The following is a 144,179-nucleotide window of genomic DNA, read 5'->3' as shown; positions in this document are numbered from 1 at the left end:
CCAAGCTGTTGGCTTTTTGCCCCCGCCCGCGAGAGCGTGGCGAATCTTTAACTCGTTCGTGCAACGTGAGTGTTAAGCCTCGCTGTGCGCCAAGGGCCCTTGCCAGGCGGCATACAACACGCTGTGGAAAGACGGAGGACGAGGGAAAAATAGGGACCCCAAAGCGGATCCAAAGCTCATCACACCGGAGAATCCTCCGCCCAGAGGATTGCTCTTCGAGGGGCGTGGCCGGCGCGAGGAGGGGGCGGGCCTGTCGCCCGGGAAACCACCAGCCGGGCGGTCGCGCGCTTTCAGACCCCAGTTTCGGTTGAGCGGCAGCTGGGAGACTTCGTGAACGGTTGCCACCCGGGACGCCAAGAGGGGAAGACGGGTCTCTGAGGCTCAGAGGCACCGAGGGCCCTGCGACAGCGTGGTCGCATCTAGGCCATACCAGTGAAGTGGCGAGTCCCAAGCGGCCCTTGACGACCCCGCTGAGAGATTCAGACGCTGGATCTGGCTCGGGCTGAGCCGGCCACGACGGTGCCCAGGGGCCGGGGGCCGAGCGGCCGTTCCCCACCCGCGCCTGATCTCCAGCAGAGCGAGGTCCGCGTCCCCTGGTGGGCGAGCCGCAGAAGTGCGGGCGCGGGAAAGAGCCTCTGCTGGGTGTGCGCAAAGAAAGTCCCCTCCTCCGTCCGCCCAAGCAGGGTCAGCGGCCAGAAACACTCCACAGCTGAACAAACTCCCACAGTACTAGCTTCTTGAGGTCACTCATCGTCACTTGGAGAGTGGGAAAGTTGAGTATGACGTGGCCTTGAGATTCCTGCTCAGGCCTGCAAGTCACCTTTGCAGGTGGCAATCCGTTGTTGCCCTGGTAGGGCCCTCAGAAGCTCGGCCTTACGAAAACCCAGAATGTGAGTGACTCTGATTAATCCGTGGTTTAATCAAGTGTCTTACCTACCTACTTCATCCCAAAGCACCTCTTCTCTCTAAGGGACTCCAAACTTCTCTTCCGCAGTGAATTCCAGTAGATTGGATTTTGGAGTCTCCCTTAAGGTCAGGTTCCTCAAGGAGAGTCCAGGGACTCTCTCCGCTTCCTTGGTTCCTTCAGAGGCATAAGCCCCAACCAGGACCAGCTTCGTAGAGGCCCAGCCGGTGCCGTCACACAGGGCTCCACTCTCAGGACACTGTGCTCAGAGGGCTCTGTGCTTGTTTTAACGCTCTGCACCCTCAATCTTGAAGTTCTTAATTTTTTAACAAAGGGCCCATATTTTTATTTTTCACCGGGCCCAGCAAATTATGAACCTTGTACTGGCCCCAACTCTCTCATCTTTTCCCAAAGGTCTTCTTTGATGATAATTATATAAAACTATATTTAAAAAGAAATTCTTCTCCAGACCTCTCAGTAGCTACTAAGACTTAAAAGAGATAGAGGAAGGATGATTCTATTGACTAAACTGAGAATGGTTGGAATCATGAGACCTTTGGATACAATCTCAGCCCCCACCCCTCCTCATTATATTCCAGGGCCTTTGAAGAATGTGCAGAATGTGGAAGTGTCACACCTCCAAGGCCAACAGTGTTTGCCTCCTGGCCTAAGGATAGAGACAGGTGAGGAATCAGTTGATCAGGTACTAACAGGTGCCTGGAACTGTTTTCACAGGTGCCCTGGTAGGGCTGGTGGAGGTAGGGGGTGGGATGGCGGGCAAGGCAGAGGAGGCCAAATTGTTTGACATGGTATGGAGGAAATGAGACTTGGAGAAGGAACCTGAGAGATTCTAGACCTGGGCTGTCCAATAACATAGCCATAAATGCAAGTAGCTATTGCACACTTGAAATGTGGCTTGTCTGTAATAAGATGTGCTGTAAGTGTAAAATGCACACCAGATTTTAAAATCTCATTTAATGTAGAATATTTATATATTGATTACATTATTGGGTTAAATAAGATATACTAGTGGCACCTATTCATTTTTACTTTTTAATGTGACTACTAGAAAAATTTAAATTATACATGTGGTTCACATTATGTTTCTTTTGGAAAGCACTGTTCTAAAGATTCCAGAGTATTGCAAACTACTTACTTAAAATGTTCAGGAAAACTGCCTCTCCTCCAAAAATTTTCATTCTCCCTTCATCTCTGTACCTACCCTTACCCCATCACCCATCTCATCCACAGTCTTACTAACCCAGCTAACGGCTAACGGCCTCAGCAGTCAAAGAACTTCAGCTTAACCACAAGTAGTCTAGAACTGAAGAATTATAGACACTTGTGCAGGAGAGAAAAATCTCAATCCTCTGTCAGCTATTGCCACCAGAACTAATCCTGGTGCTGGCATTTCTACTGTTTTGGCCCTTTGATTGTCCAGTTTTGTAGAAGTACACTGTAGAGAAAGTGCAGAGTCAGGAAGGGAAAAGTAAGCAAGGGAGGATGGTCACCTTTCCAAGTTATTCCTTCCAAGGTACCAGTCCACCCTCACCTCCTCACCTCCAGAAATCCAGAAATATCTCACATTCTTTGATGGGGACCTATTACCTAGTGGATTGCCTAGAAGAACTACTCAGAAAAGCTCTACCCAACAGCAGTGATCACAGCCCAGGTACTTGCTGTCAACCTCCCAGCCTTTGGGGGACTTCCATTGGTATTATTCAATTTCTGCTTTCATACTGCCCATGTTTTCTGTAGTGATTCATTTAGGTTTATGTCTTCCCCTGGTTAGATTTGGCTTTGTGAGCTACCTCACCGAAGACTTTGCTTTGCCTATCCACTGCTTACCTCCGAATTTCTTTGCCCTATGAGTCAGCCTATTTGACAAAGCCTGAGACCTGAATATCTACTCCCTTAGACACCTGTGGATGATGTGGATGACTGACATGAGACTCTGTCCCATCAGTGTGGGAGGGCCTACCATCACGTGACATGTCCAGGCAAGAGATTGAGAAAGCTTTAAGCAGAAAAGCCTTTGAAAATGGAGTTGGAGAGAATCTCAGCTCAAAATACTGTCTTTCCGAGGCTTCCATGATTTCACCCATGCAGAGGCCAATACCCCAAGATAAGACTGAAGTATTCCCATCAAAGAATGTGAGATATTTCTGGATTTCTGGAGGTGAGGAGGTGAGGGTGGACTGGTACCTTGGAAGGAATAACTTGGAATTCTGGACTCCCTGCTATTTCCAGGAGGCTGAACTTCAAGCATTCCTGCTGGCATTGAGTAAGACATACATTAAATAGACGTACACTGAGGACTAGCTTGGTCTTGTCTTGATCTTTGACTTTTGGCAGTGAAGGCATCTTGGCCTGTAGTTTTGTTAGAAGTTTTTATACTACAAATTCAGTATCTTTTATAAACATAGCACTGTTCAGGTTATGTACTTAAGTAAGCTTTGGTAGCTTGTAACTTGTAAGGAATTTATTTCCTCCAAGTTTTTGAATTTGTGAGTAAACAGTTGTGATACTGTCTTATTCTTTTTAATGTCCTGGGACCTGTAGTTGGGATCTGTATTATCCTGTGTCTGCAAACTCCAGACTAATTAGATAACTTGGCATATAGCCAAACATGTGCAATTTAGTATTTTTCTGAGAAAAGTCAGCTACTGCAGGTACTCTGAACACCTGAGACACCTAGGACAATGAGTGTGATCATTTTTCAAAGTAGAATTACCCTCATAGCCAGTGCTCTTGTACTGAAATGAGGACTGCTAGTTGATTGGCTATGACCATATTTAAATTGGCATGATAGCCAGCCCTTCTAGAATTCATTTTCACTGTCTCCAACTTGGGCAACAGATATCTCTTTGAGTTTCTTTCAAAAAGTTTCCATGCAGAATTAGCTCCAGCTGTATGTCAATGGTATTAAACTTTGGGGTGATGCCTGTTGGAGCTCCTAACCCTAAGAGTCCCCAGAGGGGAGCACTCTCCTCTCTCACTGGAAAGTACTGCCTGGAACAGTACAATAAATATCTGCCCTACTGCACTTCTTTGACCCACTACAATCAAGTTTTCTTTGAGAAGACTTTCAATAAGGATGACTACAAAAACTCTAGCTGTACAACCAATGGTCTCAAGGGAGGGGATGGTTGACTCAATTGATTTTGGCAGCAGCCCAGCTCAGGTCTTCCCCTGCGTCCTTCCAAGTTTCTTTCTGAAGTGGTTCAAACCACATAGTAAAAATTGTTACAGAGAGAATGGTGCAGTCATATACGAAAAGTACATCAGGGTCAGCTAGATGTTTTCATAGCGTCTAAAGTCACCATTTCTTCAACCTAGGATGAATTGTGGTATGTAGCTAAAGGTTCTGTTTTGTATGAGGAGGAGAGGATGGGGCAGAGATAGTAGTGCATCTTCCTTATTTTTATTATCCACTCAGTGTTTTCAGGCCTGTTACCTCTGTTAGCCTGTAGACTCCTGCAGGGGTGCTTGTGGTGTTGTTTCCATGAAACTGTGTCTCAGCCACAGTCCACTCTATACCCTGTCCTAAGTACCTACTACTCTGTTACTTGCACATAACACCTCCTGTTCCCAAGTGTTTCCAGTGGGGAAAATGTCCTAATCTGGGGATACTGGCCTCCCCAGTAGGGACATTTGTCCCAGGACTGTCTGAAGTTTGGAAATAGGGTGGAAGGACAGAAAGTATGTCTGATAATATCTATTATTTCTCTTTATTTCCTTACCATGACATTTATGGGTCACCCATCAATTTAGGCTTTTTCTGCCCTGTCTTTTAATAGACCAATAGGTTTTTCTACCAAGAAACTCTTTTCTCTGTTTTTTACATTTCCTCCCATTTTCTTTTGATTATTTTGGGACCTGAAATTGCCAGAGGTCTTCCAAAGCCATCTTTTCCAAAATTATGTATAGGAGAGACTGCTAGTTATCTACCTCTCTATTCTCCTTTTCTTCTTTATTAAAAGAACCCGACTTTCATGGAGATTACAGTATACTCAACAAGAAAACTACATTGTCCATTCTCTACCACCAGACTGTGACAGTGTGACATAGTCTTGAAAATGAGGTGTGGCTGAAGGAGGTGGTAACCTCAGGGCCCCTTTTTGCTCTACTTTCTTCCCTTCCTTCCTGTGTGCACCTCAGAGGAGAAGCTGGACATCAAATAGATATCTTGCAACAAGATGACCATGTGACGAAAGCCCAAAGAAACTCTTGGGTCACATCTGAGAAGGCTGCATTAACTGGGCAAATAGGCACTATGTGTGGACTCAGACAGATTGCATAATTTTTGTACATGACCACCACCCCTGCCACCTTAAGGTTGGGGAAAAAAGCCCTTTGTCTCAACAGATCTGTAATGCTCACATGTCTCTTGACACCGTTTGCAGTAGGACTGTGCTGCTATAGTTTAACTACTCTCACTATCTGAGACTTAGACTTTTATACACATAAATCCTTTAAAATCCTTTCAAATTCTTTTGTGTCTCTCTCTACCTCAAGTTCAGAACTTGACATTTATTATTAACAAAAGGTCTAAGATACTCCAGTGGAGTGGTGGCATACAATTTGGAAGCAATTCAGTAGACAGAGAGTAGGTCAGTTTTTACAATTACATTAAAAAACATCCACAGTTACTGGCTTTAAAAATAATAGTAATATGAATGTACCATGAGATGGTTTTATAACACATTACCCATTTTAAATGCATAGATTCATATTTTAAGTTTTGTAGAGATGAATAACTTTCTTTTAGATTCTTATTTATTTTCAGCCAGTTATTCCAGCTTTGCATTAATTTGTAACAGTGGAACTTTGGAACAGAGTTCAGATGTCCAAATAAAGGGCTAATTGTGACAATGTACAGAGTCCCAAAAATAGGCATGTATTACTGGGATGAATCGTAGCTACAAAATACTATCTACAAATGTCTCAGTTTATAGAAAGCTCATTTCTGTATGTACATATATATTATCTGGAAGGCAATTATAGCAAGCTTTTTTTTTTCTTTAGATAAATGGGGTAATATGGGACTTTTAGTGTTCTACTGTTTTTATTTAATTTTTCTGTAATGAGCTGGTAACTTTTTCACAAGTAATTTTTTTAAACATGAAAAAACTTCTTGATGGATATTTAACAAGAGAAGCAGGAGAAATGAACATCAGGAACAAGTCAAGAATAACAGGAACCAAGGGGCACCTGCTTTTGTGGCTGAGACGCCAGCACAGCCGGATGACCGACACTCTGCAGGTTCCTGAACTGCTTGTGGGTCCTGAATGGCGGCAGGCCCTGATGCAACTCGGGGGATGCTCTTTCTTGTCTCTTTTTCCTCCCTCATGTTACCTTATCCCATCCCATGTTAATGTGTCTCTCTGATCCTTCAAAACTGTACCTTCATTTATTCAATAAACACTAGAATCTGGGTACTACCGAGTAATGACCCTTGGGTAACACCCAGGATATACCAGTGAGCCAAACAGACCTTATTGGTATTACAGTCTGTGGTGGGGTGGATAGGTGCTAATCAGATCACACAGATTACAGAATGGGGACAAGGACTATGAAGGAATAGGCTGCTAGGAGGTAGTTACGGGGCGAGTGGGGAGACCCACATTACACTGTGTGCTCAGTGTGCATTTAGAACTCAATTTAAACTGAGAATTGTATGAGGGGCAAGAGTCAGGTACTTACCTGAACATTGTGATGGAGGGTACAAGTATTTTAGGCAAAAGAAACAGCATGTGTGAAGGCCGTGAGCAGCAACAAGCCACCCAAACTTAAGGAAGTGAAAGGATGGTGGCTAGAGAATAGAAAGCAAAGAGAATGATCCTAGATGAGTTTGCAGAGGTAAGTGGAGGCCAAATCCCAAAGGGATTTGAGATCATCTGTTCAGGAGGGATAGTTCCCCCACAGCCCTTCCTCAAAACATGAAGGTGGTATCTAATATTTATAAATATGCATACTGAGAAAAGTTGACAGCTCTCTCAGTATATGGGGATAAACCAGTGATTACTACCACAGAACACTAAGCAAGCAAAATATGCAAGTATTAATTCTGAGTTGGGGGATAAAAGAAAGAAAATTAGCCATGAAATATAGCTCAACTACAAATAACATTTATATAGTTAGAGATGTAATCATTGACTACTGACTTAGCCAAATATGATACTATTAAGATGATATTAGGAGTGGGGCATAAGGGATATGTGTATGGGTGAGGGGTGAATTGTAATGTAGCTAAAGTTCCATCTTCCACTGTAGTAATTAAGTGTTTTCTAAAACTGAAAAAATTTTGAGTGACAGTATAATCATATTTTTGGAAAATTAGAAGTAAATGCTGTTATAAATAGCTGAAAGATTTGAAAGCGGTTGCCTCTGGGAAAGAGGAATGGAGATGGGGGATGGGAGGCAGGGAACGGAGAATGAATGCTTTTGTAATGATGCTGATGAAGTGCGCCGAGGATCAGGCTTAGGAAGCACTAATGTAGCATTCTCCCGTCTCTTTCCTTCATATTGGTAGTTTCACTCACACACCTCAGCAACATTGAAGGCAATTCCCCTCTACCTTCTCTACATCTTACCCTATTCTAAGACTCAAATCAGGTCCTGTATTCTTCTGAAAGTTATCCTTGTTTGCTTGAACAAAACTGGTCTCTGAGCTCTCATATTCATGATCTATTACACTTTTTTGGCATCATGATATTTTGTTTTATATTTATTAGAAGTGATTTTGAATTTGTGAATACTGAACCCTCAAAGGAGGCAGGGGAATAATAAACATTCAGTTAATACAGATGTTCCAAGAGAAGATGCAGTGTCTTCAAAACCCTTAGCCTGGTGACCAGTATCCAACAGATGTAGGAGAATAGGATGAAAAAGGAAGGTACTAGGAGTGGGATGGGGAGCAGGAGAATTAGGCCAAGGTGCTCAGTACTACCCCTCTGGGCATTTCTAAGAAGAGGCCTTGAAACCGTTATGAAGTATAAATTAGTAAGCCAAGAGAGCTGTTTGAGATATTTGCTTTTGATACGTATTTTCTCTAATCTAACAAGGGTTGTAAAGAAAGTATTAAAGAATCTCAAAGGCAACTAGTGTGGTAATCTAACCCCTTCCCTCAGACCTTCTTGTGTTCCAGTCCCTCCTGACAGCCCCACTAAGTGTAACTATAATGCAATAGTTGGAACCACATGTCCACTGCCTCTAAGTAAATCTACCTGAAGTCTGACCTCATCCAGGGAACCTTCTTCAACCTCTCCATCTCACTCATGATCTCTGCATTCTCGGAACTAAGGACATTTCTTCATGCAGGCAGAAGTGTTCCTTGTCCAAATCCCCTCAGAACCCTTTTACCAGTGTGTGTCTCTATCCCCCAGCTTCTGCATTTGTTGCAGCTCACAGCCAATACTTAGGACCTTTAGAGGCTTTCTCTCCTAGGCAATGGGGCCACCTACCCTTACTGAAGAGATGCCTGGGTTTTCTACATCTCCCTTCTATCCCCCCCACAGCTCCTTTGCTGTGAAACAGATGAAACAAACTATGAAGAGTCTATTACTTTTCAGGGGTCTCTACAGACTCAAGCTGAAGCTGGCACTTCACCGGAAATTACAGCCTTGCTTAGCCTCTTCGTCCGTATCTTTGCTTCTTCCAGTCTTAATAGTTTATTCTTTAATAAATCACTAGCATCTGAATCCTTGACTCAAGATCTGATTCTGAGAGAACCCAATTTAAGTCAGTACCAGAAATAGTGCTAGGAAGCACACTCTAAGGATGAGATTCTGGAGTTGAGTCATACACTGGCCAGACAGAAATTACTCCATTCTTAGTGTTGCTAGACCCTGGCATGCTATAGCACTGCAATCACTAAAACCTTTTCTTGTGGTTACCTGACACAGGTTACAGAAAGGAATGCATTAACTTGTTTGATATCTTCAGAATTTGAGAGATACAAGGGAAGTCAAAATCATAACTACTATAGAATTTGGTAACTATTCTTGAGTGTCCTTGATATATTAAAGAGAGATAGTCCATGCCATCTGCAGCATCAAATTATACACCATTAAAAAAGAAAAAAGAAAAACCCCAGCTCTTGCCATGGTACCGAGCCCTGACAGAGACAGAGTATCTGATGTTAGGAAATCAAGTAACTCTAGGACCAGAGCTGCCCATCTTGTGAGAGTTGTCAGAATCACCAAGTCATAATGTCAGGCAGGCCCAGCAACAAGCCATTGTGTGAGGGAAGTGGCACATTCTGGCTGAGACTGGAGCTGGCCCAGAGGGCCCAAGTAATCTGCATTGGTAGGTGGCCCAGTTTTCGCTCATCACTCATCACAGTGCACCAATACTTCTCTGCTAACAACTGTGGCCTCATGGGGGAATTTCCTTTGACCAGCTGACAGAGGAGGAAAACTAGGACTGATTCATAAATGGGTTATTGAATATGTTGATACGAGCCAAAAGTCAACCATGGACTATATTGGTACTCAGGGGTGGCCCTGAAAGACAATAGTGAGGGGAAAGTCTTCAAGTGGACAGAGTTTAGACATCTAACTGGTCATCTACCTTATGTGCAGACACAAGTGGACTGTGGTAAGAATATGTATAGACATTCATAGGCAAAGTGACTTAGAGGCCTAGAAGCAAAAGAGTAGAAAATGAGAAATAAACCAGTCTAGAGATGAAGCATGTAGATGAACTTTTGAGGATGGGATAAAAATGTGAGCCCTGTATCACATGTTTAATGCTTACCAGTAAGCATCCATGCAGAAGAGGCATTAAACAGCCAGCTGGACAGACTCTTCCAATGGATATCAGCTCACCTCTGTGCTTGGCCATCCCAGTGTCTATGCAATAAGCCCATGAACAGAGCTGCTATGATGACAGAGATGAAGGCACTATTTATGGGCCCCTGCTCCCTCTCACCTGGATGGATCTAGCTCTTGGCATTGCTGAATGTCTGACCTATCAGAAACAGAAACCAACCCCGAGTCCAAAGTATCAGCCCTCAGGTAGAACATGGTCACTTGGTGGGAAATTGATTACAATGGATTGGATCCTGTGGACTCTGAAAAGGAAAGCATTTCTTTCTAATTGGGATTGATGCATATTCCAGTAATAGGCTTGTCCTTCTTGCCCACAGGCCTCAGATAATTATCCAAGGGCCCACAGAGCATATGATGTACCAAGATGAAATACAGCATAACAATGCTTTAGCTGTGTGCCCATAGACACAAGACTATGGGATTCCCTGGTGCTACCGCATTCTACATCATCCAGAAGGTGACTGTCCTAATAAAGTGTTGCGTCAGCCTCTTAAAGGCACAGTTGAGGTGTCAGCTTGGAGGTGATACCCTGCGAGGGTTAGGGCCTGCGTAATCAATAGGTAGAACACATGAGTCTCACAATCAACTGGCAGAAGTAGTAAATGGCCCCACTTATCATTACTTCCACTTGAAGAATTTGTACTTCTTGTTCCTGCAAACTTAGTCTTTGCAAGTCTAAAGGTCTTGATTCCCAGGGTGTGTATGCTTCCACCAGGGCCACATTAAGTTTAATTAAAGTTAATTAAACTTAAAGGTATGGCTGCCACCTGGTTACTGCCAGTAGACCAAAAGAGACAGAAATGAGTTACCATATTACCAGGGAAATTCACGCTAGTCACCATGAAGCAGTAGAACTGTGCTACGTATGGTGTTGAGGAGTAAGTTTGGTGCTCAGGTGGCTCACTGAGACATTTCCTGGTAGAAAACATTTCCTTCTAATTGGGATTGATGCATATTTCAGTAATATGTTTGTCCATAGCCAGTATTAAGTGTGAATGGGTAGTTACAGAGAACCAGCCTGATAAAGGCATGGCAACCAGGGGCTCAGACCTTCAGGGTTGAAGGTCTGGATCCTCTCACCAGGCTAGCAACGTAGACTACCAGAAGCGGTGGCCAATAGCAAGAGGGAGTCTAAAAAAGATGTTAGACAAGGAAAATGACAAATACCAGTTATACTCTCAGGACCAGCTGCAGTAGTGTAGGCTGCGGCTTGTCTCCTTAAGAAAACTTCTTGTAAGTTTTCCTCCAGAAACTTGGACCAACCAGAATTTTGAAGAAGCTGTGACAGGATGGAGTGAATATAATGAGAGAAGCAAGTATATCTGTGAAATATGAGACGCCGAATCTAGTAGGTACTATAAGTACCCACCCTCCAGATCCTCCTAGACCTTTTCCTACCACTGTGCACCTGCCCCAGCTTCTGCATGCTCTGCTGCAAATGGCTTAAACCTCAGACCTTAAAAGGATTGATCTTGGGCATGGGAGCTGCCCCACTGTTCCACCACTTGATTGTCGTACATGGGGGTTTTACATCCCCTCAGTCACAGGGAACCTCATCAGCCAATGACTGACTGGTCGGGACTTGAAAAGCTCAGTTCCCTCGCTTGTACACAGGACACACTCAAGGCGCGGCTTACACACCAGCAATCTCTGTGGGATTAGACAGAAGCTGAAATTTCAGCTGAAAGTGCTTCTTTGTTGGCTCCTTCACTCTTACCTGTCTTGCATCGATTCCTTACGGATTCTTCTGAAGAGCGCTTCCTTAATCAATCACTACCAGCCAGTCCTTAACTCACAGGCTGATTTTGGCAGAACCTGTGACCTAAAATACACTCCTTTGTCCTAAATGGAGCCATTTTATGCCATCACTTTTGCAGGCTTGTGCTGATACTTAGGCCCAACAATATTAATTTCACTCTTTTGTGAACATATAATTTGACTCCTTAACTACTCTATATGCCTTTGAAAGCAGGGATCTTATTTAATTAATCTTAGTTTCTTTATCTGTACAATGGGAATAATAACAGTACGTTCTCATAAGGTTGCTGTTAGTATTAACACTTTAAATATTAAGATATAGGTATGTTATTGGGATGTGGCAAGTGTTATACAAGAGTTTGTCACTGTTGAGTTTTTTACCCTGGCTGTATTGAAATACAACTAGCATATAACATTGTGGTATACAATGTGTTGATCTGATACACTTACATATTGCAAAATGATTACTACCATAGCATTAGCTAGAACCTCTAACATGTCACATAATCACCATTTCATTTTTTGTGGTGAGAAAATTTAAAGTATATTCTCATAGCAACTTTTAAGTATATAATATAGTATTATTAACTATAATCATCATGCTATAGATCCCAGAATTTATTCATCTTGTAACTGGAATTTTATACATACCCTTTGACCAGCACCCCATTTCTCCCACTCCCCAGTTCCTGGTCACCACCACTCTACTCTCTGTTTCTGTGAGGTTGGCTTTTTTAGATTCCATTTATAAGTGATATCATACAGTATTTACCTTTCTCTGTCTGACTTATTTCACTTAGCGTAATGATCTCAAGGTACATTTATGTTGTCACAAGTGGCAGGATTTCCTTCTGTTTCATGGCTGAATAATATCTGTTGACTGACACTTAGTTTGTTTCCATGTCTTACCTATTCTGAATAATTGTTGCATTGAAGATGGGAGTGAAGATATCTCTTCCAGGTCCTGTTTTCATTTCCTTTCATTCCCAGAAGTGGTATTGCTGGATCATACAGTAACTCTAATTTAATTTTTTTGAGGAACCTCCATACTGTTTTCCATAGTGGTTGCACCAATTTACCTACCTACCAACAGTGAATAAAGGTTCCCTTTTCTGCACATCCTTGCCAATGCTTGTTTTTATCTTTTTGATGATAGCTAATCTTACAGATATAAGGTGATATCTTATTGTGGCTTTCATTTGCATTCTCCTGATAATTAGTGATGTTTAGCAACTTTTGATGTACCTGTTGGCAATTTGTATATTTTCTCTGGGAAAATATCTATTCAGTTCCCCCTTCCTCTGTCATTTTAAAAATCAGATTGTTTGTTTTTTTGCTACTGAATTGTATGAGTTATTTATATATTTTAGAATATTAACCCCTACCAGATATTTTATTTGCAGTATTTTATTCTGCAGATTGTCTTTCCATTTTGATCAATTGTAGGTTGATTGTTTCTTTTGCTGTGCAGAAGCTTTTTATTTCGATGTAGTTCCATTGTTTATTTTTGCTTTTGTTGTTTGTGCTTTTGGTGGCATATCCAAAAAAACTTGTCAAGGCTAATGTCAAGGAGTTTCCATGTTTTCTTTCAGGAATTTTGTAGTTTCAGTTCTTATGTTTAAGTCTGTAAACCATTTTGAGTTAATTTTTGTGAGTGGTGAAAGATAGTAGTTAAAACACCACCATATTACAGTATTAGAATATTCTGAATTTGATTGTTTATCAGTGTATTGTATATTTCATATGTTTTCTATTACTAATTAGCATCCTTTCATTTCAGTTTGAAGAATTTCTTAAAGCATTTCTTGTTAGATTTAGTGATGATGAATTCCTTCACTTTTTGTTTATTAGGGAAAGCCTTTACAGTCACTGGTGGTTTACTGTATTTCTTTGTTGGAGTCATGTTTCCCTGATTCTTCATGATTCCTGTAGCCTTGTGTAGGTATCTGTGAATCAGAAGCAGTCACCTGTTACAGACTTAATGGGCTGACTTCAGTAAAGGAAGACTTTCAACTGTAGGTAGGAGCATGCTGGAGACTACGTCTGTGACCCCAAATCTAGTGGTATAAGGCTCTACATGTGGGAGCGTGTGGCAACACCATGCACAGGAGTGAAATGTCAGTTCAGTTCAGGCAACTCAGATTCCCAGCATCTACAATTGTGTATCCTTGGCAAGGAACATAAGGGATCTACAGTGGCTGCACAAGCTGTTAGGTCCTTAGTGGTGCCTTCAGGTCCAGGGACTATGGAAGGCAGTGGTGGTGGTCAGAGCCAGTGGTATACACACACTTAGCTGTGGAAGCCAGCTTCAGGTGCTTATGTAGTGACAGAAACAGTTGCTGACACATACATGAGGGGCAGGGCAGACAGCAAGGGCCAGGCACTGGCAGCTATGGGGTCCCTGGATATTGGGATGCTCTTCTATGGCTGCACAGTCTCCTCCACTGCAGAGCAAGTGCAGAGTTGGAGAGGTTAACTATAGGTAAGCACAATATTACAGGCCAGTGACAGATGACAGGGCATGATCTGGGTCCACAAGCAACTGTAGGTGCTCTGGATGTTGGCAGGCTTTCCCATGACTGACCAGTCTCCACCTGAGCTTGTGTACTGCAGTGAAGTCTGGTAGATGTCAAGGCAGGGGCATGCACATGAACAGCTGAAGGATCTAGCCCTGAGTACACACATAGCAGTGGGAGTCAAGGCTGGTGTTTTGCACTGTGCAGCTACAGAAGCCTGAGGTAGCTACCAGCGTTGTTCCCAGACTCTGGCTGTGGGTGGGGTTGGGGTCTATTAATGGAGCCAAAGGGACTCAGGCAGCTGGCATTAATGAACACACATGACCTATAGGGTGAAAACTGGTGGAATATGCAGGAAGTCTGTGGCAGCTCTGCTTGCCATTGGTTCCTTCTTCAGTGGCAAAAGCTACTGGGCTTATCTGTAGAGCAGATCACTGTGTACAGTCACTCCTGATGCATGGCTGCTCTTAGTAGTTCCTGCTTTTCTTTTTGTTCCTATCCATCTCTATATGTCTCAGCTCTGCCCATCCAGGTGGGGTTAAACCAAAACAGGTTCTTCATGTAGTGCCCCAAAAAGCTGGAGAAGCTGGTCATTCATTTTGCTTTTCCTTCCTGGCAAGGGGAGCTCTTTCTAGCTGGTATATTTCCCCTTGGCACTCAGCAATGCCAGTTTGTGGGATGGGATGATGCAGGCAAAATCAAGCTGTCTTCCTTCTCTTTTTCTGCAGTTATTCTTAGGTTTCTTGCTCCACTGTATTGTTACAATTTCTCAAGTGAACTTTGGAACTCCCCCAGAGCTGCTTTTTGTTCACAGCTAACTGTCTAATTTTTTATCTTTGTGTGGGGACAGAGGCAGGGTCTCCTATGTTGGGGACGTCACTCCCTCTCTCTTTGTTGTCTCCATCACATGGCACTAAGACTGGACACAGTATATGTACACCAAGATTTCTCAGTTGGATGAATAAGTGGATGGGTGGATGGATTGATAGATGAAGAGACTTTTTTTAAAAGTTTTAAAAGAAGAGTGCAAAAATCTGACAGGATTAGTAGGTACTAGAATCAAAGAGTTTAAAATGAACTTACAGTCTAGACTAGATAGTCTGTCCTAAGTGAAGGTTGCTGAGGTAAACAATAGTAGAAACTTCAGTGTAAGGATTAATTTAGAAAGTGTTACCACTTTTGAATGGTGGACTGGCAATGTTGGTGTCCTTCCAGCTGGTAAACATGAAATACTGCTATGTGGCCTCTGATGGAATTCACCATTGTCTGAGAAAGAACTCACATGAGTGAAACTGAAAGGATAAAAGCTGAGATTACTAACCACTGGCAAAATATAGCAGACAGTGAGATCAGCATGGCCACTGCAGGCCAAACCACTAACTCCCTTCTCTTGGTAAACTCTGCCTGAGGCATTGTAATCTACTATGGTTCAATTATTTTATTGTAAAAGTGGCTACTCAGAGCTTCTCTGTCTTTACTTTCATCTAGAACTCTTAATTGAGTACTTTACTACCCAGGGCTGCCTAGGGCTATACAATTTCTCTGAGCAATATGTTCTAAGAATGGGATGTTTTCCATTTGGAAAAGAGGTATTCATGTAAAGATCTAATGGATATTTCCCTTTTGATCTCCTTCCACAGAGATTTGTGAAGGCTCATGGCCTTTGTCTCAACCTGAGCCACAGAGTTTAACAGACGTCCAGCCACTTTCATGTCTGTGCCTAAGACTTGTCCTTTTCCATTCATCTAATCATGCTTCCAGCAAGTGGGTTTCAGAGTGTCACAATGAAGAAATTTATGTAACTTTTTCCCACTTATCTTAAGGCTCCTTCTTTCTTTGGCCAGAGGCAAAAACAAACTTCTGAGGAAGTAGAGTGAGAGCTTTGGGTGATGCCAGGACCTGCACCTTCAGTCTTCGTCTTGTTTACTCATCTATGCAGGCCCACCTGTAGGCTGCCCCAGAGCAGAGATGTTCTCATTAAAGACAAACACAGACATCATCACCACAGAGACCAGATCTCATACCTGGAAAGAGTGGGTTACTTGTATAGCTAAAGACTTAAAAAGTTCAGTTGCTCAAAGCAAACACACTACTCTGTATAACTCACTATCATGTTGTCCCCTCTTCCCCTCATGCTGACTTGTGTATGTACATGACACACTCTCCATAAGAGTTCTCCTTCAGAAGCCATTTTTATTCCCAAGATCGGGCTTCATGCTTTGACATTGACCCTTTAACTGAAGCTCCAGCCCCCTCAAATTTCTGACCAAATAGGACTGAAAGGCATTGATTTGAAGTGGCCTTTTCTTCATGATAGCTATCTTTTTCTTCCTCTTTTTATCTTCTATGATCATCAGTACCAGGCACCAGCCATTCTTGCTGCCTCTCCTTATCACCATATTCACCACTGTTGGAGCTACAGACTGCTCATGCACTCAGATTTCAATATACCATAGGTATTTCAGGGAATCTGAATGTACACAATCTTCTCATACTTACCAGCATTGTGTAAATTATAATACATCCTTAAAATGGAATATCATGCAACCATCACAAAGCATATTTAAAAAGAGATCCTTAATGATCTGGAGACATTTTTATGCTATAGTTTTAAATTTTTTAAAAAGGCAGGATATGATCTTATTCATGTAAAGAAATCTATATACTGTAAAACAGAATTGGGAACTGCCAGTAGGAATTATCTTTGGATGATAGGATGCAGATTACTTCTGTCCCCCTTTGGGATTCGTGTTCTTTTGAGAGTGAATATGTATTACTTACATGATCAGAAAAAAAGAAAACATTTTACTTAAAGAAGGGAGAATCCTGTCCATCCCTTAAGACTGTCATCCATTGGAGGGAACAAAGGAAGATGGCAGAATAGGAGGTCTCTGTGATAATCTCTTCCTATGTATACATCAAGGAAGCAACTGTGTCTAATACAACTAACTCTGAAAACAACATGAAGACTGCAGAACAAACCTTCAATACCTAGTAAAAAAAGAAACCACAACAATGAGAAGAGTAAAGGTGCAGAGCTGCATTTGATTGAGTTATAATCCCTTATCCCACCCCAACCCACAAATGGGAGGGATAGAGTGGGGAGGAGAAAAATGCTCAGGAACCTTGCACATCTGGGTCTGGGGATCTGCTCCAGGAAGATGAGTCCCTATAGCATTGAGCTTTGAAGGTTAAGGGCTGGAAATAAGGAAGACTTGGAGCATTGTGAGGGGAGCCAAGTTTCTGCTTGAGGAGGACTGGTATGCTCTGCCAATCCCTCTGAGACCCAACATAAAGGCAGCAGTTTGAAGATTTGCTAGCTTTGGAAAGTGTGCTAGAGGGGTGAGCATCTGAGGGAGCTCTCTCTGGAAGGGAAAGAGCTAGGTGTATGCCATTTTTAAAGCCCTCCCTCACCCCAACTAGCCAGACACTTGTGGGAGCTAGCTCTGAAACTCTCCACCCACCCAACTTGCTCAGCCTGGGATAGGCATTCTCCTGCAGACTTGTGCCACCCAACACACCCATCTCAGTGGTAGTCAGCCATGCAGACAGTCAGGCAAAGAGTGGGTCTGGTGACAAAGAGTGGGCCTTTGCCACACTGCACCACAGATCATCCAGGCATCACACATTGAGGCACAGCAGAGGGGCTCAGCATGGCAGACTGCCAGACAGAAGGTGAGCCCCCCACAGCCCACCAACAGCAGTCATGGCTCAGTCACAACAGAGAACTCCCCTGGAGTACCTGCCTCTGGTGAGCAGGGCCTTTTGTACTTCTGGACACCACAGTATGCCTACTTCATAAAGCCACTACCTTCAAGACCAGAAGGCATAGCTGATCCATCTAATACATAGGAACAAACATGGAGAACCAGACAAATGGAGAGGACACAAATAAAATCAGAAAAAAATAAGTAACAACTGACACCACAAATATTATATGCCAATAAATTGACATATGATAAAAACTCTCAACAAGTTGGTATAGAGGGAACATACCACAACATAATACAGACCATATATGACAAACCCACAGCTAACATCATACTCAATGGTGAAAAGCTGAAAGCTTTTCCTCAAAGATGAGGAAAAAAACAGGGATGTCCACTCTCACCTTTTCTATTCAACATAGTACTGGAAGTCCAAGCCACAGCAATCAGACAAAATGAAGAAGTAAAAGACATCCAAATTGCTAAGTAAGAAGTAAAACTGACACTAGTTGAAAATGACATGATACTATACAGAAAACCCTAAAGATGCCACCAAAAACTATTAGAACTAATAACTGGATTCAGTAAAGTTGCAGGATACAAAATCAATATACAGAAACATGTTGCATGTTTATATACTAATAACAAGTTAGCAGAGTGAGCAAGAAAACAATTCCATTTACAAGTGCATCAAAAAAAAAAAAAAAACACTTTGGAATAAACCTAGCCAAGTAGGTAAAAAACCTGTACTCTGAAAAACTATAAGACACTGATGAAATAAACTGAAGACACAAATAAATGGAGAAATTCCACGTTGAAGGATAGGAAGAAATAATATTGTCAAAATGGCCATACTGTCCAAAAAATCTACAGATTCAATGCAATCTCTATCAAAATATCAATGGCATTTTTCACTGAACTGACGAAAATAATATTAAAATTTATACAGAACTACAAAAGACCCTGAATAACCAAAGCAATCTTAAACAAGAGAAAGCTAGGGGGCATCACAGTCCCTGAATTCAAGCTATACTACAAAGCTACACTGATTAAAACAGTATGGTAGTGGCACAAGAATAGATACATGGATCAATGCAACAGAATAGGGGACCCAGAAATAAAACCACACATATATGATCAATTAATATATGACAAAGGAGGCAAGACTATACAATGGAAGAATAGACAACAGGGAAAATACAGTCTCTTCAATAAATGGTACGTGTAAAAAAAAAATCAAACTGGATCACCATCTTACACCATGCACAAAAAAATTTCAAAATGGATTAAAGACCTAAATAAGGCAGCAAATGCTTAGAAGAAAATAGGCAAGCATCTCTTGAACATCAGCATTAGTATTTTCTCTGGATATGCAAGGGAAACAAAAGTAAAAATAAAATGGGACTACATCAAACTTAAAAGCTTCTGCATAGCAAAGGAAACTGTCAACAGAATGAAAAGACAACTTACTGTATGGGAGAAAACATTTGGAAATGATATATCTGATAAGGGGCTACAATACAAAATATATAAGAACTCATACAGATTAGGAGGATTAAAGATGGCGACATGAGAGGTGAAAGAGAGACCTCCTCCTAAAACCACATATAATACAAAAATATAATTAATACAACTAATCCTGAAAGAGGAACAGCAAAGAAGGCTGCGCCAGACTGCATACACCTAGAGAAAAGAGAAGACCTCATGGAACAGAATAACGTACCAAAGCTGTGACCTAGTGGGACACAAGCCCTTCCCCCACCCCAGCTCACTGGTGGGTGGAAGAGAAATGGAGAGGGGAGGGAGTGGAGGCCTGGGACTGCTGAACACCTAGCCCTGGAGATCTGCTCGGGGAGCACGAACTTACATAGCATGGTGCTCTGGTGATTAGTGGCATTGGAAAGCTAAGACAGGCGGAAAACCTGGAGAGACTGAGATTCCAGCTGCTTGTGGAAAACGGCTCCATATCCGGCTTCTCTGGACGGGCAGTCTGAGAGACTTCCTAACAGCAAGAGGGCTGCTAAAGGGGCAAGGATTGCACAGAGCTTACTGCTCAGGAGAAAGGAAAGGTGGGCAAAATTGTCTGGGTGCACTCTGCCCAACAGGTTGGGAACTTTCAGGGTCTTCAGATGCTCCATCCCCATGGCTGACTACACAGCTCCAAGGCCCTCCACCATGATACACAGCCTGCTGAGTCTTCCTCCCAGCCAGCCTGCACCTGGCTCACAAACCGGAAAACCCTGCACTGGCATCAGGCCAGCCAGAGGGAAGTCCCGCCTACAGCAACTAAAAACACAAAGCATATAGGCTTACACCTGTGTGTTCAGCCCACTGGTCCTGGCAGTGGAGACAGACATAGCAGCCAGGAAGCATGAAATACCTCTTTCCTCCCTCCAGGCACCAGCACCGCTCCCCTGTGACACCCAACATCATTCCAGGGCTTAGAAGCTCCAGAGAGTAGAGCTTCTGGGCACTAGAGGGTGCCAGATACAAATATGAAACATCAAGGAACCTGGTTCAAACCCAAATCCCACAAACACCAGAAAAAGGGCCAAGTGACACTGAACTAATCAAACTTCCTGAAAGAGATTTCAAAATAAAAATCATAAACATGCTCCTGGAGGTAGAGAAAAATATTCAAGAACTCAGGAACGACTTTAAGACAGACATCCAATCATTAAGGAACACAGTGAAGGATTTTAAAAGCAGATTAGAAATGATGGAGGAGACGATAAATGAAATACAAATTAGAGAAGAGGAACACAAAGAAGTTGAGGCACAGAGAGAAAACAGGATCTCTAAGAATGAAAGAATATTGAGAGAACTGTGTGACCAATCCAAACAGAACAATATTCACATTATGGGGGTACCAGAAGAAGAAGAGAGAGAAAAAAAGGGATATAAAGTGTGATTGAGGAGTACTTGCTGAAAACTTCCCCAATCTGGGGAAGGAGATAGTCTCGCAGGCCATGGAGGTGCACAGGTCTCTGAACATAAGGGACCCAAGGAAGACAACACCAAGACACATAGTAATTAAAATGGCAAAGATCAATGATAAGGACAGACTATTAAAAGCAGCCAGAGAGAGAAAAAAGATCACAAACAAAGGAAAACACAACAGGCTATCATCAGACTTCTCAGCAGAAACCTTACAGGCCAGAAGGGAGTGGGCCTCAAACCAAGAATACTCACTCTATTCAGCATTATCATTTAAATTTGAAGGAGGGATTAAACAATTTCCAGATAAGCAAAAGCTGAGAGAATTTACCTCCCACAAACCATCTCTCCAGTGTATTTTGGAGGAACTGCTATAGATGGAGGGTGTTCCCAAAACTAAATAGCTGTCACCACAGGTAATAAAACCATAGTAAAGAAAGTAGAAGAGTTAATTACTAAGCAAGTGCAAAATTAAATCAACTACCCCCAAAGTCAATCAAGGAATAGACAAAGAGTATAGAATATGATACCTAATATATAAAGAATAAAGGAGGAAGAAAAAGGATGAGAAAAAAAAAGAACATTTAGATTGTCTTTGTAATAGCAAACTGAGTTAAGTAAGGAAGTTACCCTTGAACCTTTGGTAACCATGAAATTAAAGCTGCAGTGGCAATAAATACATACTATCGATAATCACCCTAAATGTAAATGGTCTGAATGCACCAATCAAAAGACATTGAAACACTGAATGGATAAAAAAACAAGACCCAACTATATGCTGCCTACAAGAGACTCACTTTAAACTCAAAGAAATACACAGACTAAAAGTCAAGGGATGGAAAAAGATATTTCATGCAACTAATTAGGGAGAAAAAAGCAGGAGTTGTAGTACTTGTATCAGACAAAATAGACTTCAAAACAAAGAAAGTCACAAGAGACAAAGAAGGACATTACATAATGATAAAAGGGTCAATCCAACAAGAGGATATAACCATTATAAATATCTATGCACCCAACAAAGGAGCACCTACATATGTGAAACAAATACTAACAGCATTAAAAGGGGAAACAGAATGCAATCCACTCATTCTAGTAGACTTCAACACTCTACTCACTCCAAAGGACAGATCAACCAGACAGAAAATAAGTAGAGAGGACACAGAAGCATTGAACAACACATTAGAACAGATGGACCTAACAGACATTTACAGTACTCTAGACCCAAAAGTAGCAGGATACACACTCTTCTCAAGTGCACATGGAACATTTTCAAGACTAGATCATATACTAGCCCACAAAAAGAGCCTCAGTAAATTTAAAAAGATTTAAATTGTACCAACCAGCTTCTCAGGCCACAAAGGTATGAAAGTAGAAATAAATTACATAAAGAAAAGGAAAAATCCCACAAACACATGGAGGCTTAAAAACATGCTCCTAAATAATCAATGGATCAATGGCCAAATAAAAACAGAGATCAAGCAATATATGGAGACAAATGACAACAATAATTCAACATCGCAAAATCTGTGGGACACAGTGAAGGCCATGCTAAGAGGGAAGTATATTGCAGTACAGGCCTACCTCAGGAAAGAAGAACAATCCCATATGAACAGTCTAAACTCACAATTAACAAAACTAGAAAAAGAAGAACAAAAGAGGCCCAAAGTCAGTACAAGGAGAGACATAATAAAGATTAGAGCAGAAATAAATAAAATCGAGAATAAAACAGAGAAAGAATCAATGAAAGCAGGAGCTGGTTCTTTGAGAAAATAAACAAAATAGATAAACCTCTAGCCAGACTTATCAAGAAAAAAAGAGAGTTTACCCACATAAACAGAATCAAAAATGAGAAAGGAAAAATCACTATGGACAACACAGAAATACAAAGCATTATGAGAGAATAGTATAAAAAATTATATGCTAAGAAACTGGGTAACCAAGAAGAAATGGACAACTTTCTAGAAAAATATAACCTTTCAAGGCTGATCCAGAAAGAAACAGAAATTGGAACAGATCAATTATCAACAATGAAAGTGAATTGGTAATCAAAATCCTACCTAAGAACAAAACCCCTGGCCCAGATGGCTTCACCAATGAATTTTATCAAACATTTAGGGAAGACCTAATACCCATCTTCCTTAAACTTTTCCAAAAAGAAGAAGACGAGGGAATACTTCCAAACTCAGTCTATAAGGCCAGCACCACCCTAATACCCAAACCAGGCAAAGACAACACAAAGAGAAAGAAAATCACAGACCAATATCCCTGATGAACAGAGATGCAAAGATACTCAACAAAATATTAGCAAACCAAATTCAAAATTACACCAAAAATCTCATCCATCATGATCAAGTAGAATTTATTCCAGGGATGCAAGGATGGTACAATATTAGAAAATCCATCAACGTCATCTACCACATCAACAAAAAGAAGGACAAAAACCAAATGCTTATCTCCATAGATGCCAAAAATCATTCAACAAAATTCAATATCCATTCATGATAAAAACTCTCAACAAAATGGGTATAGAGGAAAAGTACCTCAACATAATAAAGGCCATATATGACAAACCCACAGCCAACATCATACTTAACAGTGAGAAGTTGAAAACCTTTCCTTTAACATTGGAAACAAGATAAGGATGCCTACTCTCTCCACTTTTATTCAACATAGTTCTGGAGGTCCTAGCCATGGCAATCAGACAACACAAAGAAATAAAAGGCATCCAGATTAATAAAGAAAAAGTTAAACTGTCCCTGTTAGGAGATGACATGATATTGTACATAAAAAACCCTAAAGAATCCACTCCAAAACTACTAGATCTAATATCTGAATTCAGCAAAGTCCAAAGATACAAAATGAATACACAGAAATCTACTGCATTCCTTTACACTAATGATGAACTAGAAGAAAGAAAAATCGGGAAAACAATTCCATTCACAACTGCATCAAAATGAATAAAGTACCTAGGAATAAACCTAACCAAGGAAGTGAAAGGCCTATGCTCTGAAAATTACAAGACACTCATGAGAGAAATTAAACAAGATACCAGTAAATGGAAACATATCCCATGCTCGTGGATAGGAAGAATTAATATTGTCAAAATGGTCATCCTGCTCAAAGCAATCTACAGATTCAATGCAATTCCTATCAAAATACCAACAGCATCCTTCAACAAACTAGAGCAAATAGTTCTAAAATTCATATGGAACCACAAAAGACCCCGAATAGCCAAAGCAATCCTGAGAAGGAAGAATAAAGCTGGGTGGATTACCCTCCCCGACTTGAAGATCTACTACAAAGCCACAGTAATCAAGACAATTTGGTACTAGCACAAGAACAGACCCATAGACCAATGGAACAGACTAGAGAGCCCAGATACAGACCCAAGCATATATGGTCAAATAATATATGATAAAGGAGCCATGGATATATAATGGGGAAATGATAGCCTCTTCAACAACTGTTGTTGCCCAAACTGGACAGCTACATGCAAGAGAATGAAATTCGATTATTGTCTAACCCCATACACAGAAGTAAACTCGAAATAGATCAAAGACCTGAATGTAAGTCATGAAACCATAAAATTCTTAGAAGACAACATAGGCAGAAATATCTTGAATATAAACATAAGGAACTTCTTCCTGAATGCATCTCCTCAAGCAAGGGAAACAAAAGCAAAAATGAACACATGGGACTATATCAAACTAAAAAGCTTCTGTACAGCAAAGGACACCACCAACAGAACAAAAAGGCATCCTACAGTATGGGAGAATATATTTGTAAACAACATATCTGACAAAGGTGTTAACATCCAAAATATACAAAGAACTCACATGCCTCAACAACGAAAAAGCAAATAATCTGATTAAAAAATGGGTGAAGGATATGAACAGACAATTCTCCAAAGAAGAAATTAAGATGTCCAACAGGCACATGAGAAGATGCTCCACATCATTAATTATCAGGGAAATGCAAATTAAAACCACAATGAGATATCACCTCACACCAGTTAGGATGGCCAGCATTGAAAAGACTAAGAACAACAAATGCTGGCAAGTATGCAGAGAAAGTGAAACCCTCCTACACTGCTGGTGGGAATGTAAATTAGTTCAACCACTGTGGAAAGCAATATGGAGGTTCCTCAAAAAACTAAAAATGGAAATACCATTTGACCTGGGAATTCCACTCCTAGGAATTTACCCAAAGAATATAATTCATCAGATTCAAAAAGACATATGCATCCCCATGCTTATGGCAGCACTATTTACAATAGACAAGACATGGAAGCAACCTAAGTGTCCATCAGTAGATGAATGGATAAAGAAGAGGTGGTACATATACGAAATGGCATACTATTCAGCCATAAGAAGAAAAAATCCTACCATTTGCAACATGGATAGAGCTAGAGGTATTATGCTCAGTGAAATAAGTCAGCCAGAGAAAGATAAGTGCCAAATGATTTCCCTCATTTGTGGAATATAACAATGAAGCAAAACTGAAGGAACAAAACAGCAACAGACCACAGATTCCAAGAAAGGACTAGTGGTTACCAAAGGGGAGGGGTGGGGGAGGGCGGGTGGACACGGAGGGAGAAGGGGATTGAGGGGCATTATGATTAGTACACATGGTGTGGGGGGATCATGGGGAAGACAGTGTAGCACAAAGAAGACAAATAGTGACTCTGTGGCATCTCACTACACTGATGGGTCATGACTGCAATGGGGTATGGGGGGGACACAATATTATGGATGAATGTAGTAACCACATTGTTTTTTCATGTGAAACCTTCATAAGAGTGTATATCAATAATACCTTAATAAAAAAATAAAAGAAGTCATACAACTCAACACCAAAAAAATCCCAAATAACCCTACTGAAAATTGGACAGAATCTGAAAAGACATTTTTCCAAAGAAGACATACTGATGGCCAACAGGCACATGAAAAGATGCTCCACATCACTAATCGTCAGGGAAATGCAAATAAAAACCACCATGAGGAATCACGTCACATCAGTTAGAATGGCCTCCATCCAAAAGATAAGAAATGACAAGCATTGGAGAGGATGTGAAGAAAAGGGAATTATCCTACACTGTTGGTGGGGATGTAAATTGGTATAGTCATTGTGGAAAGCAGTATGGAGTTTCCTCAAAAAACTAAAAATTGAAGTATCTTTATGACCCAGCAATTCTATTTCTGGGAATTTTTCTGAAGACACCAAAATCACTGATTCAGAAAGATACAAGCACCCCTATATTTGTTGCAGCACTATTTACAATAACCAAGATATGGAAGCAACCCAAGTGCCCATCAATAGATGAATAAAGATGTGGTACATAAGCACAATGAAGTATTACTCAGCCATAAAAAAGAAAGAAATCTTGCCATTTGCAACCATGTGGGTGGACCTAGAGGGTATTATCCTGATGAAATAAGCCAGGCAGAGAAAGACAATACTGTGTGGTATCACTGTGTATGTGGAACCAAAAAAAAAAAAAAAACAAAACAGACAAACAGAACAGAAATAGACACATAGACATAGAAAAGAGATTGGTGGTTGCCATAGGGGAAGCGGGTGTGAGTGAAATATGTGAAGGGGATAAAGAGGTACAGAAATCCCAACTGTAATGTAAATTAGTCAGAGGGATGAAAGTACAGCATTGGGAATATGGTCAACAATATTGTAGTATCTTTTTATGTTGACAGACAGCAACTACAGTTATTGTGGTGAGGATTTAATGAGGCAGATAACTGTATACAACACTATGTCGAATACCTGAAACCAATATAACACTGTATCTCAACTATACTTCAATAAAAAAATAATAGTGCTACCACATCACAGCAAATCCTGGAAGGCTGCCCTGAGGGTCACAAGCAAGATGAAAACCAAGGGCACACAGGAGGCAAGGAGCCAGAAATAGGGTCGGGGTGTTAGCCCCGGAGGTCCTGCTCAAGGCTATAAAGCCAGTACTGGTGGTTCAGCACACTGCCAGGGCTGAAGCAGCCTGTAAGAACGAAGGACCTGGGAGCTAGGCTTTGTCAGTGAGGAGAGCTATTGGTGGGTGGACATGGTGGTTGTTGATAAGTCTCTCTCTCTCTGCCTTTCCCTTTGGTTCTCCCAATAGGCTGGTGAGGTCAAGAGAAGCCAGGGTTCCATTTCATCCTCCCTCACCCACAACATGCACACTTACACCTTACACCTGCTGCTAAAAAAGCTGCAGATACGAGTACGAACCAGGGGAAGTGCAGCCTAAGGAGGTTGCAGAAGTTGCCCTCTAGACTGGGGCAGAAAGGCCCAGCCCTCCCTGCTCACCAGCTGAAAAGATGTGATAGAGATTTAGGGCCACTGCAAATGTAGCAAGCACAAATCTCAGTTCCCAAAGTAACTGAGAGGTAGTCCCAAGCATCTATTTTTCTGTCACTTCTTTTTGGAGCTGCCATTCTACTGGGATCCAGGTAGAAACCCAATCTCAGCTGACATGGTGTTACATCCATTCCAGGGAACTTAGAATGCTAAGGCACTGGGTGCAGGGGTAGAGCGTAGTCTCAGTGTTATCTGGCCACTTGGCTCCTCAGGTGTCCCTCATTTGTGATCTTGTCAGGAAGAAGCATTCACTCAGCTGCTGCTTCTGCAAGGATTTCTCCAAGGCTGCCTAAGGCTCCATCTGCCTGGACGTAAGTCCCCATGAAACCTCACCCCCAAGGCCTTGCAGGTCCTTCCCAGAGCTCTGGCTGGGGAACAGGGCCTGAGATGCTCTCTCCAGGCCCTCAGCCACATCCTTTGCACTGCTCTTCCAGCTCCAGGACTCTGTTGTAGGTGGGGAGTTTTAGGGGAGGGTGAGAGAATATTTGGATGCCACGGTTGCCCTAATGAAGTACCACAGACTGGATGGCTTCAGTTGTGAAGAAAATAAAAGTCCAAGATCAAGGTCTCATCAGAGTTATTTGCTTCTAAAGGTGGTAAAGGAGAACCTTTTATGCCTCTCCCCCACAGCTTCAGGTGGTTTGCTGGCAATCTCTGCCTTGTGGCAGTGTCATCCTGATCTCTGCCTTTTTCTTTACATGGTATTCTCCCTGGGTGCATGTTTGTCTCCAAATTTCTGCTTTGCATAAGGCCACCAGTCATAGTGGATTAGAGGCTCACCCCACTGCAGTAAAATGGCCTCATTTTAACTACCTCTGCAATGATCCTATTTCCAAGTAGGGTCACATTCTGAGATACTAGGGGTTAGGACTTCAACATAAAAATTTTAGGGGGACATGTGTAACCAAAAATGGGAGGCTGTCAATTCGGTGGGAAAGGGAGTTATCCTTTCTCTCCTTATTCCTGCTCCTCCTCAGGATTTTTATCCAATCATTTTGGCTATTCCCTAGGGTTATCCTTCCTTTAAGGGGCACAAGCTTTGGAAATCAAGATAAGGAAGTTCCTTTCATTCTGCTTTCTGCCTTGCTGCATCCCATCCCTGTGGTGCAGGACAAACACCTGACGATGCCGAATGACAGCTTAGTCCCCTGAACCTAAGCAAGAGCAAAAGAAAAATCAGTACATCTGTCCATATCTCAAAGATGCTCTCCTGCCACACACACGAGCACTCCTTTCTCTGGAGTATTGAAGATGGAAGCTAAGGCCAGAGCAGCTAATATAGGAGGATTTGGGGATTCAGGATTCTAGTCGTGTCCTTTTTGGAGACATGAGTGGCCAACCAGCAGTTGAACCCTTAGTAAGTAAGAAGAGAAGGACAAGTTTTTTTAAAAAATGCATTTATTTTAAAATTTTACATAATCTTTGGGTAATTTGGAATTAGCTTAGGTGTGTTTCAGAAGTTTCTGAGATTGGTATCTCAACTCCAAACCAATATCAATAGCTGATTTGATTGGTGGAAGGATTAGAGGACCTCACGATATAGGAGGAATAGATGGCTGCTGAGGAAGACAGAACCCCTAAAGACAGGAGCTTTCCTGAAGCAGTCATAATTTTTAAATTATTTGTCACAGACAACAAACATCTCACCAGACTAATAATATCCCTACTTTATGTGCATTTTACTTGAGTTTCCATATGGAGAGAGCACAGCATTAAAAGTTCTGTAGAACTCAGAATCACACTTAAATTCATTTGATCCCTTATATTAATAATAACAATTAAAATCTAGCATCTACCCAGTGTGTCATCTCAGTCTGCACCCACATCTATCTCCCGCTGACGGAATGCCACGTTCCTCTGCTCTCAGTGTTCATGATTCGAAGATTGCAGTGAGAGTGTCAAATCAGAGCATAAAGCAAGCCAAGAATTCACAGATCCAGAGAGGTGAAAAGATTCATTCCACACAGCAGTAAGCAGCCCAAGTGCCCTGCCCATTCCCGAGCAGAATCAGGCCTGGACTGCAGAAAGGGAGGAGGTGGAGGAACACAGTCTGCACCTTCCATTGCCTCGCGTGGTCTCCTGGGTGTTGCAGGCAGGATAGCTGTTGTCTCCCAATAGAACAGCTAATTCCCTGAGGACAGGATCCACTCTCTAGCCTCCAGCAAAGCAGGGTCCTTCCTGCCCAGCTGTGAGCACAGAGCAGGTCCTTGATTAAGGAAGGAAGGAAACCACTGTGTATTGAGCCCTTGCTTTGTGCCAGACAGAGCCGGGACAGGTGTTTCATGAATGCCTTACGATAGCCCTATGAGGTAGGCTCATCACCCCCATTTGCAGTTGTGGAAATAGAGGCTCAGAGAGGAGAATGTGCCATGGTGGCATAGCTAGTAAATAGGGAAGCATCAATTAAAAAACCCAGGGCTTCTCACTCCAGCATTGCCTATATAAGCCAATGGTTTGACAGTAAATGAGTACTCCAGCTCCCAGGGGGCTGGTCTGGAGCTCCACACCAGAGGCTCTTGAGCGCATGAGGCCAGCTTCAGGCATCCAGGAGCCTGAGTCTAAAAAACCGAGCTCTACAGCTGACTTTGCAATCCTAAGCAATTCTTTACCTTCTCAACATCAGGAGCTGGACCAGTTGAGTGTGGTTCTCTAGCAGGGGGAGGGGATTAGCGAAACTATCTGGGAAGCACGTTTGCAGACCCCAGTGGGAGGACCTCTTCCTGGAGACTCTGACATTGCTATCTTACTGGACAGGGTGGAGGGCATGGCAATTGGATACACCTGTGAGAGTCAGTTATGATCCCTAAGGTTCTGACCTCTGAAAGTGACTTAAGTTCTAGGCAACCACACCCCACTCCCTGAAAGAACTTCCACAGAAGGCCTATGAAGGTCAAAGAATCAAGTCAGGAAATGTTTACAGTAGAGAATGATTAAAAGTAATTTGGGAGGGAGAAGACTACTTTAAAGGGAGAAAACAAGATGGCAGTTAGAAGAAGTTTGGGATGGGCATTAACAAGGAAGAGGTGGATACAGGGTGTAAATCCAGCTGGTAGCATAGGGTCAGGCCAGGCTGAGCTTAGAGAAATCAGTGTTTTGGAATGTAGCTTGCCTGGTGTCTGCCTCAGACATGGGTAGAGGTTTTCCTCAAAAATAATTTGAGCCTCTAAGTTCAGGCAGACCTTAGAGAATAAATATGGGCAATAAAAAGCAGAAGGGAAAACACAAATGACTCAGACAAAATCTGCCTGACATGTTTCTCCTCTTCCTCTAAAATCCACTCTATGGCCCCAGCTCTGTGAAGCCCTGGGTGACCCACAAACACGGCCAGTGGGTGGCCCTACTGCGTGTGCAGGCAGCACTGGAAGCCCACCTCTCTACAGGTGCACTGAGCTCACTGAATCCTACCTGGCCATCTCTCCCACTGAACTGGGAGCAACTTCGGGGCCCTGTGCCTTTCTGTGCCTCTCATCTCCATCTGGAGAGGGTTTATGAGTTCATCGAGAGACGTTGTCCATAAGCACCCAGGCTAAGGACCAGCCAAACCAGCCGGAGTGATAGGAACACTGCCTCTCCCAGGCACATGTGCCTCGGGAGCAACTTTGCTCTGGAGGAACCAAGCATGTTCCCCATGCCCTGCACCATTTACTTGCTCCCCAGAGTCGCCCTATTCTGAGCATAGTCATAATTTGGGAGAACTTTAAGACACGAAATCAATGCCTAGGCAGAGATTTCAAGCAACACAGAGTGCTGGTTTGCAAGAATCACATCATTCAGGTGGGGAAAACACCCAGCTTTAGTAGCCTTGGTGGCAAGATGGATTTTGCATTTACCTGTGTGGAAGGAAGGAAGAACTTTGCCTACAAAGAATGTTAAGTGGTGGGGGGCTTTGGGCTCTCACACCTCAGTGGCCACAGGGCAGGCTGCACCTGGTTTTTGCCCTCAGGTTCCTGAAGTCCTCTGGCTCTTGATGACAGGCCTAGAGCACAGGCTCTGACAGTTTAGGAACATGGTCTTCCCAGGCCTGTGGCCAAGAGACAGGCTGTAATATGCTCAGTGAAGAAGGGTGAGGGGACCTGGCTGGAGCCCCTGCTCAGCAGCGAAGCTTCCGGAATCCAGATAGCGTGGCTTTTCCTAGCAGGTAGATTTCCTCATCTGTACCCTGGTTGAGGTGCTTCACCAGATTCTTCTCAAAGAGGAGCGGGTGGTAGGCGCCCATAGTGCAGGCACTGTCAAAGAACTTCTGGTAGTAGTAGCACACGTCAGTCTTGCGCTTGGAAGGGAGGAACTCGTAAATATCCACCTGGTCACACAGCGTCATCATGACGATGATGCCTAAAGAGGGGAGCAGAGGTAAGTCCTGCCTGACAACCCATGCCAGCATGCAGAGCTCTGCCCATTGCATCCAGCAGCTTGTGACCCCAAACTTAGGGAGGCGTCTACCCGGAGTTTCTATTTATGACTGTGCCTCCCAATCTGAGTTCCTGTAAGCCAAGCCAGCAGGCCATTCCTCGGGCTGCAGGGCTTTTATGCCCTGTGCACCTTTGTGTCCCCAGTGCCTAGGCCAGGGTCTGGAGCATGGCAGGCTCTCCCTAAACACCAGCAGATTGAAAGCCTCCATCTGTCAATGAATGTATCACTGCAAATAAGCTCTAGGAAGAGGGAGGACAAGGTGACTGGGGAGGCAGCCCGTCACATTCAGATAGTACTTTCTAGCACTTTCATATCTTGGAGGAGCCTCTTACATGGTGCTATTTGGGAGAAGGTGTTTCTTAAAGTACTTGGAAGAAACAATACGGGGAGGAAAGACTCTCCTTCCCTCAGCTGGGAGGCGGGCAGTTGGAACAGGAGCTCGCCATGGTGTGTATGATGGGCTCTGCTCATTCAGGCAGGAGAGAAGAGCCGAGGGGGTGGAGCCCCCAGGTGGGTGCCCTCAGGGAGGCAGCAGGGGACACTGTGCCTGGAGATGCAAACCCAACAAGAGGCAGAGGACTCTGCTTGTAGCCACCTGGCTGTCATTTGTGCAGGGCACATCCCTCACTGGGCCGCAGGTTCTCCATCTGCCCCAAGGGTGATCTACCCACTCCTCCTACCACAGAGGCTACTGTTAGGACACAATGAAATCATGGCTCTAAGACCCCTTTTATCAACCATAAATATAGGGAATCTTTATGATGGAGCAATTCTCACTAACAGCAAAACTCTAACTGCTAGCAGCAACTTATTCCAGAAAAATTAGATATGGGAAACACCGTACCTCTGCCTTTGGCTACCTCTGGTCCAATGGGGGAGAAAAGACACCTTCGCAGCTAACTGGTGAAGGCACAACTGAAGTGCTCGCAGGAACTATGGGAGGAGCCCTTCCTATGGCAGAGGGCTCGAGGAACCTCCCAGGAGCCCTGTGTGGGGCCCAGCAGGGGCTATGGCCACGAGGGATGGGCGGGAGAGGAGGGCTGCTGGTAGACAGAACAGTGTGGGCAAAGGCAGGATAGTAAGGGCACTGGGGACGTGTTCCCCAGGATGCTTCCCAAACGACTCCTGCTCAAAAGGGTCCCAGAAAGAGCCCCAAATGCACACATCCGAAAGCTGAAGAAAAAGGTATGAAGGGGATGTGATACTGAAAGAGCCTTTGCCTCTTCCGATAAGGGGTGCCTTTGATATTGACCATTATTTACTTCAGGAACATTTACCACAGGGGTATCCTGTGCCAGACCCAACACAGGTCCCATTCTGAGGGCATTTGCAGTCACACATTGGGGAGTGGCGGGGCCGTCGGTGGGAAAGCAGTCCTCTGTGGGGCCCAGAGGAGACAGCTTCCTTTCCTTTTCATTTACAGAGCCTGCAGCCCTGTAGAAATATTTCCCATGGTCCAGCCAAACTCAAAGTAACAGGGAGGGAAGGGCAGATGGACCATGAAGGGCAGAAGGTGTGGAGGAAGTCCAATAAGAAGGTTTATGGCCAGCATTCAGGACCTGTAAACCCCGACCCTGGCCCACCTCACAGGAGCTCCCACAGCTCTGTTCATGACTCCTGAGCCCAGCAAAGCCTCACCCCTTCTCTCTGGGCCATAAGGAGGGTGCTCATGAGGTTGAACAAATTTTTGAAATTTTGAATAAAGTATTATTCTTTCTTTTCCCTCAGATTCCAATACGGCTCAGCACTGACATTACTGATACTGTCTTTATTGAAAATTTTGATATTTTATTCATCATAAAATTTTGCATTAGCTGTGATTTCTTAAAAAAGATATTGTAATAAGATATTATTTATCTCATTACTGAATTTTTTGGTACCCCCTTAAATTATACTCCTGAGCACCCCACTTACCTTTCTGAGTCCCAGCCCTGCTCCTCCTGTCTTCTTGCCTCCCTTCTTGTTTACCAGATCAGCCCCTCTCCCAGGCCTGGTCCAATGCTACTCCTCTACAAATCCCTCAGACTGTCCTGGAAAGGGGTCTTCTCTCTTGTGGCACTGGGGTGGCGTGCCCTCCTGGCACAAACTAAATGTTGCTTCAGACACCAGAATGAACTCCCCCACTGGACACCCCAAAGGAGAAGGACTCTATCTTGTTGATTTTTGTATTGCCAAAACTTGGCACAGTGTACAAACAGCAAAAACCTAGCAATTGTTTGGTGAACGAGCAAATGAATGAATGAATAAATGAATGAAGGAATGAATGAATGAGACCCCAGTAAAAAGCTAATCTCTTCTAGAAACAAACATGAGAGGTCTTTCCCCAGACACAGACTCACCAAGCATCCCAGAGGATGGTGGGTTTGGCTGAATCTTCTCTGGGGAGATTTTCTGAATGATATCCCACAGCTCCCAAGGCATCTGGGGCTTGAGAATATAAAAGGGCTGACCAGGATGCAGCTTACGATAGCTCTTGTAGTTGGCAAAAAAACTGTAGTCGGGATTCTGGTACCACTGCAAAAGATGGAGGAAATATCTTCTCAAGGGGAGAAATGCGCCAGTGCCACCAGTACTGCCAGGCATCACCCTGACCTGAGGCCTTGTTGGGGGAGGTGGTGAAGGACCAGGGCAGGATCCTAAGGAACAGCACCCCCTTCCTTGGAGCACACTCACTGGAGAGCATAGCAGAGGGTACTCAGCATGCAGCCTGTGTTCACAGGGAATTTTTAGCTTGGTGATCCTGGGACAACCTCAGGCTTTAGGACCATATTATCTGGAAATAATACCAGAGCTCAAAGAGGCCCCTGCCATGATCTAACACCACTTTTCCTTTATTAAGGGGCAAAAATTGGAGCATAGCTGGCCACATCTGGCTCAGAGTCCTTGCCCTGCCCTGGGCAAATTTCAGTTCGAAGGAAGACCAGTGCAAAACCGGAAACTGAAATAGGGTGCTAGGGATTACCATAGCCTGTCAGCTATTGGTGCGTCCAATTTAAGACTTACATGTCTCAAGAACAGAGCTCTCTGTTCCTCCACCTCTGGCCATTCTCTGTGGCCACTGCAGCCCATATGAGGAAGAAGCCATCTGACATGCACGAGACATGCAGGGGCCATTCTGGAGATGCTGAGAGTCCAAGCCTGAGACACCTGCCTCTTTCCATGTCAGAGTAGATTTTGTACATATGGCCCTCTGCTTAGTAAGTCCTAGGACAGGTGACCCCCTCCTCCACATTCCAGTTTCCTCATCTGTAAATGGGAACAACCATGTGCCTACCTACTTCCTTATGTTGCTATAAGGGTGAATGAGAAGAATTCCAGAAATTGCAAGTGTGGGACAAGTGTGGTAATATTATTTGTAAGAGTGATAAAACCAGCATCTATTCTTGCTGATACTCATCAGGAATACAATGTATTAAATCAGATAAATTGTATTAAATGAATAATCCACCCTGGATGATAAGAAAGTCAGCCACTATTGCTCCTGTACATACCACAGTTAGGAGACAAATTATTGGCCATGCAGGGCAGCGCCTGAAGACCACTGGCATTAAGACAGGAACACTTCTGAACTGCTAGAGCAGATGAAGTGGGATGTCCTAAAACCGAAACAGCCAGTCTCTGATGATGGCCCAGGTCAGCCATGACTTGAAAAACCCAGCAACTCAGAAAAATCTATAGGCAAATAGGAAAATCAATCCCTATTTCCCATGGCCATCCACTTACCTTTGGGATATCTGAGTGGTAAACAGACGGGTCCCACACAATTAGGATTCCTTCATTGTACAAACTGTCTTTGAGGAAGCGTACTTCTGTGGTGACCAACTGTAGGAAGAAACAGACAAGCTGATCTGTGGACATTCACCTGCAAATGTTCAGCTTGTAGTAATAACTGACACATCATAAATACTGCCTGAGGCCCCAGAGCCCCATGAGACTTCTAAATTTGGGCACAGCACTTAATTTCAGTGATATCTGAGATCAGCTGTCAGACATATGCCTGAAAAAGCAGGTGGGAGATGATGTTGCCCAGGAGGAAACTGAGAGGAACAGATGACAGAAATCAAATGAGAACTGCCTGAAAACAAAAGCAAGAATCCAGCAATGACCCTCTGCAGCCCACGCACCGTCCTGGAGGCAGAGACCTGAGGCGGACAGCCCACTACAACCCAGACAACGGCAATTTGCCACGAGTCTCTGAGACCATTTAGCTACTTCATCCCTATGCCTTCCTCACACAGGAAGGCCCTGGAAGCCTACAGAATAAAATCCCATTTTCTTAGTATATCTTTAAGACAAGACAGATTGGTGGTGGACCCACTTTGGCCAGGGACTGTGCAGCTGCACTGGGTGCTAAGGAGCCCCTGGTAGTCACTGGGTGGCAGGGTGAGGATGGCCATGAGGTGAGTGAGTGTTAAGGGACAAATCAGAACAGGCCAAGCCAAGGAGTATGGGGGGAAAGGGGGGATATCCCGGACAGGACAAACACGTGTGCAAATCCCTAGGTGTGAGAGTATGTGGCAGAGACTGCTAGTTGTCACCCAGTATCCATTCTCTTTCTTCCTTGGTAATAAAGAGCTCTGATGTTAAGCTAGTGTTGAGGGGTGGCACAGAATGTTCCTGTCACTTGTAGCCAACCCTATTTCATTTAGGACAGTGGCTTGTTTGGGGAATTGCAGGTCACCCAGCATGACTAGGATACATAGGGAGCTGGACGGGATCAGAGAAATGTAGACAGGGGCCATACCAGGGAACTTAGGATTTCTTCAGCAGATTAAAAGGCCAGTGAAGGTTTCTAAGTGAGAAGGATATAAACAGGCTTGTTTTTAGAGAAGTAAGAAATGAGGGGGGAATGAGGAAAAGCAGTTACACTGCCAGTTGTAGGCTTCCAGACTAATTGGATATTGAAAGAGAAGGAAAAGAAACCAAAGGTGACTCCTGGACTTCAGACTGTTTCCTGAAACGAGAACCTGGAAAGAAGAGCAGCTGGTGTATACCTGGAGGGGCAGGGTGGAGATTTGAAGTCAAGGATGAGACAATTGCCTCCAGTCCCTCAGCTGAGAAGCACAGAAACTAGGAGTGGAAGCCAAATCTTCCAACTTTAAGAGAGCTCCTCTTCCCATGGGGGACAGCGTGACTCAGAGCACAGGCCCTCAGGACTATAGTCCAAAAGCAGTGCAGGCATCCTGGCAGAAGGAGCTTTGCAGAGACAGACATGATTAAGCTGGTGACAGAGAGGCCCAGGGGACAGTAGGCTTCCCTCCCACTATTCTATACATATCTTCCAAGACAGAATTCTACAACTTCACTCCCTACTGTCTCCACCTACTCCATCCCCCCAAAACAGCTGGTACATGAAAGCACAAGTCTTTCTTGAGCTACGCTTCTTTCCGTGCAGAGCACTGATGCAAGTGATTTATACATACTCAGGAGGATTAGAGATAACTGGCATTTAAAAAAAAATGTCTCCTGATGCCACAACACCTCTCCAGCAGTTTTCTTAGTATACAAAGCAGGAGGCCAATGGCAGCAACTGCTGGCACCCTGAGACGTTCCCAGAATCAGTGGCTTTCCATCCTCAGAAATCCCAAGAGAGATGCACAAATTCTTCTCCTTTATGGTAAAAGAGAACAATAATGAGAAGAAAGATGCTGCTTAAGGACACTTTCCAAGCCAGCTACTTTCATATGTTATCTTAGTTCATCTTCTCAACAGCCGTAGGAGGCAATTATTCATATGCCCATCTTATACATAAGGAAATAGACTCAGAAATGCTAAGTAGTATGCCCAAATGATATAGTTAGTACTGGCCAGTCTAAATTGGAGTGCTTTTGTCTGGCTGCAGAGTCCACACTTGTAATCTGCAGGCTGCCTTGCCTCCCACCAAAAGGGCAGGATGGGACGCCCACGGCTGTTGGGAGGAGAAGAAAGCATTTAATGAGGGTGTGGAAGTGTCAAGAGAATTTTGCTTCTTCTCTGGTTTGTAGTGTGTCACAGCTGGAAGATCCTTGAAGGACTGGATCCAATTCCCTAATTTTTCAGTTGGGTAAACTGAGGTCCAGAGAGAAGAGAGACTTGTCTGAGGCTTCACTGTGAGTTTGAGGTAGAGCCAGGAAAGAGTCCAGAGGTCAGCTCCTACCAGTGTTTTCTGGTCCTACTGGGCTGCATGCATAAAGGGCAAGACACTGAAATAAACCAGCACGCTCTCAGGATGGGGCCAGCCTTGGTCTCGCCACACCCAACAGGAAATGAGCATTCACTGAGCTACTGAGGCAAGTGAAGGAGTAATCCATGAAACTGAGAGGAGGTGAAGATAAAGGCTAGTTTTATCCAGAGAGGAGGAACAAAGTGGCAGGGACTGGGATCTGGTGGAGGGAAACGGGTGAGGCCAGCAAGTACCCCTCAGCCTTAAACGGACACTGCTCTGAACTTGCCATATTAATTCTGGTGGCCTTTTGTGTGAGATTCAAACATTTCCTCAATTTAAAAAAAAGCCTCAGAACTTCTTGGAGAATTGGAAGAATGCTGTATCAAACCCTCTCTGTAGTCTTATCTTAGGTAGGTCACTGTCCCTCTCCAAGCCTCAGGTGCCTTATTTATAGGATATTGCCCCCACCAGGTAGGGCCCTGCCTGGGTGACCAGCAATGCCTGGAAGACATCTCAGTTTATCATTTTTCCCCAAATGCAGCAGATGGGACTTGGGAGAAAACAGAGATCCTCTCAAATGCTCCTGTACTTACCCCTGTGCAAGTCTGACCTGAGTTCAGGGATCCGGAGCCTCCAGGCAAGGAGAGTGAGGCATTGCCAAAGCAACAGAGCCCCAAGGAACACCTACCAGGAAAAGCCTCCACCAGCAAGAGGGATTCTGCCGCTTCACAAACCTGTTCCAAGTAACCTCTCCAGTCATAAAGTAAGAAATGCCCACTGCAGGAAGTCAGAAAATACCGACATAGCTCTTTCTGCATTGCTCTAGGAGGAAGGACTTGCGCAAAGAGGAATTAATACATTTACTATTTACTGTAAGGATTTAAATAGGAAATCTGCCTCTGATCCAGAACTGTGTGTACATTCAGGATAAAATTAATAAAGATGAAATATTAAAAACCCAACAGATCGGTACAAAATGAACTGAAACATCTTGCTATGCCAGAAAGTATAGAAGTGTCAAGAAAGAAAAAATGATGAGAGCACACATGTCACAGGGAAACAAAAGCCAGCTTGAATGAACTCCCAGTGGCCAAATCTGGGACAATCTGAACCCCGGAGTAATTCAGAACAGTAATGAATTCTAAATCACTGGAAAGACAGAAGTCCATGAGTTCTTACCAATTATAGAGTAAAAAAGGAAAGAAGGAAGGGAAAGTAGGGAAGAAATAAACAGAGGAGGAGAAGAGAGGGCTCTTGCCTACAGAATTCTGAGTGCCAGCTGGACCACGTGAGGAGAGAGAGCTGTAGTTAAAAGACTATCATTCTGCAACCATCACAGTAAAGACTGGTTCAGGGAAAAGTGATCGATGAATATTAAACACAGGAAATTTTGATGAGGAGCAGACTAATGGCATAGTATTAAAGTGTTCTTAGACCACAAGGGAAAACTAGTAATTTTTGCAGTGGAAAACTCAGACACTACCTTATCCAGGTCATCAAAATTAAATCAGCTGAGGGGCAGAAGGACATTGGATGCCTCCTGGTGTGACACTCTTAGGAGGATACAACATCACTTATATGGTTTTCCAGTCAGCATAAACTGAAGTTAATGCTGAGAAGGCATCAAACAATATATATATACTTTTTTTTTAAGGAAGGACTTTATTCTTCAGAAATGTCACTGTCTTCAAAGACAAATAAAGGCCAGGGAAATATTCCAGATCAAAGAAGACTAAAGAGGCATAATAACTAAATGCAATACCTGATCCTGAACTGGATCTTGGACTAAAGAAAAAAACTATGCCATAAAAGACTTTATTAGGTCAATTAACAAACCTGGAATGCAGACACAGATTAGATACAAGTATGGTATCAGTTTAAATGTATGAAGTTGATAGCTACTTTGGTTGCATAAGACAATATTTTTTTTCTTAGGAAACTCACATTAAAGTATTATTATCTTAGTTCAGGCTACTATAACAAAATACCATAGACTGGGTGGCTTAAATGACAGACATTTATTTTCTACAGTTCTGAAGGCTGGGAAGGCCAAGATCAAGGTACCAGCGGCTTCTGCTCCTCAGTGAGGGACCACTTCCTCACTTGCGGATGGCTGCCTTCTCGCCATGGCCTCACATGGTGGAAAGAAAGTGAGTTCTGGTCTCTTCTCCTCTTTTTATAAGAGTATTAATCCCACCATGGAAGCCCCACCCTCAAGATCTCTTCTATACCTAATTATTAACAAAAGCCCCACCTCTGAATACCATCACATTAGGGGGTTAGGGGTTCAACAAATGAATTTGCGGGAAACAAACATTTAGTCCATAACACCCTGCCCTGAATCCCCCCAAATAACATCCTTCTCACATGCAAAATACATTAATTCCACCCAAATACCAACAAAAGTCTTAATTCATTTCAGCATCGACTCTAAAGTCTCATCTAAATTAGATTAGGGTAAGATAGTACATCCTGAAGCAAAACTCTTATCCAGCTGTGACCCTGTGAAACTACAAAAGTTGCCCTGCTTTCAATAGCTACAATGTTATTTAACTACAATAAATACAATGGTGGGACAGGCATAGGAGAGACGTGCCTATTCCAAAATGTAGAGATGGGAAGTAGGAAAGAGGTGACAGGTCCTAAGGAAGTCCAAAACCTAGCACAGCAAATACCATTAGATCTTAAGTCTTGAGAATAATCCTCCTGGGTCCAAGGCCATGCCTCACGGACCTCCTGAGGCAGCAGTCCCACCTCTGTGGCTCTGCCGTCTGGTCTGCTGAAACCGATGCACGACCTCCCCACCTGCCTTTGAAACCAAGGAGGCAGCCCTGATGACTCCTCGATCACCTCTGGGATCATTTTTCCCTTGTCTTGAAGAACAGTGCACTTTTGCAGCCAAACAGCTCTATGATCATCCTCTAGCATCTAAAAAGTTTGACAGTTTTCCTTCATTTCATCCTATTTCCATCTCCTTCAGATCAACCTGGCAGTGTATCTGCTGGGGTGGCTGATCAGGTCGATGGTTCACTCCCAGACTGATCTCCCTATCAAATCTTTGTTGGGCCAACCCCTCAGTGTTCTCTTCAGAACAAGCTTTCTCATTTTTTATAATATAGATAATCTGGGAACTTTCCAAATCTTTAAGTTCTGTTTCCTTTTTGCTAAACCACTTTTCTTTTCTTCAATTTATTTCTCTCTTCTCGCATTTTCCTAGCAACAATTAGGGAAAACTCAGCCACTTCTTCAGTACTTGGAAATCACCTCAGCTCAATATCCAATATTTTTCATGCCCAAGTTCTACCTTCCATAACACTCCAGGACACAGTTCAGCCAAGCTCTTTGCCACTCACAACAAAGATCACCTTTTTCTGTTGTTCAATGACATTAGTTATCTCATTTCCATCTGAGACCACCAGAACGGCCTTTAACATCACTTGCCTATTCTCTAAAAAGATAGAAGCTTTCTCTCCGGCTCTTCTCTTTTCATGCTGAGCACTCGCTCACCAGATTTCCCTTTCATGGCTATATTTCTAGCATGGCCTTCAAAACCCCCCCCAGCTTCTACCAATTACCCAGTTCCAAAACCATGTCCACAGTTTTAGGTATTCATTACAGTAGCACTCCCCTTCTTAGTACCAAAAATACCTTGGTCAGCTCAGTCTGCTATAACAAAATACCACAAACTGGGTGGCTTATACAACAGACATTTCTCTCTCACAGTTCTGGAGGCTGGGAAGTTCAAGATCAAGGTACAACCAGATTTGGTTCTTGGTGAGCACCCTTATCCTGGCTTGCAGACAGCTATATTCTCCTTGTGTCTTCAAACAGCACAGAGAGAGAGAGAGAGAGAGAGAGAGAGAGCTCATGTCTTTCTTCCTCTTCTTATAAGGATCCTAATCACTTCCTCAAGTGGCCCTACCCTCAAGACATCACCTAAATAGATGTGTCTCTCAAAGCCCCCACTTCCAAATACCATCACATTGGAGTAGGACATCAACGTATGAATTTGGGGGGTGAGGATATAAGCTTTCAGTCTATAATAAGTATTTAGGGATCAATGTCTATAATATATATAACTTACTCTCACATTAAACAATGTTATAAAAGATGGTCAGAACAATTAATATTAATACAGCAATGTGGTAACATGGTGGAATAAGTGAATCTGGATAAAGGGCATAGAGGCATTCTTTGTATTAGCCATATTATCACAGCCTTTCTGGAAGTTCTAAGTATTTCCAAGTAAAAAATTGCAAAAAAAAATTGGAGGAAGTTTGGAGGCAATCCACTCAGTCAGCAGAAGTTTCTCTACTATACTGCATTCAACAAATATTTATTGCATACCTACTGTGTAATGGGCACTAGTCCTGGCATCTGGGGATATCAGTGAACAAAACAGACAAAATGCCTCCTCTCAAAGACCTTACTTTTAGAAGGAGTACTGGGCAATAAGTGAGATGGATAAATAAGACATGATGGGAGAGAGAAAACATGGACTTGAAAGGTGTCGCCAGAGAGCCAGGGAAGAGCCCTGAATAGCTGTTAGGAAGGCCTCATCCTACATAGGCCTGCCATTTCCCTCTGTGAGTTGTGCAGATCACCTTCTCTTCTAAGGCTTCAGTTATCACCTTTGTAAAATGAAATCATCAGACAAGACCTTGGGCTCCACAGGGGCAGGGAGCATGTTTGTTTCTGATTTACTGCTGTTGGCTGCAGAATTCCAGCTCCCTTTACATTCTGTGACACAGAGAAGGTGATCAGTAAGTACTTCTGGAATGAATGGATGGCTACTTGATCTCCAGTCCTTTTCAACTCTGTGATTTCCAGTAGCACCTGAATCACTTCAAAGAACATCCTATCACATCAGATTCTACAAATATTAAAAGAATAATGTGGGAATATCATTAATAATTTTATGCTAGTAAGTTAAATAACCTAGAAGGAATTAACAAATTCCTAAATATACAAACTACCAAAACTCAGTCACAGAAGAAACAGGTAGCACAAATAGCCCCACATCTAACAAAGAAATTGAATTTGTTGCTAAGAGGTAAATTATAGGCCCAAATAGCTTTACTGGTGAACTCTACCAAATATTCAAGAAAAAAATCATGCCAATTCTACACAAACTCTTCCAGGAAATTGTAGAGGAACAATTCCCAATTCACTCTACAATGGCAGCATTACTCTGCTATAAAAAATATAAAGACATAACAAGAAAGTTAAGCCCATTAGAAAAAGTACATACCCTGCTTTTACACTGCACCTTTAGCACCTGTGTGTGTATGTGGTGAGGGTCTTCTGTCCAACTCAACAGAAGCCGCTGGTGAAAGGAGAAGATGGCATTTTCCTGCACTTTCCCCTTACCAGGCAGGGTCTTATGGGAGCTTATTTGTTTGACTGAATGGAATCTGGACAGCTGTCTGTACACCAGCTGGATGGGCCACACAAAGAAAAGAAGGCCAAAAGCAGCTTGGATATGTTAAAAACCACTAATGACCCAGAGCTTTGGAATTAGAAGCTGAGTCCAATATCAAGTCATAGCTCCCTCTCTGGTTCTGAAAAATATCAGTGACGTAGATTGTCTGCTGGACAAAATCAAGGAGCTCTGGTACTTATGATCAGACATCCATCCTGTCTAAATTTCAGTTCCCAAATCATGATGCTAAAATACCATATTAAGGAGGTTCCATCAAATGACCTAGCAAAATACCCCTAGCAGTTTTTAAATCTACTGTTGATGGAAAATCCCCACACCTATCCAGACATCTGTCTGTCTGGGTCTTAAAGAAGTTCATATAATTTAAAGTGCTGCTGGCAAACAAAGCTGGGTCCCAATCTCACCTCTGGTGCTTACATTCTGTGCCCCGCTGAGCACCTCAAACTGAGCCTTAGTGTCCTCATCTAAAGTGGTGCTTGGTGATCACATCTCACAGGGTTGTCATAAAGATCAAATGACATAAGACAAGTATGGCCCTTAGAGAGTAGAAGTATTTGGTAAGTGGCACCAGCTATTATCTCAGGAGTAGCCCCATTAAGGGACCCCAGAATGTCCTGGTTGAAGTCCAGTCAGCACACACACTATCGCTATGCACAGGCATACATCTTTTCTCCTAACCCGTACGAGAGCTTCTGAGGAAGCCACTCTGCCTTCTCGTCCAGTTGTCGCCTCTCTCAGGCCCACTGAGCACAGCAGGGGTCCAGCTGACTCTCACAAAACCATCTTACACTTAGAGTCAGAATTGGATTTATTTAAATATCACGTTTATCTATATTTGGTTTTCCTGTTGAGTCTCGTAACACCACCTGGCACATCCAGGCCTGAATAGATCTGCTGAAACTTCACGGTGTGACACCATTCTCTATAAAAAGCCAGCTTCTCAATAAGAAAACTGCCTTCTGTTTTCCATGGCTTTGTCACGGCCCAGATGCACAGAAGGTGGTCCTGTGCCATGGAAAGGGGTGGGGTGCTGAACGAATGTGGGCCCAGCTACCCTCAAGAGACAGCTGCTATTGGGAGGAGCTCTCCATTTGGGAAGAGAATGAGCTGTTCAAAGGTAGAATTTCCCAAGCAACAGCTATTCCCCAGGGACTTCTGGGTGCCAGATGCTCTCTGTGTGCAGTGGTGGGGACTCAGATTGCTCATTCACAGAAAGGCACAAAATCGTTGCGATAACCAACTAGGACAAAGGTATCTCTTCCTTGTGGAAGAGAGGAAGGAGGGTCAGGGTGCCTGAGGAGGACCAGGGAAGTGGACGCTGAGAGTGAGAGTGGACGGTGTACCCTGGGATGTGGGCCACCCTCCTCTCAGCGCTGGCAGAGGGAGAACTGCAATTTGGAGGTGAAGGGGAAAAGGTACTCAGTGGAACACCATACGTTGCCTACAGCACACCCTTTGTCTATCATTTCTAATTTTGGGAGAGCTGTTTTACAACTCTTTGCAAATTGTAGCTAACTATAGACATACTTGCTCAATCTTGCCCAACAGAGTTTCAACTGACTTTCCTCCCCCTCTTGCCCACCTCATGGAAAAAAGAGTTTCATTCCTTTATTTAAAAGTTGTGCTGCTTTTGACTTTTCCGCTGAACCAGTTATAACATCTGCCTGGTTCCATCACATGAATATAATAGACTGTATCTGTAGGGATAGTATAAGCATACTTTTTCTCCAAATTATCCTTTAACAGAAGTTTTACCTCCTTTCTGTTGGGTACCTCCCAAGTGGCCCTAAGCAGCCCAAGCCAGTTGACTATCCTTGTGGAAGATAAGAAGCCAATTTGCCTGGGATTGGGGAAGGCACAGCGAGTCCCCAACAGACAGAGACAGGCCTTCAAGCTTCAGGAGTGACCACTGCCACCATTTACAGAGCACGTGCTGCATGCCAGCCTCTGAGTGAAATGCCCCCTGCTTAATAATCTCATTTAATTCTACTTCTACAAAGACCCTACATGGTAACTTTTCATATTCCCCTTTACAATTAAGATAACGGAGGCTCAGAAAGATAAAGCAACCTCCCTGAGTCACTCATGTAGGAAGGAAATGCTGAGGGAGGACTTGGACCAAAGCCTGTTGCTTAATTCCCAGGCAAACTTACCATGACTTTAAAGTTGCAAATCTGTAGGACTGAGATTGAGTTCTTCACTGAACACCTGGAAGAGATGCCCAAGAAAGGGGTAGCCTCCCAAATTCAAAAGAATTCTCAGGGCCCCTCCATGCTCCCTCTCTATTGCTGATCCAGCAGAGGCAGACTTCTCTGAATTCCTGCTCTCCAACATCCAAGAAGGCAGATCCGGTAAGACCCCCTCCGTTCCCCTGGGCTAACCCCTCCTCCTCTCTCCTCAATGATAATTTCAATCCGCCTCTACTAGTACCTCTCCTCCCCTCCTTTTCTCTGCATCCTACTTTCCAGAGAAAACAGAGCTATTTCATCCTTCCACCACCAACTGCCTCCAGCGACGTCCCTTCTAACCTTCCTCCCTCCTGCTCCTACTACTGGAGCCCATCCCGGCCCAGCCTTGGATCTGCGTGCCTACTCCCCATCACCTACTTGTACTTCCTCCTCTCTTTAGTATATTCACTTTCTCCCTCTATCAACTGGCTCCTCCTCATTAACTTAAAAAAAATTTTTTTATTGTGATAAAATTATACATTGCATAAAATATACCAACCATTTTAACCATTTTTAAGAGTACAGCTCTTAAAGTACATTCCCACTGTCATACAACCATCACCACTATCCATCTCCAGAACTTCATCATCTTCCCAAACTGAGACTCTATATGCATTCAACAATTCCTCCCCCCTCACTGGCAACCACCATTCTGACTCTGAATTATCCCAGGTCCCTCATATAAGCAGAATCATACAGTACCCAATTTGCCCTACCCATTGACTTTGGAGCATACTCAATTCTCTCCAATCTAGAAAAGGAAAAGAACAAAACGGCCCATGGAACCCTCAACTCTCCACAGCAATTGCCCTATTTCCCTTCTACCCTTCAGAGCCAGACTTCTGGAAGAACTATCTACACTTGCCTCCCCGCCTCTCTCCGCTGATATACTCCATTATGGCTTCTGGCTTCCTCACTCTCCCAACCAGCCATTGCTAAGGTCACCAAGGCCTCTGTTTTGCTAAAGAGAGAATAATGTTTTTCAGTCTTCATCTAACTCAGCCTCAGCAGCATCGGACAGTGCTGACCATTCCCTCTTCTCTCTGATTTTGTTACACAAGCCCCCCTATAGGAATTCTCCCCTCTACACTCTCTCTCTAGTGCTATCATCTGATTCCATTATTTCATTCCCACACAGATATACACAATTGACAAATTCTCATCTCCAGCCCAGAACCTCCACTGGACTCGAGGCCCATTTGTACAGCTGCCTATGTGTCATGTCTTCACAGATACCTACAAGGCGGCTCAGATCAACCATACCCAGAACCAGACTTTGATCTCTCCCCTCCACGGACCCTTGTCTTCATACACCCCAAAACACCGTCAAGGACTTCCACTCCCAGGGCCTTCTAGCCAGCCCATGCCACAGCCCCGCTGCACCTGCGCCCTCTCCCTGCACCTCTCACACCCAGCCCAGCACTAAAGCCTGCTAACTGCACATACCAAAGGGCTCTCAAACCCATTCTTTATCATCTTCACTTCTACTCTGGCACAGCTACCAGCACTTCCAGTCCAGCACACTGCAAGAGCCTCCTAACTGTCTCTCCATCCACTGTGGTGCCTCTGATCAGAGGGAAGCCAGGAAGTTTACAAACTACAAGTGTGGCCGGCGGGTCACAGAGAAGGAAGCTCCGAAATGCATCAGCACAGTGTGACTGGGCCCTTTGCTTCCCTGCTGCCTTCCGCACATGGCCTGACCTATCCCTGAAAGGCTCTCAGCACACCTTCCTCATGGCCTCCTCCTTCTTACACAGCTGAGTATCACTCCTCACTTTCCCTGACTTCCCTGGCCTGGGAAAGTTCCCCTCCCAGGTGCTCTGGTAGCACCTTGCCTCTCTCTTTCCTGCTTCTCTGTTGCAACTTTATACTTCCCTGTGTGGCTACTGATTTTAGGTAGCACCAGACCAGGGCCAAGTCTGCTGTGCTTCCCACTGTGCCCTCCATGCCCATCTCAGTGTCTGCACACCTAAATATAAGAGTAGCTAACATTTACTAATGGACGGGCCAGGTACTGAGTACTCCACACGGATCTGCTCACTTATTCCTCAGGACAACCCTGTGAGGAAGGTACTAATAGTCTCCCCTCTCTACAGACGAGCAAATTGAAGCATAAGTAATTTAGGTGTGATCATTTAGCTATTAAGAGGCATAGCTGGGTTTCAACCCTAGGCAGGCTAACTGCAGAGTCTAGGTACTGACTGCTATACCCTGCTCAGTACTCTTATATTTGCAGAGGGCAAACAAACATTTCTCCTTGATATTTTGACACCTTCTTACCCAAAGGCAGCAGATGGGCATTAGCATTCCCTGAGGTGCCTTCCTGCTCCAGGATTTCTGTGACTGGCACATAAGAAGGGAGAGAGAATGAAAGGAAAGCTCATCCCAACTCCTCTGCCTGATTTTCTAGACTCGCCAGAGTCTGAGCAGCCTCACCTCCCTCTACAGGGCAACTCAAATCCACACCACACCCCATGCCAGCCAGGCCTGTGTGAATACCTCCCTCATTTCCTATGCTTCTCTGTCCTGCCAACCCCAGCTCTGGAATGCCTCCCACCCAGTATTATTTTTCCAAATCCTCTTTGAAATCCCATCTTTCAAAGTCTATCTCTAGTGCCACTTGTAACAGAGAGTCTCTTGCTGACCAATCTATTTCTTTTAATTTGCCCTCTTTTACATATACATATAAGCTATAATATATATATATATATATAAATCATGTTATAAACCCAAAATATAAGGTTGAACAATCAACTGGTATTGGAAGCACACAGGGGCTGCTGGAGGATTTTACAGTGACAGAAGGTGACACCCTCCTCCTCAACATCATAACAGTCCTAGAGGAAGAACAGAAAACAAGAGATGGTGGCCACTTGCAAAGAAGTTTAGTTTTGCAACCCCTGTCCCAACCCAAAAAGCTTCTTGTGACTATGGGCTTCCAACGGAAGGAAGGCCATGCAGGAAGCAGCTTGTACCCAGCTGGTGAGTTCCTGAACGTCAGGCCGTGAAGAGATCCCTGTCAGAGAGAAACACAGAAGTGGAGCCCTAGCAGAGGAGAGGGGAACTGCAGACTGTGTGGAAAGGGCACATCCAGTCATTTCCGGGACTCACCCCACGCCCATAAGTCCTCAGAAAGTGTACAGAGTTTAAACACAGATAGAAAAACACATAATAACAACACATAATAACATTAAAAAAAAAAGTTTTTTAAAAAAGGCTTACTTTTGAACTCAGAAATGACAAACATTGGAGGTCTTGGGTGAGATGAATGGGTTTGCAGTCCTATCATGCTATTTTTGATCTATGTGTACAGTTTCTCCCACTAACTTAATCTATTAACAGAATTTGGTGACAAAGTTTTTCTCAAGTTCCCATTAGTACTGAGAAATCAGATGCTACCTGGAATTAGTTCAGGAAACTAATTATCTAGGGGAATTCATGAGGTATTACCTGAATTCTGATACTGTATCACACAGAACCACACGGTGATGATGTCTCATAATACTTGTATAATATTTTACAGCTTACAAATCATGCCCACGTTCATTGCTTCATTTACTTTTCACCACATTCCTCACTCTCCCTAGATGTTCTCTGCTCTGTTGTCCCTTATGCAACAATCTGGACCTGACCCGGTGGCTGAAGGACAGCAGAACTCCATTCTCTCTCTGAGCACTGGACACCTCCATTAACACAGACTACTGGCGCAGAGGTTTTTTTCATGAACACATCACCAGGCTGGTTCATGGAAAAAATGTCTTCCTTCTCAAAAGAGGAATCTGGGACTCAGGAAGGTCAAAGGACTTAATTAAGCTGGCAGCTTTGATGTGCTCCAAGCAGATACATTCTATTTTATTTAGCCCATTCTGTGGTCCTTCCCTTACTCTATCTATGTACAAAAGGAATTTTACCTGAGAGTTCATCAGACGAACGGTGGTTTTTGTGCCCACATCTTGCTGGAAGTTGGCTGTGGGCGCCCCATTAAACCTCAGGACTGCGTCATGATCATCTATAAACCACAGGGGAACAGAAAAGAGGTGATAAGCAACAGCATTCTGCAAAAAGAGAGAAGGTCTGGAGTTTCCATCAAAACCTTCACTTAGTCAGCTTTCCATCCACAATATGCAGGAAAAGAGGGCAGGAGGAAGGGGATGGGCAAGAAAATAATACTTCCCAATCTTTATCCCATTACAGTACACAGGGGAAAATTATCATATTTGTAAAGTGCATCAGGAAAGTTGATGGACAGAGATGACCACCTGTGTGTCCTGCAAGAGCTAACAAGGCCCGTATTGTGGCATTCTTGCAATCCGTTCAGTGACATCAGCCTTGGCACAGTAGAAAAGTGAACAGGGCCGATGTGCAACTCACACTGGAATCACTATTCCAGTTAACAAAGGGCCAAAACGAGTATTCTCTTGGTATTACCAGCAGGTCACACTTCTGCCTGTCAGAAAAATGAGACACCACCATAAGCTCGGTGTAACCCCCAAAGCACCCCACAGCACTCTGACAAGCTTGCAGTGCTCAGCAAATGGGAGGGATTCACCGTGGATCCCAGACAACATGCTAAGGGTTCCATTTAGAAACCTGAGGCCCAAGAAGGATCACAAACCTGGGTGGTGGGAGAGATGGCACAGGGGGTCACAGAGCTAAACTAAACCTCATATTTTCTATTTAAAATAAAGAACTCTTCATCAGAAACAATGTCCTAAATCCAGGGAAGATCAAATAGACCATCTTTTTAAAAATCTACTCACTCCCTGGCTATAGTTCCTTGTCCTTGTTGCTGTTTAAGCAGAGCTTGGAAGATGGAGAAGTTTCCCCACAGGCACAATGGTCAATTTTACAGAGGAGGAAACTGATAACTTTTAAGAACCATTGCAACCCTGAGCCTCTATGATCCTATGAGAGCTCATCCCAACCCTACTTGATCAAGCAAGTATAGGATTCACTATTGAAATCTGTACAAGATTTGGATGTCAGGCCAATCCTCTAATCTTCTATTTCCTTCTACATGGGTTTATTTTGGGTGGTTCTTCATCCAAAAAGGTGGCATCAGGAGGAAGGGGGAGACATTTGGCTCAATATAAGATGATCTGAAAAGAGAATACCCACAGAATTAAGGGATGAAAGTCTCCCTCTTTATTGCAATTCTAACACATGTACTAAATCTAAGGAGCCTAGACATCTCACTCACAAAAATAACCCTATCCTTAATCCTAGGAGAAAATTTCATCAGAATGGTTTGAAAGTTACATGAGATGTGCATAGTCCAAACTTTATCAGCTTACAGAGGAAGCACACTGAACTGCAAATAGACAAGAGGGTACCTCTTACCCAACTCAAACTGCAGCATGTTTTATCAGAACCAGTCACTGATTTCAAGAGTGACCAGTAGAATCACACTAGAAATGCATATCCATCAAAAAGCACTTAGTCAACTTTCCCAGCTCACAGGTGAAAAAATTATTCAACTGAGGGTCCCAGTAGAAAAGAATGACAAACAAATGAAGTAATTGAAAGTTAAATTAAAGGACTATTTACAAAGTTGTAGGTAGAGTTTAAGGAAATCAATAGGGAAGGGGTAATACCCCAGGTTGGCTTCCATTACTACCCATACACCTGAGAGGCAAGAGGGGCAGAGACCCTGAGCTGTAACAGGCCATCTGTCAGGTGCATGGCCTTTAGGAAAATACAGCTACTGCCAACATCCAGCCAACAAGACAGGAATCAATACCCTAACCTCTCTTTCCTCTTTCCCCGACTTCTAGGCCTGATGGGAAGAGGGAGAGAGCAGGACTCAGAGACAGAGAGGGCTGCTTGAAAGGGCTGGAACTTTCACTTAAGGGAAAGAAGCTGCCTGTGGTTGATTACTCAGCAGGGAGAGACCCGAGGGGACAGATACCCCGACCTCACTCTCCTTCATCTGTTTGGTTAAGTGCTTCTGTTGTCCAGGCCCAAATAAAAGCCAGAGAGCATGGAAGCCCAGCTGACACAGTTCCAGACTCAATTTCCCAGGGCAGAGTCACACTGAAAAGGGCAGAGAATGGATCTGGAGGGGCAAAGGGAGAACACCCAGTACAGCAGGGTTAGGATAGATTCTTGGTGTTGAATATTAAGACAGGAGAATTTTTTTTGTTCATTCAAAAAATACTGATTAAGCACCTCCTGTCTGCTGGGCACACTTCTAGGTGCTGGAAACAATGACTGTGTGTAAGAAAGGCAAGGTCCTTGCCCTCAGAGTTCTTAGAATCCATAGCAAGGAAAGACACAGTAAGTAAGCACAACAAGCTATACTCAAGCTAATTACAGATTATGACTGATACTATGACACAAATAAGCTGAGCTGTGTGACACAGACCCTGAGGAAAACCCCTTCAGAGAGAGTGATGATTCAGGTATGCCTCTGGGCTAAGACCCAAAGATGGCCAGGCATGGGCAGGCTCCAGGGCAGAACATCCCAGCAGGGGGACACAACAGTGTCACAGCCCCGGGGGGTGGACCCTGAAGGCTGGAGAAAGTGAGTGAGGAGAGGAAAATAAAAGATGCAGTTAAAGAGATTGGCAGGAACCAGAGCACACAGGCTATGGAGGCCAAGTATGAACTTTGGATTTGATTCTAAGAAAAAAAATCAGTCCAAGAAGAAAACTTTAAAAGAGGCCACTAATTGGGCTCATAAAGAAAGGGAATAGGATCCTTGTTTGCCAAACTATCCTCTCCTATTGAAGGCTAAAGAACTTTTGAACTCAAATAGGCCTCAAGGAAATCAACAGGAAAAATCTAAGCTATCAGAACCCCACCAAACAAGCTTTACAAGTGGGAAGGTTGCAGAAAACAGGGGCCACCACTTCTCTTTAACTTCGAATTAGCAGAAAATGATGCAAGTTGGAAAAGGAAGAAAAATGCACAATTATGTACACATGATGTGCCTGCATGACTAGAAAATCCAACAGAATCAGCTCCTTGGTAAATTCATAAATACATCACCATCCACTGACTCCAGTGTTGTGACTCTACTAAATAGCTGGAAGTTATAATGAAATGCATTTTATGACAGTTTGGCCCAAGGATTTCCTGTATTTTCAAATGAACTTAATGAATCATATCACCATTTATGGAAGACTATATTCTGATTCTAGTTAGGGAAACTCGATATATAGAACAGGGTTGGCAAACAATGGTCTGCAGGTCAAATCCAGTCCAGCCCTGTTTTTGTGAATAAAGTTTCATTGGACCATAGCCAGGACCATTCATCTATTATTGTCTATGGTTGTTTTTGCACTACAACAGCAGAATTAAGTAGCTATAAGAGACACTGTACAGCCTTGAACCAAAAATAGTCACTATCTAGCCCTTTACAGGAAGTTTGCTGACTCCTTATACAAATAATCATGCTCTCTGAGCTGCTTAACCCACATGTGTCTTCTCAGTTCCAAGAACTCCATCTTCCTAAAAATCCACTCCATGCCCTTTGCCTTCCATCACTTGGTGCACTCCTGGTTCTTGCCAGCCCGTCTCACTGGCCCTTCTGATTTTTTTTTTTGCCTGTCCCTGTTCTTTCCCTGTCCTTCAAATGTAAACTTCCTTCTAGGTTTTCTCATTAGTCCTCTTTCCTGGACTACAACTATCACCTCGACACAAATGACTCTTCAGTCTGATCTCCCACCATTACCCTTCTCCAGGAGCAAATACCCAACTGCATGGACATACACCCAGCAAATCTGCAAACACTTCAGACTGCATATCCAAGACAGAACCTGTCCTTCTGCAGAAGCATACTCCTTTGTGATATGCCACAGCCTGCTCCCAGGCTACAAACTCTGCCCCCTGCCTCTCACTCAAGGTCACTTCTGGGGAGACACCAAGTTCTGCCTCTCTAAAGTAAGACCTTTTCCTTCCACACCACTACCAGGCCCAGCACTTCTCACATGCATGGTGCACTAGTCCCTAATAATAGGGACATTACACAGCAGTTCCCAAAGAAAAGAGGACTTAGGAAAATGAGAACTCTCTCTAAAATGTACACGATCCTATCACTTGCTTGCTCAGAAACCTTCTATGGTTCTCTGTGGTTCAGAGAATGAAACCCAGAGTCTTTACTGGGACCATCAGCATTCTCTAAGAGCTGACCCCTGGCTACCTTTCTGGCCTCTTTGCTCAGCCCTCTTTATCCATGAGGCCCCACATCCCAGACAAACAGGGTTATTTGTGATGCCCAAACACACTGCACTTTTTCCCAAAGAAGTGTTTGCTTCATGCTTTTCCCTTAACTGAGAATGCTCTTCTTTCCTCTAGGAGAACAAGTAAGCAAAAATACCAAGGTTTTTTTAAATTAATCTGACAAGGGATTCATCATACCAAATTTTATTATAAAGCTACAGCAAAAGCAGAGGGGCTAAATATGGGAGCTTTTGAGTCAAACAGATTGGTTTCAAGTCCCAGGCTGCTATTACCCAGTTTTGTAAATTCTTGGAGCCTTAACACTTAGCTCATCAACAAAATGGGAATAATAATCGTACCCACCTCATAGGATTACTAAAAGGATTAAAAGAACAATCATGTGAGAGATACAGCAGGTGCACAATGAACATCACTCCAACTGGTTAAAATTTAAAATATATACTATTGTTTAAAGTGAAAATTCAAGGCAATTTACACATTACATATATATGTATCAAAAATCACTGAAAACGACTGAGTCACTGGGACTGGATTGGCTAGAGATACAATATGTTACTACAAATCCCCCTGGTAAACAACTCTGCTACAGACAAAAAAATGTATCTTAGCATGGTCTTCTAGCCCCACTGTTGAGGATATTCCCCCTTTGAAGGGCAGAAGTAGTCACTTAAATTATGTGCACAAAAACTTTCTTAACAGTACTGTTTGTCAGAGCAAACAATTTGAAACCATCTGATATGTTCAATAGTTGGGAACAGACTAGACAAATTCCAGGTGTTGTGGGAAGGCTGTGGGCTTGGCATGCTGCCTGTACCCAGAGGCCTTAACAAAGGGCCTTTCCCTTCCCTTTCCTCTTGGGGTTCTAAGTTCCTGTTTTGTATTGCTGATGAGTCGATGAGAATAAAAGAATAAGTGATTGAATTCCTTATAATGTTAGACTAAATTCCCAGAGGAAATACCCTATAAAAGGCAGAACCTTTGAAGTCTAACATGCAATTTTTGTTGCAGCTCATGATCAAAGTCCTCCCATGGAAATACATATTTCAAACTATAACTGCAGTCTATAGAAAAAGATTATTTTAGTTAATGTTTATTTAAATCACATCCAAACTTTTATGGAGTACATAAAAATAAAGATTATAGTTCCAATTCATCGAAGTATCAGTTTCTGCCTTAAACTTCAATACCACCCCAGCCAGGCAGACAAAGAAACCCGTGAGAAGAGGAGCGGCGGACACCTGGGATATTCTACACATTATGGCTACAGAGCAAAAATGGGAAAGAAAGAAAGAAATTTAGCTCCCTGCTAGATGAATAAAAATCAATCACATTTAGTTTTGAGAAAACAAAGATCCAAAAGAAACCAAAAAAGCAAAAGCAAAAAAGTTGGGGTGGGGCTGGTTACCTTGGCAGCTTTTATTAGAAAGTGCTGCCTACTTAGTAGGTACCACATGTGATCTCACCACTTCTTTCTGCTCCAGAGAAATCAACTTGAGTCCACTTTTCTTCTTTTGTGAGCCTGTACTTGGTTTCAGACCATTTTTCCTGGCAGTCATATGAAGGAAATAAAAAGGGAGACATATGACCTCACCTGCTCCAGAGCCTGACAGAGGAGCAGGGCTTCCTGGCTTTGCTTTCTTTAGCTTGATTCATTTCACAATAATGGAAAACACATTCTCTCAAAATAAGAGAACCAAGGAGCCTTAAGCAGACCCCTCCCTCTGTGTTGTGTATGTTTACAAATTTGGATAAACTTTCTATCTTTATTAATTGCAAAGGATTTCAAGAAAAACAAATTGATATATTATGACCAGTGACTTTTAACATTTTGGGGGCCACAGACCCCTCTGAGGATCACCTGAAAGTGATGGACTTTCTCTCTGAAAAAATGCACATACCAACTTCACACAACACACATACATTATACACCCATAATCCACAGATATTTTTGTATGCCATTTTAGGGATTCATGACCCCCTGGAGTTGGTCCACAGCCCCCAAGTTAAAAATTCCTGCTCTAATTAATTCTTTTCCAAACAAAAAAGCTGAAAAATACCTAGGTAGTTGAGGCCAAAAGAGATAATCAGTCCTCAATTAATCAGCAAAAGTATATAATTTCAAGACTGAAGATAGAGATCTATGTGCTTTAATTATTTTTAAGTGTTGATTATCGTGTTTTATAGTGTTTTACTTATTGATAGAAGAACTCTCTTATCAAGTAAAATCTTCTTTAGAATACTAATATTTAAAACATAAAAGTAAATCTATTCTAATTGATAAAGATGCTGGGGGCCTGCACCCCATCCTTTCAGCTGTCTCCATGGCATCTCTGAATTGCTGACAAGGGATAAAACACTGACCTAGGGCCACTCTGCTAGTCCACGGAGCCAAATGCAGGTCTCCATCACCAGTCCCGTCTATATGCCCAGCTACTCCAGAACACTGGCTATTTAACGATCCTAACACCCCAGAACCCACCTATTTCTCGGCCCAGCTGGGAGGACTTCAGAGCTCCTGCTGATGAGACGACCGCACACCTGCCCCATGGCCCAGCCTTGGTCCTAATGTTCTCCTTGGGCAGGTAACCCTCCCATTCAGAGGTGTTGAAGGGAAAATCTGTGGCCTCTACCATGGATACGTTCACGTGGTCCCGGAGGTGGCAGTACAGGTCCTCTGCGCTGAACTTGACACCTGGCCCCGGCCCCTTGTAGGACACTTTGTACTTGTTCATGTTCAGATAATTCTTCCAGATCTTCTGCAGCCGGGGGATAAGGTTTTTGGAAGAGCTGTCCTTGTTCCATACCTGGAAAGAGGCCTCTGGTTTGGCCTTGGCTAGGCCCCTGGGACTGCTGAAGGCCTGGGTGCCCCTGTGAGGGGCCTGGGTGCTGCTTGAAGATGCAGACTGGGAACCAGACCCCATGGCCAGCTTCTCCAGACCCCTCAGTACCTGGAATTCCTTGGTCTGCAATTTTAGGGAATCATAGTAGCTTCCTTTCTTCTTCTCCTTCCACACACAGATGACAGCAAACAGGAGAAAGGCCAGCACACAGCAGCTGAATTTTTTCTTCAGGTTGGTGTGAATCATAATGAAAGATGCATTCAAGGAAACCACTCTGTTCTGAGCAGGAAAACAAGCCTGAAAAAAAAGTGACATAAGACAAAAAATGATGTAAAGAAAATAAAAAAGTAGTGACTAGCGAGTAGTGGGGTGATGGGCAGAGCAATAGATTGTGAGTAACGAGCCTGAGACTCCAGTCCCCATCTGCCTTCCACCAGGTCTGCAACCTTCAGCAAAAATTTGAAGAAAAATATTCACTCTGGGTTTTGAATGTAGAGAATCTGGGATTTGCATGTAGAGAACAGTCCTCAGACATGCCCTCATTTCTCTCTGAGCCACGAACACTGTATGAATTCTTCCACAGTTCCTTTTTACACCCGACTCTTAGCTTTGTCTTGTCTTGTTCCGGCTCCCTGACTGCACTCAGAGCTTCTTGAAGTCAGGAGGCCACATCTTATGCGTCATTCGGTCCCTAGGGCCTCCCACTGTCTGTTAATTACCTGTGAACTTCCACTATCTGTTCAAGAACCCCAACTCCCTCCCAAAATCCTCAGGGGCCCAGTATCCTTTTTAAATTGCCAGAAAGAGACCTCTCTCCATAGGCACTGCCATAGATTTGTGACACACTCTCCATGGGCCATGGTGTGGGCCTCCTGTGTGAGAAGACTGCCAACACTCAGTTTAGTGGAGCTCCCTGCCTGAGTTCTGTCAGGCGGCAGGAAGCTGACTTGCCTCATGGTAAAGGATAGAAAATATGGGTAACGGAGCAGACATGAGTCCAATTAAGGAAACAAAACAAAGATGCATTAAGCACATAAGATATTGTTTCATTTAATTTCACGATAAACCAAGGCCACTGTGATGCACAATTCCAGTGAGTACCATGTATAAAATAGTCTAATATGAAGATAATCTCCTGAGCTGTGCAGAGAGGCCCTGACTATCACTAGCGATAGAGATGTTATATCTCCATTACTTGTAGATTAGCAACTCAAGACTCTGAGAGGTTGGCAGAAGTGCCTAGGACCACAGAGCTGAGTAAATGGAAGCACTGAGATTCAAATCTAAGTTCACTTGATTCCATAATCTATGTCTGTTTCATTAGGCACAGACCTGTGGAAGTTCTGGAAAATGGACACTGAATAAACAGCTGATTACTCCCCTTTATATCTGGGTAAAGACCTACTTTGTTTTCCCAGAATTTATTGTGTAACTGAATGGAAAATGGAAGCACTTTGAACTCAAACAATGTCTGTATCTTTTGGAAAACATTAAATTCTTTCCAAAATAACTGAGTTCATTTACTGTAATGAGTCTAAGCAATAATCCCTGGGGTTTTGCTAACCCACTAGGGATCTACAGTCCTTTCCTGTGCAGCCCACTGCTAAGGTTATCAGGGATAAGGTGGTAGGCACGCTGAACTGTGTATGCACGAAGCCTGGGCTCTCTCCCCATTCTTGGTGACCTTGGGCAAGTCACTTAACCTCCCTATACCTAGGTAGAGTAATCATCTCTCCCCTCTCTTACTCATGATGTGCCAGGAGAACCAATGAAGATGGCATCCATGGGCTTTGAACCTGGTCAGTGTAAAGGCACAGGAGGTGTTCTGAACAGAGTAGAGAGCAGGTCGTCAGCTTGCGGGTCATGTGTCACAGCAACATGGGATGTGAAAGGTAGCAGACTGTGACACTGGCCATGACTCATCAACCTGAGCTTCAGGCCCTTCACCTAAGACTCTGATTTAAGTGACATTCAGACCATTCTTGAAATCCACTGGCAATGGTGACCAAGCAGCACTTCACCCAGACCTCAGGAACCAGTGGCTCAAGAGAGGAAAGGTTCCTGCCTTGGGCTTGGATGTTTAAGAAGTGATGAAATGTACACATAGCTGGGAGAAGTCAAACATGTGATCATAAAATGGGGCAGGGGTATTGTTGCACAATCAGAAAACCAAGGCATTCAATTTCCTCAGACACCCAACACAGATAATGTCATGACTCTATGACTGCTGAAGAAGAACGAGAGAAGGGAAAGTAGCACTTAAGAAGTGCCCGCTACATGGTAGGCATGTACTTAACTTGCAACATCTCATTTAATCTTACTACACTCTATGGGGTAGGTATTAACAGCTCCACTTGAGAAAAATGAAGAAACTGAGGTAGGTATACAAAGGTTACATTAGCTGAAGGCAATAGCTAATCAGTACTTGCACCAGGATTCCAACTCAGGTCTGTCTGACTCTAAAAATTCATGGTCTTTGCACTAAAGGACAAACAGCTGTAATCAAGGGCAGTGAAAAGTCAGTGTTAACCAAACAGAACTTAGAAACCAGGGTCCCGAGAGAGACAACTCAATCTGCCAGACAATCACAGAAAAACCACCCTCACATCAGCACTGGCCATTACCAGGCACTGTTTTAGCCCTCAGGCAGCCCTTTCACAGTTACTAGGTTTATGAGACCCAGTATAACCTGTATGATAAACAGAGCAAACTTTACTAGCTCCATTTATATCTTAAGAAACTAAGGTTTTATAAGTGTAAGTAATTTACAAGGTTGCATGAGTGATTTGGAAATGGTGGAGTCGGGACTTATCTTCCATGAGTATGAGAGAAATGAGATGAGAGGTTGGGAGGCGGGACCTGATTCCCTGTCTAGCGAGCTGAGGCTCAGAAGCAGCTGGGGTCCAGCTTCATGCCTAAACTTCCTTCTCCAAGGCTGTCTCCCCCAGGAAAGAAGGCTTCCCCCAAACAACCAGGCACAACAGTCCTGCAAGTTTAAGACAGCCTCAGCCTTCGGACTGTTTCTGTCATGGCCCCAAGGCACTTACCTGAGGCCTCTCAGCCGAGGTCTCTCATTCCTCTATGTTGGACTCCAAGCCCAACAGCTGGCTGGAGCTTCTGGGCCTAGGCACTTAGAGCTCCCAGACCCTTTTTCATCTCCCAAACTTTTCAAAAAAGACAGAGACTGAAGAAGTTTCATCTAAGTAGCCCAAACTGAAGGAAAGGAGTAGTACATTTTTCTCCCCAGATTCTTTGGAAAAACACACCAAGCTTTGAATTTTCCAATCACACCCCCCAGACTAACTTTTTAAGCCTTCAGACCTTTTCATGGCTGCACAGTCCATTACCCTGCAACTAGACAGCATTCCCTTCCTGCTTTAGACCTCTTGTGGAGCCCGCCTCCTCTTGAGTACTATTTTTGCTCCCCAATACTTGCATCCAGTGTTTAGTAATGCTTGTTTTCATGCTGACTCTCTTCTAGAGGGGAACACCTCCTGGCTCATTTCTGAAACCCCTGTGTCCAGCACAGTGCCTAGAACAGAGTAAATTGATGAGACTATACCAGTGAATCCTTAAGACCCCCATCAGGCTTCTAGAAGAATATAGTAACAACTCACATTATCACCTACAGACAGCAAGCCAACATTGGACCAATAGAAAGAAAATCCCAGCCAAAGGAGGGCTCCATACCTGGTCTCCTACTTGCCCAGTAGCAAATGCAGGGCTTGGCACATAATAGGTGCTCCAAAAAGATGGACTGAATTATAGAATAACTTCAGATCTTATGTTTACAGTTAACAGAATACACAAACAACCTACCCCCACCCCTCACTGAATCAGAACTGAAAAAAAAGAAGAAAACAGTAAAGTTGTAGCCAGACACTGAGACCCTGTGACTCTTCACCAGCATACTCCACCTCATCATTTTTTATTTGGGAAAGTATCCTTTTTTCACCTCCATTCCCATACCTCCAGGTGTTCCTTACCTGCTTTGGACTAGTTCTCCTGGGGCTGCAGGCCCTCCAGGCTCTCAGGAACCAGAACTACTCTCCATGGGAGAGATGTTTGCTCAATTAGGTCTGGTGGCCAAGGCTCATTTTTCTCAGGATAATCAAAAAACATCTGCAAAGAAAAAAAAAAAAAAAAGAGGAGGTGAGAGCTGTTTTCCAGCAGGGGGCAGGGGCAGGATTAAAGATTAACAGAATGGATAGGCTCTTCTGCTAGTCTCCAGCAATGGCCATGGCTCAATCCAGGAAACCTGGAGGGATCAGAAAGAGACAAGACCCTATTACAGGTGCAGGCCTCTGGGACTGTGAACAGCACAGAGCCTAGAAATTGACTGATACTAGAAAAGACCATGCTAGAAAGATAAAACAGGCACCACAGATCAATCTGGGAAGGAAGAATTGTTTAGTGATTGGTTTAGGGATACACAAATAGTAATTTGGGGCGAAAAGATTCAGTTCATCCCAAAATAACCTCTAGACAGATTTTTAAAAATAACTTATTATCAAATAATATTTATTGATATGTGAAAGTTCAATCAGGATAATGTTAACTGGAAAAAAAAAGTTATAAAACCTTATATAATATACTATTCAAATCCAGAAAAAATATACTTTAAAATACACACAGATGCAAAAGAGAAAGGACTAAAATGTATATGCCCTGGATAGTAGAATAATGAGTGTTTTCAGTTTTTATAATTTTTTATATATTCTCAAATCTCTAAAATGTACAAGCGTTACTCTTAATTGGAAAAATAATAATAATAATTGAATTTTTAAAAGATTAAAAATAGAATTCTATATTTGTCAGCTCTTTCTTTCTGATTGAATGTAGAAAAAAAGGGAAAACTAAATCAAGTCAGTTGCATGAAAATTTCAACTTCTATACAATGAAAAATACTGTAATAAAAGGAAAATGAGTCAAGGTATGCAATGGGTAAACATCGGTAAAACCTCCCAAAATAAACAGGCAATGCACACAAATGAACAAGTCACAAAATATAAAGTACAATTAACAAGCAGATGAAAGTATGATCCATCTTGAGAAACCCAAAAGGGACAATTGAAATATTAAGTTGCTAATTGATAGAATTTTTAACACCTTTCAAAATGATCACCACTGGACAGACTATGATGGGCTTGGTATATTTCAAGGGAGCAGCAGAAATCAATTCAACCTTTTTCAGAAAGTAATCAGGTCACAGAATTAAAGCTCATGACGGTTAACCAAGTTATCATATGTCTAGGAAATATAACTGAGCAAATAATTCAAAGGAAAAAAGGATGATATATTTTGGTTTCCTCACATGTAAATGACTCCCCTTCCACAGTTGTGGTGAGGATTCAAAGAGGATTAATGGGCTAAAGCATGAGTTCTATAAAGCAGTACGCACATGCAAGATAAAAGTAGGTTTCAATTTCAAAATTATGAAAATCTAAGGCTAACAACTAAGCTTCCAGCAATAGGGAAAGAGTTAAACTGTATATATAAAATAATATATCCACTTGATAAAAAATATATATAATTGTGTGTGAATTTATGTAGCAATAGAAAAGAAAATGCTTACAATATTATAACAAAAACAGTGAAACAGCGAATGTTATCTATGCCTACATTGTGACTTGAAGTTACAGATGTCCAAATATCTAGAAAAAATGTATATGGTTGAGACCTGAAAACATCTGATGAACAAACTGGTATAAGATGAGAGATGAATTCTCATCTTTCAGTTTGACTTCCTTTATTATTCTTAACATTGAGTAATTAAGGCCAAACTGTTGGGGACAGTACTGAAAATATACTTCAGTCTTATTTATCAACTTGATACACAATGTTGAGCTGACCCAAAGCCTGTCCTAGAGGTGCAGCATTTTGGAACTAAGAGGAAGCCACAGTGGCCAGTAACTGGCTTCCTCCTACCAACTACAAAGAAATCCTCCCCTGAAGGCATAGAGTTCTGATTGAGAGAATTCCAGTTTTTTGTGACCATGACCAGGAGGCAGGCAGGGCCTGGCCATGACTGAAAGGGCAACAGTGAGATGTGCCTTTCTGTTCTTTGTCAAAAAACTCAGGGCTCTCTATTTTCAGTTCAAAGAACTGGCTCCTGAGCAGCCTCCTAGTAGAGCCCTAAGATGTCTCTGATTGCTTTCCCTCTTTTCATGTCATGTAAGTTTCTCCGTGGCATAGATTTAGTAGTTATGCATGCAGTCATATTATTATTTGATTGCTGTCTGTGTCCTCCTCCTAAGAATGTAAACTCGGTAAGTGGGAACCTTCTCAGCCTTCTTCACTACTACCTTCAGTGCCTCGATGAGTATCCAGCAAATAGTAAGCACTCAATAACTGTCTGTCAAATGAATGAATGAATAAGTGAACAAACAAATGAATGGGGGGAGGGTTGCCAGCTCTTAAGAAGTCAGTGCTTACCTCAGACATCACTGATGGAAAAGATTCTTTCTCGGCACCCTCACAGGGAACTCTGTGGGGAGTGACCTGCCCCTTGGATGACACCTCTTGCCTATGAATGCTGGTGCACTGCCATCGCCCCAGTGCATAAGCTCCTGGGACCTGAGACTTTTGTTTGGGTTGAGTGCATAGATATCACAGGCATGCAGCTAACCCAGATCTTCCTCCCTTTCATCAACTACATCTGCTTGGAACAACTTGCCCTCTAAGGAGATAAAATCACTCCCTGCTCTTGATTTCCAAAAGTCAGCTAATTGAAACAAAAGTAGTGCAACAGTTGATCTAGATCTACTATTGATGATGAGGGCCTTCCAAAAATAGTCACGGCTGCTCATGAGATAGCAGCCAGCTGCAGAAACGATAACAGAGTCCTCAACTCCCTGGTTGAAAAGCTTTAGCAGTCCTATATATTAACATTAGAATTAGACTGATCTGGGCAAGAATCCAAACTGTCTCTCACCAGTTATGTGACTTTGGACAAGTAACCCAACCACCTAAAACTCAGCTTCTTTCTGTAAAATGGGAATAATAATGAGAGCCTATCTCACAGAACTATTTAAATAAGCAAATAAATAATACACCCAAAAGGACTGCAATGGGGCCTGAGACAAATTCATCACTTCATTTATTCCTCACCATCCTTAACTCTGTGGACACCATTACTATCCACATTTTACAAATGATGACGCTGAGACAGGGAAGTTGAGTAATTTGCCCAGAGTAATTGAGCTGTGGCATTCCAAATGCCCCATGCTCTTTCATGCCTTTGTAGTCCTGCATGTAAAGTTCCTTCTGAGGGAAATGTCCTTTCCTACCCTGTTCACCCACTCAGCCTCCCATATAGGCCCAAGTGTCCTGGGACTCTGAAGGCTTTCTTGACCCCACAGAGATTGACATGGCTTCACCATACCTGTTCTGGCTCTCGTCAGACCATGTGACATTTGCCCGTTGCTGGTCTGTCCCAACCATACTGAGAGTTCCATTAAGATTTATCTTTGGCCCCCGCACCTAGCCAGCTGCTAGGCCGTAACTGGGAAGGGCTCACACATGTTTGAATGAATATATGAAACTAGTGCTAATACCACCCTTCCTCACTCCCCATGTCCTTCAATTGTTAAAATTATCCCCACCCACTCATCATCTTCAACTGCTAGAATTCCCCTTACAGCAAGTCCAGTTTCTCTGTTGGACACACTGAGTGTCAGGGAATTCCTACCTCCCCAGGTCACACATACTGTGTGAGCAGCTCTGCCTCTTAGAAAAAGCTCTTACAGTGAAAAGAAATCAACTTCCCGGTAAAAAAGATTAAACAAACAAAAAAACAACAATAGTGATTTAAGCTCTGCTCTCTGGAGCTGCATAGACTCAGAATGAAAACCACTGACACGTGAGTCTATGCTCAGGCTGAGAACTTCACACATGCACAACTCCTTTCATCCTTCATCAACCCTGTGCAGGCCACACTTCCTGCTACCTGCCTGTTCACACTCATCTTCTCCTCCACCCAGGACACCTTTCTTCATTCCTCAAACATGTCAGCTCCTGGCTCACTATAATGCTCTCCAGCACTCTCTCTGTCACAACTCTTAGTTGTTGTCCCACACTTGTAATATTCTCCTAGAGAATCATCCTAGTCCCCTGGTCTCTCAGTTCTTTGATCTCCAGTTCAATGATTGTGACCGCAGTCCCTCACTCCAAAAGTCGTGTCGCTGATCATTTCCAAACCATACCCCTGCATAGCCTGGATTTTAGGCATCCCCCCTCTAATTACCACTCTTGTCTTTGCAACTTAGTCCAATTAGTGCCTAGCTCCAACAATCTTCTGTGTTGATCCTACTGCCTTCCTACTGTCTCTCACCTCTTCATATCCTCACTTCCCTTCCTACCCACCTTAAATTCCACAGTCAATCATTAATTTGACCTCTCTCATCACACATGGTTGGAAAAACCCCAGTCCTGGTTAAATCTAACTCTGTCCTAGTCCACACCTGCGAGCATGCCGCTGAACATGGCTAGAGAAAAATCATACAATGATGCTAATTAATCATTAACTGCAAGTAGCCCCTTAATGCTTCCCAGCAATCATATGCTACTTTTCTGGTCAATTAACCTGCCATTCTCCTAGAGGACTTTCTCCATGAAAAACTCCCCTCATCCTCACCCTCTCCTGATGAACTTGCTACTTATTCATGGAGAAAAGGAAGTTACCAGAACAGAACTTATGCAAGCATGCTTGTGTTCTACAACTACCCACCTTACCTGCATTTACACCCAAAGTATGTAAATCTTGTTACTATGGATGAATTGGCTGTGTCCCATGCTTGTAATATCCAACATCAGTCCATTTGATCCTACACTCTTGTGTAGGTAGGGACACTCTTCTAGAAAATCTCCCCTTTTTCTTCCACATCAGTAAGTCTCCCTGTCTCAAAGATCATGCTCATCGGTATTTAGACATGCTATTATTTCTTTTGTCTTAAAAAAAATTTAAAAAGCTCTTTTGATTGAGGCAACCACCACCTGAGCCTGATCAGTCTCAGCATCACTAACAGTGGGACTCCTAGACAGTAGGTGCTCTCTGAAGTGAGGCAATCTGAAGCACACAGCACCACCTATCAAAAAATATTGTCCAAAATGTTTAATCTGTGTATGATCAAATTTTCATATGCAATTGCAGTTTTTAGGAAATACAGGAGAAAGAACAAGTGAAATGACACCATAAAGAACTTACTAGACAAATCCAGAAAGCAGGACATTCTACAGGACAACTGAAATAGTTTAATCAATAAGTCAGTGAGCAGGAAAACCAAATGGCTTAAAGGACTTAATAATCACATGCAATATGTAGACTTAGCTTGAACCTTAGTTTGAACAAAGCAGTACTGGGGACAAAAGAGGATATCTAAATATAAATGGGGTATCATAGAATATTAAGAAATCATTGTTCATTTTGTTAAATATAATAATAGTATTATTAAATTATGATTATATATGTGATTATGTTAAAAAAGTACTATGCATGTGAAGTCATTAGAGAAAAGTCTACTTTAAAATGCTTCAGCCAAAAAATAAATATGAAAAAATGCAGTGTCATTTTTTTCAAATTAAGCTATGTAAGAAACAAGGGTGATTTTCAGACTTTTCTGGGACAATATCATTTGGGAGTAGAGAGAGTTTAAAAGCTTACAGGAAAAAGTTATGGTAAACAATTGTTTCTGTTTTACTGAAGGAATTCACTGAACAACAACATGACTTTACAAGTCACGTATTTAGCCACAGCATGAATTCTAAATAAATCCATTTCCCTGTCCCTTCCACAAAACCTTTTGACCTCATTTCACCTTCCAGCTCCTGCCCTCTCTCTTTCCTTTACAGTAAAACTCCTTGCTAGAACTATCCACAGGCACTGTTCCCAATCTCCCTCTTCCCACTTTCACTTGAACCCACACAATCAGTGAAACTGATCATGTCTGTGTCACCAAGGACTTCCACGATCTCCATGTTGCACTCGGTCTTCATCGTATGCAGCCCATCAGCGGTATTTTACCCGGTGGGTTACTTCCTCCCTCTGACTTCCAAAATCTACATTCTCCTGTTTTCTCTCCACCTTCCTGGTCACTCCTTCTCAATATCTCCAAAGTGTCCCTAGGTCCTGTTCATTCTATCTACGTGTCCTCTGTACTGGCTGTAAGCACTTTCTGGTCTGCTCCCCGCTACCCAGCCTGTAGTCTGCACTCAACAAATGGATGTTAACATGCACTAAAAATGAGTTCAGAAAGCAGATTCTGTGCTTCAGTGGGTTTCTATGGACAGGAAGTCCTTAATAACTAAAAAAAAAAAGCAAAACAAAAACAGGAAGCAGAAATGGGGACATAGAATGAAACAGGGTACTCATTTCCCTATTTACCCTATCATCTATTATCTCTACAGAGGAGGCAGCATTACAGAGAACAATGATGATCAGACTTGTAACAAGCAATTATTAAAATTACTGTTAAAGTGCAGATTGCTGAATTCTAGCCCTCAGTCCTTCTCACCTCAGCAGTCTGGGAGGGCTCAGAAAGCTGCATCTGACAAGCACCCCAGGTGACTGATGCAAGTGGTCCCTCCCATCCATACACCATGCTCTGAGAAACAGGTAGCTTAGGACAATATCACTCACTCAAAGTGAGATCTGCAGACAAGTACAAGTCTGAGAAAACTTTATCCAGAATGACCCAGAATGAGAAAAGTATAGAAATTGAGTATAATCAATTCTTCTAGTACCTTGAAAGAGTAATGTTATACCTCTTGAATCTAATAAGTTAAAATAGGGCTTATATTCCAAATGCTGTATTTTTATTTCATTATTCTAATAATTTCTTTTCATTGTCTTTTAGAAACTACTAAAATGTGAGAGCCCAATAAAAAACCAGTTCACCCCTGATAGTCTGAGAAGCCCTGGCTTTGGAGAAAGAGTTCAGGCTCTGTTACTTCAAAAGCCCAGATTCAAATCCTGGATTTTCTATCTGTCAGTTACATGATGTTTGGCCAGTTTATCAACTGCTGGAAGCCTTGTGTCTTCATCTATAACACATGGATAATAATACTTTATAATTTGCCCCAGCAGGATTGTAGTGACAATTTAGTGACAGACTTTATTACTTTGTTTTGGCTAATAACTACTGAGCTTTCACCATGTGCTAAGTACCTTACACATGGAAAAGCTCCAGTAATTCGGTGAAGTTTATTTAATTTCTGTGCTAACAGTAGTGCCTAAGGCAGGTACCACCATCACCTGCCTCCAACAGCCCCCTGCTGAGCTGGTCCAGGCTGCCTTCTCAACGGCCCAATTCCCAGTCACTGAACTCTAGCAGCAGGGGCCAGCTCAGGTCAAAACACTAACAATTACGTCAACAAATTTCTCACAAGTCACGATTTTGCTTAAAAGGGCAGCAAAAGTCAGAAACATGATAAGCAGCAGGAAATCAGCTTGCAGTTGGCAGAGGTGAGAAACCAGTAAAAGGAAGCCATGAGAGATTTATAAAGGGCAAGTGGCTATATTTGCAAGTGTTTACCTGAGGATAAGCCTAGCTGCCTGCTCAGGTGGATAGGATGAATCCTGCCCAGACCACAGCCCTAAAGATAAGGGTTTTTCATCTCTGCTGGCCTCAACTGTTCCATCCCACGCTGCAAAAGGGTGTCCGATCAGAGATGAAATCTCTTCCCAGACAGGCAGGCACTGATGGAGATTACGATGTCCTCACAAATATGTGAGTACATTTCCCTGAGGTTTTCTAAAAGAGGGAGAACACCATTTGATGGCATGGGGATTGGGGGCGTGGGGTGAGTTCCCACCCCCAACAGATAAGGCAGGTGCTCCACAGTTTCTGACTGGGAACAGGTAAGGAGAACTCTGAACTCAGGATTCATGGAGCCATGGCAAAGGGAAATCACAGGCCATTGGGACTGTCTCCAACCTTGTGCCTTCAAAAGGTGCATCTTTGCAGAAGCATCTGCCTTCCTGATCAAGGTGCCTGGCAGGAAGCAAGCATTTGACACCTCATCAGCTCCCTTTCTGTCTGGTGCCCACTGCCCAGCAGTGAGTAGAACCCCCAGTGGGCTCTCGCCTGATCTTACCACACCAGAGACAACTCTGCTCTCCAGTCCATCAGCCAGGGTGAGCCCAGGAGGAAGGAGCAAAGCGGGCCTAGAAGGAGGGTTGAAACTGCACCCCTCCCAAGGACAGACCACCCCTTGTTCCTCCACACCCTAACCCACACCCAACATAAAAGTAGAGAGAAAAGAAACTAGGCCCCTCTCCTCCTCAGGAAGAAGTGTTTCACCTCATCCTAACCTTTAAAAAAAAAATTGTTGGTATTATGGAAGTTTTCACACAGACAAAAAGGCATAGGAAATAACATAATGAACCTCCCTGTTTTCATAACCCAGCTCCAAAGAGTACCCACATTTTGCCAAACTTGTTTTATCTATTCCCCACCCCCTTTTTCTCCTGGAGTAATTTAGAGCAAATGCCAACATTCATATCCATTCCCCCCTACCAGCTCTTCTCAGCTAGAGGTCCATGAGAAAATTAAGCCCTAATGTCCTAAGATATCCATTTATATAATGAATTAACTTAACTTTCCTGGCAACTGGAATGGTATCAGCTATGTACCTTCCTTGGTAACTGAGAACACAGGCTCTCAAAACATTTTGTATGGAGTTTAATTCTCTATAGTATGATACACACACACACACACACACACACACACACACACACACACACACACACATACACATTGGGTTCTGCCAAAGAATATCTGAGGGAAAAAAACATATTATGTATATATTAAGGTAAATATATATATAACTACTATGCCATCATCATCTAATATCCATAAACTTTCAAAATTTTTACTAATTCTCTCAAAAATATCTTCTACACTAAATTCTTTGACTGAGGACCCAAACGAGGTGGGCACATTTTGCTCGGGTGAGATGGCACTCAGCACTCTCTTTTCATATACAACAGTTCCCCACTCCTCATTTTTCTTTCTCATGACACATATTTGCTGAAGAAGCCAAGTCGCTTGTCCTGTAGAAGGCGCCCTGTGCTGAATCCGGCTGGCAACCTCCTCCCGGCGTTACCTCTCTTTGCTCTGTGTTTTCCATAAACTGAGCGCTAAGTGTCAAGGCTTGTTGACATTCAGTAGTCTCACATTCAATGGCTCTCCCAATTTTTTAATATCTAACAGGATCTAAGTCCTGAGTGTCTGAGGGAGTTTGGGGTGAAGGAAGTGAACAGATAGGCCTGAGCTCCTCCACCAAGTGATAGTCCCAGAGCCTGTCGGAACAGCTTACATCAATACTCATAAATAGGTACATTCATTCAGCAAATGCTTAGTCTGCTCTGAACCAAACTGGAGATACAGCACTGTAGAAACCAGCCAGACCCCTAACCCCACCACCTCCCCAGAACATGCCTTTCAGTGTAGTAGTAAGTAAAGAGTAACACAAAATAAATACGTATGTGGTGCAAGGAAGGTGGATAGGGACTGCAGGGTATATGTGGAGAGAGGATGGAGATCAATTTTAAACTGGATAGTCAAAGGAAGCCTCACTGAGAAGGTATTTGAGCAAAGACTGGAGGGAAGTGAAAGAGGGGTCGTGGATTTCTGAAGGGAGAGAGTTCCAGGTTGAGGGAACAGCAAAACCACTAGGCAGGGGCATGCTGAATCTATGTCAGAAGAGCATGGAGGCCTGGAACAGAGTGGGTGAGAAGGGTCATGAGATGAAGTCAGAGAAGTGTTAGAAGACAGACTGTGCAGAACCTTAGACGAGTGTAAGGGTTGTAGGTTTCACTCTGAATAAGACTTGGCTGACTTATGTTTGAAAGCAATCATTCTGGCTGCTGCACTGACAATCAACCGTGACAGGTGGCAGGTTAGGGGAGGTGAAAAGAAAGGAAGACCTTTCAAGAGGCTGTTACAACAATCCAGGTGAGAAAGGCCCACGAGCCCATTTACTGAGCTCTTACTGGGTGCTAGCATTTTATATATGTGGTCAGATTTAATCCTTACCACCACACTATGGGGTGGGGTATTATCAATTCTCCTTTATAAAAAAAGAAACTGAGGCTCCAAGAGTTCCAGCCCTTGGCCCAAGATGTCATTGTACATGGTCAAACTAGGAAGTAAGCCAGATTATTCTACAGACCTAGAGCTGCTCGTGCATTCCAGCAGATGTACCTCTGCTCAGGGCCCTTCAAAGAGCTCCTGGGAGCCTGTCTGCTTTCCCGGCTGCTGGTCTCCATCTTGGACCTTCTGGTGACACCTCTTTACTCTGCACTGATCACCATTTCCTTAACCTCTCTGTGTACAAACCTCTCTGTGTACAAACCTCTCCTCGTATGTACCTTTGGACCCAAAATTTCTGTCCCTAGAGACCTTAACACCCTGTCACCCCAGACGGTACCTCAACTAACAATGCCTCCAAGAGGCAGTCTATATATATCCTGACTTCCTGACAACTCCACCTTGATGGGCTCCTCTCTAAGATCATGGACTCTTAATTTGGGAGATCCATTTGATCCTGTAATGACTCCTCTTTCTGTTTCCTCATGTCAGGAATGGCTGGCTGCCCCACCAGAAATGTGCTCTTCCTGCTACATAGAGTTGTGGCTGAAAGTGGCGGCCCAGCCAGGGATTACATTTTCCAGTAAGTGTTCTTATGCACATGTGCATGCACAAACACACACACGCACACACCCTGCAACTAGGTTGGGACTATTTGACTAGTTATGAGCACTGAAATGTAAGCAAAAATAACATGTCACTTCTGGGCCAAGGTGATCAAGAAGTGAGTCTATTTGTTACAGTAGCTAGCATTACACTCAATAGAGCTGCTTAAGACTTCCCTAATATTTGTTTCTACTGGCCTGAGAACATCAGCAGAATGCTCAGCTATAGATGTGTCATCGTCCACACAGTTCTCTCCTCACCCCCACACTTCTTTTGCACAGTGAAATAACAGATGTCCCCCTTAATTTAGTCACAGCCAACATTTCTTAAATTCTTTCACATGAAGTACCTCTTGTATTTGTTTCCTCCTGCTATGATCCCCAGGTTTTGAAAGATATTGTCAGCCAAATTTAATTAAGAATTTGAGTTCTTATTTGTTATCAAGCGAACAAAGATATTCCTGCCAATAAGAGGTTCTGACCAGCATGATATTGTCATTGTTATCAGTTATATTATCAGTTGATAGAAGTTCAGCATGACACAAAGAAACTTGATGATTTCCTTGGCCTCTGCAGGTTTGCTGGGATAAATGTGCTTCTCCCATCTGGCTTTTTGAAATATTCAGTGTCTGGTGAATCTCTGGAGACCCTGGGCAAGGAATTCTGGTTTGTATGGCCTGAAACTTACCCGAATGCAATAATAACTTTCTGATCCCAGCTGGTATCCTAAAAACAGGTTCCACTGATTGGCTACATACCTAAAGGGTGCTTTAAAAAACTTCTCCCAACTGCCCCCAACTAGGCAGAATTAAGGCACTCTAAGCTTATCTGGAAGAATCTGGCTCCCAAGTGCTTAAAAATCACAATAGCAATGCAAAACCAGAATTTTCCTGGCTGCCAGATCAAACAGATACAAGCCTCCCTCCCCATCATCTTAGCACTCAGCAGGTGACTACAAGCAGCAGTTAGATCAGAAAGATGACCCCCATCCCCACCCCCACTCTGACCCCTGGACAGAACCGCAGAGCTATGAGTCCTGGGCAGGACCCAATGCCAACTACATGGGAGGGAGAGTTTACTGACAGACCGAAGAGGAAGAATTTTCTCTTAAATCCTGATAATAAGGGTCTCATGACCTACATCTCTTCCTTCAGACCCCAGTTTAACTGTGTCTTTGGTGAGAGCAATGCTGTCTGCTAATGTTGTCTTAAACAGAATTTCCTCCTGGAATCCTGCATGGGGGAGCTGCCTGGGGCTGTTTGTTCTCCCCTTCCACCTCCCTTCTACCAGTCTGGGCAAGAGGATGTCAGCGCCGGGGTTCCTTGACATTTCCTAAATACCAGAACCACTGAAGCGAGCTGCCTCTCTTTAAGGTCATGAGGTGATGACTGACTGTTTACCTCTCTCACCTATCAAATCGATCTCTTGCCCAGGCCAAGCCCAAGGTCAAATGGGTCACCATACAAAGAAAAAAGGAAATAAGATGTAAAGAAGAAAGATTTGGATCAAGTCTATCCTCAGAGGTACACCTCACCCCTTGCCCTACAACCATTAAGATCAGTTTACGTGAAAGGAACCTTTTAAAACACTATTTCTCTATAGTACCTGGCATTAACATTAACATTAGGAACATTAGGAAGCATCTAAAGAATATAGGTGTATTATCCCTCTATATTCTGGTCTGGACCAATAAACATTAACAGAGGCCTTGAAAAATATGAAAATTCACAGGAGGGCAGCCTTAGGCAGAACAGGAGAGAGGCCAGGCCTTTCCTGGAGAGGGAGGGGGCAATGCCAGTTCAGCCTAGGGTAAACATGGGTGATGAGTCAACACATGGGCATTTTAACACAGGCTCCTCCAAAACACAGGGGGTTTGCTGCCCCATGGTGGCCCAGAGTTACTGAGGAAGGGACAGGGCCTCAGCTTCAATCCAGGTTTTTGAGAATTTCAGGTCAAACTGTCATCAGTGCTGGGCTCCCATGGAAGGGGAGATGTGGATATTTCCTGTCTATTTTGAAGCCAGGCAGAGGCAGCACTAGCAGAGACAGATCTATCTGACAGCCCAGTATCAAGGTGGACCTTTCGCTTTTCCCTCCTCCCAACTGTGACCTTGACTTTGGTCACCAAATAACACAGACAGCAGTGTGGCTGAAGATCAGTCTCTAGGGTAAAGAGGGGTTCTACACTCTGAACAGTCCCAGATAAGGGCTGGTGCTCAACCTTCATTCTTGGTCTGTGGTCCCTCCCTCTGAGAAGGCAAAGGCTGGTTTTCTGGAGTTTTTCACATTCGCTTCCCTCACCACCACACATACATAAAGACCACTTTATATCCACACCTACTTGGTGCTTAATGGAGCATGCTGACAGGTGGAAGGTTTGGGTATTCTCTTTTGGAGCCAGATGCACAGATCTTATCACTCACTAGTTATTCTCACTACCAAATCTCCCTACTTGTCACTCCCTCCCTTCACTTCAGGGATCTGAGGGCAGGCCCAGCATGGGCCCTTGCTGCCTAGGTAGCTTCCCAGACTCTCTAGTGTGGAGTCCTCTACCTGTGTGGACTCCCACAAGCACCTGGCCTGTGTGAATACTCTTCAGCATGCTCCTCCAGGTGCTGTATGTGGTAATCTTATTCTTCTAATCAGACAGGGCTCTACGGGGACAGATCTGTCGACACCCCTTCAGTCCCTTCCTCTGTCATCCACTCATCACTGTCCAGTGCAGGGTAAACAGGTGGCATTCAATAGCAGACTGGTGCCCACTGCCAGGGCTTGTGGTGTGTGTATTGGAGATAGGAGATAGTTAATTTATAAATAAGAAAATGATTTTAGACTTGAACTGAAATCATCAATGAACATGAAGCACCTACTGGGTGCAAAGACCTGTACAGAGAGAGAGAGCAAGAGAAGGAAGTCATCCTGACCGCTTCTGGGGGCTTCCTATGCACCAGGCACTCTGGGAAACCTGTAGATATCATAGTTCATTCAATCACACCATCATCCTCTAAGGTTGGTAGTTATTTCCATTTTGTTGACAAGGAAGCTGAATCTTAAAGAGGGTAAGGGCTTTTGCGAGTAAGTGGAAGCAACAAGACTTGAATCCAGAACCGTCTGAATCCGAAGACCATGCTCTTAGTCCCTGTACTCAGTCACCTTGCTTGACCTGTGACTCTCTTAGCCACAGCCATGCCCACCTCACCAGAAGAAAATGGTTTCAGTTAATAAGGAAACCAATAGTACTGAAGTTCCAAGCCCAAAGTACACCCAGGATGGCAGACACTTGACATATTATCTCATGAATCCTTCAGCAGCCCTGGACAGTTGCTATTATTACAGTTGACCTTTGGCATTTACATAGTCAACATTTGGGGGTTTGACTACTTGAGAACAACCCCAAAGGTCCTAGAAACAAAACAGCCTGATTTTGCTCAGGAGTGAATATGAAATATAAGCAATGAAAAGTTGATAGAGGTGAGCCCTTCAGTACATAAGAGAGCTAACCCCAGGCCACAACCCAGCATACAGGGGGTTCTGTGCCCTTCATGCATCAGGAAGTGACAGGAATAACTGCTTGTGAACCCCCAAAGAAATCAGACTGCCAGTTCATACTAAGGAAAGTGTATGTTCAATGGTAAATTTCTGCTAGTAGATCTATAAATGCCAAGAGCCATATATTCATGGAATAAATAAGGGATGGAAATCACTTAAATTGTCCAATTATGCATGACTGCTATATGGGGGAAATCATGTGCTCTGATGGCATGTGCATGAGCTCCTCATCTGCCAAATGAGAATGAATGCCTCACCTTCAGGCTTCTATTAATAAATGAGATCTTAGTCATAAAGGTGAAGAGATTGACCAACAATTTTCAAAGTTCCCAGAGAACTCTCTATGAATGTCAAGTCTATTAATTCAACAGGTTATAAAGAGGAAATTGAGAAAAGATGGCAGCGTGAGAAGTGAGATAGAGGCTTCCTCCTAAAACCGCATATAATACAAAAATATAATTACTACGAATAATCCTGAAAGAGCAACAGGAAAGATGACTGCACCAAACTGCATACACCTGAAGAAAAGAATAAACCTCAAGGAACAGGGTAACATACCAAAGCCATGGCCTGGCAGGACCCAAGCCCTTCCCCCACCCCAGCTCACCAGCAGGAGGAAGAGAAACAGAGCAGGGAGGGAGTGGAGGCCTGGAACTGCTGAATACCTAGCTCCAGAGATCTGCTCTGGGAGCACAGACCTGCATTTCATGGTGTTTGCATGGTACTCTCGTGATTAGGGGGTTGGAAAGCTAAAATAAGCAGAATTCCTGGAGAGACTGAGATTTCAGCCACTTGTGGAAAGCAGAGATCCATATCCGGCTGCTCTGGGACAAAAGAAAGGCAAGCAGTATGAGAGACTTCCTAACAAGGAAGCCCTTACCAAGAGGGCTGCTAAAGGGGCAAGGATTGCACAGAGCTTACTGTTCAAGAGACAGGACAGGTAGACAAAACTGTCCGGGTGCACTCTGCCAGCAGGTTGGGAGCACTCACGATCCTCAGGCGCTCCAGCTCCCTGGCTGGTTACACAGTTCGAAGGACCCCCTCCATGATACACAGCCCACTGTGCCTTTCTCCCGGCCATTCCCACCTGGCTCACAAACCGGCAAACCCTACCCTGGTATTAGGCCAGCCAGAGGGAAGACCTGTCTACAGCAACGACAAATGCAAAGCATAGAGGCTTATACCTGTGTGCTCAGCCCACTGGTTCAGGCAGTGGAGACAGGCATAGCAGCCTGGAAGCAGGAAACAGGTCCTTCCTCCCACCAGGCACCAATACCGCTCCCCTGCCACCCCTGACATTGCTTCAGGGGATGAGCAGCTCCAGAGAGTAGAGCTTCTGGGCACTACAGGGCGCCATATACAAATATGAAACGCCAAAGGAAACTGGTTCAAAGTAAAATGATGAGTACGACTCCTGAGAAAGACTTAAATGACATTGACCTCATGAATCTTCCTGAAAGGGATGTCAAAAGAAAAATCATTAACATGCTCATGGAGGTACAGAAAAATATTCAAGAACTCAGGAATGAATTCTGGTCGGAGATCCAATCATTAAAGAGCACAATAGAGGGTGTTAAAAGTAGATTAGATATGGTGGAGGAGACGATAAATGAAATAGAAACTAGAGAAGAGGAATACAAAGAAGCTGAGGCACAGAGAGAAAAAAGATCTCAAAGAATGAAAGAATATTGAGAGAAGTGTGTGACCAACCCAAACGGAACAATATTCTTATTATAGGGGTACTAGAAGAAGAAGAGAGAGAAAAAGGGATAGAAAGTGTCATTGAGGAGGTAATTGCTGAAAACTTCCCCAATCTGGGGAAGGAGATAGTTTCTCAGGCCATGGAGATCCACAGATCTCCCAACACAAGGGACCCAAGGAAGATAACACCAAGACACATAGTAATTAAAATGGGAAAGGTCAAGGATAAGGACAGACTGTTAAAAGCAGCCAGAGAGAGAAATAAGATCACATACAAAGGAAAGTCCATCAGGCTATCATCAGACTTCTCAGCAGAAACCTTACAGGCCAGAAGGGAGTGGCATGATGTATTTAAAGCAATGAAGCAGAAGGGCCTTGAAACAAGATTACTTTATCTGGCAAGATTATCATTTAAATTTGAAGGAGGGATTAAACAATTTCCAGATAAGCCAAAACTGAGAGAATATACCTCCCACAAACTGTCTCTACAGTGTATTTTGGAGGGACTGCTATAGATGGAAGTGTTCCTAAGGTTTAATAGCTGTCACCAGAGGTAATAAAACCCCAGTAAAGAAAGTAGAATAGCTAATTACTAAGAAAATGCAAAATTAAATAAACTATCCCCAAAGTCAATCAAGGGATAGACAAAGAGTACAGAATATGAAACCTAATACATAAAGAATGGAGGAGGAAAAAAAAGAAACTTTAGATTGTGTTTGTAATAGCATATTAAGTGAGTTAAGTTAGACTCTTACATAGTAAGGAAGTTAACTTTGAACCTTTGGCAACCACGAATCTAAAGCCTGCAATGGCAATAAGTACATACCTATCGATAATCACCCTAAATGTAAATGGACTGAATGCACCAATCAAAAGACATCAAGTCACTGAATGGATAAAGACAAGTGAGCCTACAAGAGACTTACTTTAAACCCAAAGACATGCACAGACTGAAAGTGAAGGGATGGAAAAAAATATTTCATGCAACTAAAAGGGAGAAAAAAGCAGAAGTTGCAGTACTTGTATCAGACAAAATAGACTTGAAAACAAAGAAAGTAACAAGAGACAAAGAAGGACACTACATAATGATAGAAGGGTCAATCCAACAAGAAGATATAACGGTTATAAATATCTGTGCATCCAACACAGGAGCACCTACATATGTGAAACAAATACTAAAAGAATTAAAAGGGGAAATAGAATGCAATGCATTCATTTTAGGAGACTTCAACACTCCACTCACTCTGAAGGACAGATGAACCAGACAGAAAATAAGGACACAGAGGCACTGAACAACACATTAAAACAGATGGACCTAACAGACATATACAGAACTTTATACCCAAAAGCAGCAGAATACACATTCTTCTTAAGCGCATATGGAACATTTTCAAGAATAGATCATATACTAGCCCACAAAAAGAGCCTCGGTAAATTCAAATAGATAGAAATTGTACCAACCAGTTTCTCAGACCACAAAGGTATGAAACTAGAAATAAATTACGCAAAGAAAATGAAAAATCCCACAAACACATGGAGGCTTCACAACATTCTCCTAAATAACCAATGGATCAATGACCAAATAAACACAGACATCAAGCAATTTATGGAGACAAATGACAACAATAATTCAACACCGCAAAATCTGTGGGATGCAGCCAAGGCCATGCTAAGAGGAATGTATATTGCAATACAGGCCTACCCCAGGAAAGAAGAACAATCCTACATGAGCAGACTAAACTCATAATTAACGAAATTAGAAAAAGAAGAACAAATGAGGCCCAAAGTTAGTAGAAGGAGGGACATAATAAAGATTAAAGCAGAAATAAATAAAATTGAGAAGAATAAAACCATAGAAAGAATCAATGAAAGCAGGAGATGGTTCTTTGAGAAAATAAACAAAATATATAAACCCCTAGCCAGACTTATCAAGAAAAAAAGAGAATCTACACACATAAACAGAATCACAAATGAGAAAGGCAAAATCACTATGGACACCACAGAAATACAAAGAATTATTACAGAATACTATAAAAAGTTATATGCTAACAAACTGGATAACCTAGAAGAAATGGACAACTTTCTAGAAAAATACAACCTTCCAAGGCTGACCCAGAAAGAAACAGAAAATAGTAACAGACCAATTACCTGCAATGAAATTGAACTGGTAATCAAAAACCTACCTAAGAACAAAACACCTGGACCAGATGGCTTCACTGCTGAATTTTATCAAACATTTAGTGAAGACCTAATACCCACTCTCCTTAAAATTTTCCAAAAAGTAGAAGAAGAGGGAATACTTCCAAAATCAGTCTATGAGGCCAGCATCTCTCTAATACCAAAACCAGGCAAAGACAGAAAATTACAGACCAATATCCCTGATGAACAGAGATGCAAAAATACTCAACAAAATAATAGCACACCAAATTCAAAAATATATCAAAAAGATCATCCATCATGATCAAGTAGGATTTATTCCAGGGATGCAAGGATGGTCAACATTCGAAAATCCATCAACATCACCCACCACATCAAGAAAAAGAAGGACAAAAACCACATGTTCATCTCCATAGATACTGAAAAAGCATTTGACAAAATTCAACATCCATTCATGATAAAAACTCTCAACAAAATAGGTATAGAGGGCAAGTGCCTCAACATAATAAAGGCCATATATGATAAACCCACAGCCAACATCATACTTAACAGTGAGAAGCTGAAAGCTTTTCCTTTAAGATCAGGAACAAAACAAGGATGCTCACTCTCCCCACTTCTATTCAACATAGTACTGGAGGTCCTAGCCACAGCAATCAGACAACACAAAGAAATAAAAGGCAGCCAGATTGGCAAGGAAGAAGTTAAACTGTCCCTGTTTGCAGATGACATGATATTGTACATAAAATCCCTAAAGAATCCTCTCCAAAACTACTGGATCTAATATCTGAATTCAGCAAAGTTTCAGGATACAAAATTAATATGCAGAAATCTGTGACATTCCTATACAAAAGACTCCTAAGAGAAATTAAAGAGGACACTAATAAATGAAAATTCATCCCATGCACTTGGGTAGGAAGAATTAATATTGTCAAAATGGCCATCCTGCCTAAAGCAATCTACAGATTCAATGCAATGCCTATCAAAATACCAACAGCATTCTTCAACAAACTGGAACAAATAGTTCTAAAATTCATATGGAACCACAAAAGACCCTAAATAGCCAAAGCAATCCTGAGAAGGAAGAATAAAGGTGGGGGGATTATGCTCCCCAACTTCAAGCTCTATTACAAAGCCACAGTAATCAAGACAATTTGATACTGGTACAAGAACAGACGCATAGACCAGTGGAACAGAATAGAGTCCAGATATTAACCCAAGCATACATGGCCAATTAATATATGTAAAGGAACCATGGATATACAATGGGAAAATGACAGCCTCTTCAACAGCTGGTGTTGGCAAAACTGGACAGCTACGTGTAAGAGAATGAAACTGGATCATTGTCTAACTCCATGCACAAAAGTATGGACCTGAATGTAAGTCATGAAACCATAAAACTCTTAGAAGAAAACATAGGCAAAAATCTCTTGGACATAAACATGACCAACTTCTTCATGAACGTATCTTCCTGGGCAAGGGAAACAAAAGCAAAAATGAACACATGGGACAACATCAAACTAAAAAGCTTCTGTACCACAAAGGACACAATCAATAGAACAAAAAGGCATCCTACAGCATGGGAAAATATATTCCTAAATGACAGATCTGATAAAGGTTGACATCCAAAATATATAAAGAGCTCATGCACCTCAACAAACAAAAAGCAAATAATCCAATTAAAAAATGGGCAGAGGACCTGAACAGACACTTCTCCAAAGAAGAAATTCAGATGGCCAACAGGCACATGAAAAGATGCTCCACATCACTAATCATCAGAGAAGAGCAAATTAAAACCACAATGAGATATCACCTCACACCAGTAAGGATTGCCAACATCCAAAAGACAAACAATTACAAATGTTGGCAAGGATGTGGAGAAAGGGGAACCCTCCTACACTGCTGGTGGGAATGTAAATTAGTTCAGCCATTGTGGAAAGCAATATGGAGGTTCCTCATAAAACTAAAAACAGAAATACCATTTGATACAGGAATTCCACTCCTAGGAATTTACCCTAAGAATGCAGCAGCCCAGTTTCAAAAAGACATATGCACCCCTATGTTTATGGCAGCACTATTTACAATAGTCAAGATATGGAAGCAACTTAAGTGTCCATCAGTAGATGAATGGATAAAGAAGATGTGGTACATTACACAATGGAATATTATTCAGCCATAAGAAGAAAACAAATCCTACCATTTGCAACAAAATGGATGGAGCTAGAGGGTATTATACTCAGTGAAGTAAGCCAGGTGGAGAAAGACAAGTATCAAATGATTTCACTCATCTGTGAAGTATAAGAACAAAGAAAAAAACTGAAGGACCAAAACAGCAGCAGACACAGAACCCAAGAATGGAGTAATAGTTACCAAAAGGAAAGGAATTGGGGAGGATGAGTGGGAAGGGACGGATAAGGGAAAAAAGGGGCATTATGATTAGCATATATAATGTAGGAGTGGGGGGCACAGGGAAGGCAGTATAGCACAGAGAAGACAAGTAGTGATTCTATAGCATCTTACTACACTGATGGACTGTGACTGTAATGGGGTACGTGGTGGGGATTTGATAATGGGGGGCGTCTAGTAACCGTAATATTGCTCATGTAATTGTATATTAATGATACCAAAAGAAAAAATAAAAAAAGAATAAAAAAAGAAAGAAAACACCAATGTTGTTCAGTTCTCCCAGAGCTTGTACACCCCTGAGAGCCCACCACAGATGCCCAGGGATGAAGTTCTGTTCTTGTTTTTACAGAGCCAGAGGGCTCACTGTCTGAGACAGGAAATCAGCAGACCCAAAATCTCACAATAAAGCCTGCTGTGTTTTCTCTGAATTTTCCCTCAATTTAGAAAATAGGCCAAACTCACTCCACCTCCCAGCCTCGCCTTAGGTCTCTTGCAGCTACAGTGTGCCCAGAGAAGAAAAGAGGAAATCAGTGAAGTGGTCCCAGAGCACAGCCCAGGCAGGCTGACAGCACTGAGGCCTGGTCCCCAGTCACAATTTCAGGAGAAACACTTCTCTGCCTAGTCAGTGGTGCCCAAGCTTCATGCTAAGAGGCTACTGTAGATCTCCATTCTCACCTGTGAGCCTAGGCACAGATGGCCTAATCTCTTGCAGTGCAAATAACCTAAAGGGTACCCCCCAACACACCCACCCCCAACCACCAACCAAAAGCTATAAATAAAAATATTTTACATTTCCTCTCAGTCCATGAGCAGACAGGTTATTTAGAGCCACGGTCCCCTTTGCTGTTTGGGCTGTTCTCAAACTTCTGGAAGAGGTGTATGTATGCAACAAGAATATGTCTAATTCAGGGGCTTGAGGCCTGGGCATAGAACAAGAGTTGCGGGGAAAAAATGAGGGTCTGGGAAAGGGGCAATGAACCGAGGCACAGACCCCAGCTTGGCCACACTGCCCTGGAAAGATCATGTTGCAGGTCTGAATTTTGCTCTAAAGAACAAAGTAACATACTGCCAAACAAACTAATCTGAAGTTCAACCCAATCCTCTGGGCCAAGCACTGCAAGGTGCATTTTCATGGAATCACATAAATACCATTGGCAATCAGGATCTGTTCCCTAAGATCACCCAGGTCCCCAAGATGGATTTCCTGGATGTGACAGCTTCCTCCATTGCCTAGGGGTGATTAAAACACCACAGAATAGGGAGATAGCAAAGAAGGAAAGGTGAAGAGGCAATGACCCAAACATGGGCAGCATTTCCTGCTGGGGACCTCCTCTGTGCTGGGAATACCCAGCCCTGAACTCAGGGCTGCTCTGTACAGGAGAGCAGGGGCTTGTTTTACATCCTGAGCCTCAGCTTCCCAAGGACAACAAAAGCTACTGCTGCCAGACTGACCACTGCACGCCAGACTTTTCCCCTATAAATCTCTATTGCATCCCCCCATGGAAGACAGTAGGACTGCTCTATTTCCTCAGTGAGAACATCTGAGGCTCACAGAGATTAAGGCTGAATAGTCAGTAGCTAGTGATGGCAGAGCCAGAATTTGAACCCAGGGCTTCCTGTGTCTGTTTGCCTCTCCTCTTCAAAGTGGGGAATGGGGAGGGGGTAACAAATCTCTTTTCTTCTACTCTCCTCCCCTGCTCCCTCCCTACAAGGATGGCAACCAATTCACTGGCAGGCTGGGACCTCAATGTCACTGGAAATCAAAGAAATCTACTTTAAAACAGTAAGGTACCACCTGTCCCCCATTAAATTAATAGAGGCTGAAAATATATATAATTCAGAGCTAACAAAGGGCACTTTTACATGCCTTGTGTGTGAAAATAGCATGCAATATCTCTTCTGAAAGGCAATTTGGCAAAATGTATCAAATCCATTAAAAATATCCATTCTCCTTTAACTCAATAATTACATCTCCAAAAAAAGAAAATAATCAGAGAAGCTATCAAAGACTATAGTTCCATCTCAGCCCATGCGGAACCTGAACATCAAACCTCAATTCACGATATCAAAGGAAGAGTTCAGTGTTACAGAATGTCCTGAGATGGGATATGATTAAGGAATTAAAAATCACATTTATTAGGAATTCTTAGTCTCTTAAGGAAAAATTGCATACAGGTAAAAAAAACTGTAGAAAGGAGTGTAACGAACCGTCATATATACATAACCCAGCATCATCAGTGATCAACTTATGGCCAATCTTGTTTCAATATCCACCCAGTACCCCAACCTTAAGTATTTTAACAAATCCCAGACATCTTATTATTGCATCTATAAATACACCGGTATATATCTCTAAAAGGTACTCTTTTAAAAATATATAAATCAAAATACCATTATGAAATGTAAATTTTTTTCAATAATTAAGGTTTCTTAACAAAATAGAAGCATTTATAATATGAACTGATAAAAAATATTATAAAACTATATACTATATAATTAATCTTAGTTGAAAGGAAGAAAGAAAGAGTGGAGAGGAAGGGAGAGACAGTTAGAGGAAAGAAAAAAGAAAGAAACACTTATTCACTGAGAAAAATGACTTGAAGGAAATATATCCAAAATATTGCCAGTAGTCTGTAGTTACCCTATGTCATGGGATTAAAGATGATTTTATTTACTTTTATATTTTTTGTGTGTATTTTTACTAACAGGAACCTGCTATATATATATATATATATATTTATCATTTCTCTTGTTCTCGTATTCAAGTTCAAAGTTTCCCTTTAGTCATTTCCCTTCAGCCTGTGAAACTTCCTTTAGCAGTTCTTTAAAAGCAGGAAATGAAGTTTCTTGGTTTCCTTCATTGAGAATATCTTTATTTTGCCTTCACTCCTGCAGGATATTTTCTCTGGACATAGAATCTGGGTTGACAATTTTCTTCCCACCCTGGAAAGCTGTCCTGCTACTTTTGGCCTACATGGGTTTGGGTAAGTCTGCAGTTGCTGGAATAGGTTCTCCTCATGTGTAATGTGTCCTCTTCCCCTGGCTGCTCTTTATCTTGGCAATCAGGATCTGTTCCCTAAGATCACCCAGGTCCCCAAGATGGATTTCCTGGATGTGACAGCTTCCTCCATTGCCCAGGGGTGATTGAAAGACCACAGGGTAGGGAGATTGCAAAGAAGGAAAGATGAGGAGGCAATGGATATTACGTTGTGAGATTCTGGATACTGCTAAAATTATCTGAAAATAATGTTGATATTTCTGTGTATTTGTTTAGTGGGCTATTAATCCACTCAGGTTCAGACAGAAAGTTCTCTGTCACCTCTCATGACTGGTAGCTCCAAGGTCAGTCTAGTTTTCAAAGTCTGAGTTAGGCCATGTGAGTCTGCCTGTCACATAGGGAACTGTCACGTAGGGTTTAATTCATCTGGGTCTTTGGTAGTATTAATACCATAGTTAAGTTCTCAAAACCTTTGCAGTGCTTATTTGGGTCTGTTCCACACATGCTTACTTTTCAGAATGCCAAAGACTTTTATCAGTCTGTACACAGAAGTAAGAGGTCCCTTTATCCAACTCTCTTCTCAGGGATTTCCTCACACTCCCTGGCTGTCAGTGGCTCAGTTTTCCAGAGTAGTCCCAGTGTCTGAAAGATGGAATTACCTCAGAGTTTCAGCCTCCCACACAATCATGTAATTCCATGTGACAAAGGCCAATATGGGTCATTGTTCAAGTCTGGCTCCAATATCCTATCTGCCTGCTATTACTTTTCAGAATTCTCGTGTAGTTGCTTTTTGAAGTCTGTCCAGTTTTCAGTTGTAAACAGCAGTAGAAAGATGTTGTACTTGGATTACTTCAACATGCCTAGTATTGCTGCCCTTCCTTCTCAGCATTTTTTACTTCCCCAAATTCTACCCATCTCTTGAAACTCCATTAGAACATCACTTCCTTCCAAGAAGCCATCCTTCTTCTTCTCCCAGCTAAAGAAACTTTCTTCTTTCTCTGACTTGGGAAGATTCAGATCTGTCAATATTGAGAATCAAACTTAAAATCTTTTCATTATCCTCTTTCTTCAAACATGAGGGTACAAGGACACGGCTGGAATAAAATCAAACCTAACCAAGAAGCCTCATGGTGGGTAAGAGAGTGGACTTCATCTGAAACCCAGCTTTGTTAACTGCTGGATATGGGACCTTAGGCAAGTTACTTCTATGTGCCTCAGTTTCCTCAGCTATGAAACGGAAATTTTAAAAAAAGATTATTATTGTAAAGATTTTGTAGAGTTAATAGTTGTAAATACCTAGAAAAGTGCCATGCTGTACATGTAATTGATTGCCAGTCTCGTGCATCTGATTGATATCTCAAACACGGGTTACCATAACTTTACTCTGCAGATGAAAGAACCCTACAGAGGCAAGAGGGCAGAAGGTTGATTCTCTTCCCACCTCTTACTATGCCCTGAAAGAGACTATAATTTTTGTTTTGGTAAATACTTAGAAGAGCCCAAACTGTGTATCTGTGTGAATCTTCTGAGAAGTATGCGGCAGAATGGGAGAATAGTGGTATGAGATAAGTTAGGAGATCTGGCTTCTAGGACTGGGTCTCCTTTGGGTCTGAGTTTTTGGTCCTGAATCATGACTACATAGGGCCGACTGGTTTACCGGTACATTGCCAGCAGAGTGACCTTTATAAAAGGCAAATGGAATTGAGTCGCTTCCCAGTTTACCAGCCAATGCCTTCCTGATACACACAAAATAAAACCCAAATTCTTTGGCTATCCCACAAGATGTTTGTGACCTTTGCTGCCGCTATCTGTCACCTCGTCTTCTGCCACTCCCCCAGAGCCTTCACATTCCAGCTATCTCAACTATTCAAGGTTCACCCATCCCACTCACCATGTCCCACTTGCCCCATTGCCCTCAGCCTTGAGCTCAAATACCTCTCCCTACCATGTTGTCAAATACGTAAACACTTCCCCTTCCATGCAAACTGTTCAAGGAAGTCTGTGAGGCTTTCCCAGCCTCTCCAGGCCCCTGTTTGGTCAGCCCCTTCCTCACTGTGTCGCACAGCGGTCTGTACACACCTTAGCAGCACTTTCCGTTGCGTGGCAATTACCTATTTATAGTCCTTTCCCTCACTACCCCACTGCTTTTCAAAATACGTATTATTTTACATTCATGTGTTTCAAAATCAATTTAGAGTGTCACTACCAGCTTCTAAAAACTAGAATAAACTAACTTAGAAAAAATTTGTTGCAAATAACAAAGGTCAAGAGTGTTTCATAAAACTTTTGCCTCTGCTCTGTAGCATCTTACTACACTGACAGACAGTGACTGTAATGGGGTACGTGGCAGGGACCTGATAATACAGGGGAATGTAGTAACCACAATGTTGCTCATGTGAAACATGAGCATAAGATTGTATATCAATAATATTTTAATTAAAAAAAACTTTTGTCTCAGATAAATAGAAAGAAGGGTATAAATGGGTAACAGACAATGAACCCCTACTTACCTGTGACTAAGATTCAATAATTATCATCTATGGCCAATCATATTTTGTTTATACCTACCCACTTCTGTACCCCTTAGATTATTTTGAAATAAATCACAAATAGCATGTCACTTCATTCATAAATATTTCATTATGTAATAAAAAAAAGACATTCTAAAAAAATAATTACAATGTCATAAAACGTATTACTACTTGTGGCAGTCAAACAAGTCGGTAAGACTTGTAAGCTCCTAGGGAGAGGTGCCACCTTGTTTGTCTCTGCATTCTCGGGGTCTGGCACTCAGTAAGCATGGAGTAATGTAGGGAAAAAGAGGAGGAAAGAGAAAGGATGGAAAGGGGAAAGCTTGTAAAAGTGAAGCAAGACAGTCCCTTCCCTTGTGGCTTTGAATCATCTTCAAAGTACTTTTGCTCAATTTCTCAAAAGGAAAGAAAGAAACACTAATTTAGGTTCCTCATCCTTAATTAATTTCTGAATAAAGTTTCTATATTTGCTGTTTTCTCTATGGGATGCCACAGGATTGTGCAAGGTGTTCACTGCACACAAGCATTTGTCCCTAGTGATAGGCACCTTCACATCTTTGGGCACCTCTTCCTAATAGACATGAAAGCTCTTTATGGGCTGACAGTAATGCTTCTCTCCCAACCCACTCCAGTGTCTTTGATAGGTATCTTGGTCTGCTCTCCTCCCTCTGCTCTCTTCTTCTCTTCCTTTTACAACATCCACAGAGGCCATAGGCAGGATTTTTTATAAAGCCAGGCCCCTTTGACACACTTTTTTTAGAAAGTCTTTTTTTTTATTACATAATGAAATATTTATGAATGAAGTGACATGCTATTTGTGATTTGTTTCAAAATAATCTAGGGGGTACAGAAGTGGGTAGGTATAAACAAAATACTAAAATACTGTGTTCTCAGTAATAGCCAGAAAAGGCCACCTTCATATAGAGCAACCTTGGTATCAGGAACGGGATCTCTTAGGGGAAGTCCTGGGCTCTGGAGACGGCTCTGCCGCTTCAGTCACAGGACTTTGAGATAACATCCCTGAGCCCCAAGTTTTCCTATATGAAAGGAGGGATAACAAAAGCTCCCCTATCTCTGAGAGCCCTTATAAGAACCAAAGAAAGGACACGCCTTGGCAATGACAAAATAGCATACAGATGCAAAGGGTATTTTAGTAATGACTTATGGTTATATCCAGAATGATGGCTCCTAAATTTCACTGCTGTTCGATGGATTGGGAATGACCCTACTCCTAAAATAAACTTTTTTTTACAGTACAAATTCACAAATAATTGGAAAATATATCTTATATACAAGTTACAATTACCAAACATCTAATGCCAAGAAGCAAATTCAATTGAAGTTAGGCAAGACTTTTAACTGAAAATAACAAAATCTTACTGAAATTTTAAAAGACCTCAATAAATGTGGATATATAGCCTATTCATGAGTTAGAGGGTTCAATTTTGTAAAAAAATGTCAACTCTCCCCCAACTTGATTGTGAGGGTAAATTTTAAGTGTCAACATGACTGGGTCACAGTTTATCCAGATATTTGGTCAAACATTATTCTGGGTACATCTGCAAAGGTGTTTTGGATAAGATTAACATTTAACTTGGTAGACTGAGTAAAGCAGATAGCCCCCCACCATGTGAGTGGGCCTTACCCAATCAGCTGAAGGCTGAATAGACTAATAAAGCCCCACTTCCCACAGTAAGGGGGAACTCCTCCTGCCTGGCTCCCTTGAGCTGGGACGTCAGCTTTTTATTTTCCTCTGTGCACACTGAACTGAAAGAGCTCTTACTAGGTCGTAAGCCTGCCAGCATTTGGACTAAAACCATTGGCTCTCCTGGGTCTCCAACTCATTGACTGCCCATCCTGGGACTTGTTAGCCTCCATAATTGCCTTAGCCAATATTTTCTCTCTCTCTCTCTCTCTCACCTAGAATTCAAAGGCTGGTGTATTAATTAAGATAAATAGTTTTAAATGTAGAATTATATTTACAAATATATACAATCACAAATTTGTAATTTTTACTAAAAAGATCAAAAAGAAATGTGAGCATGAGATGGCAGGCTGTAACATGAAATAGAATGGTCAAGAAATTTTGAAACAATCTAAATACCTAGCCATAGGAACAAGCAAATTATGATACACAATTCAGTGATATCCTCTGAAGCCATTAACTTATGCACTATTGAGATGGAAAAATGTTTATGGTAAGAGAAAAAAATTAACTTTATCCATACTAAAGTTATATTTGAAACTATCTTTTTTTTTTGCAAATGGGAAATGATTGCAAGGGAATATGGTAAAATGAAGAGTGATGTGTCAGGATGCCAGGATTTTAAAAGCATAACTTTATTGCTATTATAATGTTTGTAAATAAAACAAGAAAAACAAACTTAGAAACAATCTGGTTGCCGACAGGGCAGGAACATGGTCCTCCTAATCCAGTTTCTCCTTTATCAGGATATCATAGTCTTCCAGGTAAGGAATAAAACTCTGCCTAGTCCACAGGATCTCCTGCCTAGCACAGGAGAGGGCAAACACATTTACTCGGCACCTCACAACTTGGCCCTGGCTGAGTTCTGTGCGTTATAACCTAAATCTTCACATGACTTCTAAAAGGAAAGTTCCGTTAATGGCCCCTCACCGGAGAAGCTCACCCACCACCTAGTAAAAGGCCTCCCTTAACTTTGGCATATGCATTTGAAGACAATGGTTCCCTTTCCTTCCCTATAATCTCTCACCTACCACCTGAGAAGCACATTTAATAACAGTTTGGAAATTGGGTCCCCTTGCTTGGCCCTCTGGCCCCCTACCCCACCACACATAATACTATCAACTATCAGCTCAGATCCTCACGGGTAATATCACAACATCAAGGCCCCTGCTCATTTCCACCTATTCAATTCAACCACCCGCTCCTGGACAGACCTGGGTCAGAATCCAGCTCCATCACTTTCCAGCTTTGTGGCCTCAGGCAAGTTACCTAACCTCTCTGGGTTTCATTTTCTCAGCTATTAGGTAGTACTGTAATAAACGCTTCATGTGATGGCTGAAATACATGAAGTAAGGGAAATGCTTAGAACTGCACTGCCCAGTATAGTAGCCACTAGCCACTTGTGGCTATTGAGCCCTAGAAGTGGGGCTAATCCATATTGAGATATGCTGTAATGTAAAATACACACCAGGGTTTGGAGATGTCATATGGCAAAAAATAATGTAAGATGTTAGATTAATAATTTTATGTTGATTATATAATAAAGTAGCAAATAATATTTTGTATATACTGGATTAAATAAAATGTATTATTAAAATTAATTTCACCTGTTTATTTTTACTTTTGTATTGTGACTGTTATAATATTTAAAATTGCATATGCAGCCCACATTTGCGGCTTGCTTTCTAATTCCACGGAACATGGTAACTGCTCAATGTTAGTCCTTTATCTATTTTTCCTTCCCCATTCACTGGCCACAGAGTGCTTGCACTGTCAGCATCATGTGACAACTTTAATCATATCTGTGGTTCCAAGTGAGCCCCTTCTTCTTTCCAGGCCCTGGGTTACCAACCTGAGACAGCTGATGGAGAGTAGAAAGGAAACTAGATTTAGAATCAGAAGACTGGGCTCCAGGCCTGGGTCCTCCATTATTAACTGGGCACTGTTAGCATGTCATTTCACTTCTCTGAGCCATAGCTTTATCATTTACAAAACAGGGGGTAATGAGACCCTGCTTATGGCATGACAGAACACATGTGAATGTGGCCGATAAACTGTGATGGACTGTAGAGGTCAGGATTAAGTAGTACAATTTGCACAATGAGAAGACTGGGCAGTCCTGCCTGCCTCCTCTGATACATGCTCTGTCTTCCATTTTATCCTGTTATTAACCATTTTCCCTGTCTCATCTTGCTAAAAACAAATTTCCCCAAGAACACCACTCTTCCTTCTCATATGCCCCCCAGCACAGCCAACGCAGAGTGCTGCAGGCAGACCTTCCCAAACCACCACAGAGTGTGCCCTGGGTACCAAGCATTAAGCATAGGAAGTTCAAACTGCAGTGGTAGGTGTGGCCTTGCAAAAAAACTGACAATACAACGTGGAACATGCTGATAATGGAGGAATCAAAGAAGTCTTAAGTGCACCGGTGACCAAGAGGAGGGCTCGTCTTGCTTGGGAGAGGCAGAGAAGGGAGGTAGCAGAGCGAGATACACGAAATGGCCAACAGGAAGGACTCTTGAAGGCATTTGCAAAACAGAAGGGTGTAGATACATGAATGAGCATGGAATACTAGAGCATTTAATCCACAGTCATCAACAACAGCATATGATGTGCAATGAGCCACCTGGCAATATAAACCTTATGGTGAGAGGCCCCTGGCTGAGAGGTCGTCCCTGCACCCGGAACACTATCACCCTCCTGCCTTTGCTACTTCAGGCTCTTGTGGCTCACCCCGCGGTCTGCTCAGGGCTGTGTACAATGCACTGTTCAGAGCCTACGTACTGCCTGGGACGCTGCATAAGCCTCAGCTTTTTGCACCAAGAGGCTTGAGAATAGAAGTCTCTGTCTCAAAACATCCTGTTCCTGTTTTTAGCCAGGAAATCCCTCTTCACCATGTACACTCTAATCGAGCTCCTCCCAAAGCCCACAAACATGAAGAGCACAAAGCTATAACATCGTGTGGATGGCAGGGTGGGCTTCTCTACAACATACCTGGTTCTTCCTGATTCCAACATAAGATCCAGATCTCCAGTTAAGCTAAGCTGATAACTCTTACTTTATCAAAAACATAATGTTCTACCCCACCCGGCCGAGGAAAAGCAAGCACAGCTACTTGGGTGAAGTTCTGAAGTGGAGATTTCTGCAGCAGAACTTGTCCTTCAGATTGGTGTTCAAATATCTAAACCAGTAAGGAATCTCAAAAGGTTGTATTTTCATTTAAGAATGAAAAGACAAAAGATCAGGAAGTGGGATGTCTGAACAATGGGGAGTAAATAAACACCTATACAAGGTGGCATCTGTGCCCAGCCTCTGCATACGCAGACAGGAGAGCCACAACTCACCTAACAAAATCAGTGGTTACAAACTAACAGTTGCAAAGTCAGTGCAGGGTCGGGAATCCCCCAACCTTGGGAAACCTTTCATTAAAAGCATTTTAGGAATTTTAAAAGTCATAGCAACCTATTGCAATTTAGGGACTTCATTTGGATCCTGATTTGCATAAACAAACTGTTTTTAAAATTACACACACACACATTCACATCCACATCTAAATATGATCATCGGGGAAATTTGACTATTGACTCCATACGATGATATGAAGGAATTGTTCACTATTTAAATGTGACAGTATATTGTAGGTGTTTTATTCTTGAAGAGTCCTGTCTTTTAAACATACATACTGAAATATTTACAGATAAATATTTACTGAAAATGTAAACAGCTGAATTACAGTCAATTAAAAAAAGGTCTTATTTTGTATGGATATTTATGTGCAGTAAATGAAAGTTAAATGAACAAAAAGTCCTCCTGCCTTAAATGACCCATAAAATACAGACTACATGGTCTGTTTATATAACCCCGAACACTCACAAATCACTCAGCAAACCCAACCCCACCAGGTTATCCTGCAGGAGAGGGCGATGACTTTCATTCCATGTAGCATGAAGAAGGCAAATACTGGCATCTCATCCATCACAAGACACTCCCCTACAGAGACTGAGGGGACCTGATGCAGGCCTCCCAGCCTGTGCCTGGGCAGGCCTTCAATTAATCTAACTGAGTAACTGCCAGGATGGTGGGCACTATTTTAATGACTCTCTCTTTCTCAATCTCTCCCTTTCTAAAAACTTGCTGATAGATACACCACTCTGTGTGCTCACATGCTGTTTCTCTGAGGCGAAGGCTTTCTAGTGTTAGTTGATATTTAGGGAAAAAAAGATGGTCACATCTTTACACGCAGAAATAGACAGATGATAAGGAGCATGCAGAGAGGTTCAGGTCACAAAGACAATCTTCAGAGAAGAGGCATGGCCATGCCTAACTGCATGCATGAGATGGAGCACAGAAAACCTAGTAACCCTTTGTTATTATTATCACCATTGCCATTATCATTATTGTAAGTACCACTAAGCCCTGATTCTGTGCCAAGTGCTTTCTATTCTATCTTAAATTTTCTGGATAACTCTGTGGGTTGATCATTTTTCAGGTAAGGAAGCTGAGGCTCAGAGTAACTGAGTGGTTTTCCAAAGACCACACAGCTAGATAGGGACAGAACCAAGACTGAAACCTTGCTCTGCAAGCCTTGCCCTTTCTAGAGTGAAAATGAGGCCCTCAAGGCACAGTTATGTAATTAGATCTCCTTATTCTCTAAAGTGTTAAAAAAAAAACCTCTATTGAGTTGTCTACTGGAAAGCAGAGATCACCCCACCCTGTGACCCCATGGGATGACTCCTGGATGTGTACAGCTCTGTTTAGTTTCCCTTCCAGCTTCTCTGGCCACCGTGATGCCTCCCTTTCGTCCATCTGATGTGCTTAAGAACAGGAAAGTACTTTTTTGTTTGGAATAATAGGAATTCAGGTGACCCCATGATCACCTTCCCTCCAAAAAAAAAAATGTCTCATAAGATAATTTTTTTTTTCTTTAAATCTCAAATCCATTAGGTCATTATGACAACTTTATAACTGAGTCAGACTGGCCATTCCCAAAAATGAACTGATAAATGACACACTCTGCCCAATGGCCAGCTGAGCAGTAACTCGGGTACCAACAGAGAATTTGACCTTGGAATAGATTCCTTTGTGAACCTGCTACTTCAGTTCTTCACGAAGGTGTTTATCAAGTGCTTACAAAGGATGGGCCCCAGGCAAAGTGTTGTAGGGGACACAGACACTCAAGTCAGACTCCCAGCAGGCATCAAGGGGAGCAGCTATGGGGGAACCAGCCATCCTCTGCCATCCATGGAGGGATTAGAGGAGATGGGCAGTATTGGAGGGCATTAGTAAAGGATTTGCCTCACAAGTACTGACCAGCAGTGGGACCCATCTGAGCTAGAGAGGCGGTGAACTTTGAGACCCTTAAGAGCAAGGACCACATCTAATTTGCCTCTGTAGTCCCAAGAAAGTAGTCCTCAAATATTTGTTGTGGATTTTTTAAAACATGGCTTTTAAAGATATTTATGGTTGAATACTGAAACTGTTCTCTAGTGCCACAGCAGAGACTGAAGGGCTGAGTTTGAGGAACTGGATTCCTGTCCTCAGAATTGATTTGGCCATATGGAAGGGCAGCTGGAAATGAGCGACATGATAGAATGGTGCCCCAAAAGTCATTCAGAGGTTGGGACCCACTGATATCCCAAAAGGTTATGGGCAGGGCACCCTCTGTCCTCAGAAGGGAGGGGAGGTGGCTGGGGAATAGAAGGCTCCTCTGGCTTCCATTGTGGGAAGGGGAGCAGAGGCCAAGCTCTGTGATTCGGTACTTACTTCTGCCCACAAGCTCGACCTGCCACACCCACTCCCAGGAGCAGTGGAGTTACAGAGCGGAGGGAGCAAGATGAACATGCATCATCACAGCAAGTACCCGGGCAGCGCACACCCCGCCCGGGATGGGATGAGGCTGCAAGGCGAGTAACCCATGCTTCCAAGGAGCCCAGGTTACAAGAACATACATCTTCACTGGTGAGACTTAGCGAGTCCAGAGGAGGTCATTCTAGGCCAATACCAAGCCATCCAGAGAGGAGCTACAGGTGTCCTTTCACTTAACGTGTGGGAAGAATCAGTGGGTCTGACATAAAAAGCATGTTGAATATGAGGTAGTTTAGTACAGGAGCCAAAGCCTCCCTGGCCCCCAGTCTGAGTTAGAAGCCCCTCCCCCATGCTCCCAAAGCATCCCTCTCCCAGTTTCTGTCCGTGTCCTCTATTAATGTGACCTTCCCGAGTACAGGAACCATTCTAGTGCTCTCTGAAGCCCGTGCGCCTACCACACCACCAGGTGCAGGCTGGCCCTAAGCAATGACTGCTGCAGGTCCTGAATGAGTGAACCATGAGCAAAATACCAATGGGAGAATCACACTCCACCCACGAGAAGATAAATGCCACGCCTGACTGAAAAGAAAATCATAGCAAGTCCAGGAGAGTTAAACTGGCTGGTTCCTACCTGCCTTTCCCATACTATAAACTAAAATTTAGCTTCAGTGGGAAGGTTCTGACCACAGGGGAGAACAAAAGAAGCAGTCAGTTAGTTACCACCAGGCACACAGGGTAGGAGGCTGGCAAGGTGATTCACGCCAATACTGTGAAACCCTGCCTGGCCATTTGCACTTGACCTGGAAGCCAGCGCGGAGGAGGCAGGGAAGCAGGCAACCATGATGCAACAGGCAGTGATGTAGAACTTTCTGGAACAAGTACTTGAGCAGCTGCTTTCAGACAAAGCCAGGACCTGGTTTCTATTACTAACTGGAATTTTTAGAAGAGGAACTCAGAAAAGACCAAGCATGGTAAAGGACTGCAAAGGTTTAAAGGAGAGAGACATGAAAAGGCGATGCTGGTAATCTTAGCCCTCTCACAGCAGGCCCCAGCCAGACAGTTCTTCACACCAGGCAGCCACTCATGGGGTTGGCTGAATTCAGCTGGCCATCCTGATGCCCATCAGTAAGTCATCATAAATAGCCACACCACTGACTGACCAAGAGCTGCATCTCAGGGCTATGCTAGGCAGTTTGTCTCTTTCCAATTGTCGTAACAACCCTGCAAGATAGATGCCAGTCACCTGCATTTTATAGATAAAGATGAGAATCTTTACATGGACAGCTAAGGGCCTTGCCCAAGGCCATGCAGCTAGTCCAAAGTGAGACTTCAAACCCAGCTCATCTGACCCCAAAGCCCATGCCTGAAGCACACAGAGAAGAGACCACCCCTCCAGACAAGGGTCACTCAGGGAAGGCTTCCTGTGAAGAAACAGGTTGCACCAGGAAGGATGTATAGGATGAGGATGGCTGAAGAGTACCGGAAGGACATCCAGGAGGTCCTGAGGGTCCCTGAGATCCTGTGAGAGAAGACACTCAAATCCAAGTGCCCTGTAGTTTCTTCTGCTATTTTTCAAATAGTAAGTGCTACCTGTGGGCACATTGGGATTCTAAATTTTTATTAATCACAGAGAAAATTGAATGCAGGAAGATTTCAATCACTAGCTCTTTGCCCAAAGCTCAAGCCTTCTGTACTGCCCCCTGCCATCGAACTGCTGACATTGTTATCCGTGTTCCCTTGGGCACGGCTGTGTGGGCCTGCGCGCTCTCTGAGGCCCAGAACATGCCATCAATTAGAAAGGCCCTGAGGGCGGTCAGGTGGTCAACCTGCCACCTGATGAATGAATTCCCCACTCAACGGCAACACAAACCAGCCAGCCGGCACCTCCTTTCACATCTGCAATGATGATGACCTCTCATTCCAAGGCAGCCATCCAGAGAGCCAAATTTAAATTATGAAAAATATTTTGCTTACTTTGGGCTGAACATTTCCCCACACCTCTTAGCTTTCACCTGAGGGTTCTCATTTTTCATCTCTAGAGGAAACAAATTTCTGTTCTGTTTTTCATAAAGCAGTCCTTTAAGACTATGTGACACGCCCCTGCCCAACCTTCTCTTCTTCAAGCTAAACATTCTCATCCTTTGAACTATTCCTTAAACAACAGGGTTTCTGAACTGCCTGTTCACTTGTCCTGTTTGTCCACACCACTCTCGAAATAACTAAGCAGTGCGCAGGTGCGGCCCAACTACTACAGAACAGGAAATGGACTACGCCTCCACAATGCAGATGTGAAGAGTTTCTGGTTAGTTTTTAGTGGCCTCATGCTAACTGTTCTGTCGAGCAGCCACTGCAATTAAGCTCACCAGCACTGTATCAGGAGACCTGCTGTCAGGACACACCTCCCAGCTGGGCTGCCTTACTGTGCCCCTGGGATCTGGAGCTCACACTGTATCTGCCATTTATCCTGGTGCCCTCTATCTTTCTACATTCAGTCCCTCTTTTAACCTGTGACGCTTATACAGAACCTTAACCCTGGCACATACCACATTGCTACCCCTTCTGGCTTTACATCATCCATAAACGTGATGGATAAGCCCTCTCTGTATTCTCCACATCGCAGGTTAGAGTAAAGGATAGACACTATCCTTCTGACAGACACGGATCAGCCCTCTTCAGCAATGGCTACAGAGCAGAATGTTTAAGACAACTGAACCACCATCCAGTCCACATTTTCCACCTTGTTTACAAAAATGTCAACCCTGTTACTGAGAAAACAAAGACGTTCACTAACAGAAGAGTTCTAAAATAATTATCATCATAATCAACATAAATTAGACTCTATTTTGGTATTGCACAAAAATGTCTAGCTCTTGAGGAGATGCTTAGGAGGGTCTTTAAAAGACAGGCCATGGAGACATACACAAATGTTACTGTGCAGGTGCTACAAAGTGCAGCTAAAGTGAGGTGCAGGAGGCTGGAGGGGACTGCCAGCAGGGAAAGATGTATCTTGTGCGAGAAGACAGTATGGAAAGAGAAAAGCTACAGTGCTTTTGAATATGAGCCCCAATTTGAAGTCCAGCTCCTGAAACTCTATGTCTCTGTCCCAGGGCCAGGGGAAGCAACAGGGATTTAGTTAATGAAAATTAATAGTTCTGTAAGTATCACAGTTATCACTTATTGAGTACCACCATGTGCTGTGCATTTTACCCTGGTCATACCGGTTACTGCCTGATGCTTATGGATTGCGGTTATCCCCTTTGAAAATTTACATTACATTTCTCTCTCCCTTGGTTTGTTCCATTCTCTTGAAGACATTGAAGATCTCCAATGGAACTTCAGCAAAAATATTTGCAAGGTTCCTCAGGGCCCTTGTAATTCACTCAACCAATTAACTATCTCTTTGGTAAGCAGGTATTCTCAAGATTCTCCTGAGCTGACTTCAAGCAACTACATTTCTTACAGTGACTCTCTCTAGCCATGGGCTTCAATTTTCTCTCCTCTCTCCCTTTGTTGGCTGTGTGGCCTTGGGGAAGTTATGCAGAACACTGATGTAATGCCTTCTGCCTAATGAGAGTGGTGTAAGATCCACCTGTGCCTAGCATCATTCCAGGCACAGGGGATACTTAACAAATATTAGGGTTTTTTTCCTTTCTTTCCTATGCATTCTGCCAATTGGTCTCTTTTTCAGAGAAGGTAGGAGTAAAATAGGAGTGCATTATTCTGCTTTCTTCCAGAACTCTGTGAACTTCATGTCATTTGCCACCATCAGGAAATTAAGCCTGCAAACTTTGCATATCACCTTTTTTTAAAAGAGGGAAAAAAACTTTGATTTTTTTGATATATTTTACAAATCATGGTTCCTTATTTCTTCCCTTCCTGAAACTTCTTTTTATAAAACCCAAAGTTAACAAACTTAGATCATTTAAATCCAAATCCCAGAGAGATGTGACTTGGCGTGAGATGAGCTGGTTCAACACCGGGCTCCAACCTAGCATCAACAAGTTTCTCTGCTGCCCTTGGCCAACTCTTGTGTTCTCTTTGTTTCCCTGGACTTACCATCTGCTATCATCTGAATGTTTGTGCCCCAACTCTCCACCAATATTCATATGTTGAAATCCTAAGCCCAAGAGGTGAAGGTTATTAGGAGGTGGAGCCCTTGGGAAGTGATTAGGTCATGAGGGTGGAGCCCTCATGACTGGAATAAGTGCTCTTATGAAAGAGGACCTACAGAAGTCCACTTCCCCTTCACTACAGGAGCATGCAGTGAGAAGGCACCAGCTATGACCCAGGAAGTAGGCCCTTGCCAGAGCATCACCAGGCTGGCACCTTGTTCTCAAACTCCCCAGCCTCTAGAACCATGAAAAATAAACCTGTTGTTTATAAGCTCTCCAGGCTGGTATTTTGTTATAGCAGCCCAAATGGACTGAGACAACATCATATCCCTTACATTCATGCAGAACTGTTAGGTTACAAATCATTCTAGACAAGTGAGTCACCTGCAGATTTACTGCTTAAAAACATAACCACTGTGCAGTAAAGAAGAAACCAAAATATAACCATGCACAGCTGCTCAAAGTGCTAAGGAGTGTGTAGCTGAGAGAAGGCCAACAGCACAAGTCAACAATAGCCAGTGGGTCTGTCTCCTGTGCTAGACATTCTTTTGTTGTTGATACAGTGACTTGTCACTAAAGTCCACAGTATTTTATATTGTATTCAAGAGATATTTATTGTGGACCCACTATATGCCAGGCCCAGTGCTAGGGGCTTAGACTGAGTAGCATCCCTTTAGTGAGGCCCAGATACAACTGCACTATGTTCTGTTTGTCAGTCTGGATGTTACTAGCTTACTGCATCACTTCCCCACCACCGCACACCCGCCCCTGCCCAACAGATTTCAGCTTAAAAAATAACACCCTCAAAGAAGTCACTTCCTCAATCTAATCTCCCTTCCTTGCAGCAGGGCCTCTTGAGTTGTTTACACTTCCCCACCTTCCCCTTGTTCCTCAAATAATTGAAGTCAGCCCACGTCATTCCACTGAAATTGCACTTCTAATTTAAGAATCTAAAGACTCCTCTTGGGTATCTACTTCAGTGAGGCATCTCTGGGTCTCCTTCAAACTCCTGCCCACTAATGCTTGACAGGCATCCCTCCCCATCTCAGCTCTGGTTACCAGCTGCCTGCCAGCTCTGAAAGGCCCACATCCCAGGGTCCAGACTCAGCAGGCACTCCACTCACTCTGTATGCCCTTAGGTGCAGACAATTCCTGCATCCATGTGGCCAGCCACTCTGGCATCTCCCCCAGACTCCAGACTGTATCTTTTTTTAAGAAAAGCTTTTCCACGGAAACCTGGACAGAAACTTTGTACTCTCCATTTACTCATTTTTTTAAATGCATTAACTACAATGTGTACTCAGCATAAATCTTCATGCTTAGGATACAACAGTGGATAAACTAGATGAAGATCACTGCCCTTAGAGTTTTCCATTCCAGAATGAGACACAAGAAATAAATGTAATAAGTAAATTATCTAGCATGTTATTTAGTATATTAGAAGATAATAAGTGCTATGGGAAACAAAGCAGAACAGGTATGGGAAGTGAGAGTCAAAAGTGCTGGGTTGAGGCAGATTTCCATTTTAAAAAGGGCAGTCAGAGCAGGCTTATTGGGAAGGGGCCATTCAGGTGGTGAAGGGGTGAACCCTGCAGCATCTTAGGAAGAGCATTTGAGGGAGGGGTAAGAGCCTGTGCAAAGACCCAAGGCAGGTGTGTGCTGGTGGGTACTGGCCAGAAGGAAAGAAGCAAGGACAGAGTGCAAAGGGAGGGAGTCAGAAAGGAACAGAGACAATGGGGTGGGGGCTGAAGGGGACCCAGTAGCACCTTGTAGGCCACAGTAAGGACTTTGGCTTTTACTCTGAGTAAAACTGGGAGCCTTGGCAAAGATTTAAGCAGAGGACCAATCAGATGTGATTCAACGTTGCCAGGAGTGCTCAGGCTGCTGGGTAAGGACAGGAATAGGGGACAAGGGCAGAAGCAGGTAGACCATCAGGAGGTCACTGGAAGATTCCTGGTGCCAGATGCTTGTGGCTGGACCAGGTAGCTGCAGTGGAGGTGGTGAGAAGTGGATGTATTTTACCTGTACTTCAAAAATCAAGTTCAATGGATTGAATGTAAGTGTGAGATAAAGAATCAAGGATGATTCCAAGGTTTGGGGCCCAAGCAACTGGAAGGATGGTGCTGCTTTCAACAGAGAAGAGGAAGATGAAGGAAGAGCAGATCTTCAGGGGAAGAGAAGATCTGGAGTTCAGTTGGGGGACTCCAGAGTTTGAGATCAGACTGTCAGGTGGAGTGTTAAATAAGCAGCCTGATAAGAAATGATGGAGGTCAGGAGAAAGGTCCAAGTGGAGGTGTAAATTTGGAAACTTAGCACTCAGGGCCCTGTGGAGGTTCTGGATCTATGGGGTGAGTTGTTCTCCACCCAGCCCCTTGGCCATTCACTCTGGAGCAAGAGCTCCTGGGTTTGAACCTGACTCTACTACTTCTCAGGTGTGTGATCTTGAACAGACTACTCAACTGCTCAGAACATTTTTCCTCACCTGTAAAATGGAGAAAATAACAGTACCTACATCTCTTAGTGTTATTATGGGGAGAAATGAGGCAATTCACGTTAATTACTTTGCACATAGTAACAAGCACTTAATACATGTTAGTAATTGTAATCCTCTCCATCTCTTGCTATCTTGCTAAATCTGGTGTCTTTGACTTTTCCTTCTTTCTTACCCCATATTCAACTCATCCCTCACCCCAAGTTCTCTTGGATGACCTGTTCGTCCTGGTACTTCGGTGGCTCTAGAAAAAGCCCTTAAAGGTACTGAATCAAACTAAATAGGAAACAGAGTTCTACTATTTCTATTCACAAACTTTTCTTAAATCTGTCTCCATCTTTTTTTCTCATTATCTCTCAGGTGAGCTCCCAGTAAATTTTACTTAAACCTCAATTATAGCTCAAATCAAATTAAAATGTAATCTTAATTTGCTAATGTCTATCTTCTCTTAAAACTGTAAACATTTCAAGCACCGAGTAATGACTGGCTCCACAGCCCGTGTGCCTTGTGCCCTGTGCCCAGTGCCCGGATGGTGGTGAGCAGCTGATAAAGATCAGTTGAACAAATGAAAAAGCCAATTTGATTGGCTACCTATTGCCTGCTAGACACTGAAATTAAAATATAATCATCACTACCTCCATACAAACTACAGTCCCTGCCCCCAAGGAGTCCTGAGAGACAAACTTAGTGCATCTGAAGCAGGACACAAAACAGCTGAATAAACACAATGAGACCACAATAATGAAAGGGCAAGCTATAGAACACTGGCTCTATTTACATAAAGAGCTCAAAGAAAAAGATACCTTGGCTAAAGTTAGAAATGAAGGCTGCTAGAGCCAAAGCCTTCAAGAAAGAAGGGAGATGGGAGCAGGTTTGCAACAGAAGGTAGAGAAGACAGGCAGGCCACTGGGGGATTTGTCAGTGGCCCAGGAGATAACAGAGAGGAGAAATGGCAGTGTGAGAGTGCCCACACTGAGAAGGTGGTCAAAGGAAGGGCTGGAGGAAAAGATGGCAAATAGGCAATCAAAAAAGGGGTGTGGTGGAGGGGCGCCCTCTCAACATGAGTATGCAAATGATGTAAAACTGAAAAACAGGGTCAGTTCCAGTTACGGAAATAAAGCTTGAGTTGGGGAAAGTCCTGAAATTTCTTAGCCTCTACTGAAGGATTTTTATTTTTTCTAACACACCAGATCTTTATGCTAGAAGATGCAAACTCCTTGTGTTTGGCAGACAGAGATGGTGGCTCAGTCTTTTATTCCAAGTTAATACACACAGGTATCCTTCAGTCTCAAGCTCAAGGTTGATTCAGTGATGCTCAGCTCCACTCCCTTCCTCTCACATCATGTTCCCAGCTGTCAGGACTCCTCAGGAACAGCCCAATTCCTGGCCCTTGACATCCTTGCCCCAGCAGTTTGCAGGCACACACTCCCCAACAGAGTCAGCCACCGGTCTTGGCTTTCATGGAGCCTCACTGAGAGTAATGGTAACCAGAAATCTACCTCTGGGGCAATCGCCAAAAGATGACCAGAGGAAAGTAAAGGTCATCCACATTAATAAAGGTTAAGGATGACTCCAGATGTGAATGTAGGTATCTGCCATCTATTCAATAAATGCTAAACATGGCTTTGCTCTCTTCCATCAGTCAGGCAATCAAACAATCCCTACATTTCATCCTCATCAAGAGAAACAAAACTTCCTATTATTCCAATGAGGCAAAATGATATAGGCACAGTGAGTTCTAATTTGTGAGTCACACAGAGTGAGGTCTAAGGTCCAACTCCATTGCTTACTAACTCTGTCATCTAGGGCAACTTACTTGAATTCTCTGAGCCTAGGTTTATTCATCTGTACAAAAGGAATATATCATGGAGTTGTCGGGAGGATTCAATGAGAAAAGATATGTATAGCACTGGCATACAGTGTTCAAAGTGGCAGTTATTATCATGATCTTAGAAATGGGATCAGAAGCAACCAGTCAGGAGTTTTCTCTGACTTTTCATAGGGATTATAGATTGCTCTTGGCCTATAAGAAAGCCTTTGCTGAGTTTTGTCATTAAGGCTGAGGCTGGAAACAGGGTAGCAGTCTAGCCTTTCTCCTGGCTCTGATGGGACAATACTCCTTGATTTGTATTCTGTAGTTTATATGCCCACGGGATGGGCCTTGAGAACTTAGTAACAAAGACAAGACCCAGAGACACCATAATGGACAGAAAGACCACCATCAGTTCCCAGGGAACATGAAGTGCTTCATTGTACCCCAGGTGGCAGGACTGGATGTCTAGGGTCTCAGAAGATACAGAGGAAACTGTACTGCTGGTTGCCTGGGATACCACACAGGCAATGATGGCCCTAAAATATCTAATTATTTCAGCCTCTGCCATGCCTCCTTCCTACTCCCCCTGAAGAGTAAGGATCCTTTCTGCCTTTGCATAGCTCCTCCATTCCACCTCTGCTGGAACATTAACACCCCAAAGCCCTCCTCAGTGCATGCATGCACAGGACAGATGGTGACTGGGCACCGCGTCCTTGAAGAACTGCCTCTTGACCAACACACCTGATACATGGTGTCACCAACTACTTGATAACAAGTGACAGGAGGGACCTTTAAATGCAGCTCATTCCATTTGGATAATTCTTAGTTTAGAGTTTTAGGATGCAGACTCACTGACCCAGAATCTACTTCCCTTGACTTCCATCTTTAAGACCTAGTTCTAGGACTAATGAACTTTTAAAAGATAAAAATCTTTTCACAATAAAATATCCTTTCAATCAATTCATATAATTCTCATAACTAATATTTATTGAGGGCCAACTATGAGCCACAACCTTACAAGCAGGAAAGCACAATATAGTAGTTCCTAAACTTGCCAGATCTTAATAACCCTAGGTCCCTATTATATCTACTGCTCCCCAAGCCCCACCCAAACCAGACTGAATCAGAATCTGTGACAGAGCCCAGGAATTGCTCTTCTACAAAAGCCCCAGGAGAGTCTCAAGATCAGGCAAATTGAAAGCTGTTGACACAGATGATCAGGGGTGGCATGCCTGGCCCACTATCTGTTTCCAGCATTTAGTCACTGTGTGACTTTGGACAACTTATTTAACCTCTCTGAACCTCAGTTATGGATCCATGATTTCAGAATAACAGCAGCATCTATCCACAGGGTATTCAGAAGAATAAATGAGGAGTCATAAACCACTTAGCACAAGGCCCCTCAGCAGAGTGTTCATCATAGATCTTATTAAACACAGACCCTACAAAAACAGCAATTCTATTATTTGTGCTCAATGCTACACAATTAGCAATTAAAGTGCCTGAAATCAGAATTTAAACTTAGATCTGACCACCTCCAAAGCCTAAGAGCTTACAGAAAGCATTAGGGGATGGAGGACTAAGCAGGAAGCCTAATGGCACAGAATGACCTACATATTCAGGTCCGGCTCCAAATTCATGCTCAGACCCAGCTCATATTGCATTTTCAGGAGCAGCCAGCAGGCAGGAGCTCTGGACAGCCAGATGCACCCCTACCCACCAAAGAAGGAAAGGAAGTTTGCCTTGGACTTTCTCCTGCCTCTGCATTTACTTCGCTCCTGTGTACCATCCTCCTCCTCTCCCCTTTGGGACTATCCAGAATCCCCACTCTTTCTACAGGTCCGCACACATGTGCCCTAAGGAGCTCCCCTCTTGTGGGGCAAGCTGTGCTTCTCTCTACAATTGCAAAGTTTCACACTGTTACTTCACCCTTCAGACTGACTTTCTCTCTCCCTCTCTATTTCTCAGCTCTGGGGCTCATTTGCAGAAATGCTCTCAGCACAGTACCTGACTCACCTGTCAATTACTCAATAGCATTAGAGCCTTGACCTATCACCTCTCTCTCTTTGAAGTCCCCTGACCTTGTATTTCAGTTAAAGTGGGGCCACCTGTGAATTATACTTGGGTACGTAGTTTTATTAATGAGTCCCCGTTCATCTGTTCATACAAATATGCCCCAAGTGCAGGCCATACAGAAATAAATAGGGTCTATCCCCTGCTCCTAAGGCCTTTGAGGAAGAGAAAGACCCATACATTGATGGGCAAAAACCACAAAAGGCATGAAGAACAAAGAGCTGGAGGGCGGGGCCAACTCTGCTAGAGGAAGTCAGAGAAGGTTATGTTCATCCTGGGTTCTGAAGGATAAACAGGAGTTGAACAGGCAGAGAAAGGCATGCTCTGCAGAGAGAAGAGTGATGCAAACAAAGGCTCGTCAGGAAAGAGGACCCTCCTCTGTCAGGGACTGGTGAGAAGCTGGGAGGGCGGAGGCGCTGAGGGCTGCATTGGTGGGAAATAGGGTTCCACAGGATTGCCTGCTCCAGACCTAAGTGTTTCTAGTCATTGTTTACCTTGCAAGAAACTAGGAGGCTTCTAGGCAAGCAAGTGACATTATTAGATTCTTTTCCTAAACTTAATTTTGAGGTCCTTGCACTAAAAAGGGGCTTTGATGGGGCATGAAGAGGTGCAACGGAGCCATTTCAGTTGGTAGAGGGTGCCAGAGCCCATCTTTCCTCACTCCTGGTCCGACCCGCGGCCCCACCATCTACCCCGCCAACCCCTGATCTGGCTGATACTGAATTCCAGTCAAGTTCCCGCTGGGAGACCAAGCTCCAGATGTTTCCAGAATGACAGGAGGAGTCAAAGATGGGAAACAAAGGAGTTGGGACAATCTGCAGGGATAACCTGAAGGTGAGCCAGGGAAACAGTTCGTATCTGGTGGCTCACAGCATCCTGACAGGAGCATGAGATAGATCAGGGTTCGAATTCCACCTCCCACCATTTACTACCTGCATGACCCTGGAGAATTCACTCCATCTCTCCAGGGCTGTTTTCTCATCCATTAAACAGAGATAAGCAAGCTCCACTTCAAAGACTTGTGCTGAGAATTAACTTATTTCAAGTGGCTAGCAGAGTGTCCCTTAAGGGATGGATCTTTAAGTATTACTAAACTAATTACTAATATCCTCATTTTTACCTTGGAAGGGGATGTCAGACTAAAGTGCCTTCAAAAATAGCATCCCCGCTGTGCACCAGGATAGCATCCGCCTCCCAAGACGCTCACTGGGTTACTGTGAATTCCTTGGTGAGACCCTAATCAGCCCCTTCCAAATTGCTTTCTGTCCTCCTTGGCTGTTGGCCGATTCTGTAGGATAGGATCACATTTCCCACCTGAGCCACTGGGCTTCTCAAAGGGCTCACATGACAACCTGGTGGGGCAGCTGTTCCCGGCAAGGGCATTAATAATACAGGCCTTTTTCCACAAACTCGGGCAAACAGCCTAAAGCGACAAGTGAAAACATTGGGTCTAAATTCTCGGTGGGGCTTAGAGCACAGGAGACCAGAATAACTTGCCCTCACCAGAGCTAAATCATGGAACTGAATCAGAGTTCTGCTGGAGGAGTGGGCGGCTGAAGGAAAATGCCGGTGATAAAAAGAGAAAAATGAGTAGGGGAAGCCATGGGGGAAGGAAGAACGGTCAAGCTCCTTGCAGAATCAACTGCCTAGGCTGCCTGTGGGTGGGTTCGGTGGGTGTTTCAGAGACCCAGGAGCAGAAAGAAAGGAGTCCATTCGACTTGTTGGCTAAGGAATGAACTGGGCCGTGATTTCTTCTCAGCAACAGCCAAAATCACAGCAGCCACCTCAGGCAGCCCAGAGACCTCATGAGAAGGGGCCAATCTCCCCTCACAAGCAGTGGGACATGTGGGGTAGGGCTCAGCAGGATTTTTGTCTCCTTTGTTTATATTGTATCAGCACTAAAACAGTGCCTGGAATCCAGACATTGGGTCACTGTGAATGACTGAAGAAAGGCAGTGGACCCAGCAGTACCACTTAGTAACTATGCCACTTGCCCTCTCTCAGCCTCAGTCTCCTCATCAGGAAAATGGAATAATGACATATACCTTCAGGTTTTTATAAGAATTAAATAAAATAATTATTGTAAAAGCTCCTAAAATAATGCTTGGTAGGTAGCAGGCATTCAGAAAGTGGACTTCTCAGAGTTAGACCTCAGTCTTCAAGCACAGGTGAGACCTTGACTATGAACTGCTTCCAATTCTTATGCAGGTTGGGGGGAAGTTGGGGACCAATAAAGTGAAGGCAAAACAATTAAAAACAAAAAATCAAAGGCAAGTAAAGGAAGACCTCTAAGATCACAACTCCCTGTGTGGCCTTGGAAAGTCACATACTTCACTGAGTTTCAGAATTCTCTGTAGGAGACAAGTGAGCCCCCAGGCAGCTTCCAGAAGTTTCAAGAAGTTTCCCATGGAAAGTTTGCTTCTGATGAAAGTGCTATACACAGCCCTTCGCCCTTTGAAAGCTAATGCTTCCTCCGAGGGCACCAGAACCCTCCCAATTACCAGTTCTCTCCAGGAACCCAGTCCAGGACTAGGGTAAAGCAAGGGAGGTGCCTGCGATGCAACATTTAAGGAGGCCCTCACTCTAGAGTTGTGCGAGTACAGAGCTAGCACCAGAGGCACCACACCTGCTCATGCCAGTACCAGCCCCGAGACCCCAGACCTTCCTCAGCGCCCACCCCCACCTCTTACCACTCCCTTCTATGGCACTGCCTTCTGCCGGCATGGCATTCTGCTGCTTTCTGGTGCCTCTCCTGCCTCCTGGGCAAAAAGAGTGGGACAGGGAGGGAAGCAGAGGGGAGAAAAGCATGCCAGGCAAGGGATAGCATGGTGTGGGGAGCAGCTGTTGAGTCTGGCCTTGGACAGGTTGAGTTGGAGGGGCTGGACAAGCAAGATAGGCATGGACCCTGGGACACAAGGTTGGAACAGAGAGATTTCTCTCCCTTCACCTGGCAGAATCTTCTCTCCCATCCACTGCTTCCTTCCTCACCCCACATCCCCTCCCCAAGTCAGGTCCCCATCGCCAAGTATTAGGACCCTCACAATAGCCTCCAAACCTGCACCTTCTTCCCATCTCTCTCCTCATCAAGATCACACTCCCAAGTGCAGCTCTGAATAACCACCCCACTTCCTCGGAGACTTAAAATGGCTCCATTTAGTCCAAATTCCTTAGTCTGCCATACAAGACTGTGCTCCCACCTCACTCTTAGGTAGGCCTCGGAGCAACAGTGTGGGCCGCTGGGGTCCAGGAGAGCACCAGGGTGGCCAGCCACCAGGAGAGCCTACGGTCAAGACAAAGCACACAGTGAACGGTCCTACAGAATGTTCCTCAAGAGCCTCTTCAGTCCTCGAGGCTAAAGAATCGGACCCCAGGCCAGAATCACTTCCCTACGGAAGTGCCCTCAGACCTCAGACTGTGGTTCACTCACTTGGCACACTGGACTTCCCTTACAACAATCCCATGATTCACGATTTTATGCTCGCTTTCGTTTTTTGTTTTACCAAAACACCTTTTATTAAGTGAAAGTCTCACCCTGTGCAACAGCTGTCCCTCATGTGGCCCTGACAGTGCAGCTGAGGAGGGGCAGCCCCTCCTGCTCCGAGGGCAACCTGGGCAGCAGGTGGAAGGCCTGAGCTTTCCTGGGCCACACCTGCTCCACACTAGTCTGCATGCAACCCCTAAACTGTAGGCCACCGAATGCAGCCTACTCCCTGCAGCTACCTGAGCCTGCTGCCCTTACTGCGCTCTTTTCTTCCTTTGGGGCACACTCACCTCTCACCCCAATTCCACCTGTGCAGTCTTTGCACTGTAAACAGCACACCACTCTGCCCCATTCCCAATAGAGCATCCTCAGTAGAAAGCTTGTCAGCCACAGGCAAGCAGCCATATTCACCTGATTCTCTCTTTATTCCCTTCTGCACCTAGCTCAGCTGTAGGCTCCAGCAGGCTGTCAGTAAATGCTAATTAATTAATGAAATCCTCTTGCTGGGAGCACAGAATTCCAGAAAAAAATGATTATGGGACTATTTCCATGAAAAACAATTTTCTTGCCTTTTCCATGTAAAGATGACCTCTACCAATGATGGAAATAATCTAAAACTGGATTGTGGTGATAGTTGCACAACTCAGTAAATTGACTAAAAACTGTTACATTTACATCTAAAGCAAGTTGACTTCATGGAATATAGAGAGCACCTTAGTAAAGCTGTTTTAAAAAAAGCTGTACATCCATGTAAGAATCTGTTCATTATGCATCAGAAGATTGGAGACTGACGAAAATTAGGCTTGGGGTGGATTAATGATTGTGCATTGAGTATTGACCCCCCTATACAGAAATTTATTGTGGTTAACAACTATTTGATCAATAAATATGAGAGATGCCCTCACAAAATATATATATATATAAACACACTTCCAATTGTAAAATAAATAAGTAACCGGGATGTAATGTATAGCATAAGGAATATAGTCAAAATATTGTAACAACTTGGTATGGTGATAGCTGGTACCTAGAATTATCATGTATATAAATGTTGAATCACTGTGTTGTACACCTGGAAAAAAAAAAAAAGCTGTACAATGATCAAAACCACCAGGGTGGCACATAGTGCTTAGCTGAGTAATAAGTTGACTGAGTCATAACACACTCAAAACCAAACAACAAAAAAACATAATCCAGCCATGGAAGGTGTGGAATCAGGGTCAGCTGGGAATAGTTGTGATGGTAACATCAAGGAACAGTGGGGGTTACTGTAACTGGGGAGAACACCAGGGTGGCCAGCCATCAGGACAGCCCACAGTCAGGACAGAGCATACAGTGAAGAATCCTACAGAACGTTCCCCATAAGCCTCTTCAGTGGATCAAGGCTAAGAAAACAGACCCAGATCATAATCACTTCCCTGAGGAAGTGTCCCCAGGCTTCAGACTGTCGTTCACTCACCTGGCACACTGAATTTTCCTCCAGGCAGTCCTTTGACTCCTGATTTTACACTTGGTTGTGTTATTATTTAATTAATACGTGTCTGTCCCTGTTGTCCACATGCTGCACGAGATCAAGGACTGGGGCTCTTGTGCTCACAGTGCAAGTACAGAAGCAGGCACATGGTAGGTGGTCATTTAAAACATTGACTGAATGCTGAATGAGCGAATGGACACTTCACAGATTGAATTGGGGCGAAGTACACACTCTCCCAGTTTTCCTTCAGTGCAGCCCTGCTGTGCAGCTGGATGGGTGTTCTTGACAGTAAAGGGCCCAGTGGAGAGAAGGAACTCTCTAGGGCAATCCACTACACGGCCCACACTTAGACTTCACAACAATCCATCCACTAGAGATTGTTATCGCCCTGTTTACAGGTGAAGAAACTGAGGCTCTGCCACTGGAACCCACATCTGTCAGGCTGGAAAGCCCATGCTCCTTTCCAGTCATCTGATTTGGGCAGAGGGGGGAGGTATGGTGCACTGCCAAGGTTCTTACTGCACAGGCAGGGGGTTGAGTCTGGAGGCCAGTGCAGTGGGGTGTTCTGCCCCAAGGTCAGGGCCTCCACATCATGCTCCTCCAGCCTCTTCTCACAGTGGAGTGAGCCTGTTCCGAGTTTACAGCCAGCACAGGGAGCAGAGCTATGTCTTCACAAGACTGTGGCCCGAGCCCAAGCCCCACTCACACCTGGACAATATGCCCAGTGCAGGCCTCCAAGGAACTACTCATCCCTCTAGGAAAGTACTTCCCACCTACTCTGTTTCTCTTCTCAACATCACAACATGCTGCTGCCCCAGAGAAAGCCCACGGCAAGTCTTCCCCTCCTCCCATGTGCTCCTAAGGAGAGAGTCTGAGGCCCTTCAAGTTCGCACAGCAAGGTACGCACCACTCAAGGCCCATGCACCCCAGTGCAGAGACAGCACGGCATAATGACCAAGAAGACAGACGCGGGCATAAGACCGTCTGGTTCAAATCCCAACTTCTCAACCACTTCCTAGCTAGGCGACATCTCTGTGCCTCCATTTCCTCCTGGTGATATTAACAGTCCTTAACTCTTGGTGTTGTCATAGGGATCATAAGAGTTAGTGTATATAAAGCACTTAGCACCTCATGCATAGTAAGCTACCATTATTATTTTCTCAGAGCTTTAAAGCTGCCTCTCCATCTATAAGCAGAAAGAACAGAAGATGCTGAGAGTAGGGAGGGCCTGAGGCCATGGCAGTTTCCCTTGGCACTTCAGACTTTCAGTCATCCTGGGCCAAGTCCATAGGTCTCTTCATCTCAGCCGCCAGTAAACAGAGACATTGGCACACTGGCACCAGGGAGGGACAGGGTGGAGAACTTCCTCTATAGGGCAGTAAAAAATCAACACATACCGGTTGTTTGCTCATCTCTGGGGGGAAAAATCCCTCCCTGGAAAAATAAGCAGCTCTAGAAAAAAATCACTCCTGCATCCACCCTAAAGAAGGACCTCTTGTAACTGGCTAACTGGGTCAAAGAACAAAGGAAGTCAGGCTTCCAAGGCAGCTCCAGAAATGGTGGGAGGCTGGTTGTCAGCACTAGGTCCTCTGGCTTCTCACACTTAAAAAGTACAAGCTGGGGTCTAGATTCAAGCAACCAGACCTGAGTGGCAGACAGAGGTAAGAGTCATGCAACTAGCCATTAATGAAATGCAAATTAAGAGCATAATGAGATACCAGCCAAAATAAAAACATGACAACACCAAATGCTGGCAAGAGGCAGAGCAAATGGATCTCTCCTACACTGCTGGTGGTACTGTGAAATGGTACAAGCACTCTAGAAAACAGGCACTTTCTTAAAAAATGAAATACACACTTACCATACAAGTCAGCAACTACACTCCTGGGCATTTACCCTGGAAAAATAAGTTTTTGTCCACACAAAACCCTGAGCATGATTGTGTATAGCAGCTTTATTTGTAATAGTCAAAAATTGGAAATAATCATAATGTTCTTCAGTGGATCAATACTGAAACTGTGGTACATCCATACCATGGAATACCATGTAGCAATAAAAGAGCAAATATAAACAAACCCAACTACCTGGATGGACCTGAAATGCAATGTGATGATTATAAACAAGCCAGTCTCAGAAGGTTGCATAGTCTATGAATCTATTTACAGAACATTCTCAAAATGACACAATTACAGAGATGAAGAACAAAGGGGAGGAGCCAGGCCAGTATGACAGTGAAGGGGTGACATGAGGAAGATCTTCGTGGTGATAGAACAGTTCTATATCTTGAATAATGCAGTGGTGACTCCACCAATCTACACATGTGAGAAAATGACACAGAACTATATGCACATTGTGCCAATCTCAGGTTCTTGGTTTTAATATGGTACTACAAATATGCAAGATGAAACTGTTGGAAGGAACTAAATGAATGATGCATGGGACCTCACTGTATTATCTCTGCAACTTCCTGTGAATCTATACTTGCTTCAAAATTAAAAGTTTAAGGGAAAAAAAAAAAAGAAGTACACAACCAGTAAGCAGAGCAGCTGGGATTTTAGTTTCACATCCTTCTACTCCGACACCCCAGCACTCCAGCGGAATTACTTAGAAATTTGCATGCACCTTGACATTCTACAGCTCCATGCTTCTGCACATATAAATGTCTACCTACACTGCCCTTTCCCCACCTAGCCCGCTTTTAATTCCCTTTAAGGCCCAATTCATATACCTTCATTTTCAGGAGGCTTCCCTGATTTCCCATCCTAAGATTACTCACCTTCCTTTGTATTTCCTGTGCATAGCGCATACTGAACTGAACTGTAATTATTAGCTTACATGTTACTGTCTGCCATCACTTGCAAGCCACAGAATTGGAAAACACATTTAAAAATATCTCCAATAAAGGACTTGTCTTTAGAATGTATAAAGAACTCAATCACAAGACCAACAGCCCAATTTTTGTTTAAATGGGCAAAATATCTAAGCAGACATTTCACCAAAGAAGATATGCAGATGGAGAATAAGCACATGAAAAGATAATAAACACCATTAATCTTTAGGAAAATGCAAATAAAAACATGAGATATTACTACATACCTATCAGAATACTAAAATTAAAAAGACTGACCATACCAAGTGCTGGCAAGGAAGTGGAACACCTCAACTCTCACATACTACTGGCAGGTACAGAAAATGATAGAAAACAGTGACTCTAGAAAACAGTTTGGAAGCTACTTAAAAAGCTAAAACACACCTACCATATGACCCAGCCATTTCACTTGTAGGTATTCACCCAAGAGAAAAGAATGCATATGTACCCACAAAAATTTTTTTCATAGATGCTCACAGTGGCTTTAATAGCCAAAAATTGGAAACGACCCAAATGTCTGCCAACAGATGAAATGATAAACAAATTGTGGAATTTCCATACAATGGGACAGTATTCAGCAATAAAGGAAGGAATTATTGATACACACATGGATGAATATCTAACTATGCCCAGTGTAAGAAGAGCACATGATGTGTTATCCTATTTACTTAAAGTTCTAGAAAATGCAACTTAAGCTCCAGTGATAGAAAACAGATTAGTGGTTGCCTGGGGATGGGTGGCAGGACAGAGAGAGGGACTGAGGGAGGGATAAGGTGAAGGAGGAAACTTTGGGGGCTAATGGTTATATTCATTAGCCTGATTGTGGTGAGAATTTGGATACATACATCAAAACTCATCAAGCTGTGCAATTTAAATATATGCATATCTTTGTCAATTATACCTCAATAGAGCAACATGAAAAAAATCATGGGTACCGCTTAATAGGCATCTACCTTTGTGAGAAGAATGTAATAATTATTAATCTTCAATCAAGATAGGTATTATCCAGCTCATTTTACATAGGTGGAAGCTGAGTCAGAAAGGCCAGATAGTCATACAGCTATGGTCACGCCAGACTCAATCGAGGTCAGATGTCTTCAAGGCATGGGGCACTTTTCCTCTGCATTGTTATGCTTTCCCACAATGGCAGATTTCCAGCACAAAGCCATAGGTGATAGCCCCCTTGCCTAAGCAAGACCTCCAAGAAGGATCTGGATAAAAAAAGGGTAAAGAACTGGCATCATTGAAGTGACACCCTCTTCCCTTCTGAGTTGCCATTAGCACAAATGCCTCCAACAGCCAAACCCAGACTATCACAGGTACTGGGCCAGACAGGCTAAGGCAGGAAGTGGGCCCAGAACTTTCTTTCCTTTGCAGCCAGAGTGGTTTGGTGTGAAGGGCCCTGAGCAGACATTCAGAAGAGACTCCATTCCTCTTGTGTTGTGGGCAAGGCCTTTCTCCTCTCTGGGCCTCCGCTTCCCTAGATGTAAACTGTGAAAGCCAACCAACAAGCTTTCCAAGGAACTCTTCCAGCCCTGATTTACATTTTGAGTGCCCTGCTGAAATGAGCTTTTTCTCCTCCTGAAGTGGATCAGGTGCCATAGATGAGGATTCTTAATTATCTACAAAACTGTATACTCAGCTCCCCCATCCACCCATCTCCACAGGCGGTCACCCACCCCGCTTAGCAGTGCCCACGCAAATGGCTCCCTCGGCCGCTCTGCCTCTTCCCTGGGTCTCTACCCGTCTGCAAAGATCCTCCCAGGACCCTGACCCACCCTTACCGCTTCATTTCCCCCGTCAGCAAGATGAGCTCTTAAAACTCTGTTTTCAGGGGTCTGGGAATCCTGGGATACACACAGCCATTGAAGACATAATCTCTCCCTTTAGACGTCTTGCTGGAAAGGCTAGAGATGAGTGGTTACAGGATAATGTATGTTGTATACAGTCTTGATGTAGGGGAGCCCTTCCCCTCATCCCATCTGTATGCTCAAGGCTGGGTGAGAATCTTTTGCCCCAAACAGGACAAGACATTTGGCAGGGCACACATACTTTCAGTAAATATCTCTAGAACTGAAAATAATCTCTTACCCAAACATGCAGAAAAACTGAACAAATTCAACCCACTACGTTGCCCTGCAAAGAACTGGGAGTCCAGAGGCTGAGATGGGCCCTGCTTCTAAACGGCTCTCAGAGGCCTGGGGCCACCAGCACTCTGCCTCACCTCCTGTGAGTCATAAGTGAGGGGACTATGCTAAAGGACTCTAGGAAGCTCCCAGCTCTGACTCTATCTTACTTTATAAGGAAGAGACCTTGAGACTCTAAAGGAATACTGTGGTCTTTTGTTAAGCTCCAAGCACTTAAAGCTGCAGCTGTTCACATAGCTTCACAGATGGAATGATGTTCCCCCAGGGAAGGGGCCCTGCTTGTTAGAACAGGATTTGGGAACTCCCGCCCACACGGGGAGTACTTGCCATAAAGAGGACTCACTGACTTTGGGAAACCATAGAGGTCAGACAGGCTTACTTTACATCTCTGTTGCTTATGAGCTGTGAAATCTTGGGCAGTCTCTTTACCTCTTGGGAGACTCAATTTCCACATCTGCCACAGGGGGATAGAAATACCTACCTTATTAGGATGCTACAGTTAAATGAAATCATACAGACAGAGCACAAAGCACAGTGCCTGGAGCTCAGTCAATGCCCTGCCCTGTCTTCCTCCTACATCTACTTAAAGGTCCTCAGGGTAAAAGCTCAGCTGGTTTCAAAGGCCTGGAAAACCAAGCCCCTGAAGAGATTGGGGACTCCCTTCCAACTATACCAGAAGGGCACCTCAAGAAGGACACTGGGGCTGTGGCCGCAGATACAGAGGAGAGGCGGAGAAGGACGGAGGCAGGGCTGGCATCTGCAGACCATCCACCTGCTCCCCTGGCCAGTCGCATGCAAGGACTCAGCAATCAGATGGCCACATGAACAGCACCCCTCCCCACAGCCTGGTTCCCTGCCTCTCCCAGGAGCACATACCTTCACCTCACATACTGATAATCACAAGCTGTGTGGCCAGGTTTCTTAAAACAAGGGTATGGGAGCAGATGGCCTCAGCAGGCCTTTCCACCATTATAAGTGTCAATTCTGCAATGTAAAATGGGGCTTATCTGACGCCCCACCTTCTCCCATCATCTCCTTCAGGAGATATAAAGGAGGTGGTGAGAAGGAGGCAAAGGGTTCAGAGTGGAGGGAGAAGGGCAGAGGCTGGGGCTCCGTTAAGCTAATTTAATTAGCTCTAATCTGCTGACAGCAAGGCCTTGAAGAAAGAGGCTTTTGTTTAAATTTCACTTTTGGCAGGAAGTCCCCCTTTTCCTCCTCCCCTTTCTAACCCCCTACTAGAGCTTATGAGTCAAAAGCTCTGATTTCAGTCCTGGCTATTACAGCTAGCAGCCCGGGCTTCCTCTTCACACTTGTCTCACGAATAGATTTTTCCAGGAAGGAAATCTGCCCCAGATGTGGTTGGTAAATGGAGGGCTTTCATCTGCCCGTATCAAAGTGGTTTGGTAATTCACAGATTCCCCAAGAAGCAAGAGACAAAGGGGGAAATCTCTTCATCAATTAGCCAGTTTTACCCGTCAACTAAACCCCTTCCCTCCATGGAGGGAGCCTCACAGTACGCAAAACAGTTCGTTTTCACAACTGTCTTATGGAATAAAAAGAACAGAAATCTCACACTCTTAATTCAAGTAATGCTCACGGAGTGCCAACCGTTCACAGGAGAGGAAGCAGAAGGATGTACAGGTGCAATGACTTGTCTCCCAGCCTGCTGGTGGTAGAGCAGGCCCTGGAGCCAGCTGTGTTCAGGTAATCTCAATCTCCAAAATAAAAAAGCCCTGGTTTGTAGCACTGGCTAATTTCCACGGTGTAAATTTTCCAACAAGGCCAATTATTTCGAGCCAACAATTTTTAACAACTAGTTTACAAAATTCCTGAATACTTAAAAATCAGTTCTCGGAGAGCCTCCAGATGAGGAGCAAGTTCCCCTGGCTCCTCCAGGGGTGTGCTCCCTGCCCCACCTCTTCACCTCCAGACAGCATGCTGCGGAGGCTTAAAGAGGGACCTTAGTGACAATTCCCTGAAGGAATGTTAACATGAGTAGATTTTCAGGCACATTTTATTTTCTTCTATGTCAATATTTTTCCAAATGAGTCCATAACACCTTTATAACCAGAACATTATCCATGTAATAAAAGTCATTTTTTAGTGAGCTTAGTGGAATGTTTGACAATAACCTCCCCACGTAATTTCTGTCTCTCTGTATCCTGTGGGTTGGGCAGAGGAGAGAGAGAGAGTGTGTGTGTGTGTTTCTCCTAAAAGCTCAACTCCCTTTGCAGTTCACAGCAGGTGCACCTGAATCTAAAGCAGTCTCACCTGGAGGGCAGATCCATTCCCTTTGGAGTTCAAATTTCACCAGCAATTGGGACAACACAACTCCCAGTTAAGACTCCAAAGGACCTGCTCTGAAAATCAAAGCCTCTTGGGCTAGCAAATAACTGTGCCTCCCCATGGGCTGATGTGCATGCAGATGGTTTGAACCAAAACAACTGCTTCTTCTTTCCTGAGCCTTAATGGAGGCTTCAACCACCGCACAACAGGAGGCATGCTGCCCTTCCTGTCCCCAGGCGGGGGGATCCAAGGGGTCTTACCTCAGCGCTGGGACAGAGACCAGCTCTAGGACGCAGGCAGGCTCAGGAGGCCGATTCCTTTCTGCTGGGATCCATGACTTCACTGCTGCTCTGCTGCAGTGCGCTGCACAGTTGGCTCTACCCTGCCTGCAGGGGGAAAGAACAAACCAGAGAAACTAAAGTTGTGGGCTGAGAACCAGAAGCACACATGTCAACGCACGCAGGAGGCAAAGTACCCTTGCTCCTCCCACTCCCAGCCCTAGTTGCTTCAGAGACCCTTCCCGAAGGCCAGCCTCACCTGAAGGAGCCAGCCTCCTTCCCAGGGCTCAAACCGGCCATGTGTTCACACATACCTACCCCTTTGGGGGCTGGGCGATTTCAGAGTGAGTTGTCAATTAAGCAAAGCAAACTCTATTACAGTCACTTAATCCTTGTGCTACTTGCTATTATTGGTAAGACAAGCAAAAGTAATGTGTTGGGGTAAGACTTGTGAGACAACCGATTTCAATCAACAAATATATCAGACTTGCTCACAGTCTCTCCCTTTGACCTATAGTATATTGTTTATGATATTATAAATATGAATTTCACTTCTATTTTATTTAGGGAGCAAAACTGAACCTAAATTTTCAGCCCACATATTATTAGAGCTGTCTGGGTGGACAGCATTTGTTTTAAAAGTAATTGTTGTTTTTTCTAGTTCAATCTAGAAATTTTGGAAATTATAATTAAGTCAAAAGAAGGGAAATTTACTCATTCTTCTCCACCCAAAATAATCATAGCTAACACACCCTTCCTGGTTTTGTCGTATTTTCCGGGTTTTTTACAAAGACACATTAAAGTCAGGCATGGTTTAGTGCTGTGTAATCAGTAGACTTCTGCAGGATCACTTTAGTGACTACACAATATGGCCTTATGTAACTGTACAATAAATTGTGCCCTGCCCCCAAAGGCTGCACATTTAAGCCATCTCCAACTTTTTTGCTAATTGCAAATAGTGCTTAAAATTAAATTTTGGGGGGAAATCCATGGTTATTTCCTTAAGACACAGTCTTAGAAATCAGAGTTGCAGGCTTTTCAAGTCTTGCACACTCCCAACAGCCAGGACTATTGTACCATATAAACTCCTTGCATCAATGGAGACGTGCTGGTTCCCCTGATGCTCCTCTCCACCCCCTCACTCCTCCCCACCTACCTCCTCCCTCACTCACACCCTCACTCACCATGGATATCATTTCTAGTGGAAATCAAGTGAGAAGTCCAGGAGTCTGGGTATTCATTTTTCATGCTCACACCCAGCTCAGACCATGGATATCATTTCTAGTGGAAATCAAGTGAGAAGTCCAGGAGTCTGGGTATTCATTTTTCATGCTCACACCCAGCTCAGCCTAAGTCAAACATAAAGATCTATGATGCTAAAAATGTGTTCCCCTAATCAAGTGGGGGGGGGGGGCGCAGAGTGGGATGAGTAAGAATTCATAAGGAGGTAAAAAGGGAAACCCACTAAGCAACAGAATGGGAGTGGGAATCTATGAGGACAGTGTCCAGGAGAAAAAGATGCCGAGATGCTAAGCAGAAACAGGAATCATCCCATGAAAGGCAGACGCTGACAGGAACCTACATCAGACGAATCTGAAGCTGAAGTGAGCCATCCAAGGAGGTGGAAACGTCGAGGTCTCACAAGGATTCAGGGTGGAGTAGAGTGAACACTAAAGGCATCAGGCAAGATGGAGAAGTAAAAAGTCTCTGACTTGTGACACTTAGGCACTTCGCCAGAGTCCCGGTGGAGAAGTGGGCCAGACCAGGCAGAGCTCTTTACCTGCAGCAGCAGCCGAGCTGGTGGCCTCTGCAGGCCTGTGGCAGGAAGCTTTCCCCATCCACAGGAGCAGAGTGCTCCCAGAATGCCGGCTCCCTGGCTGCTAACTCACCTCCCTCCTTAACAGGAGAGGGGCTTCCAATCACCATCTTTTCTCTAGCCAGCCTATTGCATCTCTCCAGGCCAAACCTTCAGTGAGGGGTGGATGGATAGTTCCCCAAGTAATCTGCCTAAACAGACTTAATGGATTTCTGGGGTGTGATCCAGCAAAGACCCTAGGGCCCTAAGTCTCACACCCCTTCCTAACCGGCCACCCCCTTGCCACTCCATTCCGCGCACCCTGCACTCCAAACACAACGATCTGCTGACTAATGAGGAAATGCAGGGTTCCATTCCTGATTTCTAAATCCCTTGGAAGATGGCTTGCAGACCTCCAGTATTACCCCAGTAAGTAAGTCTTTCTACCTGCCTTCCCTGCTACCCCACCCGCTCACACTTGGCCCTTGCCTGATGGACAAAGGATGGAATTTTAATTTAAAAGCAACTAACTCACTCGTAAATAAGGAAGCTGGACCAATCGGACGCTTCCAAAGTTGTAACTGTGAAAAAGACGACAGGCAGCTAGCTAGCGGTGCACCCTAGAGCTTTGAGGAAAGGTAGTGGGGGCGCTGTGAGCCACAAATGCCATGCTCCAGGTCAAATGATGGGATAGTGGGGCTGCGCAGAAGGAGAGGAAGCTGGCCTCTAAAGAGAACAGGGCAGAGGCCCAGGAAGAGGCAGATAGGAAACTGCAGCCCCAGAGAGAGAGCAGATAGTTGGTGTCTTCCTAATGGCTATGAGGCTCGCCTGGCTCCTACTTGATTCCTGCAAGCACACCCTGGACCCTGCAATAGACCCCTGCAGAGCTCAGTTCAGACCACTCTGGGGTCCCCACTGGCTCAGGCTCCCTGAGGCCTTTCGGAGCTGTGAGAGCAGAGGTGCTCTCCCATGATCCAGTGTATGGCTTTGAGGTCAAGTTTTTATCACTGTGCCTACTCAAAGGCCTGTTTCTTTTTTTTTTAACTTCTTTCCAAAGCATGTGATTGGACATTTGACAGATGAGGCAACTGGATGGGACAGTCCCAGATGGCAAGTTTAACTTGCACTTTGCAGAAATGTAAGAAATAAATAGTAACAGAGCTGTAGAGTCTATAGATATTTCTATTATAAGATTTTTTTATGAAGTGATTCAAACTTAATATAACCTTTACTATTACCTAATTCCTCCTATCACCTAGCAGTGTTGCACTTTCAGCTGCTCATAGGGTCCCCTGGCAACCCCCTTGACCCTGAGCCACATGTACTCATGTGCTTCCATGCAGTTTTAATACGCACGCATTTAATTCATGACCCAGCTGTAATCTGCATGTCTTCTGCTCCCTGACCTCCCTCCAAACCCACAAGGGCCACTGACTTGATATTTGGATTTGATTTCACTACTTTTCTCCCAAGGGCTAACCAGTCAAAGTTTTACTCAACTCCTTCCTTGCGCTCAGGACCTGCTCTCTGCTTGCTCTCTTCCCGCCCTCACCCTGCCTGCACTGGCCCCTTGCCTGGCAGCCCTGGCAGCTTCTCAGCCAGTCCCCTTTCTCCTTCACCCTGTCAGACCCAGGAGCATCAGAAGATAAGATAAGCCCAGGGAAGACAGCCAGTAAACGAGAGCCTGCCTTGGCCTCATTAAGTCCCTCACGCCTCCAGCCATGTTTCCTTTGGGTGTAGAATGCGTGAGGCAATGACCACAGACCCGAGCCAGGATTTAGAGAGCCCACCAGAACTGAAGAAATTCATAAAGTGAGCCAAGAGCATATACCTAAGAATGTCGTGGCTCAGCATCCCCTGATGAAAGCATCCTCTGAGCAGGACCTTTATTACAGGGCTCGGTTTTGAGTCCGAGCAAGGCTAGCCTGCCAGAGAGACAGCGAGGGCTCAGGCTCTGAGCCTCCAGTTTAAACAAGCAATCACCAAAAGGCACACAGGAGCCTTGGGGTAAAAGATAACACTGTTTACCCTGGATCCATTAATGCACATTACCTGGGATATGAGCAATTGTTCCGACTGTTTTAATATGAAAGCTGTATCAGCTAAGGGCTGATATAGATCCTTGCATAGGGAACAGAGAACACTCCAGAATCTGGGTCTCTACAAATTTGCTGAACTCTGCAGTCATATCAGAAGACACAGCACCCAAATACAACAGGAACTTCTGCTAAAATAAGAGACTTCCTGGATTATTTCTGGCCGCGCCCCTTCCCAGAGCTCTCACTAGTTGTTGATGGTTCATCTCTGGGGCCAGACCCAACATTATGGGGCCCCTGGTCTAGACCAAGCGTTAACCAGTGTTCAAGTATTATGTGCCAGGCACTTTATGTACTAAATTATTCATTTACTCCTCACACAATCCTATGATTGTTTTCTCCATTTTCAGATGAGGATTCAGAGCTTAAGTAACTAGCCCAGGCACAAAGCTGGGAAGAGAGCAACCCAGAATTCCACACACCAGCCTGCCTCACAAAGCCCTTCGTCTCTCCAGTGTTAGTATTAGAGGTAGGCCAAGCTCTTTCAAAAAAAGAGCTGAAATTAAAGATGAGTTGAACACTGAATACAAAGGTTCTGACAAAAAGAGAAATGGTATAAGGGCTTATTTTCAGAGAACCAGAAAAGGGCAGCTCTTCTGGCCAATGTCATTAGCAAAATATCCAGAGGGTGCCCTGCTCATTTCTTAGACTCTATGGTTCACCAGTTCTCTATGGCAAACACTCAGTTTTGAGGTGCCAATCTGTATATAAGGGGAAACAAAGGCCCTTTCTTAGTCAAACCAATAAACATACATGATTTCAGGCCCTGCCCCACCCTTCTTACCCCTAATTTCCCTTGCCCAAAGACAACAACTTTCAACTCTTTTGTCTAATTCCAGTCATGTCAGTGTATCTAAATAGCGTGCTTACCTGGCTCTTTTTTTTTCTCAGTGTTAGATAGTATTCATTGACTTCCTGCCACAGGAAATGAGGATTTGTCTTTTATAGCCATCCCAGATGCTCCTTCAACTACCCACATTCTCCTGATATATACCATTCTTCATTAAGTCAACACTAGAAGTTACATTATTGTGACCAGATAAATGATTGGTCACAGATGAGTTATGTGGTGTGTTAACTCCTTCCATGTACATTTATTAGTTGTCATTTCTGGAGTCCATTATTGCCTGTTCTGTTTATTTGCTTAATTTTCTAGGTACTTATAGCTAATTCAGCCCTCAACTTTCCAACAGTTCTAGTTTTTGTTTTATTTTTTAATTTCCTGAATCCCTCCCTTCTGGAACCTTCCATTCCTCCTACTCCAACCTGAGCTGGTTGCTCTCTGGGCTTAAAGGAAGAATTCATTTCTTTTGTTCTAATTAACCCTCAGTTTTGAGGAATGTATCTAGAGTAGCTTCCTCTGCAAGAATGTATGGGAGGTAAAAGAACTGACCCTTCTCCTATCTGAGAATGCCGTTTTTTTCTACCCTCACATTTGATTAATAGTTTGTCTGGATATAAATTCTTAGTTGAAAATAAATTGCTCTCAGAACTTTAAAGGTATGGATTCATTGTCTTCTAGCTTCTGATGTTGCTGTAGAATCAGATTTCTATTCCTATATGTAGTCAGTTTGGGGTTTTGCTTTGTTTTTTTTTTTTCTTGTATCTACAAGTTTTTCTTCTGATGTGTTTGTTCCACAACGATATGCTTTGATGTGTGCCTTTTTTCATTCATAGCCCTGGGCACTCAAGTGTGCTTTTCAATCTAGAAGCCTATGTCCTTTAGTTCTCAGAAACTGTCTGGTATTATTTCTTTGATAATTCTCCCCCTCTATTGTTGCTGTTCCTCTTCTCTGTAAGTCCTACTATTCATGTGTTGAACTTAGAATGACGTTTCTTATATTTCATTTCCTAGCCACTTTTTTGTTTGTTTGATTTTCTACAAGATTTCCTTAACTTTACATTCCAAATCCTCTACTGGTTCATTTATTTCTGCTCTCATACTTTTAATTTCCAAATATTCTTTCTTATTCTCTGCATACTCCTTTTGTTGCACAGTCTTTATTTTATTAATGTGATATCTTTTCTTGTCTCTATGACCCTAGTTATCATTTTTGCAAAGTTTTCTTCTGCCCCCAACACTGTCTCTATTTCTTGTGAGTTTCTTTTTATGTTATTGTTGTTAGTCCCTTTGGTTTCTGTCTTTTATGTTTCAAACTCTTCTCAAATATCTGTCTTTTTAAATTTATAAGTAAGACACTAAAAAGCTGACGGGAGCTTCGTGTGTGGGCAGAGCTTCTGGACAGTTGGATTTTACCAGAGAGGGAATGAGAATAATCTGCCCATGTCATTTAAAGAACAACACTAAATACCAATATCTATAGGCCTTTTCCCTTGGTCTGCTAAGTTTATGCAGAAAGACTCCTCTCATCTCATGACTAGGGAAAGGGGATATAAACCCCTACCTTCTCAGCACTGAGGCAACCAACTAAAAAAGAAGGTTGGAGAAGGGGTGGTCTCACCATTCAGTATATGGACTTTTATTTATGCCCTGTTTTAGAATGGCATCTCACGCCTGCTCGTCCCAGCTTGGCCTGATGTGCCTGATCTTAATCAGATCATAAAATTGAGTTTGTTCCTGGAAAGATCCTTAAAAGAACTTTCAGTTATGAGGAAAAGAGAAAACTTTTTTTTGCAGGTAGAATTTTAAAGGCCAGATATTTAGGAAAGCATTAACACAGGTTCACAATCACTTATCAGGAACCTTTGGGACCCAGTAAGTATCAGAATTCAGCACACTTCACATTTTGTAAAAGTAGTGTGTTTCCTAAACTTTATATTACATAACACCCACAGCAGGGACAGAACAGCTTTTCATAATTATATGGATTAATATTTTTGCAGCAAAACAAATACTTATACTAAGTAGGTTAAATAAAGACTTATAAATAGTATCACATTAGTCCAAGTCAGGTTTTGCCACCAAACAGGCGAAGAATAAAACTTGGTTTTCTCAGTTTTAGACTTGGAAATGGCAGATGAGGGATTGTGTAAGCATTTCTGATGTGCCTCTACACCTCCAGTCACATTTGGGGCACTTTCACAGGGATTTTATCACTCTGTGGGGCTGTTTGCTTGCAATGAAATGTGCAAAAAATGAGGCAGGTTGAGCTGTGGGTGCTGGCAGGGAGGCCAGGCTCACCAGGGCAGAAGTATGATGGCATAATCGCTTGGAAGGCTTGAGACCGGTTCTATGGTAGTATGCTGTGCTACTTTGAAAAAGTTACTTAACCTCTCTGAGCCTCAATTTTCTCATCTATAAAGTGTGTTATTCCAACTAATTTTGAAGTGTTGTTGTAAGGATTTAGTTAAATTCAGCCAATAATTATGTATTGTGCCTATTATTCCTAAGGCACAGCTTTGGGTACTAGAGAAATAATTATGAACAAGAGATTAAATCTCTATCCTTATAACAACTTTCTAATAAGAAGAGAAGGAGAGTAAATAAGCCAGATGGCCATATATGTCATTGAAGAACAACAAAGCTGGATAAAAGGGAAAGAGAAAGCCAGGTAGGATATGGGAGAAGGCACCAGATTATTATATAAGGTGGTCAGAACAGCTTTTCTGATAAGATGATACTTAGATAGAAACCTGAAGGACAGAAGGAGAAAACAATGAGAAGATATGAAGGAAGGGTGTTCCAGCTGAAGGAACAGCAAGTGCAAAGGCTCTGAGGTTTAAACTGTGTCTTATATTTAAGGAGCAAGCTCAGTGAGGTGCGACAGAATGAAAAGGCAGAAATGAGTAGGAGATGAAGTCTGTGAGGGCCTGCAGGCCAGATCATGCAGAACCTTATAGACCCTTCTAAGAACTTTGGCTTTGAGTGAAGTGGGAAGCGTTTGTTGGATTTTGAGCAGAAAGGTGACATGATCCTACAACTTTTAAAATGATCGCTCTAGTTTCTGTTCTGAGAAGAGACCATAAGAGCAAGAATGTAAGCTATTTACGGCCCAGTTACGAAGCTCTTCTAAAAATTAAAAGCAAAGACTGATCTGTCTTGGACCAGTGTGAATTCTCTCTTGTCTCCTGGATCAAACAAGTAGTCAATTCTTGGCTTATTTTACAGCGGACATGGTTTGCTGACAGACAGGATGCAGCATGAGAGAATGGGAGTCAGGAGTGACTAGAGAGTTTTAAGCCCTAGAACTGGAAAGATGTAGTCGTTTACTGAGGTCGGATGGCTGTGCTGAGTGACAAGCAGCATCTGAGTCCTGGACTTGTCATCATTCAGATGTCTATGAGACACCTAGAGGAACTTGTAGGGTAGGCGATTAAATGTATGAGCATAGTGTTCAAGGGAAATCTCTGGGCTGGAGATATGAACTAAGGGTTGTCTGTATATGGATGGTAGGGGGTCACCAGACAGTGAGGAGACAGAGAAGGGGCCAAGTCCAAGGGCTGCTCCATGAGGCACTCCCCGTGAAGACGAGCCAACAAAAGAAACTCAAGAGAAGCCAGTGAGAGAAAAGGAAAACCAAAGCAAGTGATATTCCAGAAGTCAAGAGAAGAAACTTTTTTTCAAGGGGAATGAAATAGTCGACTGTATCAAATGCTGCACATAAATCAAGATAAGGGCTGAGATTTGACAATTGGATGTGACAATATCAAGGCCACTGGTGAACCTGACAAGGACCGTTTTTGTGGAGTGTGTGGAGTGATGGAGGAAAAGCACTGATTAGACTGGATGAGCAAAGAGGAACTGCAGGGAGCAAGTGCAGATGACTGACAGGGAGCGAGGAAATGAGGCAGTAGCTGGAGGGTAGGTGAAGATAGGAGAGACACGCATGTGCATATGCGTGCCGGTTTTGGTGGGAGAAGCAACAGCCACAGACAGATAGATGGAAAGAGAACGGAGCAGATGGGAATGGTCTGGTGGACAGAAAAACACTGGAAAAGAGAAGGGAGAATTGCTGGAGTCAGGTCCTTACTTAAGCCAAGGGAATGAGATGCAGTCAGTACACAAGAGGAGGGTGGTGGAGTTGGTCTTAAATAGGAGCAGAAACAGGTCATCATTCGTACTAAGAGGCAAAAAGTAGAATATGCGGGCATAGATTTGGTGTGGAAGTTCTCCTCTGACTGCCATTATTTTCTCAGTTAAGTGGGAAACAAGGTTCTTCTGACAGAATGAGGGTGGGAGAGGAGGTGTTGAAGGTTTGAGGAGAGAGGAAAAGGTGTGAAGCAGTCATCTAGATTAGAGAAGGCAGTGCTTCTCAAGCCGGCTGCCCTTGGGAATCGACTGCAGGGCTTGAAAAAGGGATACTGACGCCCAGATCCACTCCACCAAGACTGATGTCACTCGCCGTGGGTGATGATACTTTTTATCATCTCTCCCAGGTAATGCTGAAGGCAGCCAGAGTTGAAAACCACTGCACCAGGGAAATGAAGAAAGATGGCCTGACAGTATCAAAGCCCACTCAAGGATCATGGTCCCGAATTAGAGCGGGACTGGTCAGGCCAGTGGTATGCTCTTCCACAGTCACTTTCAGCTGCGTGGAGCAGGCGCACTGGACAGAAAGGGCAAGCTGGACTTAGCTGGGGTCAAAGGAGATACCTGAAAAGCACATAAAAGCATGCCTGGATGTGGGAAGAGTTCAGTAAGTGGAAGTTGCTATGCTTATTTTTATTAGCAGCTAAGTGACACATACCATCCTTGTTGCAAACATAATTTGGTTTTTATCTTGTCCATTATTCACCTAATCTGTGCATATCATTGGGTTTTGAAGTCACTTGTGAATAACCAAAATCACAAAGTATACCCTTGACTATCAAGGTCTCCTCTGGTTTCTTCTCTGTGACATTGAGCACTGCACATGGGGTCACTGGAATTCACAAATCACCCCTCCCACCCACACTCTCTGAGTCCCAATTCAATAACAACATTTCTGTGTCAAAGTCTTGTGAAACTCCCTCCAGTCCACACCACTGGAGCCTGCATTTGAGGGGTTCTACATTTGCAACTGCTGTCTGGTAATCTGTTCTACTCCCTGTGAGAAGGTCTCCCTTGATCCTAGCCCTGAGCTTGCAGGGATCTCTGTGTTGATAAAGTGTCACCTCAACACCCTCCCCAAACAAGGCTGGCTGGGGCCCTGTCCATGTCCACCCAACGGCTAGAAAAAGACTGCAGACTGTCCTGAGCCAAACGGTGTGGGTTTGCCCCCTGGGGAGCCCCTACTTTCAGCTCCTGCCCCCCATTATGGGTGGGTCTAACACCAAATCCCAGTTGTGAACCTCCTTCTATCTGGTGCTGCTGTTTTCCCCACTCCCCAGCAGGCTAACTGCCTGGCAAACTCCTCCTGCAGGGGTCTCACCTCTTCCCTGACCCCACCATGCCCCTGCCTCTTGTGCAGCTCCCATTCTGTGCCCCGGTCACACCTGCCCATCTCTCCTCCCACATGGAGGCTCTGCCAGGGGAAGCTGGATATCCTGTATCTTCATATCCACAATGCCTGGCAAAGTGTCTGGCCCATTACCCATTAGGTGGCCAAGAGCCGAGAATACCCAATACTAAGTGCTGTGACATTAAAAATGTCAACCACGTTTTAGTCACTAATCACATGCCAAAACTAGGTTAAAGTTACCTCATGTAGACATCAATGCTAAGAGACAGGAATGATTAACAGATGACAGAAGGGAAACTGAGGGCCAGAGATGCTAAGTTCCCATGTTCACACAGCTGAGAAGTGTCACATCTGAAATTAAAACCAAGTCTATCTGGCTGCAAAACAGGTTGATCTTTTTTCCATTATGATGAGGGCTTTCTGAGAAAGGTGACCCTCCAGATGGCAATGGAGAAGCCAGTGCCTGGCGTCCCAGCCCTCCAGTGGGAGTCGCCTGGACTGTCTGGGAGACAAGGAAGAACTCTCCAAGTGCAGAAGCATTTCCCTGGGAGGCACCTCTCACTCATCTCCTCCCTACCTGGTATGTCCTCTCCTCCAAATTTACAGAGCAGAATAAGATGTTCATTGTGTGGACCAAAAAAGGAACAGTCACAAGCCCTCCAGCAGAAAGCATCTTCTGGTGACTTACTCCTAACACTGTCATTAACCACCCCCAGCTCAGGCACTGGGCCAACAGCATACAATTGACAAAGGCAGTCCCTGCAGTCGGCTCAGATAAATGATGACTCAGCCTAACTGCTTCTGTCAGAGCTCCCTCCCTGCCTTTCTCCCTCTCTTACCTGGGACAAACTGCTCTGACCTTGTTCTCAAAAGGATAAAAGCAAGGTCCCAGACCTGACCCACCTGGGCTCAGCTCCATCAGTCAGCTGGAGAACATTCCCTATTTCATCTTGCCATTTGCTTCTCACTCCCAAGGCCAGAAGTGACAGGTAGAAAAGAACTGTCCAGTGGTGCAGGAGGGCCCGGCAGAGCCCAGGGTGTTCCACACCATGGGCTCCTGCAGCCTCCACTGTGCTCTCACACCTTGACCTTAGCTAGAAAGCACCTGCTCATGCTCACTGGTGGCTGAGCACCCTGGTCTCAGTGTGCAGACAGCGAGCTGCAGGGGAGGGGAGCTCACTCTTTCTCCTAAAGGCTGGGTGCTGCAATGGGCCCAGGAAGCCATTGTCTAACATAGTTAACTCCATATAACACCAGATACAGGGTAAGAGATAAAAGATTTCCTCGTTCCTTTGGATGCATTGAACTTGAGGGGCTCATCCTAAGCTGAGGCTGAGCTAAAAGGTGTGTTTAAGCATAGCACAGACCAGTCAGATGAGAAAGGAATGGATCTCTTCAGCAGCAAGGAGTAGCTTGGTTCTCTAAAACCACCCCATCACCACCACACACAACAGAGTTTTAGACCCCTAGGGGCAGGCCAGGCCGCCTCCCAGACCCTAGAACAATCCCAATCCTTCCTGAAGCACATGTGAGTCACCTCGGGGCACACTAGTTCAGGGCTGAGGTCTGGCCTCCGGCCCAACCTATTGCTGTCTCAGTGCCCAATTTCTCCAAGGCCCGGGCCTTCCCTTGTCCTCATCAGTACTCCTGGAGAGTAAAGACTGTGCCAGAGTTCCCTGACGACACTGCCACTCCTGTCCCTTCTCCAGACCACAAGCCTCTACCAGACAGACGGGGCAGAGGCCTGCTCACCAGCGGCCCTGCCTTCCTTCCTGCAGCCTGGCAGGTCCGCAACGCCCACCTCGGCTCTGTGTTGACAGCCATCCCAGCTCAGCTCTGGCTCAGACTTTCCCAGCAACCAGGAAGGCAGGTGGGAGCACTCTCTCACCCTGCCTCCTGCTCCACCTCCTCCCACACTAGCTCCCAGCTGGTTATCTGAGTCAGGAGAGCACAGCTTCTTACCTGTTGACCAAGTTGTTTGCTGCAAGCCTGCAGGGACCGTGTCCACAAGTGTGGGAGTTTTCACAGACACCTGTGGGTGCTCGGACAGATGTCTGAGTTCTCACACAGACAGTGGTGTGTCAGCAATAGCAAACCCTTCTGTGGGGCCCTTTCAGATGTTCACATCTTTTCACATCTAAGATCCAATTTGAGCATCAAAACAAAACTGAAAGTAGGCGGCTCCACAATTATCATCCCCTTTTAAAGGATTAAGAAAATTAGGGTTCAGAATAAGTAAGTTGGGGAATACATAGCTGCCAGATGCCAGATGACAGAGTCTGGACGACAATTTAGGCTTTTATATTTGCCTAAAAATTTACCTATACAATTTAAATGTATAATATATTTACATTTCATAAGTCTATATGTATGTAAATATATAAGATGTATTTATCTATGAAGTATTTACCTATAAAGTTTTTTTTATTGTTATTGTATTTTTATAACTTTATGGTTCACAAAAGTAGCTAATTCAGGTCTTCTGCTTCCCACAAATGAGAGCCCAGGAGAAAAAACCCAGGCTTGGAGTGCAGGCAGCTCAGGAAATTCAGCCATAGTCTCCTGCTCTGTGACTCTGGGCAGAGAAATCTCTATGTGTCAGCTTCAGCTTCCTCATCTGTACATGGGGATAATTACACCCATCCTACACAGCTGTTGGTCAGCCTAGAGATATCCATGTGCCCTACCGGGCATGCTGTGGGTGCTGAATGAACAGTAGCTAGTTTCCTCCATTCTCCAACCACCATCAGTTGTTCATGACTACCCAGAAGCACCACATACTTACACTCCTCCATCAAACTTGATCTCCTTTGTGAGAACTTCCCCATTGTCCTCCGGGCCCCAATACCCAATCCATCATCTGATTTATGAAGTGTCTTGTTCTGCCTAGAGTTTGGTGTTCACATAACTGACTTGCCAACTTCCCCATGAAAAGTTCATCTATTTGCATCTCCCACCCTGCTCTCCCCACCCTGGGCATTAGTATTTAACAATGCCTTTTATAATATCCTTAGTGGTTTTATTCACATAAGACCAGCTCATTATTTTTAAAAACATCAATCAACACACAAAATTATACATAGCTAAAAGTCACCCAAGATCTCTCGATTCGGAATAATAAAAAAAAGATTAATATCATTCTTCGCATGTCTCTCTATTTACATATGGATAGATGTATGGAGGATGGAAGGATACAAGAAAGAAGGACAGGCAGAATTGCTTAATCAAATGGCTATTTTTTATTTTTAAATTTTATTTTAATGCTACCAAAAGTAAAATAAAGGGAAAGCTGAACTTCTAATAAATGCTTTTCCACCAAAATAGAAAACATTTCCTTAAAGATCCCTCCAAGTTTAAGTTCACTGAAAAGCTGGAGATGCCTTTAGCACTCTATTGGGGCAGCACAAGATGGAGAATCCCTCCCACTCCCTCCCCCGACTCCCCATTTCCATTACTTTCCTTTTATTTTGTCACATTCTATCCCTTAGCCTCACTGCCCAGCCTTGCTTAGCTTTTCTCTATTTGCATGGATTAAGGACTCACCAAGTGACCTTTAACCACGCCTTCCTAAGTGTGCTTTTGATTAATCTTTTTCATCATAAAGCAGGTTTTCCCAAGAAGGCCTCATGTGTGCTCCATTCCCTGAGTTCTTGCAGATGTGAGAATGGCTACCTACCTTATGCTTGCAAAGTGATTTAATTGAGTGTCAAAGTCTTCAGTCACACTGCCTTTCCCTCAGAACTCTAAATATTTCTTCTCCACGTTCTCAAGTCTTTCTTCTGCTGCAGATCAAGTCCAAGGCCAACATGACTTTTTTCTTAGGACAGAGATGAATTGCTCATGATATCCATCATCCTCATCTTCCTTTCAGCAATAGAAGGCCTTCCCCAAACCTGAGTTATAAGAGGGCACCCTGCCAGAGACGTTTTCCCAGCCTCCTTTGCAGCCAGGTGTGTCCATGTGACTATGCTTTGGTGGGTGAACATGAGCAGGAGCCATGTGTGTCCTTGCAGATACCTCTACGACCATTCTGAGGGGTCATCTCTGTACGACCTTTAGATCTCTGATTTTCCCTGATTAATTTCTTTCTCTTCTTCTCAGCATATACTGTGATTTTCCTCAAGCATTCCCTCTGTTAGTAATTTAGTTTTCAGTGGATTCTACTTTGTTCTTTATTAAGTTCTTCTCTAATGATGCTGTTTGCGTCCTCAGTGTTTTCTTTGCTCTGTAATTGCCCTTTTTATTTCATTCTGTAGTTTCATCATCTTGTCTTTGAGCTCTCGATTGATCAGTTGTCAATAAGCTATATTTTGAATGACTGAATGAGTACTCTTACTGCCTCTCCAAGCTCAGAACCAACTCCAAAGCAGAATTTATCTTGGAGGGGGAGAACAGACCAAAGGCATCCCACTGATCAATGGGTGAGAGAATAATTTCACTCACATATCATGCCTTGCATTTTCTCAATCCTACTCATCCTTAAAGGGACAGCTCAAGGCCCACCTGCTCCAGACTCTTCCAGCCCACACTGATTGCTCTTTCCCCAGTTCCCAAAGGGCCTCTCTGACCTAAAGGACTCACTGGGCTACTATGTGAACTTGGAGCTTTTGAAAAAAGGGATAAATCTTCTCTTTCTCCCTTGTCACATGTGGCTGGGCACACCAAGGTATGTCCAGAATCCGTGAGGATTTCTGGCCTACTGATTTTCTGAATGACAGCAAGAGCAAAAACTAGAGCCAAGACTCAGAAGAGGCCTTCAACACCAGACCCACTGTCCCAGTTTGACTACAAGTTGGAAAACACCACAGAGCAGGTGGAAGGAAGAGAATTCAGCAAGGGTATTACCCTTGAAAGATTAACAGAAAGGGAAGAAGTACCTCAGCCAGCAAGGCAGACCTTCCCCACCAGTCCCTGCAGGCACTGCTGTGGGAGCTGAGCAGGCCTACATTCAAGTCTAAGTCCCTCAGCTCACTCACTGTCTGACTTTGAACAGTCACCAAACCTCCTTCAGCTTTGTTTACTCATCTAGTGAATGAGATGACAGCAGCACATGCCACGCAGGGAGATAGGACAATTATATCAGATAATGCATGCCCTGCTCCAGCCCCACTGCCCACCACTCTCTGTGTCCCTCTGTGCTCCTCTCTGGGAGCATCAGCTGCTAGCGCCCACTGCACAGGCAACAAGCCTGCCCACCCCACACCCTTGTGGCGGCAGACCCTCCTCCTCCAAGTGCCTTTTCCCCAAGGCCAACAGCTGCCTTCCTCTAAGACCCAACTTCAGTATCCTCTCCAGAAAGCTTTCCCAAATTCACTGTGCCTTCTTCCCAACCTCGGTACACACCCAAACCATAATACTTATCACACTGTATTATAATTAATATGTGCATGGCCTCCCAACTAAGCTCTCAAAGAAACAAAACTGTGGGAATACTTAGGTCTATGTTTTAAAAATGAGTGTTGTGCTTTACATTTCCCTGTATGGCCCCGGAAGATGACTGGTTAGCCAGAGACGGGTAAGATTCCTCAAGGGAGGAACAACCTAAGACAGGCACAGTCGCAGGGGGGGCCATCAGGTGAGAAATTGGGGATCAACAGAGGTGAGACTTAGAACCTCACCCCCCGTTTTGAGAGAAATCTTCTGCATCCGTGGATGTTTTGTTGCCCTTGTCTAGCTTGGATTAATACTTAGTCTATAGGCACACACCTGATCATCTACATTTGCCCTCTCACAGCACTACACTATGTTTTCTACCTTTATCTTGCATCTGCCTACCACTTCAGCATTTTATTTAAAAAAATAATAATAATAATAACAATAATAATAATAAGGGAGAAATGTGGGATTCACATATAAATCAAGTATAAAAATCAAACGAATATTCATATTTGACCTGATTGTTTATAGTTCATAATGCGTGATCAAAACCGAAAGTTTCTGTGATGACTGCCCTTGCACTGTTCACCATGTAAGAACTTATTCACTATGTAAGAATTTGTTCACCATGTAAGAACTTGTTCATTATGCTTCAGAAGATTGGAGACTGTTGAGAATTAGGCTTGGGGTTGATTAATGATTGTGCATTGAGTCCCCTATACAGAATTTTATTGTTGTTAACAACCATTTGATCAATAAATATGAGAGATGCCCTCTCAAAAAAAAAAATGAGTGTTGTGCATGGTCTACAGCAAGCACTCAGTGTTTGTTGAATGAATAAACAGAACAAGAACTCTGGGAAAAGAGGAAGAAGGTGACAAGGAAGTCTGTCTACCCCTAATTTCCAAGTTCCATTAGTTATACTAAATATGTGTGTGCATATCTACAATGTGTGTGCCTCATGTAGATATTCCCAATGCCTAGCACAGTGCCTGGCACATAATAGGCACTCAAAAAATATTTGATGAACAAATCAATGTTGAATAGGCTTTAAAAGAGAAGAAATTGTTTAAGAACCTAGAAACACAGCTGCACAATAAGCCATTAATAATGCCACCATTGAGTTCCACTTACAAGCTAAAGGCATTTAAGGTAGCTGGGCAATGGTACCAACTCATCTGGCTATGCTTATGACCAGTGTTAATTCTTAGTCACAACCAAAAAATTGGGTACAGGTGGATATCATAACTTTGAAAAGTAAGCAAAAAATAGGGCAAATGAGGCTTGATGCGAACAACTTTTACCAAAAAGGGGAATGAACAACCGTACACTGGATCCAAACATCAGGATACTCATTCACACGTGACTGCCCCAGGAGTTCTTTCATTCATATGTTCTTTGGGGAATGGTAGAAAGCTTCCATCAGGCCCTGTAAGGAAATTCGGCCAAGTCCCCAGTGAAATGCAAGGACAAAGCATTTCTCAGACCCAAAGGACTAGGAATTTTTAGCACTGGAAAAAACCTGTAGCATGATGTAAGGGAAGAGCAATACCCAGTGCCAGCTTCACTATTAGCAACAGTGAATCTTTGAGTGAGTCTCTACCCCTCTCTAAAGCTCAGTTTTCTCATTTGCAAAGTGGAGTTAAATGATAGCAAGATATAAAATGTTGCTGTGAGGACTGGATAAGAGAACATCATCAGGACCAGGAAGGCAGCAAAAGCCCAGAAGAAGGTAAACTTACCATGTTTCCCTCACCAAGACTCAGCTAAGACTTAAGTCCAAGACGCTTTTCCTCATCTGCATGAAAGAAATGGACAAGCCTTAAACATGGTGGGTGCTGTCACTTCCAGCTCTGAGCGCCTTCAAGAGGTCACACAAAGGGTAGAATGTTCCTAAAATTAAAGTTGAGTGAAGTCTCAGCACTGTGCTAGGGAAACAAGGATATGGATGCAAATTTAGAAAGACTGTAATGAAAATATTTTACAGTCGTCCTCCTGGGACACATAGTTCTTTTCTGGTTGCCAGATTTCCTGGTCATCTAAAGTGTATGTGATATATTTATTCCTGTGGAAATAATTTATGAATATAAAGTCAAGCAGAGCTGAAGCCACAGACAGAACAGGAGGGTTGCCAAGATTCAGGGGAAACATTTAAGCCTATTTTGAAGGCTTCCATTTTATTCCACCTTTTCAGAGCAGGTGAAAACTGCTCCAGTTACAATGTCCATAATTTGTCCCACTTCTTCAGTTCTATTTTACATCTTCCTGTTCCTTGCCCCACAGTCATAGACTCTCCAAGTTGGACAGGTCCTTAGCAGGGAGTTAGGTCAACCCCTCTGCAAAGCAGGAATCCTCTGACGGCAAACAAGTTCACTTGCAACTTCCGCTTGAATATTCCCATGGCAGGGAGTTTGCAGCCTTGTGACAAAGGCTGTTCCACAGTTGGGTAGGTCTGCTGAGTGAGTTCTTCCTTATCTGCCATCTTGCAACTTTTTCCAACCCTGTCTTGGTTCTCCCCTCCACAGCAGCCACTCAGTGTGACTCTAATTCTTCTTCTGCATGAATAAGTTGCCTATCTCCTACATGTTGGGAAACCCCAGTTTCACATTTATTCCACCTCCAATACAGTGCCCTAATCCTATGTGTTCCAAGGAGCCCCTTTCTGGCTGTGTTTCATTTTATAGTGATCTCTCTTGGACCCAAGGAAACAAAACACTCCATATGGGTCTGACTATCCAGACAGAACAGCACAGAACTAGTGCGTTCCCACCTCCAGAGCCTGAGATCAAATACTCTCTTCTTTGCTTCTCTCTCCTCCCTCCTTATCTTTCAAGTTCTAGTCCTCCCACTAGGTCTTCACTGACCCTGGGAATAGAAACAAACTTGGAAATGCCAGGGACATTGGAAGGAAAAGGACAAGGTCAATTTCTTACACTTGTAGCCTAGGGCACCCAGCCCTGAAGGCTATCTCCAGAAACAGCCTTCCAGCCAGCCAGCTTCTTCCGGGAAGCCCTTCATTCCAGCTTTCCAGGGTGTGGTCCTCAGTGTCTCTGTAAGCATTCTCTTACCACCTTTTCCAGAGCTTGAAAGACTGGCTTCATTAAAGCACTGATGTTTACAACCATTGTTCCATATGTCCAAGGTTTAAATACCCTTAAAATATATTTTTTATGGAAATAGATGAATGTCCATCAACAGAGGACTGGTTAAGTAAATACATCCTTAATATAGAATATCATACAGCTGTGAAAAAGTAGTATGTATACACTGATGTGGTAAGACCTCCAGTAACACAGTAAAGTGAAAAGGCAAGTTTGTAAAGTGGCAGTTAGAATTGTAATCCATTACTGAGCTTATAAAATATTTCTGCATGTAACCATAAGTACATACATAAATGCAAACAAGAGGGGCTGAAGGACTCACAACAAACCACAAACAGTAGTCACTTACTAGAGAAGTGGGATTGTGAGCAATGGCAGAAGACGATGGGGTTCATTTCTCACTGTGTTTGAATACTCTAAAGGAAAGCAGATTTCATATATGATCATGTGAAGACACCTCCTGACCTTATGTGTACCTTTGCCCCTTTGCCATTTGATGATCTCAGAGCTGGAAGGGGCCTGCAGAACTGAGGGTTGAGTCCCTGAGTGGCAGGCCCCAGGTGGCGTGCATCTTGCCCATGGCCACACAGCCAGCTCGCAGCAACTGAGACCCAAGTCACGATAAATAAGGGAGTTCATAATCGGAGTCCCAGTGGATCAAAAAGAGGGCTTGGATTTAGTTACTAAATTAAATCAATTTTCTTTTTTTAGTTAAGTCAAAAATTCTGACTTGGCTTCAACAGCCAGTTAGGAGAGACCAAAATCCATCAAAATTAGAGGGGGAATGGAGAGATGTCTCTTCCAATGGAGGAAAGGGGTTCAGAAATAGTCTGTTACTTGGACATGGCAGGTAGGGCCTAACCTTCCCTGGGCTTCCTAGCCCTCATCTATAAATCAGAGGGGAAAGGTTATGTGACAGGGCATGGGAGAGAGATTCACAAGCATGAGGTGCTCTGTGTGCTAGTTGTTCATCTGAGCCATGGCCACATCTTTGGAATGAGAGACTGGCCACAACACTCTCTGAGTGCATCCTGGTGCAGTGACCTTAATTCCATATGGAGACTCAGCCTCTCAGGGAGGGTAAAAGGCTGGGTTCAAAGCTGATTCAGGGCCAATTAACACTGAGCTGCTTGGACTGTCACATGGATTCCCTCATTTGATACTTACCAGATTATTAAAAGCGCACCCAAAGAAATTCAGAAGTCACTTGCCAAAAGCATACAACTGGTAAAGGGTGGGGTCCTTATGCAAAATCAGGTCTCCTGACTCTAAATAACTCCTCACTTGAGCAGTAAAACTGAGTTCTTGGGTTGGCTCTCTCTCTCTCTCTTTCTCTCAACCTCTGTTCTCTTTACATACACACAGTCCCGTAAGAGTGACAGCAGAGAAAGGCTCCTAGAGCAGCATGACTCTATGCCTCAAATATGCATCATGCATCGTCTGGGATGTGCTGAGTAATCTGGGATGGACTACGGGTTATAGATTGGCCATGAGATTTGGTAATTGTTGAAGATAAGTGATTGTATATGGGGGTTCACTACACCATTCTTTCTACTTTTGTATATGTGACATCTGCCATAATAAGACTTTTTTATAATGCATCATTCAAGTGATCATTTCCCTTTCAATTTGTCACATGGTAGGGGGTTCCATTTCAATTAACTTTGTTTCCCTCAGCACAGAAAGCTCCGCAGTGACCTGCTGTCACCGTAAGAGAAGACATTAGGACCAAAAGTTTACTGCAGTTTGTGAAAATACCAATTATAACAACAATAGCAATAATACTTCCTGTATACCAGGCACGGTACTGGTACCTCTGATTTCACTTAATCCTTACAATTATCCAGTGAAGTAAGTGCTGTTATGCCCATTTTACAGAGAAAGAAATTGAAGCTCAGTGAGCGTAAGTAACTGGTCCAAGTCTACACCAGTGATAAATGGTTAGAAAGAATTCTAATCCTCCACCACAAGAACAAAAAATTATGTAACTATGTATGGCAACTGATACTAACTAGACTTAGCGTGGTGATCATCTCACAATATGTACAAATATTGAATCATTATGTTGTACACCTAAAACTAATGTTGTAAGTCAACTATAATTCAATTTAAAAAAATCAAATCCTGAATTACTTGTGCTCTTAATTTCTACTGTTTCCACAATACATAATACTTAGGTACTCTAAGCTTTATATGTAATTGGGGCTAAATCTACAAAGTTTTTTAAATGATCATACCCATTAAAGTGTGACCCAGTACTTAGGATTCTGTCCTATGGAAATTATCTGTAATATAGACAGAGATTCATTCACAAATATGTTTATCACAGCATCGCTTACAATAGGGAAAGAAGTGATTTGACTCTCCCACAGTGGCTGTCATCCAGGACTCCTTCCCCACTGCTCCAGGTTTGGGTGGCTGCCCCTCCTCTGTGGACCCACAGCATCCTCACTAGTCTCATTACCCCTGCCTCCTCCCCACTGGACTGTGAGTATTTTAAAAGCTTAGCTCTTCTTATGCGTCATTGGTTTAGAGGAAGCACTTGAATATGTGAGGACTGAATTAATAAATGCCGGTGGAGTTGCTTATATATGGAATCTGTTACAATTGTTGGAGATCACAGGGGCAGGACTAGAACCCAAGGCCACATGCAGGACCATACCCTTCCACCTTAAACTTTAGACTTCTTCTAAATTAAAAAACAACATAAACCAAAATGGCTGGTGTTTGAATGCTTGAGGCAGGGTGGGGACAGGGGAAGACGCTGAAGGCTCCTTCTTCTACAGGCCCTCGCTGAAACGACCACTGCAGTGATCAGATCTCATGGGACCCGGTGACCTTGGAGATGCTGAGCAGCTGATATGGGTGATGAGTGAAAAGACACGGCTTTAAGGCAGACGTAAACTATGACATGTATATATGAGAATATTACACAAGAAAGGCAAGAGATAACTTCACATACTGTATGTTCTCAACCACTGAGAGAAAACAAATCTATTAAAATAAAATAAAAAAGACCAGAGGGAAAATTGCCAAATACTAACAGTGGTTGCCTTTGAATAATGGAATTTTGTTCTATTTTTGTGTACTTTTTTTGTACTTTCAAAACTGTCCTCAATAGGCATGCTTTATTTTTGTAGTCAGAATGATAAAATAAAATTTAAATAGTCAAATTGATTCTGAAGGCTAACCTGACTCTTCTAGTAATGACTTAGAAAAATCACCCCAGTATTTTAATGTGGTGAAACTGCATTGCTCCCTATGTTACAGTTACAGATAAGCCTATAAAAGGTACATCTATCTGGAGTCAGAAGGCCATCATGTAGTTTCAGTATATATGCAGATTAGTAAGAAAAATGTATTTTTCCCCAACTGAGTTTTTATTGAACAAATCACCAGTACCAGGTCTGAGCAAATGCTCAGTACTCTAATGTTCCAGAAGATTATTGTGAACTTTCCTAATGAATTATTCCTGTCATTTTTTAATGCAACCACATCCTCACATTTGTAGAGAGCCACATTCTTTTTGAAGTCTTTCTTCTTCCAAGCTCTCATTTACCATCTTGGTTTGACTCATGAAAAAAAGAGAACCTCCCCAAGGAGGTCAGTGTTAAGATAAAGTAGATTTGCTTTCTGTGGGCTTCTGAAGGCATTTTCTAAGAGAGATCCAAATGTGTTCTGAGCAAGGGTGGTGGGGCAAAGAATAGGTCTGGTTCTTTGTAACTCCAGACCAGTGAGCACAGGCCCTCCAGCCACCTGCTTGTCAGTAAACATGGAATGAATGAATGGAATGACTTGAGATTGCACTTGGGCATGAAAGTTCTGGTTTTGTTTTTTATTTGTTTTTTACTAGGTTTATTTACCTTAGAGTCACACACACTTCACAACTATGCAAAGGCCCCTTTTACAATTTGGCAGACATTCACACCTCTTTGTGACTAGGTAGGGTCTGCCGGTCAGAGCACAGGGCTTAGCCTGTGGGGTTACTCTCCCACCTATTTTCTCTACCACTTAAAAAGCTGGGAAGCACCCAAGCCTCCCAAGAGGTCTGAAGAGTCCTAAGCATTGTCTCATGTGACTTAATGCCCACAACTCCAGATATGTACAATTCCTTCTCCCCACTTTGCACAATGTGGACACAGCCAGCTGGTTTTCACGGAACACAAGAGAGAAGGTGGATGACCCAAAACTGCTCCTCTAGCTCTAAGGCCTGAGCATCTTCTGCTCCACTAGAACAGCCTGTGCATATACTGGAAAGGAGGGATTGTCATTGGAGCCCAAGAAGTTATGTAGCACAAAGAGCTAAATGGGGTCTCTCCCTTCTAACTTCTTGCTGCCTTTTGCTTTATGATTATACTCAAAGCAGCTCCCTACTGGAGAAGCAAGCAAAAGACAGAGGAATATGTGGGGAGGCCAGGGCTACAGTCAAGTAAACCATTAGTAAACACTAAAGAAAACTGATGCCCAATGATAACTCTAATACGCCTCTTTGTGACTAGGTAGGGTCTTCCAGCCAGAACTTATCTATCACTGGGATCCATGGCTTTGCTTAATAATCAACACTTACATAAATCCATAAGGAATTCATTCTCTGCCTTAAAGGGTGTTGTTATAACAACCATCATAACTGACTTTACCCTGGAGTACAAACAACAACTCATTTGATGGAACAGTTTCTCTTTCATGCAGAAAGAGGCACTTAAAGCTGACACCTTAATACGTGTCCTTTGGCAAGTAATTTCTCCTCTCTGGAAAATAAAAGGGCATGACCAGATGATTTCTTAAGTTCCTTACCGTGCAAGCAACCTGATGAGAAAACTATACTCAAGTGCCAAGTGGAATTACCACGATAAGGAGACACCCTAGGATCCCTAAGAAAAGAAACAAGTGTAGCTAGGAGATAACAGGGACAGGACAAAACAGCACATTAGCTTTGGGGAAACCAGGACCTGAAGCTTTTTTCTGGTTTCCCAACTTTGCCTCCGCCAAATACAAAATAGGCACTTCCATGGAACTCTTGATAAAAAAAAATTTAATTAAATAAAATCAATGAAAACAATGCTTTGTTTTCCTACAAGTGGCTTAAGAGCAGCCCGTTAAGAGATACTTTCTTCCCAGGAGAACATGTCAACAGCCTATGCTTATGCCCAAACAAAGTCCTTCTGTCATGGAAATAAGAGGCAAAACACCTAAGTCCCCACAGCTGGCCCTATTCCTTCTGACGGGAAGGGGTAGATAGGGAAAAATAAACTTCTGAAAGGCTAGAAGAAGAGTAAGGAATTACTAAATCTGTCTCTTCTCAAATGAATAAAAAACTCTTCAAAAGGACAATGAAAGGGGGCAGCTTTCAACATGAATTACTTTCTCTGTTTAACTCTATTCTGCCTAAGGCCACTGCCTTTTTAACCAACCACGGAATGCTGGTTTTGCCCTTAGTTGCAGGCACGGTCGTGTGCAGTGTGGGAGTTTGGAAACACACACTCAGATCCCCTCTCTCTATTGCCGATTTCATTCATATTAAACTTGGACAAGTGGTTGAACTCTCCAGGCTTCTGTTTCCTGCCTTTAAAATAAGAGGATTCACTAGATGCTGTCTAAACTCTCAATAACACTGGTGTAGGGCTGGCGGCGCTCCAGTTCTCCCCAGGGACAGATTAATCTCCAGCGATAATAGCCAAGGTGAAGCCGCAGCGGGATTGCCCAGCACACTCAGGCAGCGGTGCCTCCATTCCTGCGCACAGCACCCAGTCCCACAACCTTAGGGGCTTACTCCTGTACCAACGCCACCACCTAAAGGCCAGTTCATTCTCCCAACCATCTCCCTGCTGCCTGACCAGGTCTGCTTAACTATAATCTGCAGAGCTGAGCTGAGCACACATAAGTAAAGAAAAAACAAAACAAACAAGAGGCGTCTCATTTTGGACTTGGAATTTCTCTCAAACTCTGATATAACTGGAAATAAAAGCGTCCTCACCTAGAACAAGAAGCCTCATCTGGCGTTGCTTATAAAACTCCGTAACAAGCTAACAGGGGCCAACTACACCGGGGGTGGTAAAATGCATGAACCCACAAGGCAAAGCACAAGCAAAACCAGAACGCGCTGGGCGCTGTTTCAATCGGACTATTCTTTCTGCAGGCTGCGGAGGCGCTCGCGATCTCCCAACAGAGGCAGTCGCCAGAGTGCAGGGACAATGGTGCGCTAGGCACGATCTTTTTTTTTGATGGGGAGCCATACACCTTTAAATCAACCCGGCATCTAAGAAACCTCTTCCTTAAGGGTAGTCCTGGTCATATCAAGTAATGAACCGCGGCCGAGGACAGACTTTCGGCCTGGGGTAATCATTTTGAAGCTGCTTTCTTATTAGGTGTTTCCCTTTTTTAAGTCTGGCAATTGTCTGATGCCCAAGGGGTACCTTTTAAACGTCTCTGTCGTCCTTCTCCAGCTAGTGACGCCCCCCAGCCGCTCCCTGCCCGCGGCTGAGGACAAAGGACGGATTCCGCAGGGCGGCTCCTCCTGCCCGCCTAGCGCGGGCTTCCCAGGGCAGGGCGCACGTGCGTTTGTTATGATGCCTGTACCCCGACCCCCGCCGCGTGCCTGTTTCCCTGCCAGCTAATCCAGCAGGCAGAATCTAAAGGAACCCGGGGCAGGCAAAACGCCCACCTTCACTGACTGTGCAGTGGGGAAAGCGGGGTTCCCGGCCGAGCGCACGTGGGTTTGTTGTGGATCCCTAGGCTCGCAAAGCCAGCGAAAAGCCAGGGCGGCCGCTCGGCTGGACAAATACGCAGACACCGGCAGCCAAAAGGGGGCCAACCGGCGCGACGAAGGCGACTGAGGTGGCACTGGACTCCAGGTCGCTGCGCTCCAGGCGCACGGAAGGCCCTGCAGCTCGGCTGCACTCCCCTCCCGCGCCCCACGCATCCCTCTCCTCGGGGGCCGGCCGGCCACCGCCCTCCGCCGCGTCCGACTTACGCGCTGCGCTCTCCGCCGCCCGGGCTGCGGCTGCAGCACCGGCTTCGCGCCCCTGCTGACCGGCAACCGCTCCCTTTGTTAGCGCCGGGCAGTGCCCCAGGCGTCTTCCCGGCCCGGCCCTGCCCTGGACTCCCCTCCCCCAGGTGTCTCCCGACTCCGCTCGCCAAGGGTAGGAGAGCCCGAGAGCTGTGTGCCTAGCGCGGGAGTCCCGGAAGAAGTGTCTGCTGGGAGCAGCGGGGTACAGGGGATGAGGGGTGGGGGGAACCGGGGGAAGAGGAGCGCGGGGGAGGGGCGGGGGAAACGGAATGTCTCCGTTATGCAAACAGTAGGAAACCGCGGAGGGCCCCAGGCCACACTACGCCCCAAACCCGGCCGATCCTCCGGAGGTCGCTAGTGAGCGGACCTCAGGATTAAAGATGCCTGGTTAAGCAACTGCTTGATGTTGGGACCCTGCCTCCCCAAAAGAGGCGGGGACTGAGGATCAAGGGAGAAAGGCAACGCGATGGGGCAAGGGTTCCCAAATGCGGGCTCTATTACCCACCCCACTGGTCCCGGGGTTTGACTCCAGCATTCTCAGCCTTTTCCTCCTAAAGAGAGGTAACTGTTAAGTCCTGGCTCTGCTACTGACTGGCTGTGTGACCCTGACCAAGTCACTTAGGCTTTCTGACGCTTCAAATTCTTCTTATGTTGAATATGAAATAACAAAATCTATTTCCTGGGGTTTGGCAAGAGCCTCCGAACTTCCGGCATGGCACTTACTGCGCACTCAACAAACTCTGCAGATACAGAAAAGGTGTGTCAGCAAATCTCTGCACAGGAGATTCCAGCTCAAGCTGTCTGCAGGCTTGCAGGCAGGGAGGCCTCAGGTAGCCTGGTGAAGGGAGTGAGGTTCCTTCCTTTCACAGGGGCTGATCTGGGCGAGGTGAAAGGAAACTGCTTCTACAGCAAGTGTCACAGCTGCACTTACCCCATGCCTGGCCCCTTACCCCTAGCCACTTCCCTAAGACAGAAAACCACCCTACAGGAAGTGGTCTTAGACCACCACTCCAGTCCCCTGCTTAGAGAGAGGATGTGACTACCGGAAGCAATAATCGCCTCTCAAATGTCTTTTAGCATCCACTTGGCACTAGGCTCTGTGCTTGGAGGGAAGTGGGTCTGGTGGGGTAGGGAGGAAAGGGAGAGTGAAAGGGTCCCCTGGGAGCACAAGACCCAGAAATCTCTTTCCAAATCCAGGTGGCCACTCCATGCCACCAGCCTGGGAAACAGGAGGTCCCAAACTCTTCTCACCCCAGCAACCTTCTTCCAAACACTAATCCCTCCCTCAGGTCCTGGAGCCATCCTGCTGTCACTCCTGGCCCTTCCCAGCTGCTGTAGAAGCATTATTGCTTAGGACAAAGAGCTGCAGTTGGAGAATAGTTGAGGCTGAGGGAATTCAGATCTCTATGACCAACTAGCTGTGTTTCAGTGTGAGTTCCTCAGCCTCTCTAAGCCTCCCCTTCATCTCCTGTACCACAGAGATATTAATGACAGTGTTGTTTTCAGGATTATGTGACAGGATCTCCGTGAAGCACTGAGCTTAGAATGTGGCATATAGAAGGTGCTCATAACGGTAAAATGTGTGAGTGAATGAGTTGATGCAGACAAACTCATAAGACTA

The 144,179-nt window shown here is 43.8% G+C and overlaps 1 protein-coding gene across 2 annotated transcripts; it reads right to left on the bottom strand.

The window, feature by feature from the left end:
- Positions 1 to 28,829: 28,829 nt before the first annotated feature.
- ST6GAL1 (ST6 beta-galactoside alpha-2,6-sialyltransferase 1) lies at positions 28,830 to 142,776 on the bottom strand. 2 transcript variants are annotated; one of them, XM_057500983.1, is made up of 8 exons: positions 142,523 to 142,766; positions 116,826 to 116,951; positions 60,262 to 60,397; positions 55,915 to 56,572; positions 49,163 to 49,260; positions 35,159 to 35,257; positions 33,775 to 33,949; positions 28,830 to 31,357 (listed from the first exon to the last, which is right to left on the bottom strand). In XM_057500983.1, exons 4-8 carry the CDS (start codon positions 56,519 to 56,521, stop codon positions 31,116 to 31,118), a joined length of 1,221 nt encoding a protein of 406 aa, XP_057356966.1. In that variant the 5' UTR covers positions 56,522 to 56,572; positions 60,262 to 60,397; positions 116,826 to 116,951; positions 142,523 to 142,766; the 3' UTR covers positions 28,830 to 31,115. The 2 variants fall into 2 exon arrangements, with proteins under 2 accessions (XP_057356966.1, XP_057356968.1); XM_057500985.1 differs by lacking the exons at positions 28,830 to 31,357; positions 33,775 to 33,949; positions 35,159 to 35,257 and adding an exon at positions 47,953 to 48,267 and having other exon boundaries at positions 142,523 to 142,776.
- Between the last annotated feature and the right edge of the window lie 1,403 nt (positions 142,777 to 144,179).

The sequence above is a fragment of the Manis pentadactyla genome, chromosome 1 (genome assembly GCF_030020395.1).
Source record: "Manis pentadactyla isolate mManPen7 chromosome 1, mManPen7.hap1, whole genome shotgun sequence".
Taxonomy (NCBI): domain Eukaryota; kingdom Metazoa; phylum Chordata; class Mammalia; order Pholidota; family Manidae; genus Manis; species Manis pentadactyla.
The sequence above is the reverse complement of the archived record's forward strand: the minus strand, read 5'-3'. Positions and strand labels throughout refer to the sequence as shown.

What these genes read in the sequence shown, in the direction of transcription:
- ST6GAL1 (XM_057500983.1), bottom strand. Translation starts at nt 56,521, where the DNA reads ATGATTCACACCAACCTGAAGAAAAAATTCAGCTGCTGTGTGCTGGCC. An exon ending in TTCGTCTGATGAACTCTCAG is followed by an intron (nt 35,258 to 49,162) that starts GTAAAATTCCTT and finishes TTCTTCCTACAG; the next exon opens with TTGGTCACCACAGAAGTACG. An exon ending in ACCACTCAGATATCCCAAAG is followed by an intron (nt 33,950 to 35,158) that starts GTAAGTGGATGG and finishes CATCTTTTGCAG; the next exon opens with TGGTACCAGAATCCCGACTA.